Below are 124,865 nucleotides of genomic sequence, written 5' to 3'. Positions count from 1 at the left end.
AGAACAGGTGCAGAAGGCATGAATGACATGGATTTGAGGGGATATTTCCTTCAAATGGATTAGTAAAGAAGTTGAGTTAAAATCTGAAGATGCTAGACCTGAGTTAAGAAGTAGCTGAGCCAAACGTATTTAGCAGCTCCAAAAGCTTTGAGAAGAAAAGCAGTGACACCATGTGCAGTGACACCATGTCAGCACAACCTTAAAATCAAGTTCCTACCCTCTTTCCCTCTCTTACATCACTATTCTTACTGGTTAAGTTCTGCAGGTAAGCTCTTTATCCTCTTTTCAACATTAACTTTCTAACACTGGGGCATCTTGAACCAGCTCACCCTGGAATGTAATGTTGATCATCAATGCCACTGCCAGGGAAGGGGCAGGACCAGCAGCGCTCCTAGAGTGACCTTTTTGTAGATCAGATCAGATGTAATACATAGGCTGCAGTTTGATGTGCCTTTAGCAACATTTCCATCTCTACCTCTCCTCATTGTCCTTGCTGCTCCTCTTCCTCACATAAAATCTTCGACTATCCCAAGTTGGAAGGGACCCATGAAGATCATAGAATCAAACTCCCTTCACATTTCTTCAGCACCCTTTCTGCTTTCTCGTGCCATATGCCAACACCGGTTGTGTTCTGTACATTCATTGCATAAAAGATCCCATTTCCCCGTAATTTTTAGGGCAGTTTATTGAAAGATACTGGAGCATCACCAACAGTTGTGGATTGAGAAACCAAAGTAAAAATAATACTGGGGGGAGGGGGATAACGAGGACACCAGGCTTCAGATCAAAATTAGATAGAAGAAAAATGTGTTTTAGGCCCAAGTACTTGATTTTTAACATCCAACGTCACCTTATTTTTTTCCGTTATTGTTGTTTAGCAATGAAAGACAGTGTAGCTTAAGTTAATTTTTAGTGAATTTATGCATTTTTAAGAGAGATGCTGTGCTTTATGTTTGTTCAGAAAGGTTCCACTTTTCCTTTGAGAAGCCCAGGAGACTGTTGCATTTTTCTCATACACTTAGTTCTAGCTATATGCAAACGTAACATACCAAATAAAATTACAACTACTGTGGTCATTCTGCAGATAGATTCTGAAAAGTAGTTAGTACCTGATTCAATACTCTCTTACCTCTGCAATTGTATCATTCCCAAGGTTTTTGAGGATGAGGTGGGTGGTAAGTTCCTATTCTGTGACATTTACTTACGTGCCTTCCATTTTTCCTTTCCTTTTGGATACCTTTCCCAACACAAATACTTCAGGTTTTCTCTTTAACTTTTTAAACTGGTATTTTGTAACTACCTAATATTTTCCGTTTATGGATGGCGAAAAACACTTTCAACACCTACCTTTAAACAACTGACTAGAATTTAATTCGTTTATCTGTACATGTAATGATGAGGTTCCACTTCCCATAATGGCTTTGAATGAAGAGATTTACCTTTTGTTTTTGATGTTTATTTGTGCTACAAAGAAGACATTTATCCCTTTACATGCTTATTTACAATAGCTTATCCGCTTCTAAAAGATGGCCTAAAAAAAAGTCAGACATGTACTGGTGAGAAAGGAATGTTAAGAGGGATACTAGTTTTTGAGATGTTAAAATCATCATTAAGAAGTAGGTAGCAACACATACTTCTGATAGAAGCAAACCCCATAGAAGTGGTATTGAAAGACAAGCTCTTAGGGGATGATTGCAATATAGCAACTTTATGCTCTGGCACATTAAAGCACTTGCACCCACCAAACAGAAAAACCAACCATATGTGTAATAATTCAAATATGACACGGTATCTCTCAAATAAATGAACTATGTCTTTAGCATCTAAATAACGTTTGCACTGCTGTTCACACTAGTGAGCAGCAGATGCAAAGCAGGCAACTGGTATTTTCTAAAAAGGAAGCAGTGCCTCAGAGTGCAAAATACAATAAATTACCATGATCGGTCACTTTGAACAATTTACCTTTTGTATTAAAAGATTTGTTTGTGTATGGGGGTATCTGTTCTTTTATTGCTCAATTTTAACACACCTTCAATCAATAAGGGAAGTTCAAAGGGGAGCTTTCCATCAGCAAGGCCCTGCAATTTCTTGATGTTAGTTAATGATCACTGTGAGGTATATCTGTGCTTGCTGGTACTTACCAGGACTTTCTTTCATCACTAGTTCATGAACTTCTGCCAAAATCCAGAACAGGTAACAGATACGTAGGATTAAATGTAAGTCTCACTTCTAGAGCCAGATTTTTTTTTTTTTAATTTTATATGTGAAAGTTATCATGGTTGTCATCTTTGAATTAAATGACATACGTAAGAGGCACTTCAGACTCTATGCACGTAACCTTTCCAGGACCAGGTCTTAAGGTTGATTTCCTGGCCCCTGTGCACAAATTCTGATGGGTATTAAGTTAGTCCCATAACTAAACCAGAAGCCCTACTATTTCTCTTTCAGGACTTCACAAAGCAAGTCCCTACTATAAAAAAGGGAGGGAAAAAACATACCAAAACATCCAAAAATACCTGTAAGTTTGCAATTGGAAATTATCATGAACTGACCTTAGCCAATTCCACTTCTATTATTGATCAACAATTCTGTTATTTACCAAGTATCAATTTCTGAGAACTCAACTAGCAATGATACCCCTTTACAACAGCTCTCAAGTGAATTATTGAGTGGACTGCAAGTTGTAACCTTCAGGTACATACCCCCAGGAAAGACAAAATTATAGGCAGAACTCAGAACAAGCTACTGATTTTTTTTTTCCTTCCAATTAGTAGGTTGCCATTAATTTCACTTAAAAGCTGCCAATACATCTCTGAAGTATCTTCCCTACCTGCAATTAACCTGTCACTGACATGGGAGTTTCATTAAAACCATTCCTATGGTAAAGCAGTCTCCATAATCCTCGAGTGCTAAAAATTTGTTAAATTAATCATGGAAAGTAGTATATACAGTTAGAAAAGGTCAGATCAAAGTATAGAGAAAAACAGTAGATGGTGGGACTGGACTTCCTGCATTACTGCTGGTAGCAACACTTGGAGCATTTGTCAGAGGAGTATTTGTCAGAGGAGAAAAAAAGACATAAGCATAGTACTTTATTAGAATGCAGTGCCCTCAGAGTTATGAAACCAAGACCAAACACTTAGACAGAGGAACACTGCAAACAATCCCTTGCAGGATACAGCCTGCTGCCCCAACATTGCACACATGTTGAAAGACCAGTAGCAGTACTGCAACAAAGGGCAGCTTTAGCATCGCATCTGTGTTTTATTCAATAAACCTTTTTTTAAACAGAAGATGAATCTTATAAATTAAGACCGTTTCTGCAAAAGAGCTTACAATCTAGTTTTAGGTCTGGTAAACAGGAGTTACAAACTTCAGAGAGGAAACAGAAGACAATGCATCGATGTCAGTTTGGAAAGTTTGGTTCTTGTTCCAAAGTACACACAACCTATCTCAGAGCCTTCCTTTGTTTTCCGTACCAAGAATCTTGACAACTGAGTATGTAGAGGCCTATTAATGAGGCAACAGGACGCACAGCACCGGCTTGTGAAGAGAAACTATTTATTATAGGTAAACCAAGGACCAAGATGACACACACAACTGTATGAAGCCTTTGATTACTGTAGTGTACATTGTGAACACACCGCAACTTCAGTGATGTAGTACTGCTACAGGAAATCCACCAAATATATGGGCCACTCATTTTCATTAAAGAATGTCTAGATAGTGACCAAGAGCGAGTGCGCAAAGGAGAAGAAAAAAACAAACACGTATTGGTGAAAACTTCAGTGAAAGAACAATACTAAATGAACTTAGCCACAAGCCACCCTGTTCACACAAGGTAGCAGCATGGGAGGTCACACAGTATGTTTGTGAACTACACGGTCCCCAGTCACTACTGACCCAGTATGTTCATAGCAGACAGTGTCAGACACAGTTTCAACTGTTCATTTTTACTGCTGATAAATTAACTAGTTCTTGCTTTCAGACATTTTAATAACCTCTGTGAACACAAACTCCTACTGCAATGCAAATGGGCACTGCTAGCTACAAAGCAAGAGGACAGCTATTAAAAGGGACAGTATGGCTTCTGGCAAAACAGGTCAACAGGACATGAAAGGGGGGGTCCCAGGGAAGCTCCTTGCTATCAGTATCATTGTATGAAGGAGAAGAGAACCTGACGTCTCCTTCAAGAGAGAGAAGGGAATTAAAAAAAAGTAACACTTGTAACACTTAAAGGATTTCACTTGCCTCATGCATTCTGCTTTGAAACAGAATCAAAACACTGAGGTGACAGGGAATGAATGTACTGCTTCGTTATGTTCTCTGCTAGTCATCCTCTTTCCCTAATGTCAAGTTGTCAAAATGAACTCTGCTGACGGCACCCTTCAAAATACACGTGTCTTTTCGGGTTTGGTTTCACAGCCCCTTCCCCAGCCCCCAGTAATATGATTTCATCCCCCAGAAAATACGCATGTTAATCAAGACTAAAAGAATGTGATCTTCTTCCCTACACATGACGACGTTACATCCCTACTAATTTTATAGTATCCAGAAAACTTTCTAATTTTCTACGCAATCTTCAATGCAACGCTTAAAACTCAAGTAGCAGGGAACGTGAACAAAATTCAACTTTCATTGTAAATAACTGAGATCACAGACAACCTCCCCCACCCCGACAACATGTTATATTGTCTTGCACGTTCAACTTATTTGTGGCAAAGGTTTGCTTTAGCAAGCTGTGGCTACAACTGACAACCTGATTTTCTGTTTTCTTAAAGTATTTCAACATACCGAACAGCAACATTACTTTCCATTTTCAAAGTGAAGTTGAGTCTATAGAGGGACATAAAACCAACTTATCATAAATTAAAAAGAAAAAACACACATTATCTAAAAATTAAGGAGCGGTAATTGACCAATTCAGTTTTTATTCAGAGTTGCTAGCTGTATTAGGTCGACTCAGTGATGACATGTCTCACTGAACTCATCAGCAAAACACTGATTTTCATTTGCTTTAACTCTTACGCACCAAGAAAAAGAAATCAAGGAAGTTTTAACAGTAAGACAACAGGAAACTTACTCAAATGCTCCAAGCTTTCAAGACTTCAGACATCCAGTAACTTAAGTTTTTGCATGCTACTACCCCTAGAGATAATGCCCATTCCCAGTAGATGGAAAGTAAAACATTCACATGGAAAATGTAAAATACATAATTAAGGAAATTTGGAACCTTGTTGCAAAGCTATTGAAAGAACACACACATCAAAACAGAAAGAAGAATTACTCCCCTTTGAAGTACTTTTTCAGTTAAGTGATCTGAATGTGGACTTGTCAACTGTAAAGAAAACTTCCATTAACTAGAATCTAAGTTCCAGGAAAGAAGGCAAATTCCTAATGAACTGGTCAACTCATTCTGCTGGAAAGAGCAAAGTAAAGCAGATTTTGAACGTCTTCATTTTCTGCTTCCGTTGCAGCCCACTGGTCACCTATGCAAATATTTCAAAGTTCAACTTAAAAAACATACCAAAAAATATTTTTGAATCATTAAATAGTACTTTTGCGTTATATAAAGAACGTTAAAGACATCACAATTCTACTAAGCATATACATTTCAAGTTTAGAATAAATTATGCAAGCAATACATTCCCAACCGGAGCTCTCCCAAGCTCATGCATGTTTTTTTCAGAAGATGCAGCTATCAGTAATACAGTTCTGGTACAGCAGGAACTCTTTTTTTCCGTTCCGTCTTTTGCTATTGATGCTAAAAACTCTTTAAAGGTAAGAAGGAAAAAGTTATTTACCTAACACATTTTGATGAACTGTCTTGTGGTTAGTTTCATTAACAGGAAAGGAGGAGATATTTTTAAAATTTGGTAAAAAAACATAGCTATTTTAAAGCAATTTTGTCCAAAAGCAAAAAATAATAAGCATGTTTCATGCGTAGCACTGTTTCTCCCAACAGAGAACAGGTGCCTGTGTTCAGAGGTACAAGTTCTGTGCATACGCTTGCCAAGTTAATGTGGTTTTTAAACCCACCTCAAAATGGCATGTTTCAAATCATGGAAGGTCTAAAAGCTGCACATCAACATTATTTAATGTTAGACACACACTAAGTTTTATTAAGCATTACACTAGAACTATTTTGGTATAAAAATACTTTATTTTAAAGCTATGAAAGTTATAAAAATATGTAGTTAAACCTTCAACTCACAGAATGTTTGCTATTTTAACATTAGTAATTTGTTTCTCCTACCGAATCTGGATTTTATTCGAAAGATTTACAAGACAATTATTACTATCATTTAAAAAACCCAGCATTACAGGGAGCTGTACTAATTGTGATATTTTATCAGTATTCATTTAACCTCTAGGTTTTTTAATGAAGGCAGCAAAAACAACTATTTTCTGATGATACAGAATTTCTTATTTCTTGAAGCGTTTCTGTGGTTGACCACTTCTTCATTAGTTACCTGCAGCATGGCACCTTCCTGCCAAAGAAAAAAAAAGTGTATCTGAAGATGTTTATCACATATGTCTAAACCAAATTACCAATAGGGGAACTTCAGCCTTTTTTTTTTTTTTTAAAGTAATAAGCAGTTCACTGGTGTGTCTAACAAAAGGAACAGGACTTCTGTTAGCTGAGTCCACGTTCTTCAGTAGGTAGTAGCCTGTCAAAGGCAATGGAACTTTGAAGTTAGGGTGTGGGCATTTGTTTTGTTGTTTTTGTTTTGTTTTCTTGGTGGGTTTTGTTGGTTTTAATTTAAAAAACAGATATAGAAGAGTATGCCACCCATACTCAGAATAACTCATTAGTTGGTGAGTTTTCATTAATTTGAGGAGCAAACATTGAATGCATTTGCGAGTAAGGCTGACTGAATTTGGCACTAAGGTTTATTAGCTGCAAGAACTATAAAAAATGGTGGAAACCTCATCATTCTAGCCAAATTCCAAATTAAGTAATTACATTATACACTCATAAAATACCACCTGCAGTTTCATTTGAAGTTTTCACTTCCCCTCCTAAAGAACTGCTTATGCAGTTGCTATAAGAATGGACGACACATTCCTTCACAGAGGCAGATGTATTCTGTGGTGCAATTTTTTTCCTTACACGTAAAGTCTAAAGTTACTTGGGAACCTTCAGGATGAAATGTGTTATATAAAATAGATTACAGTAGACAAGACACATAACAACATCGTTCATTTTCAACAGCACAGAGCTACCTTCATTGCATTACCTTGCAACCACCATAATGCATAGACTCCCAAGAAAAATAAAATGTTGCAGGATGCAAAAATAAAGTTGTATGATTTAATTAACTTGTGACCTACCATTTTAACTACCAACACCAGGGATGGAACCCTTGCAAAGCTTTACTAATGGACACTTGCAGGTCTCATTTGTTCAACTGTAGCAGAGTACAGTGGCAGCAGTCTATGCTTGTCCAGGGTTCATATCATAGCTAGATTCCAGTAGGAAAAAAATATGTTAAGTAGCTGAAATTAACAAAAATTTGTTTGTAAAAAATTTAATACAAGAAAACAGGATTCACAAATTTCTCTTCAGTTGGTAATTGTTAACTCAATTTATTGCTATGTTAAACTACATAATGATAATCACTATACTGAAAGAATACTGTCATATAAAATTAGTTTCTCATTTTTTGAACAGTAAGAAAGGAAAAAGTAAACAAGATCTTACCTAAAGAAGTTTAACTGATGCTTAGAACTAGTTTGCTCTACACCCTCAGCCTTCGTTGGCATCCTTATAACACTACCGTAGTTAAAGCTTTGCAGAAATACAGCGCAGCTTTTTAAGACTGGCTGAACTTAGTGACGTTTTCAAGAGTTCTCTTGTACTAGACCTGTGTCCCTGGAAGAGTACCTCGCTGGGGATATTTCCTTTCCTTGCCATTGAAGAAGCAGCATCTAAAAGATCTAAAAACGTGTTTCTCCTTGCAGAGATATCCCTTAAGTTATCTAGATATTTAAATCTGATCATTTACAGACAACATACTTTTTTTCTGACCAGCATTTAATTTTACATGTACAACAATAAGCTTTATATTATTTGTGGGACCTTATGCTACCCACTCCTTGCCTTATTTTACAATATTAAAAAAAAATCTAAAATTACACAATATTTCCTTTAGAATTATTTTATTAAATCATAAATGTACAACAGCTTCTTAACTCTACACACGCACTTAAATTTTTAAAAGGAAAACGTTATGTCTTATTACACCATGATCCTGGCTAATAGCTTTTCAAAACTTTGAGAAAAATCTTAAAAAAGGTTTCACATGTCACCTGAAACTTACAAATTTAACATTATCAAAGGAATGCTTCTACACTTACAAAGACCACTAGAAAGAAACAACAATTAAAAAGCTAAGAAACTGTCTCAAAGGCATTTTTACAATCCTTCCTCCACAGTAAGGTAATGTTATTAAATAATCCAAATCCATTCACAAAATGGCTCTCTGCATCTGCTCTGGTGTCTTCTGCCATATCACTGCATATTTATGCATGACTGAGATAAGTGTTTCCTTAACATTGTTATTTCGATAACCTGAAGCTGTTCTGTTACCTCTGGGCTCTCATCCTCTCCTATTTATACAGTGAAGCCTGTTTCAACAGAAGTAAAGAGTAAAAAAAATAGGTTATGAAATTATTCATCTAACCATTTTTTAAAGGAAAGATAATATCCTAAAAAGCTTTTAACTCCTGCAGCTACTCTCACGAATCACTGCAATTTTAGCATTTAAAAACATACTTACCCATGGCAAGCTTGCAGAAGCTCAATAACGGCTCCTCCCTCCATATCCACCACTTCCTCCACTACCCCCTGGACCATAGTTTCCTGCAATTACAGGACAGCAAGCAACAGAAGAGTTACATCTGTACACTTCTCAAATTAAAAATGCTTCTGATCACTCTATCGAGATTAGCATCCAATTTACTTCCAGAGATAGCCAACTCAGATTTTAACATTTCACTGTATGCACCTAACACCAAAATAAACTGCCAGAGGAACTACAGGTTGAAATCTTAGATTCAGCAGGGCCACATGTAATTTAATGCCCTATACTGTCTTGAGACCAAGAAAGGGTTTCTTCTTTCAGTTTCCATTTCACAGGCTTTATACACCATATTAAATAACATTTAGACAACTAAAAGCAGGAAATGACAAAAAAAGAATTGGCACTAAAACAAGAGAGAAACAGGAAAAATCTCAGGAAGTTTGGTGGACATTATTAACTGGAGTATGAAGTAGACTATGAAGAGTATGCAATGAAAGCAAAGATAAAGCTTTCCTACAAATCTTTACAGATCGGTATCTGTACAACATGTTGTAATAGTTGTGGGGGAGGGAGAGGGATGCATTTTCCCCAGTACATGCTTTACAGTCCGAAGAATAATAAAAAATTGTAGCCAACTCATATAACTACACAGACCAAAAACAGGTACCACGCATCTGTTAAAGAGTCTAGCTATTAAAGACTCTAGCTATTTTTACCTATCAATCTTCCCTCCCACCTCCCCAAAGAGCCAGAGCTTGCCCCACTCTGTTTGGTTCAAAGGCAAGTCAGGACACAAACAATACCTCCACCATATGGTCCCCCCATGTTCCTGCTGCCACCAAAATTTCCACTCTTCATTGGACCATAATTGGATGGCTGCTGGTTGTAGTTTCCAAAATCATTGTAGTTTCCACTTCCATAATTGCCTGCATTATTAACACAAGAGTAGAAATGCCCGGATAAGCTAAAACATGCATGGGATTATCTCATTATTACACATTTTAATAAAAAAAAGATTGTACAATTATTCCAGCAGCATATGAGCTGCTTTTTTTTGTTTGTTTGGAAAGTTGAGCTTGCTAACCCCACCCATACACCTCCCAAATCTCAAGCGACTTGCACTAATTTACAACTGAAACACTTGATCCTTTCAAGCCAGCAGGTTACCTCCTCCATAGTTGTCATAACCACCTCCATAGCCCCCACCCTGGTTGCCATATCCAGGTCCTCCTCCACCGTATCCTCCTCTTCCTCCTCCGTAACCAGGACTGCCACCGAAGTTGCCACCTATGACAATACAATCCTTTAAAATAAACCCTTCAGTGTAAAAGGCAACTCAATTCTAAATGGAGGGTATGTTTCTGTTTACAAGTCTACAGAGGAAGAAAAGGGTGGGAGTTTTATGAAGGCACGTATCCAACTCCCACCCTAACTGAATTGTGAGTAAAACCCACTAGTCAGACTGCCTAAAGCATCGATGAAGGGACTTAAATCTCTTTTTTCCAGACAATTTAAGAAATGCTGCCATTCTAAAGTAAAGGGCATACACAGCCATCAAGATGCATCTTTATATGGAGAACCATATGGTTGTGGTATGAGCCAACAACTAGGTGTGCTTCTTAAAGCCAACAAAATAGCTTTGGCAATTGAAGTAAGTCTTATATGAATAGTAAGAAAAGGTATAAACATTTCAGGATGAATAAAAAATAAAACTGAAAAAAAGCAAAAACAAAACCCCACAACAGAAGTAAACTAACCTCCAGGTCCTCCACCATATCCATTATACCCATCACCAAATCCACGGCCACTCCCATATCCATCTATTGGAGGAAGAAAAAAAGGTAATTTGGTACAGGTGAATTTAAGTGAATTCTTTTATTATCCAACCCCTATGACCTTAAGAACTAAATCTCACAGACACATGGATTTAGAAAAATGCATGTCAAACACCTCATCTAATCACTCCTCTACCTCTTGCATTTGTAAAGGACTGAAATCCATTTGGACATAGCATACACCCAGTTAGCTTGCACATAATTTGCATGTTCAAGAGAGAACCCCTCCACCATAGAGCTCATGACTGCCACATATGATTGCAGACACTAAGTCTCTGAATTCCTTAGCAGAATCATTGAGTTTAGGTTAATTTTGGCATTTAATAAAATTCTTTTAAAATTAGGTCACTTGAGTTACATGAATAGCCACATAGTCAATTTGCATACTATGCAAGAGGTCTGCAAGTTATTCAATAATAGTAATAATAAAAAAAAAAAAGAACACATTTTAGCAGTTACAGCTGCATTTAAAGTAAACAGAAGTAGCTTACAAAGTTACCCAAAATCTGAAGGATGATGTAAATGAGAAAAAAAGGTGCTACAAACATGCCTGTCTTACCGGCTCCCCCTCTGAAATTGCTGCCAGGCCCTGGACCAAAGTTGCCACCACCTCCACGAGCATCACCAAAACCAAAGTTCCCTATTAACAGTTGAAAGTTTTAAAGCAGTGAAATCACAGGAAGCGAACACAAAAATGAACTATAAAGCACTAAGTATTACTTGCACATACCTCCTCTCCCGCTCCTAGAGTTCTGAACTTCCTGCATTTCCTGTCTAGAGAGAGCTTTCCTTACTTCTGCATTATGGCCATTGATGGTGTGATACTTCTGCACTGTAACCACAAGAGATAAAATACGATGAGCACTGAAGTACTCCTCTGGAAACAAACAAGAACCGACAACTACCGAAAATGAAGTAATTTCCGAATTAATCCATACACTTCTCATCATTGTTTTAAAACCTTGAATGCCAAAAATATATTTAAACAAAGAATCCAGTACTTTATTTAAAAAGTGTTTCCACACAACTCAACAGAAATATGACATGGCAAACGTTCATGCATTTAAAAATTTAGCTTCATACAATTACCATGGCTATAAGCATTAGTATTATCAGATGGAACTGTGACATGAAGATTACTCACATACGATTTTATCCACAGGATCATGGTCATCAAATGTAACAAATCCAAACCCTCTCTTTTTACCAGACTGTCTGTCAGTAATGATTTCAATAGTGTCAATTTTTCCATATTCCTCAAAGTAGTCACGAAGGTGGTGCTCTTCAGTGTCCTCTTTAATACCACCAACAAATAGTTTTTTCACAGTGACATGAGCACCAGGTTTTCCAGATTCCTGTTACAAGAATACTCCAGATTACCACAAAGAAAGGCAATTTCTTCAATTGCTATTTTGCCAGGATTTCAGGCATGCAATACTAATAAACTAAAACTTTCAGACACTGAGGTATTTCTCTTACAGTGTATGTCCCTAAAACCTCTTTGTAGGGTATAAGGCAATGCTTTTACTCTCCCAACCTGCATAAAATTTTTGAACGCCCTGACAAAGACACATTCAGGTACTACTAAATGCCTAAAGGTAAATAAAAAGCCTTCAAGTAGATTGAGAAAAAAATGTGAGACCAACTGCTTTTAAGAACTGAAGGTATCCAGTAACAAAAAATTAAAAATTGTGCTCTAGTTTAATTAAAATGGAAGTGCGTCAGATTCTCTGTCCACCTCTCCACCAGCAGTGAAGCCCACATTCCACATCTCAACAAAGCTTCAACTACAGCAAATCCACAGTCATGCTCTTCAGTCTCTTCAAAATACAAATACACAACTCCTCGCATTCCTTTTAAAAAATAATGGAATTAAAAAGGAAAAAAAACAACTTTGTTTTGAGCATTACATTCAAGCCACTGCAGTAGTTAAGTATGACAGCCCTAAAGCTCGTTAGCAGCTTTGCGTGTATAAACAGTATGTACATACACTGCTTTAATTATGTTTTCCCAAATACTAATTAACCCTGCATTCTTCAGGGAATGCAAAGAAAACTGGGATCATTAATAATAGAAATGTTTGTGTTTGTTTCCATTTTCCCTGACCTATAGGGCACTTCATTTAATTCCAGTTCATCAATCCAAATACATTAAAAAATGGTTCAAATACTACTCTTGAACTGGTTAAATCCTCCTAGAGCTCTGACGAGGCAGTGAACAGAAGTCACTTAGAATCTGTATTTGCTCCTCAAGTATCTCTGTGCCCCAGTAACCCAGCTGAAAAGCCTACAGGTATGCTACGCTGCCTTCCTGTGCACCCACCTCATTTATAGCCTGGAGTTTAAAACCAAATATGCCTGAAGCAAAAACGTGAGTAGTCCCTAAGTTGATTTTGAATACCACCACTGGGGAAAAAAAAAAAAAGTTTCTGCACTGTATGTTATTTTTGGTCACTTCAGTCACCTTTGAAGAATACCCAGAAGACTGACAGGAGCTCATTAATTTAAGATGTAGTAACAATTCCAGAGAAGAGTTGGTTTGGAATTTGCATAATTACATTCAACACGTTTCAGCTAACAATACTTTCCAGACCCCAGTTGCATCCCTTGCAGACATGATTCACAACCAAAATAACTAAGAATTTACTATAATAATAGAGGTTTATGTAATATAGTCAATTAACAAACCAAAACCGTGGGAACGGTTTTGGTTTGTTACAGCCACACCCTTTAACCAAGAGCACTTAAGCTCAGACAATTTCAAATAAGAACAAAGCAGAGGTTTGTTTGTTCTTATCTGTACTCTGACCAGAACAGAGATTCATTTCTCAAAGCATGAGGATCTGCTTTCAAACACATATTTACCTCTCTAGCCACAGCTCTCTTAGGCTCCACCACCCTTCCATCAATCGTGTGAGGTCTTGCAGCCATGGCCGCATCAACTTCAGCCATTGAGGAGAATGTTACAAAACCAAACCCCCTTGATCTTTTGCTTGCAGGATCCCTCATTACCTAAAAACAATGAGCAAGTTTAAACCACATCTACGTGTCTCATGTGAAGCTTAACAGTAACGATATTTGGAGAAAACATACAAACTTAATTCAAGTATTTCTTGCTTTCAAAATACATATGAAGCAGCAAGCTATCAAGGACACAAGCAGCACTGCTTAGCATCACAGAAGTTCAGAACATTACTCATTCTCTACCAGTAACTCAGAACTGCTGCTAACAAAAACCCCATAGCAGCGATGTGTGTTTAGATTTATATTTGCTTTCTCTGAACTCAAACATTTCTTTCAAGCTCCCTGAAGAGCACACTTAAAAACTGGCTCATGAAATACAGATTTACTGCTTCCTGAACAAATTCAGTGGAACGACTTCTGCAATAGAAAAAATAAACATAGAGAAGATCCCAGGCTGCAGAAAGCCATCCTTCCCCAGGTTCATGGGGCTGCCTACCATGGTATCAGCTTTCTGCCAAAGGTTACAGATCACACTGTTGCAGATGCAGTCATGCTCTATGTGCTCCCTAATTAATTTCAGTGTCATCGCTGGAAGTGCATTTTGAACAGTTGTAACAAGTGGTTGAAGATAATGAGAAATTTTACAAAAAACAGATTGTGAATGCTTGCTAATTTTACCAGCAGACTTCGCAAAAGGAAACCTGCAAAAAGCTTTGATGCACTGTTAAGTATGAATCAACTGTACGTACACTGAAGAAAAGTGCACACCCTCTTCGTTAAGTTGTTCAAAAAACAACTCCCCATTTTTACAATTTCTACAAATTCCATGTCATCGCTGTGCACTAATATAACTTACCACGCAATCTGTAAGCTTGCCCCATTGCTCGTAGTAATTCCTCAAGCTTTCCTCTGTTGTTTCAAAGCTTAAGCCGCCAATGAACAGCTTGCGGAACTGCTCCTTTTCCCTCTATCACAGAGAAAATGATTACGTTAATGTGATTTACAATACTTGCCTGCACCAACATAATCAGACAATAAGAAAGACCTCCTTAGAAGTCAAAAACTTTCACTAAGAGACGTTTCCCAAAATTAGGTTTGGCTCTTCAAAGCATTCTACCAGTATTCAAGAAATTAAGCAACATACACGATTCTCTGGGTCCAACTTTATGAAACAGATCTTAATAATGTGCTTCTCTTTCCATCTCTTCCTCCAAATATTAAAAGCAAAGGGCCAAATTTCAATATTTCCAGGAGAAAAGTCCTCCCAAAGACCTGTATTAGACACCTTTTAAAACCGCGTTGGAGAAAAAAACACTCCAAAGTACCAAAGTGTCCTCATTAGAAATAACAGAAACCCATTTGAATTGCCTCTTTTTATTCCGGACAGCATTCAATTTTAAAAATCATTATGGTTAAATTATTGCACATGGATACTATTTAACCAAGGCATTAAAAAGATATAAATAAATATGGCTAAACATGTTCTCAAATGGGTCACTGATTCATATCCCCTCATTAATTATTAAAATGAAGGAAACTGGACCACCTGTAAAATTTGTTTTGTATTCTGAACCACAGAGTGAGTTAGTGCTAACTGCATCCCCTCTCAACATCAGGGGTATCAGAATTAAGTGGAAAAATTACATTTCCCTTTATGGCTACAAAGTATGTTTTTATTAAAATATTATTATATTTCAGAGCAATTTTCATTGAACTTAGTTCTGCTGAATATCTATGATGACAACTGTATCATTTGAAAAAGCCCAAGACCAGTAAGAAGGTATTACGTTTACTATTTTGTATGCCGTACTGTAACACTAAAACATCAACCTTCCAACCCTCTAAAAAATATACTAATAAGATATCACATCACTGTAACAGGAATACCACTGTATCACGGATTTCACTTGTCCACACATCAAATAACAAAATGAAAAAAAAAAAAGCACTGAATATTAACCCTCTTTCACAGAACGTAATAATTTCATAATCTTGTTTGATAGTCAACTGTCCTGCCAGGTTTAATCCCAAGAGAATGCAAATGCAAAGATCACATCAGTTTCATATTGGTTGGTCACTCTAAAAATGAAGAACATTTGCCTTTTTTTTTTTTTTTTAAAAAAAGTAACATCTAGTAAACAAGTGCGGTGCACAAATGCTTTCAAAAGCATTAAGCCAGCCCACAGGAAGACCAACATGGTTTCAGAGGTTGTCAAAGGTAGGCATGATATAAAACACGTAACATGGAACAACACCATTACCAGAGACAACAACATCCCCTCAGTTTTTGTTATTGGCCTATTACCAGCTGACAAGGAACTCAAACTTTTATAAAATCCATTCTTTTCCTTCCAATTAACTACTACATTTGAGAAAATTCGATTTCAGTATCACTTAAAAGCACGACATCCAACAGCAGATTCCAAGTATTTTTTCTTCTAAGAAACACGCAGGAAGCTACTACTATCTCCTCACTGTGCAGATGACTAAAATTAGATCAGATTGAGTTTTTAAGCAACAAACCCATGCTACATGAAGCCTCCTTTCATATCATCTCCTAAATGGAATAAAGGAAAGGATGCTGCATACCACACTTGGTCTGAAGCCACACCATCATTTCTAGTTTGAGCAGACTAGCAGAGAAATTTCAAGCAATGATTGCTTAAAATGTCAAAAAAAAAAAAACAACAACTAACTGCCAAAAAACTTCCTCTCTTTAAATTGCTCCAGTACAACTGCTTGAAGATTAGGGACTACTTTCTAGTTTCCTAGGCCCACAAGAGACACTTTTCCCTATAAAATCAATTCTTTTATATCTAGTAACAAAACTAGGATAAAAAGGGTGAGAATCAGACTAATTTAGAAGGCGTAGCAATTCTTCCAATAAGTATTAGACTTACTTTTAAAAATATTAATTCAATAGCTTCAAAAACTAACGCCATCTTTGAGATGGCTGTAACAACACTTGCTTTTTAAAAGGCCACACATTACTAATAAACATTAAACAGAGTGGCAAACCCCTGGGAAGTTCCTAATAATTCATAGATCTGTCACAGAGCACATGCTCTACCTGAAGCAACATCTAGACACACAAAGGTCTGAACACGGCAGAAAGAAAATTCAGTGCTTCTTAAATGAAAACCTGTGTGTGACAATGTCCTAAACACGCTGTTCCACTCATACACATGCACAGCCACTCAATGCAGAGTGTCTGTCTCAACCGTATCAGTTTTAGGAGACTCTGTCTACAGTCTGGGACTGAACTCCCGCCAAGGTCCAGCAATCTTCGTTAATCCTAAATTTATGCTAAAGCGGTATTAAGCCTGAAAGAAAGTATGATTACGCCAGTCCCTCTCAGAATCTTGATGAAAGCAGTCAGTAAAAAACAGAACAAAAACATTAGCCATTTCCCACACCCCCCAGTATAAAAGCTGGAAGAAAGACCTCCTTAGATGTTTCCATAGTACATGCTGTGGCAGGAACAGAGACAGAGAAAATCTTATGAACTCCTTGGCATCTTCGTTAGTTTGTGTTAAACCTTCTTTCGTAGCCTTAAACCGACGCTTCACAGGACTGCAAAACGTGAAGCCCTTACTGCAAAATTGACCATCAGAGCAGTGAGACGCGTTTCACGCAGCAGTAACGCGTGCACCAACACGCCGAGTTGTCCGCAGAGCTCTGCGGAGCCGGGCCCCGAGTAACCACAACGGTTAACGGCGGGAGGTGGGTGGGATCTCGCAGCAGCTAGCGGCCAAGCCCGCCAGAAGCCCGGCGGGCCCTAAGGAAAAGGCTCTCCCGTCCCTCCAGCCCAGCCAGGAGCCCGCGGCCCCCTCCGCCATGTGGCGGCGCCCAGACCGGCAGGGCCCCGCAGCCGGGCGAGCAAAATGGCGCCCGGCAGCTGCCGCCACCCGCAGCCACGGCGGTGCGGCGGGAAGGCGGGCAGGGAAAAAGGCAGGGATGGCGGAAACGCCGACCCCTGGCCAACACCCGGGGCGGCGCTGAGACCCAGCGCTGCGGCTCTGTGCGGGGGAGAGCCCTCGGGAGCCGCTCCCCGCCCCGCAAACCCCCGAGGACCGCAGCCCCCCCGCCCCCCTCCTCTCCCCTCCCGGCCTCCCGCCGCCATTTTCCCCCTCCCCCTCAGCGCCGCCATTTCTTAGCGGCGCCACCGCGGCCCGGCCGCGCCTCGCTCCCTGACCAGCCCCCGCCGCCGGGCCGGCAGCCACCGACAGATTCCCGAGCCCGCCGCTCGCCCGCAGATCCACCGCTCCCTCCTCCTCCTCCTCCTCTCAGCGCTGCGCGGCGGCGCCAACGGCCGCTTCCAGAACCTTCCTCGCCGCTAACGCTCCCCCCCACCCCCCCCTTCCTCGCTGAGGGAGCGCGGCTCCGCTCCCCCCCCCAAACCAAGGCCCGGGGAGGTTCGCTCGGTGCCGTCCCGCGGAGGAGCCGCTGGCCGCCCTGCCCACGTACCATGTTCTTCATGGTGTCGGCGTTCCTGCCCGGGAGCAGCGCGCAACCCGTCAGAAATGGCCGCCCGAGCTGTTACGTAATTTGAAATTGAGCTCCGCGCACTGCGAGCGCCCTCCTCCTCCCGCCTGCCGACGGCTCGGTTTTAAAAATAAATAAATAAATTAAAAAAGCTCGGAGCCGGAGCTTAGAAATCTCCGAAGGGGCAGTGTTTCTGTGTAACGCCCCTCTGTGTTTTTATCACGTAATAAAAAGGAATGGCCGTCTCCGGAATGAGCCGAAGGAGCCCTCGCAGCCGAGCTCCTCCGCTTCGGCACCCGCCGGAAAGAGCCGAAGCGCGGCCGGCGGACCCTTCGCCTCGCTTCGGCAATTTCCGGAACGCTCCGAGGCGGGCTAGGCGGCCGCTCGGCAATTTCCGGAGAGAAAACGCCGCAGCGCCCGTAGACCGCGCAGCCCGCTCGGCAATTTCCGACGGCGGACGGCACCCGCCCGAGCGCCTCCGAACCGGCTCGGCACCGCGTCCCGTGTCCCCCCCCCCACCTCCGGAAATTGCCGAAGCGCTGCACCTCAGGGCTGGGGGGGGCAAAGCGGCCTCACCCCCCCCCCCCCCCCCACACACACACACACACAGCGCGGCCCCTGCCCCTCACGGCCGGGCGCCATCGCGCTGCGGGGGGCACCCTCCCCTCCATTCCCTTCCCTTCCTCCCTGCCTCTCCACACGCCCCGCCACGCAGGGTGAGTGCCGGCACAGCGCTGCGGCCGCCCCCCGCTTCCTCCCCATCCTCATCCTCCCCCCTCAGCGAGCGGCCCCCGCCGCCCTCCTCGCCTCCCTCACGGCGCCGGCCAAAATGGCGGCGGCGGCGGCTGTGGTGGTGTCGGCGGGCCCGGCCCCGCTCCCGCTCCTCACCCAGTCGCTCTCCCTGTCGCCGCGAGGCATCTTCCTTCTTTTGGACGCCTGGCGCGGTCCTGCGCTCGCCCCCCGTTGGAGAGACGTCTTGGCCCCCCTCCTGTGCCGGCGGCGACGACGGTAGGCAGCTCGCAGCTGGCGCGGAGGCGGCGGCGTGCGCTCTGCCCCCTCAGCCGCCGGCGCGCTCTGCTCGCCCAGCCCAGCCCTGCGCCGCCGCTCCCCTCCTCCTCCTCCTCCTCCTCCTCCTCCTCCTCCTGCTGCTGCTGCCGCTGCTCCCTTCCCCCCCGCCTTCCCCCCGCCCCCCGCCCCAGCCCCCTCGGATGTCGCTGCCGCCGCCGCCGCTCAGTGCGCGCAGGGCGAGAGCCGCGAGGAGACGGGGGAGCGGCGCGGCCGAGCACCATTGAAGTCTGTATCCTTCAGCTCCCCCCCTTCCCTTCCCCCCCCCCCCCAAAAAACCCCGCCGCGGGGCCGGCAACCCCGCTTCTTCCCCCCCTTTTTTTTTTAAATTTTAATTTTATATTTATTTATTTTTTTTTTTTCTTCCCCCCCTTTTCGGAGGGATCCGCGGCAGGCCTCGGGGAGGGAGGGAAGGAGGGAGAGAGGGAGGGGGGCGGCCCCGCGGGCTGTGCCGTGGGGGAGGCAGGAAGGAGCTGGGGGGGTGAGGAGGAGGAGGAGGAGGAGGAGGAAGGGGGGCTCCGGGCAGACAAAGCCGGAGCCCGCCAGCGCCGAGGGGCGGCCTCCGCAGCCCGGCCTCCGCCAGCAGCCTCCGGCCGGGGGAAACGTGGCGGGGTGGGGTGCGATGGGACCGAGGGGGGGGGGGTGCAGCACCCCCCCCACCACCACACACACACACACTATTTCCCTTTTTTTTTAATCGTTATTTATTTATTTTCCTCTCCGTTAGCGCTCTTGGCTCTTCCTCCCCCTCCTTTCCCCCCCCCCCCCCCCCCCGCGCCTTTTCTCCTTGCTTGCAAACGGGGACGAGGCGAGCCCCGGGAGGGCCCCGCTCCCAGCGCCCCCGGGCCCTGCCGGCGGGGAACGGGGCGGGATCGGGGAGCCCGGGGGGCTTGGCCGGCCTCGGAGGGCTCCTCTCTCTGCGCCTTGCCCAGGCGTACGTGGAAATCTCAAGTTTAGGAGTTGGCAGTGGGGCAGGGACACAATGCACGCCGAAAAGAGGTGGCCGGTGATGAGAAATGCCGTGGAAAAGGGGATGGATTGTGGCCGACACAGGTTGAATCTGCCCAGGTTAAATCTGCACACCGTAGCTGAGCTGGTTTTGGTGTAGGACCTCGGTTCTTGCAACCCTGAGATTCAGAAGGCAACGTTACAGTTGCATTAAGATAAATACGTGTTCATCAGCGCTCACTCCCGCCTAAGAGTGATGGGTGACTCTGTTACACTGCAGATGTGTAGCTGCTCCCCCCCAGATTCGCAGTTAACACATCCAAGCATGTGTTTTAATTAACTGCTAGAATCTGAACTCTTGTTCCATTGGGTTTAAGGAAATAAGCATCCCTGATGGTCCTCCCCCCTTTCCCTAGAAACATCTCTGTGCCTTAGTAGGCCTTGGGAAAAGCCTTTTTTTCAACCATATGTACCACTTTGTCAGTGTCATTTAGCCTGGCTAGGTAAAAGTGTGTTGCTGGGTTATGCCAGACAAAGTAGTAATCTACTTTTTGTTCTGGATTTAATCCGTGTTAGAAATGTTATATGCAATGAATACCTGGGGGTTGGAACAAGGACCATGCTTGTATTGGGATGCCTTTCTTTGAGTAATGTAAACTTCCTTTTAATTGTCATGCATTTTTCTAGTAAAAGCTCTGCAAGTCTGCAATAAAAATGGCCTCCAATAAAACTACATTGGTAAGTTCATGCACACCTAAAGTATGTAAGGATTTAATCAACATATTTTTCTTCAAACTTATAACTTGGCATCTCCATTTAAAAGATACATCCACATCTCCCCTCCCCAGCATTGTTCTGACCAAAATTTCAGATCCAGAAAGTAAGGCTACTAGAAAGGACATTTATCTTTGGCTTTAACAAATCTGCCATTTCTGCAGAGATACATTGGGAAAAAGACCAAAAAAAAAAAAAAGCTCTGCACAATTTCATGTGTCCTACAGTAGAAAACACTAAGGATTTTTTTTTTATCCTCCTTTCAGGATACCAAGTAATTTATCATATACGTAAAAATGAAATGAAAGTAATGTATTTGTTTAATTTCTTCCAGTTTATTCAGGAAAAACTAATTGTCTGAGAAAAGGCAGTCCTTATAGAAGAAAAATAACTATTGGGAAATGATGTGGTGTAGTTAAGATGCCCTTTTACATGATTGTTAACAAATAACAGTTTCTTTGAATTTCATAGGAGCAGAGATTATCAGATGCCAACCCCTCCTGGACCACTTTAATGATGCATTCATGGATCTCAAGTCCTGTAAAGCTTTGCTTGATGTTAAAATATGAACTTTTAAGGGCAATTGGTTGCAGAAGTTGATGTAATTGCCGTTTAACTAGATATTTTGTATATATGCATAGATACACGTGTGTGAAAGAACTGAAAAAATAGAGCATGAGATGCATCCAAGGTTGGTTGAGGCAGGGAGCTAGGGAAGAATGCACACACACAAGTCACCATTTGGGTAGCAGAACAACTGACTTGCAATGCGCTCAGAAGGCCTGTTCTTAAATTTCCTAAAATGGTTGCTAATTGACCCAGATTGAGGCACGTTAAAAACTTGCATCAACTCATGGCTTCACAGTGCAGCACGGTGCTTGCTTTACATGATATGATAAAAAACAGCTGTAAGGATTTCATCAAGATGAATGTCTGAACTTTGTGTCAGTAATTGATGGCCCGCTTTTCCCTAATTTGAGGAAGTGTAGTGGTTAGCCAGCTCAGGGAGGAGGTGCCTCAGGGATGGGAAAGAGTCCGTGAATGCAGTATTTTTAATATTTTGATGTTGTTCAGGGTTTTGCCGCACAGGTCAGGAAAATCAGTTATGGTTCCCATGGGAACCGTAACTAATTCTGCTTCATTTTGTAGTTCATGCGAAACCTACATATATTAGGGGATAGCTCAGCTCTGGAACTGTAATTCTGATTTTGTTACCTCCTGTATCTTGAAACACTTCACCACAACGTCATGTCAGCGTTCTCATATTGCCCCTCTAAGAAAGCGTGATTATCCACTGAGGAACATCTGTATCTGGCACAGGTGGCAGATACAGGGTGAATGCAGGGTGGGAAATGCACCATAGATGAGTATCCAGTGGTTAAATGCCCAAGATAAGGCTCAAAACAGGTCACCCTAAAGAAGGGACCCTTCAGGGCTCTATTGGACATCTCTACCTTTAGAGTCAGCTGCTGATGACTGTAAGCTTGCCTGTAAGCTGAGATTTACATGGGCTTGTATAATCTCAGAACTTAAAATTTTTAAAGAATGTTCAATATTTCTCCAGGCACTGCAGTTAAATATTATTAACTAGGTTGGAAAGGCTCAAGAAGGCTCACTTCAGAAAGTAGTGCTGTTCAGAAGATGTAATTAATCCACTAATATTTAAAATGAAAAGCAACGTACCTTTGACATTGCTTTTGCTTACTGAACTTCAAGGGGAAAAAAAAAGCAGATCCCATAATGTTCATTTTCTTCTATGGAAGGTTATACAGATACTTAAAGGTCTTTAAAAGTTTTCAGAAATAAAGAGTTTACTTTCATACAGAGGTCCAAACCATTTAAGCGACAAGAATGAGTGAAGCTGAAAACAGTATTAGAAATTATTATATTATTCCACGGAATTAGAGAATTTCAGTCCAATGGAGAACACAGATTGAGATGTTCCACTTGTAGCCTGCTTGCTTCATCGCCAATAATTAGTATAATGCCATGCTATAGTGAGTCTGTGTCACTTTTTTCCTGCTTTTTTTGTTGCTGTTTTCCTCATCTCTACCCATTTCTCTTTTTAATACTTTAATTTCTCGGAATAAGCAGCCTTCTTAGATGAGTTGGGCATATTCATGTTTTTATTTAATTTCAGTCTTGCGTTCTTTTTTCATGTGCAGGCAAAAAAAAAAAAAGCCAGTGTGGTTGAGTTGACGCTTCTCAGACATGAATACTGTGTTCCAAAATACACCTGGAGTATGCAGGCAGTTAAAATCTGATTGGAAATACACGGTCTGTTTTAAATAATCTCTTCTATACTCCCAAATCAAAACAAGTGTCACACAAATTGTATACAGAAAATTGCTGTTTGAAAAGGAAACTAGAACCTTTTCCTTGCCTTACTTCGTTGTTTGCACCTTCAGTTGCAAATCAGAGTAAAGGTATTTTGGGGAGGGAGAGGAAAAATTGATTACAAAAAAAGGAAGAGCACAAAGAGTAGGCTTTGGAAAGACAGCATCAGCTTCTTCAGTTTACAAAAAGAAGACAGTTTTCTTCGCACCTAACCGATATTTTTTTCTGCCTTTCACCACATCAAGACAAAATTCAGCAAAGTCGAAAAATTAGTTTCAAAATTGCTTCACGGTATTCGCAAACTAACCCAAGTTAATTCTAGAGAAGGCTAGGAAAATGCCATAAACATCAGTGATCCATGGTTTTTGCTTGTTTGCTTCTGATGGGTAGGAAGTGTGTTAGTGAGGAAGTAGTTTTCATTTAGGGTGCTGCGTGACTTTATGTTTCTTGGAGCTTAATAATGCTCCTGTTAATTTATGGCTGCCATTTTAACAATTTCCCTATAAGGAGCAATCCAAAATGGCAACCAAACTTTTTTTGGTCTGTTAGTGCTCCAGAAATGTGATATGGCGATGTTACAGACCCGTTCCAACCTTTTCAAGACTACAAACAAGGAAATTCTGAAATGTGTCCTTCTATAACTATTAAATTGTGCCTTATTAAACTGGGAATGCCTTGAGGATGATGTGGATGTAATATTTATTTTAAGAACTTTGAAGAATATTATTTAAAGTATCAAATGTAAACTTAAAACACTTAAAAGTTTTTTAAGTTAGCAAAACTTCATTTACATGTTAAGTGCTGTACTTTAAGTGTAGCTGTCATAAAGTTTTGCACCTTTGTGACACCTGAATGTAAGTTACATCGGTGCGTGGCTGAGAATGAGGAGGGACTGCAGTAGTTGAATGCTCCTAGCATGCATCCTGGAGCATGCACCCCGTTCAATAATTATCACTCATTATTGAATACTTGTTTATAGTAGCACTACATCATAAACTTTGCTCCCATCAGCTTCTCCTTTTTTGGAAAACGTAGTAACCACCTTTTTTTTTTTGAGTAGCATCCCCTTTCTGTTTTATGCATTTTCACAATTCCCTTATTACTTTTCTTTACTCTGCCTTACGCTGTTTCTTGCCCTCTGCCCTTTCACAGGCGTAGAGTTAACTTACAGAAGCTTTATAAAATTTCGAGCATGTAGCACTCTGGGAATGAAATTTATAAGGGGAGTGGAGGCACCAATTGTGTGGACAAAAATATTTCACCTTTATAAAAACTGTTGTTAAGTGTTGGGTATCTCGTTAAGTGACTGAAGAAAACCCAAAATATTAACATGTCTTGCTCAGGTTACCTGACCTCATGCACTAACGTGAAAGGAGTCTGAGCTCCTGGCTATAGTGTGAATAAGTACCCCATTCCTTGCTGTTTGTTGACCAAAGTTGGATTTGGCCAGTGAAGTAACTGTGTGAAGCAGGAGAACGAATAATGGCAATCTGAATTTCTTTTGTAGCACAAAATGGGAAAGAAACAAAATGGCAAAGGTAAAAAAGTTGAAGAGGCAGAGCCTGAAGAATTTGTTGTGGAGAAAGTCCTGGACAGACGTGTTGTGAATGGAAAGGTGGAATACTACTTGAAATGGAAAGGATTTACAGAGTAAGGCATTCCCCAGTACTTTTTTTCTGATGCAATGCTAAATGCTAACCATCTGTTTGAAATAACTGCGTGGATGGGGGGTTGGATGGTGGGGGATGCGTTTTATAGAGTGGAAAGGGGAGGACATCCATAAACATGTATTCAAGTGGGGCAGTCGAGTATGAAAATAAGATAGAAGATATCTAGCCTAGTGTTCATGCTTCATAAAAATGCTCCAGGGTCCCTGCTAAGTCTTCAGTGATCATTCTTTTGCCGTTGTTCTTTGATTTAGCCTGTGTCAATATCTATCAAGGTAAGCTAGAGTGACAGTTGTCGTAATATAGGTATACTTACACATGGGGTGGAATGAGTGTTGTTTCTGAGAAATAAATGTTGCAGGGATTTAAACTGTAGGCAGCTCTGAAGTGGTGCATTCAAGGCAGATACTTTGCTTATTGTTTCCTTCTTTTAACTTCTCTCGAATTAAGTGAATTTACCAAAGGAATTCTCTGGCATGGTTGCCTTTAATTAGACGTACCCAAAAGGTACCTGTCAGGCTCTTTCCCAGACCTTGTGTAAGCACAACTGTGCTCTACCAGCTGAAAAAAGGGGATGCATTGGATGTTTGTTACCTAGCGTTTGAACATAAGTAGTTAAGTGTGCAGGTACCTTATTGTTGCCTAGCTCTCAAAGCGGTTGCATTGCAACTTTCTGCAATTCTGTAGCCCAAGATCTGTGTGAAGATGAGCGCATAAACAGCAGTGTGTTGGTATGCAGGGGTCAGGTTTAAAGTTGCAGAAGTATGTTTTAGTCACTGAATATAATTTGTAGATACCCTGTTCGTGCTGTAGTACAGTGTCAGTATTTGTGTGTGAGGACTTCTGATGGAGTGCTTCATTGTTGTAGGGAACATTCATGGATGACTTAAAAATAAATAAATAAGAATAATAAAGTACATACTGGAGCATTTTCAATACCCAGCTCAGGACCTGGAGCTCTTGTTCTCTGTAGTCAACCGAACAAGGGAGATAGAGTTAAGCTCAGAGACAACTTTTGAGAGCATTTCTGGTACAGAGAAGGTTAGATGTACATACTTACACCACTTACAGTGGGTGCTAGATATTCTTTGTTCTCCTCAAGTCTTAGTTTGTGCTCTTACAGCATAGTTGGTTTGCATGGACAGTCTTTAGGGAAACCAGGCAGGGAGTCAGTTTAAATGGACGGGTAGGTTTTGGTAGGTTGAGGGTTGAATGTCTGAGCTCCCACCAAGATCACAGGACTTAACAGAGCTGCTTATTCTGTACTTTGAGTTTAAGAAGAGTTCAAAAATATTCTTCACGCTAGCAGAGCTTACTTCTTTCCATCTTCAAGTGTTCCATACGTGAAGGTTGTGAAAGATGATGAGAGGCATCCTTAGGTTTAAGAAAGATGACTTATGTAATGAGAAAAAAGTGGCTTGCTTAAGGTGAGCCATGTGGCTAGTGCTGTGTTTTTCTTCTTTTCCTAGTTTTACATAAATGTGTGTATGTTTCAGTGCTGACAACACGTGGGAACCTGAAGAAAACTTAGATTGTCCAGAGCTAATTGAAGCTTTTCTGAACTCTCAGAAAGCTGGAAAAGAAAAAACAGATGGTGCCAAAAGGAAATCTTTGTCAGATAGCGAATCCGATGATAGTAAATCAAAGAAAAAACGTGATTCTGTAAGTATATGTTTGTGCACTAAGCTTCGTTTCTCCTGTGTCTCTTCCTGTCTGTCCAACCCCTTGCCCTCAAAATTCTGTTATGACTTGAGAGTTAGAAACAAACGTGGGTTTAAAACTGTAAAAATTGCACAGTGTCTGGAACCATGGTTAGAAATTGTAATGATACATAGCGGTCAATGAGACTGTCAAAATAGTGGGTAAAAGATGATCACTTGCCATTCCTCTATATGACCAAAAGTTCTGACATTGTCCCCTGATACTTGCTGAATACTTAAGACTGGTTCACAAACAATGTGAAGTGGGTCAGTTTGTATTGGAGCAAAGTGCTCATGAATGGAACGAGGTGAAGTTCTGTTCTGGCTCCTGTATGGTGAAGTATGTGCTTAAATAGGTGAGTGGAAGGGTGGCAAAATGTGAAGACCAAGCAGTTATTTAGATTATACTGGACTTGATGGTGGAGAAGGTATAGAAAGGGTGGCTGAAGAAAACTTACCTTTATGTAAAGGTCTGGGTTTTGCCTACAGTTTAAATGATTGAACATAGTAAGCTTAGTGCTAGTAGGTGCAAAATAACGTACATATTAAAATGTGTTCAGAACTTCCCATTTTCCTCTTTAAACTTTCAAACTATAAAAATTTGAATCAGATCTGGTTGGCAATATCAGTGGTTTACTGAAGACAGCTGTAGGATGTGTGCTGTCAAAAACAGGTGACATTCAAAGGCATCAGAAGGAATATGGACATACAGAAAACAAAATATTATTTGTAGTATTTAAAGTCAGGTGTGTGGCTTGACCCAGTGCAGTAGTGGTCGCTGTCTGAAAAAGGATGTTGTGAAACTAGAGGAAATAATAAAGGAAACAGGCGTAATATTCTGTACCACTGCTGCGATCTCAGTGAGCCAAGAGGAGTTGAGGTATTCCCCATGGGTGCAGTTGCACAGTTGGCTCAGGCCAAGCCAAGCGCCCAAGTCTGTTGTTCTGCTGAAAAGGATGTGTTCTTCCCGCTGCCAGGACTGCATTTTGGCTTTGCCCGTTTTGTTGCTTTTCGTAGCCATCCTTGTTTTTTTGTCTACTATAAGAATTTTAGATTGCTTGTTTCATCTATTGAGCATTCAGAAATAACTGCTAGAAATGTTGGTGTAGAATTCCTTTATTCTTACTCCGCATCTGAACGATTTGACCTGAAGACCAGTCATGAGGAAAAGAAATTGTCATCTTCAGGCAATTATTATATGTAATCATAGCTTTTGTAATTATGTAAGGCTGTGCTTTGTTTTGTTCTGTTATGCATGCAGACAAATGCATGTATCTAGCTCTAAAGCCAAAATACAATTTTATCTTGAACTAGATAATGATCTTCTAACTTCTCAATAGGTTGATAAGCCAAGAGGGTTTGCAAGGGGTCTTGATCCTGAGCGGATAATTGGGGCTACGGATAGCAGCGGAGAGCTCATGTTCCTCATGAAATGGTAAGTCCTACATCCATAGTTTGGGTCCATATTACAGGAGGGCAGGCACTTAGCTGGTGAAAAAACTTCATTTCAGCAGCCAGATGCTGGTGGTCTGCTTATTAACCTTGTGTTTGTAGAAAAACAGAGCTTGTGCAATCATTTAGTACTTATTCCCTTTCTTCCAGAACCAAAATGACTTCAGGTTCTCTTGGTTCAGTTTTACAGAAGTAGAAATATGAAAGAAAATATGGAAAACAGGGATAGTTGTCAGAATAAAACAAAGGAAAACATTAAAAAGGAGCATATTTTTGTGTAGTTCAGTTGTAATTGATTAGTTTTTCCATAACCGATTGTAAGCAACAAGCATAGATGCACAAAGCTGGTTTGTAACATTAGCATACACTTTAAAAAGGAGCCTGAAGCATGTCAAATTGGAATGTTTTTTTGTAACCCCAAGACAGCACCAGGATTGGCAGTATAAAATGCAGCAAGTTACTTGCATAAACATTTAATACAATTTGGATGTAAATAGCACCTCTTAAGACTGATGCTACTGCGTTTCACTTTGAAGTTTTGATTATGCTTTAAAAATAAAATTAGCAAAGTTATACTTACTTCATTATGTACTGCAATTGGTAACAGTACGAACAGTTGCCTTTGAACAGCATTTTCCTTAAAACAGAAAAACCTGGGAAGGAAAGGAAGATACAGCTATGAAATCTTGGCATTAGCGTGGAAATTCTTGATAGCTGTTGTGAAAGAAATACTGAAAACTGATCTCTAGCCAATACTCTTCAGAATTTTATGATGGATAAAGAGCTGCTAAGTTTCTATGAATACGTATGCTTCCTGAAACCCACTGTTGTTAAAATAAAGTGCCCTGGTATGAAAATAAGGTACTGGATTAATAATTACGTGTTTTCTTAAACCCCCCTCTCTTCTACATCAGGAAAGACTCTGATGAGGCAGATCTGGTGCTGGCCAAAGAAGCTAACGTGAAGTGTCCTCAGATCGTAATCGCTTTTTATGAGGAGCGACTAACTTGGCATTCATGCCCAGAAGATGAAGCACAATAATTGTTTGCATTGCTTTTTTATATATATGAATATTAAAACCTGAAATTTGATTTATTAGCAATGTGAGAAGCATACATTCTAACAAGATTCAAATTTGATATTTTTTTGAAGTAGTGTGTTTTGCATCAACAGCAAGTAAATAAAAGCTTTCTGCAACTTGTTTCATTTATCATGAGAGAGCATTTGATACTACTACTTCCTCCATATTAGGTAAAAGCTTTTATAAAACATTCATAAACTTCCATAGTTATTACAGAATCATAATGAATGTCTAAACAAACTCACAGATGTTTTGTAGTCTTCTATACTATTGATGTGCATGTATCTTCTTTACCCAAACCTAGCCCTTAAAACCTGTAGAATCATTCTTTTTAGTATTTGGGATCACTTGGTCCCAAGAAGACCAGGTGAAAACTAACTTTGTAGTAATTTGAATGTTATCAGACTGTATATTGTTTACTTTATTGTAAATACTGGTGAACAGTGGTCAATAAAATAGTTTTATATTCTTCCTTTATACTGATAGGCTGTGACTCTTTTGAAGCGGTATGATATTTCTGAACTTTTGATATGTTAAGCTCTCAATTCGTAATGTATTTAACTGTAAGTTGTTTTTGGGGGTAGATTGATTAATATTACCCCACTGCTATTCTGTAATGACAATACCAGACCAGTACCAGGCTGTGGTTCTCTATATTTTTGGTGAACAATGCCTGGGGTATAATTTTTTTCAGTCAGGAAGGGCCAACTTTTTTGTGCTGCGAAATGAATGTGCTTTGGTACTTGTTTAAGTCACAGATAGCAGCCGTGCTGCCTGAGTATGGCTGTTGGTCACAAGGCCAAGTGGCCTCTGTGGTTGTATTGGGGGAAAAAATAATGATCTGTTGACAGCATCAGCCTTTGCTCTAATTTCAGGTCTTAATACAGGGCTATACTATAACTAGCAATGGTTCAGGTAAAATTATGCTTCAAGCAGTGGTCTGAAAATACTTACGTAGCCCTCTGCCTTTAAAGTTTAATATTTTAATCAAGATTCTAAGTCATGTACTTTAAACGAGACTTTGTTGCTCTCTCTGATTGAATTTTAAAATGAGTTTATCAACTGCTTCTTGGGGAATGCCCTCAGAAGGGCCAAGTAAGGGGTGGGAAACTCAGGAGGAAGAAAGTTGCCTTTTTCCACTCTTCTTCCAATTGTCATTCCTGCTTTTCTTTTCACTTGCTTTCATCTATGCTTGTTCTTTAATTTGTGTTCTGATTACTCTGGCAGAGTTTGCCTTGAGCTTTGCCTCTTTGTATCTCAATGGCCAACTTCGTTTCAAAATTCCTCTTAGTTTTAGAGTTCTGACTAAAATGATCATGTAATGTGCTACTGGCAGAGTCCTAGGAGAGATGGTTAAGATTCTCTCAGTATGCTTTCTTAGAAAGTTTTTTTTTAAAAAATGTATAAAAATATTCCTGGAAACCCTCATGTGGTATTTTGAGGAGCAAATGAAGGAATTTAATCTATGCTTGATGTTCTTTTGATAGTTTCATAAATCATGACTAAAAATATTTGTTCTCGTAGTTTCAAAAGCCATTTATGTAGTGAATTAAAACTTGTAAAACACTTAATTGCAGTTAAACACGGGTGGTTAAACTGATGCTAAATTACCTTTTTAATATGTAACTGCCTTATCAAGATTTTTTCTTACCGAATTTGGGCACAGCTCAGTCACTGTGGCTGTGGGAAAAATTTGCTATCTTGTGTTAATGTGGGGGTTCCCTTATTCCAGTTAACGATAAATTTCACTGCTTAGCTACCTTCTCTTGTTTCTTCCTTTGACAAATCACCCTGCATCTGTCATATGTGCAAGTCTTCTACAGAGTTCATGGCTTAATTCTTTGGGGCCTCTATTCTTAAAGCATTTCTTTTTACCCAGTTGTCTGAGAAATAGACTAAACAAGAATCCTAAAGCAGCATGCATTTTCCTGCCTGTTTCTTCAGTATGAAGTGGTTTTCAGTTCCGAGTCTTAAGGTAGTTATTTTGCAGTTTGTGTTTGGTTGTCTGAACTTTGCAGTTTCTTTACGTTGTTTCAAGTGTGGATATCAAGTTCATAAGAAGTTGCTGATTTGAATCAATATAGGTTAAAAAGTCAATTTATTGGTTATTGTAAGTGGTAGACGTAAAGGTTTTTGTTGAAAGGTTGATGCTCAACAATTTGTAATCTTTAAAATGTGGTTTTGCATCTAGGTACAGCTTTTACATTATATTTGGTTCTTCGTTCTGACTATCCGTAAAAATGCACTGTATTCACGTTGAAATACTATACGGCTTGTTACACACTTAGAAATCTAATTTTTTACATTATGCTGGTAGAAATGCTGACTGGTATGTTTCCTTTTTATTTCCCCTCAATTTGTGTCAAACTGCATTTTGACGGTAATGAAATGCAACACTTTAAAGTTACAAGTTATGTAAAATTATGCTGAATGTGCTGGGTACATATGCAAAAAGACGTTATCAAATGTTATTAATTTAAAATTAACTGATTAAATAAATGAAATATCTTCTGTAGTTAGTGAGTTGTGCGGAGGTTTCTGCTCATTGTCCTTCCTGATACCGAAGCAAAGATTTCAGGCTGTCTTTTCATGATCCTTCTGTGTTGATGCTACTGTCCAAAACAAACAAACAAAAAAAAACAACCACAACCCACCCCCAGAGCATCCCCCACACTCCCTAGGAAGTTATATTTGGTTGTCTTTGCTCCTATACTACCCCTCTCCCTGAGTGAAGAAAATACCCTCGATTTAAACACAACCACGCTGCTTTTTGTTGAGAAATTTTAACTTCAGTTTTCCAGTTTGGATCACTTCATTAGCTGATCCAGTTTGGATCACATCACAAGCTTCATTTTGACTGTTTTTTCCTTAGTGAACTAATTGCAGAACTGCTGCTAAATGGAATAAAATGAATGGTTTTAGTATATGCAAAATAAGCAACCAGCATTGCAAGTTAATTCTATCAGTTCAGCAGAAACCAATTTTATATGTTTCATGATAATTCTGGATTTGTGATCCGGTTCTCTAAAACTGCTTGAAGTTTCCTTAATGGGTTATATCCATTTAGGACTCACTGTAAGTTGCTGTAATTTCAAGTGTAAACAACATTTTTTGTTTAACTGCAAGTTATTATTTATCTTACTATTTACTCACCTAAATTAGGCTCTGTCACTCTAAAAGACTGTTCCCCTTCCCTGTTCTAAAAGCTGCCTGCAATACCCTCAGCGTTTTCCTTACCTTTGATGTTTTTGGTTTGGAATCTCCACCAAGCACCACCTCCTTTTCCTCAGCTGTTGCATGTAACTGATGCCACGAAGACGTGCCTGCTCTGCTGAGGGAGGCCTCTCAACCTGGACCCCTAAGGTGCCCCCAAGTTTGTGAGGTGCCTTCCCCCCAAAAAAAACATCCTGCTACACAGACTGGCCACACCTTACACCAAAGTGCACCAAAACTGTAGGGTCAAGCAGAGCCACACTTCTGATGGTTTATTAAGATGTGTCGCTGGTAGCTCAAGGAGCTGTGCCTCAGCGCTTCGTTTTGCAGAGTGAATATGCTGACTAGTTGCTTTTACCTTTCTCAAATGTATGCTGTTCACAGGCACGTTCAGTTTAACAGTGTTTTGCTGTTTTCCCAGACTTCGGTTGTGGCAGCACATGAGACACAAGTGTTTGGTGGTACCTGCGGCTCAGCGGGACCTGGGAGGAGGCTGCAGAAGCTTTGAGCTTTACGATGCTCGTGCTGCTGTTAGGACAATTCCAGCCAACAACTCGGGTAACATCAGAGCTTTTTGAAGTTCAAATGGAAAACATCTCCAAAATCCATCTCAGGGACTTCTATCAAAGCATTCTGGGCTCGTATTTCAAATAAGTGGTAGATGGTGGTTGGGGTTTAACCCAGCCGGCAGCTAACCACCACACAGCTGTTCGCTCACCCTCCCCCCTCCCTCTCTGGGATGGGGGAGAGAAACGGGAAAGTGAAGCCCGTGAGTTGAGATAATGACAGTTTATTAAGACAAAAATAATAATAGTAACAATAATGATGATAATAGTGCTAAGAATAATAACATGCACAAAACAAGTGGTGCGCAATGCATCACTTGTCAGCTCACCACCCGCTGACCAATGCCCAGCCTAACCCTGAGCAGTCCGGCACCCCCACCATGGCCAGCCACCCCTATATATTGTTTAGCATGATGCCATAAAGTATGGAATACCCCTTTGGCCAGTTTGGGTCAGCTGTCCTGGGTCTGTCCCCTCCCAGCTCCTGCTGCACCCCCAGCCTACCCGTTGGCAGGACAGAGTGAGAAGCTGAAATGTCCTTGGCTTGGTGTAAGCACTGCTCTGCAACAATTAACACATCAGCATATTATCAGCACTCTTCTCATCCTAAGCCAAAATGTAGCACCCTACCAGCTACTAGGAAGAAAATTAACTCTGTCCTTTCTGAAACCTGGACAATAGTTTAAAAGCAGTACATGCAAAAAAGAAAGATCAATTGCAGGCTCAGAGAAAGAGCCTGCAATTGATCTACCCCCATACAAAAAGGAAGGGTGCTTTTCTTCCTTGGAAGGTGCTGTGGGATTTATTAACCTGGTGAGAGAATCAGATATGATTCCCAGTGCTCCAGATGGCACCATCCCGTTGGGAGCTCATATTCCGAGGTCTAAAGATGCTGGTGTTGATGGCGTGGTGTTGGAGAATGCAATAACTTATTGCAATGATTTTTTTTAATTAGATGATGGTTTAAGTAAGTGGTCAAGTACTTAAATTCATTGCACTGTCTGCAAAAGAATTTTTACCTGGTGAAAAGATAGCCCTTCTGGGTATTGTACTGGAAGGCAGGGTTAGTTTTCTTTTCTTTATTGAATGTACCAATCACTCCCATTTTCTGGAGCAGGGGAGGCATCGTTAGCTTCTGGATCTCATTCCTCCCTCCCCAAAATGGTTTCCTTCAGGTGCCCTGTTCTGCACAGAGTTGTGTATGTATTTTTGCTTCCAGGTCTTCATCCAAAAGCACTGAGCCTTGGTCAACAATCAGAACATTTTGTCTACATGTAGAAAAGACCTAATACTGAAACTCAGACAGAATGAGACAGGTAATTTTTTTCTTTAATATCTGAAATACAAAGAATGCTTGAAATACTTCCCAACCTTTTAAAATAACAATCAAAAAGCAGGGAATTAATTGTGTTGTTGGTTATCCTAGATCCGCAAAATGCTGCTTACACCAAATATATTGAGAACCCAAAGAACTGAAACCATTTGCTTCTTCCAGCATTGAGCCCTGGTAGTCTAGGCAAGATGCAACATTTCTGACCAAAAGCCAGGTGAAACACTTCCATTCGCCTGGGTGCCACTCCAATCTTAATAACTATAGTATTAACAAGCCGGGTGGAGGTGTTCAAAGATTTGCTTTAATAAAATAATACACTGTAGGCCTTAGATTTCAATATATATGTATATATTTGGGAGATTGCATATCTGCAGAATTCACGGGCTGCCCTTTGAAATTCTGTTGTTTTGTCACAGGCTGTCAGTATTTTGCAGATCACTGCTCAGAAAATGTATGCTATCCCCTCAGATTAGGAAAAAAATAGTTAAGCATATCTTTTTTTGAATGAGACGCTGATTTGTGGAGTGGTTCAAGATGCAGTGTCTGGATTTAAGCGTGTAACCGTGTGGTGATTCAATAGGTGGCACTCCAGGCTGAGCCGGGCATCTGCCTGCACCCTGTCCTCTCCAGCAGGTGGGGTGCCTGCACCTGTGCTGGCTGGGGAGACCCCGAGGAACCCAGGAACCCATGATGGGGAACCACAGGAGCTCTCCAAGCACACCTGCTTGCGTACGACAGCCATTGGAGAAGAGGGATTGTGCAAGTGGATATTTCTGTAGGGCCTTCTCCTCGTGATGCTCCTCTTGGGACATGAGTATCAAAAATGGAATGGGAAGCAGTGCCCTGAGAATTTCAGAGGTGAACAGCAACTTCCCTCAAGGTGGTTCCAGGCACTGATGCCCCCCTTCAGGAACCTAACCCTGCTCACTGCTTACTAATCAGTTTTCTGCCAGTAGATCAGCAGTTGGAGCTCCTGTCGTGAAGATTTGTGCCTCCATTAAGAGGATGTTGTGTTCGTTTAGAGGGAAGTAACTGGGCCTAGGGAATAAAGGGTCGTATTATGCGCTCAATATTAACTGCTTAGTTATGGTTCAAGGTTGGAATAAAGAGACGCTGGTTTTCTTTATCCCGTGGCAGACATGCAACATCCATGCTGAAGTTTCCAAATGTATTGTTAGGATGAGCAATGACTAAATGGTAACATTTAAATACAGCAGCATTTTGAAACTTGAATAAAGATGTAACATTAGTAAATGTTACAAACCCTTAGCAGAGAGAAGATGCTGTAATGGAAGAGCTTACCCCACCAATAATTCTTGTGAGAAATAACAGCTGCTCAGGGTGGTTTTTGTGACAACCATGGCTACATTCCTGCTGCCACTTTCATGGCTGGTATCCACATTGGTGGTGGTGTGATGTCCTAAGAGATCCAACTTACTACTTGCTCCCTTGGCATCTAATGTTGCCTCCGTACAATGCAGGTATTCCAAACTGGCTGAAAGATTTCACATTGATAAATCGCTCTCTTTCCAAGAAAGTTCTCGTGCTAAAATAGCGCTTGGAACAGTTCTGACTGAAACACTCCCCATCCTTTTGCAATACCACTGGTAAATACTGGAGTGGACTCAGAGCTGACCTGCTGATGCAAGGCTGGGGATGCAGCAAAGTGGCTGAAGAAAAACGATGCGCAGAGCAAAGGGAGCTTTACCCATTTGGATGGAATGGTTATGGCATATGCTGGGGATGTTAGGTGGAAAGAAGACACATGGAACATTCCTCATGTCTTAACATTGTTACAAAAATGCTACAATGCTGAGACCATTGCAGGCTCAATTCCTAGTCCCTCTTTCAAATGATAGATATTAGCTTCTCTTAAAATAAAGATAAGCTTTTTTTTTTTTTGCTTTTTTTTAAGAGGCAATTTGATTTGTTAGGCAGTGCATTACAAAGGCAAAACTGAAGTTAAAGGCAGTACTAAAACTTGAATTTGTGGAGGACAATGTATGCACATAAATCTAGCGGTACTGGAGAACATTTCAAAGACACAATTACAAACTCAAGAGATACTTTGTAGTAGTGGAGACATGAAATTCAAACAATTGAAGGCCTCTCACTCTTTCTTATCGTCCTCTGTGTTACTTGCTATCTGAAACTGCTGAATTACAGCAGTACAGACTGCTCACTGCCTGCCTCTATTTTGAATACAGCAACTTTATGGGGAAAAAAATCCATGCAACAAGACTTATTTCCTTGCTTAATTGCGCTAATGAAGTGAGAACGGCACAGAGCAGCATGGAAATATTTATTTGAAATTGTAGCAAGTGCACAAGGGAATCCCCTGCCGCAGGCTGATTGAAGACAGGAGGCATTGCAATCCTCCTTACTCACATTACTGTGCCAGCTAATCCTAAGGCCAGACCAAAGGGTTTTGTAGCAATTTGACTAGGAAATTCTTACCACTCTTTCCACCACAAAAGTTCCCCTGATATCCATACTGGTGATTACAAGGTAATTAAAAAACTAAAAAATATATATATATTGAAATTTGGGATCAGAAAAAAAGTAATTTAGGCATAAGCAGAAACTGAAGAGTCCCTCAATTACTTGAAAGCATATCTAATTAAGTAACACATCTGTCACAGAGTCTTTGGCCTTAGCTTATTTGGCCACACAACATAATGAATAAACCTCCCATTAAAGTCATTAAGAGCAGACAAAGCCACGATGTGCACCCTAGGACTTGCCTGTACAAGAAATAGCTCAGACCAGGTACAGCAGAAGATCTATTCTGCAACACTTCCCTGGGGGAGCACTTTTTTTTGCCATAAGTATGCATTTGTGTGGTTTCACTTAATACACATGAGAAGTGAAATATGTTAAAAGCAAACAAAGGCATCCGTCATGTCAAACAAGTGCATCTGTGTGAGGAACTGGTGCACAGTGCCTGCTGGGCTTTGAATTCCCCACTTGAGATCGTTTCACAGTAACCACCTTATATAGATCAATGCAAAGTAGCACAAAGTGCACTGCTCCTTCATTGTAAATTTACAAAGTGAAGGAAATCGACCCATTGAATGCATGGCTTCATGACGAGGTAATAGCTAGCCAGAAGCTGCTTGGGGTGCTGAGATACTGCTGCAAGTCAACCAGGCAGCTCACAAAGTTGAGTCTGCTGATTGCCAAGAAGCAACAGTAGTTCGGCACCACTTGCACCCTAGAATGTGTTTTCTGTCTGTTTATGGGACAATCAAAACACCATTTCAAATATACTAGTGCGATTGATGTAAATTTTATCACAAGTTTAAATATTAAGTGAGCGTAACTGCTTATTCCATACAGACTTGAAAAAAAATGGCATTTATTCAGTGCAGTGCCTTTAAGGCAATGGATGCACTCCTTTGAAATGTGCAGAGTACATGGTTAAGAAGCAGGGTGAAGCCTGCCGTGCTGAGCAGAAGATACCTGATACACTTGACTAACTGCTGAGAGACTAAACGAGACCCCTTGAGATGAACCAAAAATACAGTTTGCCTACAATTGAGAGTGGTACCCCCATATGAGAGTAGTACCTTTCTAACTACAGAGTTATGTTTAAAATAATACAGCCTTGTCAAAGACTTCATTAAGTTGGCACTAGATAAGCTTATATCTGTGCTAAGGACAGGGTGAGTTATACTAATTTGCAATAGCTTTAAAAGAGCATAATACATTATTAACAGGAATTGCACCAGTGTATTTATTCTGGTTATATTCTGGTTTATTCTGGTTAGCCCCCTGAATGACAGGTACAAGAGCATAAGTCCATGTAGACCATGTGATGGGGCTAAGGGAAGATAATGGCACGAGAATTCCTGCAAAGTAGCGGGAATCTGCTCCTTGAGCTGTGGAAGCTGCCCACAAACTATGATCGCAAAGCAAGGGAATGCAAGATGATAGCAGTCACTTAAATCCTTCTTGTTGCCTGCTGAATTAGACAGTATGATATGGCATTTACATGAACCAGCACCAGTTATTGTAACTCAGCTGATGTGTGGTAACTGTTCAGCTGCTGGATATTCAACACAGGTTTAAGTCCTGACCCTTTGCAGTCAAAGTACCAGTGGGAAATATTCTTTCTTCTCAGTGTGTGACTAGAACAAGCATACATGCTTCAGCTGTTATGAAAAGTGGTCACTTGCCCAGTAACACCACCGTTCTGTCAATAATACCAGGCCCACTAGGTCTTTGTCTTTCCAAACCTGCTTCTCCTAATTACCTTGCTGTTCTTAATCTTCATTTGTAGCCACCTTGCTACAGCTTCTCTTAAAATATTCGCTGCCAACTTGGTTCCTCCTGTCTGTGCTCATCTCTGATAAAAACCATCAACCAAATGCCTCTCAAAACCACTCATTCCTCCTGCCTTTTTAGTGCTTCCCTTCAGGCTTCCCCTGGTTCCCCTTGCTAGTTACTCTCAACTCCTTTTTCCTGTGGGCAACAAGAAGTTTTCTTAGCAAGTCATTGCATGGACACTGCCTGGAAGACTACAGCAGAAGTCATGGCAGCGGGGCAGCCCCACCTCTGTTCCTCTGGCTCTGGGTGAGGTTTCTGCACAGGCTTCTGCGGTGTGGTGAAAACTGTAGGTTAATCTGCCAAATGAAACAGATGCTCGTTTAGAAGTACACATGCACAATCTGCTCAGAACAGGTCTCCCTCTAAGGCTGATAAAGGATGGGTAATCTTGTCATCGTTTTTCAGATGTGGAATAAATAAATAAATGGTGCATGGGGATTTTCTTTGCATCAAAAGAAAAACCAGAATACAAATAGAGGAAATGGACTTACAGAGTCCAAAACAGAGAGGGTCTGGTGGGAGATGTGGTGATTGGTGGCCGCCTCGGTCATAGCGACCATGAAGTGGTTGAGTTCAAAATTTACGGTGACAGAAGGAAAAGTGCCACCAAAACCTCATCCCTAGATATGGGGAAGGCGGACTTCAGGCTGCTCGGGGAACTAGTCAGCAAGGTCCCCTGGGAAGCTGCTCTTGAAGGCCTTGATGTCCACCAGTGCTGGTCACTCTTTAAGCGATGCCTCCTAGAAGCACAAGATCAGGCCATTCCTAAATATCGCAAGTCAGGCAGGCGGGGCAGGAGGCCGTCGTGGCTGACCAGGAACATTCTTATGGAGATTAGGCGGAAACAGAGAGTGTTTCGCTACTGGAAGGAGGGCCGGGTGACATGGAAAGAATACAGGGATGCTGCTCGTGTCTGTAGGAAGAAAATTCGTGTGGCTAAAGCACACCTAGAGTTGAAGCTGGCTGTGTCTGTGAGAGAAAATAAAAAGGGTTTTTTTAGATATGTGAATGGAAAAAGGAGAACTAAAGAATACGTAGGGCCGCTCCTTGACAGGGAAGGTCTTCTCACAGACGATGACATAGGCAAAGCAGAGACGCTTAACGCCTTCTTTGCCTCTGTCTTCAATGCCGATGATGGGCTTCGGGACCCAGGGTGCCCCGAGCTGCAGGACCGGGACGGTGGGGATGACAAACTCCCGACCGACCCTGAACGTGTGCGGGATCTGCTACTCCACCTGGATCCCTACAAGTCCATGGGTCCGGATGGGATTCATCCCCGGGTGCTGAAGGAGCTGGCGGACGTCATCGCGGAACCTCTCTCAATTATTTTTCAACGATCCTGGGAGTCTGGAGAGGTCCCGGTAGACTGGAAGCTGGCAAATGTTGTGCCGATTTTCAAGAAGGGTCAGAAAGAAGACCCTAGCAATTACAGGCCTGTCAGTCTCACGTCAGTGCCTGGTAAAATCATGGAGAAGATGGTTCTCGAACGTATTGAGGCGCACCTGGGGGACAAAGCAGTCATTGGTCCCAGCCAGCATGGGTTTGTGAAGGGTAGGTCCTGCCTAACTAACCTGATTTCCTTTTATGATAAGATCACCCGTATGGTGGACCAAGGGAAACCAGCTGATGTGATTTTTTTGGACTTCAGCAAGGCTTTTGACACGGTTTCCCATAGGATCCTACTGGACAAAATGTCCAGCATACAGCTAAATAAAAACATCATACGATGGGTGAGCAATTGGCTAACGGGCAGGGCCCAAAGGGTTATGGTGAATGGGGCTGCGTCAGGCTGGCGGGCGGTCACCAGTGGGGTCCCTCAAGGCTCCATTTTAGGGCCGGTACTTTTCAATATTTTTATAAACGATCTGGATGTAGGAATAGAAGGCATTTTGAGCAAGTTTGCTGATGACACCAAACTTGGAGGAGTTGTGGACTCGAATGAGGGTGGAAAGGCCTTGCAGAGGGATCTGGATAGGTTGGAGAGCTGGGCGATCGCCAACCGCATGAAGTTCAATAAGAGCAAGTGCCGGGTCCTGCACCTGGGACGGGGAAACCCTGGCTGCACGTACAGACTGGGCGATGAGACGCTGGAGAGCAGCCTAGAAGAGAGGGATCTGGGGGTCGTGGTAGACAACAAGTTGAATATGAGCCGGCAGTGTGCCCTGGCAGCCAGGAGGGCCAACCGTGTCCTGGGGTGCATCAAGCACGGCATCGCTAGTAGGTCGAGGGAGGTGATTGTCCCGCTCTACTCTGCGCTGGTGCGGCCTCACCTCGAGTACTGTGTGCAGTTCTGGGCACCACAGTATAAAAAGGACATGAAACTGTTGGAGAGTGTCCAGAGGAGGGCTACGAAGATGGTGAAAGGCCTGGAGGGGAAGACGTACGAGGAACGGCTGAGGGCACTGGGCCTGTTCAGCCTGGAGAAGAGGAGGCTGAGGGGAGACCTCATCGCAGTCTACAACTTCCTCGTAAGGGGGTGTCGAGAGGCAGGAGACCTTTTCTCCATTAACACCAGCGACAGGACCCGCGGGAATGGAGTTAAGCTGAGGCAGGGGAAGTTTAGGCTGGACATCAGGAAAGGGTTCTTCACAGAGAGAGTGGTTGCACACTGGAACAGGCTCCCCAGGGAAGTGGTCACTGCACCGAGCCTGACTGAATTTAAGAAGAGATTGGACTGTGCACTTAGTCACATGGTCTGAACTTGGGTAGACCTGTGCGGTGTCAAGAGTTGGACTTGATGATCCTTAAGGGTCCCTTCCAACTCAGGATATTCTATGATTCTATGATTCTACTAACTGAGAGTCTTTGGACTGGTAAAATTGCAAGTTTGTTCTTGTTCCACCACTTTTCATGAACGTATCAGAATGATGGTGGGGAGTGAAGAGTAGTCCGTATGCCTTTCACATGCCACACAGTTTCTGTGCTTACCAAATGGCCAATGGCCAAAAGAAAAAAAAAAAAAAAACAACTATAATTTACAGACAGTCTGACCCAGATGCCTCCCTCTTGAGGTACAAAATTGCCCTTGGCTGCCTTTACAGACACTGGAACCCAGATGTTTTCAGAGGATAAATTAAATTGTACTCAACCTGAAACGTCTGAAGGAGATGTTTGTATCTGCCCTGACCGCGGAGGCTGGGGGACTACTGAACAACCACCATACCCATCTGTTTCAGAAGCCAGCGAAGAACCAGAAAGAAACTACCGATGGAAAAACAGCACCTGAGACTCTTCCAGCAAGCCACTGTTTTACACTATTATCATCTGCTCTGAAATGGTCCTAAGTATTGAGCAGGATTTGCAGGCTGTATATTTTGTGGCTCAGGCATTTGCCCTGGGTGCTGATTTTGTCAGCCTGGTGAATCTGTGCAAATAAATATAATGACTCTGTGTTAATCTGTTAAACCTGACCTAGAAAAACAAAAGCAAACAGAACCCAAATTGGCCAGAAATAAAGCGAGGAAACAACAAACACCTTGTAGGAAACAAAGGTAGAGGGGAGAAGGGAAAAGGAAGCCTGTATTCCTCTGCTGCTATCAAATGTGTGAAGGAGGAGTCCCTTTAAAAATATTCTTGTTTATTTCACGCTGGCTTATTTGTACTTCAGAATGCCATGCAAGACTTGCAGTTTGGCCAGCTAACTCTTTGCAACAGCAAGGATGGCAATGGATCGTAGCTCTTTTTGATGGTTTTCAGTTTTTAATAAAGCATTTGGTTTCTGCTGGAGTTGAAAAGGCAGTGTGTAGTTTTCACTAATTGTTCTTCTCGTTTGATACCTTTCTTCCTGCTCACTCTAGAAACAGAGAGGCCTTCCATTTTAGCTTGTCTTCACATGAGATATAATACAGAAAATTGGAACTATTTAAGGGGGAAAAATTAAAACACAATAAACAGTCCTTCCTCATGTTCCATGTGAATGCTAATAATACTCTCTCTCTCTTCCTCCCTCTATCCCTTCCTCCCTCCGTCTGACCCAATTTTGCTTGAGCAGACCTTGTTTTCCTATGGCAGGCACCTTTGAGACTGCAAACTTAGCAGATGCTGCCGAGTATGAGAGCACTGCACTCAGAAAATCAAGTTTAAATCTACTACATTAATGGCATTAACATTTCCAGTGTACTAATTTGCTTGTTCTGTTTTCATCAAAAACTCCCTTAGTTTTGCTCACATAAAACCCAAGGCTAAGGGTTTCAATCCTCCAGCAACTTTAGGTATCAGCGCATCTGTCCAACCTGCTTGAAGGAATGCTGTGTTCTTGGATACAACTATTTCAATTTATTCGATTGCTTACTGTTATATATACACATAGAAAAGGGCTAAAAATCACTAGCACCAGCAAATGTGTTCATTTCATGCTTTACTGCAAACAAGCTAAAAAAAAATGAATAAATAAAAAAAAATCAATGCTTGCCAAATACAAAATGACAACATTGTGAGGGGAAAATTGTTTTCCACCATAGAACACAAACAAATAACAGGAAATATTGGAAGAGCTCCTTTCTTTCTTCTCACTCTTCTCTTAATCCTTACACCTCCCACAACACGGAGACACCAAGCATCTTTTAAAACTGCAGCTCTAGTTCAAGGAAGGGTATCTGGTGCACTCAAGAATTTTGTTTTGGATCTGAAATTATTTTTTTCATAATGTGATCAAGCAGTCTGGATCCAAGCAGTCCTGCAGCATCTTCTGGGTGTCGAGCTTCACCCCAGCCTAGGGAAATAGCTGAGGCCATAAACATGGGGCTAGCATCATTGTGTTTTAATCACTGTGTTAGCACGTGGGATGGCACCACAGGAAGAGCTCTGCACTGCACCCTAATTTGAGCAGGAGAGCAGCCTCCATGCTGTCCTTGCTTGGTCGGGTTTGTGTTTCTCGGCTGCTCCATTTGTGGCTGGAGCACAGCTTCCTGCTATATTGCAGGTGAAACGTTTCCTCTGTGTGTCCTGGGGATGCTCCACCAGACAGGACAAAGAGGAGGAGAGGAGGTCAACCTAATTTGCTTCAAAACTATGTAATTGAACTGAAATAAAGTGCTAACATAGATGCATACAGGTTTGCCCTTCTTAGGCAATGGGTGTCACAGTTTTAATCTGAAATAAGTTGAACTGATGTCACGATAGCAGAGTAGTACTTTATTGTACTACTATTTATTGTAAGTGCAGATTTTAAGAGCTATTGTAGAATCAAGTCCCTCTTGCTTGGCTGAAGCAGGGAGAAAAATATCTTATGCTTCAGTAACTGGAATTGATGTATTACAGCATTAAGAAGCTGTAGGTGTAGAAAGAGAAATCCCCTCAGATCAGCGGGTTAGATAATGTCAGTAGCAAGCCTCCACCGTTCACACCAGCACCAGAGCTGCATCCCTGGGAAGCTGTCAGAGAAACCTTGGTGGAAATCATGTCATGGCACACCACCACTGGTGTGAAAACAGTCGGGACAAAAATAGCATGAGAACTTCACAGAAAACGTACAGTTATTTCCTCTATGCAAATTCGGAACTGGCAACAGAACTAGCCTAAGTCATCACTTTCCCTTATTTACACCCAGTTTAGACTCCACCCCTCTAATTTCTATCCCTTTCCACAGTATATTCTCTTTTCCCAGTCCTTTTGGTCTTTTTTTTTTTTCTGTTTTCCCTCCTGTTTTCTCAGACTTTCCTGGTGTTTTCCTAGGATGCTATATTTTATACTAATAGATTTTTATTTTTATTTTTTTCTGCTGCAATTATCCCAAATTTTGCTTGTTGAATTGATAGCTGTTTCCCCTGAGGTAGATGCTTTGAGCAATATCCAGTGGGTCCCTCTGGATCTCTCACCAGACAGCATTATAGAGCTCAATGCAAACTGAGAGCCTGTTTTGCTGGCAAGAGGAAGAATGGAAAGGAGTTGGAGCATATGGCCCCAGTCATCCATGAAAAAGTAGAGAACAGAACATAAAATAGGAAATTTCAGTGCAGATGACTGAGATTAGGAAAATGTTGTGGGTATATTGACCAAATTAAGCTACAAAATGAATTAAGTAGATCTCCCCACAAAAGAACACACTTCTCTGAAGAAATTAATTCAGGAGGTCTTGGACAGATCTTCCACTTCAGAACCACAAAATGTAGATGTTATGATGATCAGCAGCCGGTCCTTTTACATGCATGCTCTGCTGCTCACCGCAAACAGTCGTCTTGGTAAGATCTGATGTTTTCCAATCTCCTTTCTTTCCTGGAAAGTATCTGCTCACCATACCCTTATGGAAAGAGGTAATGCAATATGACACAGAAAGGGGACACAACAACAACAACAAAAAAGCCTTAAAAAGGAATTGAGCACTGAAATGGTATAAACAAACAGTTCAGAAGCTTGAACAGAACTCTGAAAGAGACATGTGTTCCCTATCATAATTATTTTTTTTCCTTTTTCATTAAGAACTCTTGCTTGTACATCTTCTGTTGCTACATGTGACTGTATCTAATTGGGATTTTTTGCTAGCAAAATTGTGTGGTTTAGAGGCAGCATTATTTCACAAATGTATTGAAATAATGGAGAGATTTATAAATCTCATTGATAATCATTTTTATTATGTTAAAGTGTAACAGGAACTTGCCTTCTGAAAACTAGTTTATACTAGCAATCCTGCAGAAAGCTATTTGATTGCCAGCTAGCCTTGGTCTTCCTTTTTCACTTCTGTCTTTTCTATCTGGCCTTTCTTTGTCAATCATTTCTCGGAACCAAAATGGTTTATTGGTTCATTGTCAAACCAAAAGTGACAAATGTTTCAGACCAAAAAGGTCACTGCAGACACTTTTATGTAACACTTCTGGAATAATCTGTACTTCATCATTATGAATAAGTTGTTGTTCATATTGATCTCTACACGGTTCTGTACTGTTTTGCATAATGGCTCTTATCCAATAAAGTTTGGGGTATTCTGCTGCAAGACAAATTAATAATTTTTATTTAATCCCAGAACTTGCTTCATATTTTCGTATCTTATGGGAAAAATCAACCCATAGATTACATAAAAAGACAATATTCTATGTTTTTCAGTATTTAGGAATGAAGTAAGCATATATTCAAATCACTTCTCCTTTTTAAAAATCAGAGAAGTTGCTCAGATTCTTTGGTGATTCTTTAACAGTACATAGATAAGAAGAGTGTTTCAGCACTTCGGAAGTAGAAACCCTTACTACTTGTTGTAACAGAAAAGTAATACCTTCTACTCTAAGTAGATGGTATTTTCCTAAGGTGCTTTTATTCATTACTCTTAAAATAAATTCAGCTCACAGAAAGAACCTTAGCTTTACCTTCCTGGCCTACTCATTCAGAGAATTCCTCCTGACAATAACAGGGGCTCAAAGGCCCTCTTTGTACTTTGTTTTTGCTTCCCTTTACAGCAGTAAATTGTACGTGAGCAGAGCTATTCTCTGGTAACAGAGGGCAGCTGCTCTGACACAGCTCCTGTCCAGTTCACTAATCTTGGTTCTGCTCCAGGACAGAGGTCCAAACAAGCTGTATATCGGGACTGGCTGCTGAGCCACGCTAAGTCCCCAGACGTCCCTGGAAATTGGCATAGGCCAGAGGTGCACAGCACTGCTCCAGCACCCAGGAGCGTTTTCCAGGACTGCCGATTCACAGGGAAGATGCTGCCTGCAGATCTGCTCTCCCTGCGCACGTCGGGAAACACGTCCAGGAGCTCCAAGGCCTTCCCTGTGTTAGCGGGTGGAGGAACTGGGGAAAAAAAGAAAAGACGTGTTAATCATTAGCAGCAAGAGACCATCATTTCCCAATTCCCCTAGGCTCATTAGAGTAGTTTTTAGAAGCCAAACTGAACTACCTTAAGCTCCTTTTTAGAAACCTGACTGCACTACCCAAGGACGGGCTATTGCAGAGATGGGGCATGAAGTCACAGTGCTGTTTCCAGGCCCATCTCCAGTATTTCACACAATATCAAGCATTAAAAAAATAAAATAAAGAAAGAACTCTTCAAATGATAACATCTAGCTCTCAAAGACGTGATTGGGGTGAAAAAAAAAAAAAAAAAGTGAAAACACAAAAAAATGATTGATAGTTTGATTTCCTGAGGGAATAAACATTCAGGAGAGACTTCATTCCTCCTCAAAAAGATGTATATATATGTGTGTGTGTGTGTGTGTAAAATTGGGTTTATCTGTCCCAATTACCATTACTTTTAACCCCTTAGCTAAAAGGCCCCCAGAGCACCTTTCTTTACACGCCGCAGCCCAGCTCCCGCAGGCCCCCTCTCCACGCCTGCGCAGGGAGCTCCCCGGCAGTCCCAATTTTACCTTTTTTTCGCTCATTTTCGGGGCGGGTGTCCCCGTCCCTGCCTCCTGCCGAGGGGACGGGCCCCAGGTGACGGCGGCGGCCGGGCGGGGACAGGGACAGGGACAGGGACAGGGCCGGGGGCCGGGCCCCGGTGCCGCTGACGCGCAAGGCACCGCCCGGCCTAGGGGCGGCTCCGGCTGCGGTGGCTGTGAAGACGGACACAGGGACTGACAGACGGACAGACAGACCGACAGACCGACAGACTGACGGACAGACAGACCCAGGGTGCGTTACCGAGGCTTGCTGGCGGGGGGGGGGCGGGTCGCTGCGCCCCCCGAGGTGAGGGTGCAGCGCCGGGCAGCTGGGCGCTGTGTCATACAGATCCTCTGTGCACAGAATTACGTGTTACATAAATATATGCTGTATGTATATGTATTCATGCATTATAATGCATTATAATGAATTTTGAATGCATCGTATTTCTCTTTGTGTTAATCCGGAGACGGCCTTGTTTTTGCTCCTCATCGCGTGCTGCCGAAAGCGCTGAGGATTTGGGGGAGCGTGGGAAGCGAGCTGGTGGTGATACGCTTAAAACAGCATAAAACCTGTAAAAGGAAGGAGGTGCCAACAGCAGCCTTCGTGCTGCTGGCTTCTGCCATGGGCAGGCACCGGAGCTGGGCACGGTGACCTGTGGATGGAGGGATGGGTGGCTGCCTCCCTGCTTCTTGTCCCACACCCGCCAAGCTGGCCCGGCATCCTCACAGCCCCCCAGGTGTGTGACACTTCTGCTGTGGGACCGTGCTGGGGCCATGCTGCCAAATTCTGATGGCACACAGAGCACAGAGTGGCGCCATGGAGGGTTAGGGTCCGGCCCGTGCTCGGGATCCCCGCCTGGCCCACGGCCACGTCCCCGCTCGCCCCATGTCTGGTCCCTTCCTTGGGCATCGCAGGAGGGGAGCAGTAGCCTGGGTTTGTGTCTGCCACTTGTGTGTCAGATGGGCAGGATCTTGGGGTAGAGGGAACATTCTTCCTGTACCTACGGGGGGAAACTGAAACCAAAAGTAATGCAGGAAAAGCCTGAGTGACACAAGCTGAACACGCCATCCCACAGAAAAACTGAAATACTGGTGTCTTCTAGGTGTAGAAAATGAGAGTAACACTTGTGGTTTGAAATCCAGAAGCGTGTTGTTTATGATGGATATTTTATTCCTAGTCTATGCAGGATTTATCTTTAATGAATTTCAATTTGAAGATCTTATATCGGTGTACCTTACTTGTATGAACATACTTCTAAGGGCTTATAGTATACGTGAGCTTTATTATAGACTACTATGACTCTAAATTTTATTTGCGGAAATAAAATGCTTCCTTTTTTTTTAAAGCAGAAATATGTTCTGCAAATATTATTACTAAATTACTCACAACATAACCTCTCCGATGCCTACTGTAATTAGAAGAGAGTAGCACCTAGAAACCTTATTCATTTACTTGTGCCCTGTGGTAGAAGCTGCACAGACACAGGCATACAGGCAGTCATTGGTCCCAAAGAATTTGTGAAATAAAAGGAAAACAACAGACTTTAAACATAGACCAAAAAAAAATATTTGTTTAATAAGATAGCTCCTAATGTTCAGAGAAGTGGAAAACCCATTATAAATTACATGGGTGTCATAGCTCCTATTTCATTTATGTCTGTTTATATGGCCTAACTGCAGTTATTTGCTGGGCTGCTGGAATTAATGATTAATGCCTCTTCACTGTTGAAAAACAATATTTGTCAGCTAGCAGATACTCCTTCCTAAACTCAGGTGTTTAAAACTCAGGGACAGAACCTGCTGCAATAATTCTTACAGCTCCATAAGATAGTAATTGATTTCCATGCTGCATTTTTCTTTTTCTCATTTTTCTCTTTAAAGATGTGCTTATGCTTCAGTCAGTCAGGGTTAGCCCGGTAGAAAGCTGCAGCAGAACCACCACAGTGTTTGATGAAACGTTGCCTGGATCCCATCCCAGCAGCCCTTCAGGTTCTGTTTTTCCCCCATTCCCTGCCTCGCAGGCAGAGCTGGGTAAACATTGCCCTTACTCTTCAAGGCCTCTCCCTTTGACCTTTCATACACTTAGAAGTTTTCAGTTGTGTGTTTCCACGTTAGCTAATGAAGAGCAGCTCTTCTCAAGGCAGCACCTGGACACAGCTCTGTACATCCACATGCAGCACAGGGGCAGTGCTGGGGTCCGACACCAGCAGAGAGGTGCTCAGCTGCAGGCTCTGAGCGTTCTGGGGTCTCCTTTCCGAAGCAACGTGCAGTACAGAGCACAAACTTCTTGGCTGTTTGCTCAAACAGAATAATTCTCAGGCACGGGAAGGGATGGAGCACTGAATCATCAGCTGATAAAAACGTGATGTGAATGCTCTTGGAGAACTGTCACCATCCAGCTGGGACCGGTGACATGGTGTAAGGTAGTAGCGCTGTGTGGGTGAGGACCAGATCATAGTAAGGGCAAAGGTGACGTTCCTAGACACTTCTACACAGCTCATGCTGCTGCTGCACGTGACACTCTTAAAAAACAGCTTTTCCTACCCAGAGACGATCATGGCAGGTGCTGCTTTGAAGTTTCCTGCGTCCTGTTCCCAGCTGAGCAACCCTGCAGCACTTCTTGCTGCTTCCGTCTTTTCCCCTGCTGCCTATTCCCCCTGCACACAGCAGCATTCCTGCTCACCCAAGGGCTGCACCTGCCCTGCCAAATATGCTTGCTTCACCTGTTATTCTGCTATTCCTCTGATCTTGTGCAATAAAACATTCCTGTCAAGAGCACTGGTATAAAAGTTGGGCACTTCTGACAGTAAAGAGCTGAATCATGCTTGCAGCCCCATTTCAGTCAATTTTTGCTCAGTACTTTTCCCCATTACCATAATTTCAGGCAACTGAAACCTTTGCTTTTATCATTCAGTTTTATAATTTATTCATATGAAAGAAGGAAACACTTCTCTGGCATTTTGTGTGTGTGTGTGTTTTTCTTTTTTTTTTTTTGGCGGTGATGGTGTTTTGTATTGTTATTTTTAAATATTAATCCCAAAGAAGGCACTGAGCATCTGCTCAGCAGCACAGACTGCTGGAGGAAGCTTTCCTTGCCTCCCGGGAGTTGACAGGTAGGATAGGAAAGGTGACAAATGCAGTGCATCATGTCTCTGCAATGTATCACATGGGTCTTACTTCCATGCATGTGGTGCGTAGTGTGCATAGGCTTTTGTTTTTTGTAAGTAGATAAATGCAGGATCTGGTTAATTTAGGATATTGTGATTATTTTTTCCACTTGTTAGACATTTTGTATCTTTTTATTATCTGAAGAAACTAACTCAGCAACTTGCTTTGTTTTTCTGTTACTAAAAATACTAAGAGGAAAGCACAGCTTTGTGTCCTCTAAGAATTTTCTGACTTGTTGGCAGAATAACTCTTGGGGTAGAGCAGCAAATCGTGCTATATTTGCTTGTTCTTAAAAACAAACAAACAAAAACGTAGTTAAAGAGAACTACATGTACAAGTATGATGCATGCTATTTGGCACCGGGCCTGTGTATTTGTAATATTGCTTGCTAAATCTGCACAGTGTTTAAGAATAGAAATGCTTTTAATGAGCCTTCCCCGGCTTGGAACAAAAAAAATAAAAAAAAATCCCCTTGATTAATTTATATGGTTATGAAACATTCACGATTTGCATACAGAGAGACATTGGGAAACAAGGAAGCAAAAATAAAAGCTTGTCATCTCAGTAGTGTCTGCATGAGTGGTCACAGAACTTGAGCACAAAGGCTGTCACCACGCTCTGCTCCTCAGCAGAAGCTCCAACATGTTCACAGCCGTGGTCAGCGGCTCTTTGGGCTTTTGAAGTCAAGCCCCTGCAGGAGGGGAAGAACAAGAGGAGGGACTGCAGAGAGACCTCAGAGCCAAGACCCCCTGTGACAGTCCGAGCACGGAGACCGAGCCTCGTGGTGGGAGAGGCTGCAGTGTGTAGGGATCTTCATGCATGTGGCACCACATTGCCTTGACACAGGTGACTGGGGCCATTCAGGGGCTGTCCAGGGGGACCCAGATGTCTGTATGAGGCTGGTGTCATGACACTTGACCAGCAGCTGGTCCTCCTTTTTCTTGGGCAGCAGCTAAAGAGTAAGTACAATATCTAGTGAGCATCCACAAAGACACTGAACACTATATTATATATATACACATAAATTTACTTATCCGAATCCTACTTGTCTGAGTTTCTGCAGGACAGGGGGATTGTCGGGAGACTTAAGAGAACAAAATGCAAGAAAAACATTGCAAACGGTCCTGCACTTCCCACTGTGTTACTTGAGTGATTCTCATTCAACTTAGAGAACTTCAAAATGATATTTCTCTTCTTGAGGTCTAATTAGTGGTAAGTCTTCACAGAAACCTTAAGTGCCTGAAGGGTTTCTGGTCCCAGAGGTTTTCTAGTCCCAGAAAGCAATTTCCTCTTGGCCTTTGCTGGTCATGTTTTCCACAGAGTGTGTGCTAAAGAAGCCAGTAGCCCGTGCTCTGTCTGCCAACCTCTTTGCTTACCCTGTGCTCGCTTCCAGCTCTATGTGCTCCTTCACTACTTGGGGGATGGTTGTGTAAATAATATCGATCCTTGCTTGTTCTCTTCTACCAAAAGCCTTTCTTTGAACAGGTTTTGTCTTGGGGTTGGTGTCGTGCAGGTAGGTGTCTGTGGGCTGGCAGGGTTTGCTGGCTGCTGGCCCTTCCGCACAGGTTATTTCAGATGCCTCCCTCAGGACGTGACCCAGGAGAGGTACATTCATCGGGAGACCTGAACCTTGCTCAGACCTTTACGCAGCATGACCCTGTGGGTCTGGCCCAAGCGGAAGGGCTCAATCACTTTGAAAGGCATTTCTTTTTGCTCCAGCATCTTTGTGAAAGCAGCGTTTGTGACTGACACGATGGATTGCCACAGAGTGCTTCGGCAGCGTGCGAGTTGACGAGTTTCATTTGTTTAAGAACAAATAAACCAAGAATGATTTTGTTACGGCAACTGTTGTATTTAGAAAGAGAATGCCGTTTGCTTTTGGCGTTGGCTTTTTGTGCCGAGTGGTATGAAGAAATTCCTGTTAAAGGTTTTGTGGCTTGAGAAAATTACTCCTCGCTCTCCCTTTCTTCTCTGCCGGAGAGTTGTCTCGGAGGGCACACTCACTTGGAGGTATTTTGTACTTCATGGCAGAACAGGTGTCTTTCTCCTTCCTACAACAAAGCCTCCATTTTCCTGCCGAGCCAAGGAAGAGCAGCACACCCTGACCCTCCAGTCAGCAGGCTCCTGGCGTTCACGTTGCTGTCCCTCCTTTCCCCCGGGGCCTAGCTGCTGGCCTACCTTGCTGCAGCACTCACGGGGTTATAACTCGGGGCACTCCATTAGCCTGGCCATTTTAATTGCATAATGGGGCCGTGTGGGTTTGGGTTAGTCATGACTTTGGTACCCGTTTGACGAGATCTTCAGCTGCCTTCCTAGAGGGTTAGGCTTTGTTTCCCCAGGAGCGGTGTGCTTCTTCCCAGAAGAAATTAAATTCTACTCAGGAGGCATTCAAAAGCAAGGCTAGAAGTTGCGTGCTAGGGTTTGTTTACAGGGAGAAGGGAAATAGCTATGAAATACGTAGCTGTGGGCCTCGTGTGCTGTGGAGCATTCTGGTAATACCAGAGCCAGTGACACACTGGGCATCCACACATATAAACAGTCCCATCAGTGCGCGGTGTCATTGCCATCATACTCGCGCTGAGAACAGCCAGATAGCCTCATCTCTCATGGTGTGGAGGAACACAGCCCAAAGTGTCCTTACGTGTCTCCAGATGTGAAATATTGAGGCCTGCATGTGATGACTGGGACACGAGTCGGTCTGCTGCCTGAGGATTTAAGGCTTCCTTACATTTGGTGGGTCACAGTGAGGACTGGTCGCTGTAAAGCTACGTGGGGCTGAATCAGCAGGGCTGGTGGGCAGCCAGGAGGGGAAATTCGGGGTAAGATCAAAGCCCCTTGTCTCCCATCTGTAAAGGTGGGGGCTGCCATGAAGATGATGGGGAAAGCAACCGGGTAGCTGGCTTACGTGGTCCTTCCACCTCCCAGAGTCACGGGTTTTATAGCCAAAATGCCCCTTTGGGGGATTTCATGGAGTACTGCTTGACACACAAATCCTTGCACAGAAACTAAGCCTTCTGACTGACCTTCTGACTGCTGTTTCACTGGTAATCACAGGTGGATTTGGAAGGAAGATCTCTTTGGCCTGCTGGCCAGGAAGAGAGCAGCTAGCCCTCTCAATGTGTTACATTATAATATATGGGTAAAAGCAATGGTTTTATTTCAAATTGATTCTTCCATGTTCTCCAGGCTCTTCAGAGCCGGGGAACTCCTTATCCAAGGCAAGCTTTTTGGGTTAAATATTCTTTATTCTACTAACAAGTCTGCTTGGAAAAAATGCAGCTTTGGCATTTACAATCCCAGCAATTTAACTGACTATGAAACTGGGAGTTTATTTATTTGTTCTGTTTCTCCAGGTATATGTCCAAACTCTCATAAAAGATCCTACCTCTGCTTATAGCACTGTCTTGCCAATGTTCTTAGACGATGACAGTGGTGACCACTAGCATGTTTCTGGACATTGCAGAATTATTTTGACCAACCAAGGATCACCAGAGCTTCCGTAGTTATAACCCTGGGTGCTGACCGGCTTGCCCTAACCATCTGAGCTTTGAGTCTGCAGGCAGTGTGGAAAATGATAATGGGTTTCGGTGTATCTGATACCCATTGACTGGATTTTTAGCAAAGTTTTATTCTGAGGAGTGCTGTTATTTCCATGGCTGTTAGCCATAGCAGCCTGATTGCATCAGTTATTCAGGAAAGTTTCTGGTGGTGATGGGTTAGAATGGATACCCCCTCATCCAAAGAGGATTCCTCTTCTCTTTTCCATCTACAGCGGACGTGTGGCTGCTGCCGCCCGTGGATCCATCCAGCTGGATCATTGTAATGATCTCTTAAGGGCTCAGTCAACTTAAAGACCTAAGAAACACAGCATTTTGAACAGACCTGATCAAAATGCTTGGTGAACTTGCTATATTGGCTGAGCATGTATCTTCCCCGCTGCTTTGAGCTGCAGTTATTGAGACTGTTCAGGATTGATTTGTCTTGGGGCATAATTACTTAACTGATAATTTTATTTTTGACTGTATCTGTGCTCTCACACGTCCATCTCGCCAGGTGCACGTGATTAGATTGGTAGTTTTTATGCTGTGGTTGCAACCAGGACTGTCACTTGTGCTTCACTTTCTTCTTTAGGGACGAGAACAAACACCACCACTTCCTACATGTGACCAGGTTGTGCTTCACAAAAATAACGGTTTTGTTAGAATAAGGAAATCCCCAGCAGGAAGAAAGCCAACACAAGACACGTTGTGATATCTATCAGCAATTTAAGCAGCAAGAGAGCTTGACAGTAGAGAAAAATCATATGATAAGTTAAAAGCATTTAAAATAAGCAAAAATGAGAAATTTCTGCCACGTGACATTCAAAATATTACAAGGAGTGAGTCAGGAAAGAAAGGGTCAGGTGATGTCAGCATTTGCATTTATGAGACAAAAAGAAATGTTGCAATAAGCCTTTGTTGTGTTTGCTGATTTCTGTTGTGCTTATTCAGCAGTAAAGCTTCTATCAACCCATCTGTCCTTTGGGAAGTAAAACTTAACTATTACAGAGTGATACCTTGGGGAAGATGATATTTTTAGGGTAGTTTAATTTGCTTTGATGATATAAAATATTTAATTCCTATAAGAAACATGAAGTTCTGGAAGGAAGCAAACCATACATTCTCCCAACAGAGACCCTTTTCCAGAAGCAGCATTTAAGATCTTACGAGAGAGGATTTTAATCACTGTTCTGGCATCCTGATACTTCAGCATTTATCAGTTTTTCTTAGTTTGTATAAAAGGGATATCAAAGTTCCCTAAAGCAAGGATGCTTATTAAGAATTTATCCTGAAGTTCACCGACACTTCCATTTGGACTGCCTCATCTATGACTGGCAGTCTGAAAACACCCCAGCAACAAACCCTACAAACCCTACAAACCCTCCACGCTGCAGAATCATGTAGTATAGTTTAAGCTTTTTATTACACACTACTTACTACACACTTCCCATATCTTTGGGAAGAGTTACAAAGGTAGGCCAACGTGGCAGACCAGCTTGATATGCTGCCCAGAGAGCACAGGAGCCTGAGCTGAAGGAGAATTTTGAGCAGTCCCCACATAGTTTGTGGAAATTGTGACAAACATCAGCCCTGAGTAATAACTAGTTAGCAAGATGAAGACTGGCACATACATGTCCTGTCAGGGTCTTTCCCCACAATTTCCCCTCTCTAGTCATTGCCTAAATCTGAATCTGCCAGTTATCTTTATCAGTATTTTCTAATGGGAGAAAAATGATGTAAAACTTGTTCTGGGATCAGCAACCCACTGAAGCTGCAGAATATGTTTGAAGTCCTTTGGGTGAGCTGCAATAATAAGTCTGCAATTAGAGACTAATAGGAATAGGAGAGTGAAGAAACCCAATGCCTCCGTGTACTGTGAACGCTTTTCTTGGTGCTTCTTCCTTGTTTATCTTTAAGCTCTTAGAAGCTTCAAAGAGGCTTGACGTGTGAGTCATTCTGCTGTCCAGCAGTATGTTATTAAGCTCATGCAGTTCAAAGTGTGCTATAATATTACAGAAACTGGATATCGGTGACCCACACCTGACACTGTAATCCACGTTGTGTATTTATTGTGGAGGGTGAAGGGGATTGGTACATTTAGCTAATTACTTGATTCTCAAGTTTCTCCTGAATGAATGAAAATTTCTTTCATAATTGTTTTTTTAAATGGATCAAATTCATTCTCTGGATTAAACAGGTCTTCAGAGCTGGGAAGATTGCAGCACAACAGAGAAAATGGCAGCATAGTATTTAAAGAGGAGTTGTCTTCTACCTGGTGGCCGTAAAGGAGCAACCAAATGGAGTGAAATCCTGTAGGGGAAGACCAGTTAACTTAAGCGTCTTGACAGTGACAGCTGGAGGTCAGAATTTGAAGCACAGACACAAAGGCATGATTTTTGGAAGTGCGTATTTATATAGTGTTGTGGTTGGAGGGAAGGCCTACGAATTCTGCTGGTGATTCGGAAAGCTCTTGTTCTTTTAAAAGCTCTTTAGATGATGTCCGTGTGTCCTGCTCAGCAATGAAGTGCCTCCGCTGCTTCTGTGGTGCCGCACTAGTGCAGCGGGTACTTTTAGCCTGGGAAATAAGTTGGATTTGCTGGAGGGGTCCTGAATTTTTGTGGACATTGCTAAGCAGTCTGCAGACATCTGAGCGCTGTGCAGAGTTAAATTAAAAATGCTTATGTTTTTCATACATTTTTCACTTTCTAACAAGGAGACCCTTACAGTGGTTTGCAGGAGGATGGTGAAGAAGGTTACCAGCGTGGTTTATGAAAGGAAGAAGGATGTGCCATGACCTGAACAACCCAAGGTTACAGTCCTCACCCTCCTGTGTATGCCCTTTGTGCAGAGGAGAGCTCATGACTCCTCACCTGAATGTTGTCAGATTGACCCCAGGTATTAAACTGGCTGGACCAGGTGAGCTGGAGGGTGTCTGCTCACTCTGGGTTAGCCTGAATACCCGGGGAACAGCTTTAGAGTAGGATGCAGAGGAGGTGAAACTGGCTGCAACACAGGGTGCTGGTGGTGGGCACGCCTGCCTCTTGTAACACACTTAAAAGCTAAAAAATGCCAACGTGACAGTGCTGAAAAATGAAGATAGCTGTTTTGTGGCTGGATGTTTTTGCATGTCAGCTGGGCTGCCTTGCTAGGTGTGCTGAGATTGCTAACTTCAGCCCGTGACCAGAGCCACTGCTGCCTGTCCACAGCTTGTATCCCTCCTGGGCTCCCGCAGCGCTTTGGCTGTGAACCCTCCAGTTCGGTCTGGAGCAAAGGGCTAGTCCAGGGCTGGGGTTTTCAGCTGATATGACTTGTGGTGCTTTACTGATGCACACCTGTGCTCTGAAAACGGAGCCCCCTGCTCTTCCAGAAATGTTTGTACTTTTGAGGTTGGTTGCTGTTTCCCATTCTTGAGAGCAGTAGTTCTGTGATGATGATGACCTTGTACTCAAATCCTATAAATGCCAGGCTATGTAATGATGTGGCCATCACAAAATGTTATCTTTTATGTATTAATATATGCTATCTTCACACAGTTTTCAGAATATTTTCTCCAAAACTAGGGAATAAGCAGTCAAAAGTTTCTTTTTCTTATCCTGTGAGGCTCCACTACAAGTCACCAACTAAGTTGCTGCTGGACTAGGAGGACATTTCAGTTAGTAAATACATTATGGCTGTTGTTATATTTGTTTCATAAACAGGTTAATGTTGCTTTCTGCTGCTTGTTATCCTTTAATCTGAAACAGCTATAGCAACCTTCTTCGATATGGTCGTTTCTATATGACTGAGTCTTCTGCAAATCCAGCCCATGCTCCCCAGGAGAAATCTGCATTATCCTATTCTAAGCCTAAGTGCTACTTACATTTTAGCATGGAAGTATTTCAGTTTATTAGTTACTGATAAACTCTCCAGAGCTAGCATCTTTCTGTATTACAGCTCTATTCTTCATGTCTTTCCCTTTCTTTCCCCCATCACCTGCATGTTTATTTTCCTTACAAATCCAGACGGATGACATACCTTTTGGGAACAAGAACTAAAATGTGGGAAAGATCTTTATGCATTTAAGGATTTAATTGTGAGCTCTCTCTTGGTCACCTGAAGCCTTGAAAGCAAGTTTCATTTGATACTGGTGACGGAACAACCTTGGAAGTGCAGCTGAGGACTTTGCCTGCAATTGGATAGGACTTTCGGTCATGACCAAGGCCTAAAAATAAATCACTCTTCCCTCCTAAAGCTTGAGGGCGGATATTTAGCTGTATTTTTAGAGATAACCAAAGGTGGGTGGCTGAGTGGATGGATGGATGGGTAGTTCTTGAGCTGAAGATCAACACTGGCTACGTGCCTTTACCGAGCAATCCCAGAGCAGACAAATGTGCTGCCTGTGCCACTACCTAGCAATGGGCTGGTGGTGAAACCTCGGTGCAATAAAACACAGCTGCTAGCGAGGCAGCCGGGAGGGCTGTGCTCAGGTACGAGCTTGGAGACCCCGGTCCCCAGCCTGAATCAGCTCCCGAGGCTGAGAGCCCCAGGTGCCCCTTGCTCGGCTTTGTTTGCGCTGGTCTCATGGCTCTGTCACGTACTTTGCCTCTTGCTTGAGTTTTAATCTTTCATTCTGGGAATGTGGGCAAGAAGTTACTTCCTCCTGTGAGAGGAGGAAGATGAAAGGGTGTTCCCCAGTAATATAGTTTCTTTTAATTTAGATATTAAAATGTAAAAGCAACTCTAATATATGACATGATGTATAATACTTAATAGTACTTAGGTATTATCCCGAAGAAAAACACTGAGGCACTTGTTTTGTTTTGTTCCTGGTGTTTGTGTAGTGTTTTTTCTTTTTTTTCCTTTCTCCTGCAGGCAAACCATCCTACCCAACCTTATCGCTTTTGGGTTGTTGGTGTTGGCAGTTGTGAAGCCGTTCCCTGGGGATTTCTTTGGTTATGCAATTAAGGGCTGTCAAAAACATGCACTGATAGGAACAGGTGTTACATTAAGACTATGAAACTAAGCAGTAATGATAATAATAATAAAAGTAGATCAGAAACAGAAGAAAAACTTACTCAAAGTGACGTTTTTTTTCCCAGTCACAGTACAAATGTTTATCAAAACCATACCTACCGTTGACTTTTTTGATTCTTTTTTTTTTTTTTTTTTGCAGCACTGGTTCTTTTCTTTGCTGATGGAATTTTTGTGAGTAAAAAGACCAGCAACCTCCTGCTTGTCTCTTGAAAGCTACTTCTCTCCATCACTGGTATTTTGGGCAGGGTTTTTCTGTAGGCAGACACATCTTAAGCGGGCAGTTGGACTGTTCTGCTTCACCAGCTTCTACTTACGCTAAAGAAGTCCTAAAATACCAGTCATGCAATCTGACCAAATACTTAATTCAGTAGGTTTTAAACTGCCTGCAGGGTGATTGGGGTGATCTTGGACTTGCTGAAGTCAGTGTAATTTAAAAAAATGTAGCTTTGGTGGGCTTGCATTGAGGTTAATCCCAGTGGAAGTCGCTATGTTGGCAGCCAGCCTTGCCTGTAGCATGTGCGATGGAAGATGCATTTTGCTGTTCCAGTATGCAAATTTTTAAAAGCTGTGAATGAGGTTTTGTATCTCTTTCCTAAAGCAAGAGAACCTTTGCTATTACATTAGATAAGGGTAATATTTGCAGTGCAGCAGCTTAGAAAGTTTCTTCCCTTTTGCATCCAGTTTCTTGGTTTGTCATAGGTTCTTGTCTGCTCAGACAACGTATCTGTGTGTACAGCCAAGTACCAGGGTGTGCTTCTGCTTCCTCTAATTCAGTTTTTCAGATTGCTTGATGAAAAAATGATGTGTTCTGAATATTTTAGGAAGCTTTTTGGTGGCGCAATGCTAACTTTAGTCATTAAATATTTAGAATTGCAGTGGCTATTTGCACTTTAAACTCTTCTTTCTAACCAGCACCAGCCCGTGACTTGGTCATTAGGAAGGAGAAGACAAAACCCAATGTGTTATTTCAGCCCAGTCATTTACTAACAGTGTCAGGAATGAGCTATTTGGGGCTTGCATAATTACTTGCTTAAATCAGTTAAGAGACTGAAGAGAAAGAGGCTGCAGAATCTGACAGAATAAAAATATATAACTGGGAAAAAAATGAGTTGCCATTGAAAAAAATACATGGGGGGGGGGGGGGTTAGAACCAAAAAAAAAGTTCTTTTTTTAATTTTATTTGGTTTATGTAACAGGCAGAAGCAGCCCTTCCTCTGGTGACAGCCGGAGGCCTGCACAGTGCTCTCCATGCCATGGGCCAAAGGAAAGCTCCAAGCCTGCCATACCTCTGTGTTCGTAACAATAAATGACGAGCCAAGTTCTTGTGGCCTGGTTCAGCTATTTTGTGCCACTTAGCCATGCCAGATAGCTGAATATCTAACTTGATTACCTTCCTGAAGGGCCCTTGTCATGTTGTTTGGCACTGCCAGCAAGTGTCAGGGTGCTCTTCTGCACCTCCAGCCCAGAGTGTTGCCATCACCCTGCAGATTAGTTAAGCATAATGCCATGGAGAAAAAAAAAAAAAAAAAAAGTGTTTTGTATGGTTCCCTGTGATTTTATCAGTGAAGTTCCAGCTACAGAATTCAAAGAGCAGAAATAAACTGGTGGCCTCACCTTTATAGAGATGGGAGCTGTGCTGGTGGCACCATCTCTGAAGCCTGACGTATGGATGTTTGGAGTGAGAATATCCTTTTTTTTTTGTTATAACTGAGCCTACAGGAATCTGACAAAGATGCGTTTGTTTCAAAAAGTAAATAAATTGTAAGGCCAGGAAATTGAGCGTGCGTATGTTTGTATTTTGTTAACATAGGTAGAGTTGTATTTTGACAGCTAGGTGTGTTTCTAAGAGGCATTGAGCTGGGCTTCATCTAAATACGTAATTATGCAATAACTTGTGCGTTTCCAAGTTCTGTACAGCTAAGCCTAAACCTCCTGTATCTCCCCTATTCACAAGTAGACGTTTGTGTAAGAAAGCTGCAAGTTCACCTTTCACAATAAGAGGGTTTTGCTCAGCTGCCCTGGGTTGAGGTTTACCTGCCCAGTGCATTCCCAGCGGGGAGCTGTGCTCTGGTGGTGCAGGAGGAGGAGGAGGAGGGAAGCTTTTGGGTGTGTTTGGTTTGGAAAGGGGAAGCTGGCATTTAAAAGCTGATGAGGAAATTGCACAATTTTGTAGCTGGGGGGGGGCAGTGGATGTGTTACCTGAGGATGACTGGGTGACACGTGGGAGAGATAAAGTGGAATGGCAAAATGCAAATCCTTTCCCCTCATGGGCATTGTATTTACACAGGAGGTGTGTATGCAAACCAGCACTAAATAAATCTGCCTTGATCTTCCCTGTGTTATCTATCCTGAGCAAGCTGGCTGCTTTGTGCAATGGCAGAGGTAGTTAAGATCTTATCAGGATTTCCAGTAAAAGAATGGATTTAAAGTGCAAGTTAACGACAGGATTTTTGGATTTGGTCTAATTATGTACTTTACCCACATGGAGATTTTAAAACCACAAATGCTGTGAAATTTAGCCAGAGTTTTAGCATACATGCAGAGTCTCTGCTTTTCTGTTTCTAAGAAGTGACTTAGAGAGGCTTTTTGATCCTGCCAACTTCATGGATTTCCCGAGGAAACATCCACAGCCCAGCTAACAAGGATGGCACCGCCTTGTAGTGTCTCCCAGACCTCGGCCATAGTCATGCAGACCCAGCAGGGCACAGGCAGTGCTGCCTCCAGTGTATTTTCACAAAGGATAAGCCAAGGGGTGTCCTCTGTGGATGCTGGATGTGTGGAGCTGTTGGGAGCTTGGTGCAGAGCATCAGTGCCACAATGAGCACTGGGGGATGGCCGGGTATGTTACAAGCAGCCCCAGAAAGGGACTAAGCCAGTGCTTCTGCCACAGCTAAGCAGAGAACCTGCCCGTCATGAATCAAAAAGGCATGGAAATGGCATTATTTTAATGAACACATTCTTATTTCTGTTGCAAATGTGTTTTTTGCCATATATAGGCCTGAGTGTGGCTCTTCCTGCAGTTTACTGATGTCTAGCAAAAGCGATAATGACCTTTTAAGTAACTCTTAAATGGCATGCTGATGTCTGCTTTGTTTTTCAGATCAATTTTTACTGTAACACAAGACATTGAAGATGACACCAAAACATGAAAAACAAGTAAGTGACATAACCTTTAATAAAAAAGGATTTTATTTTGATGGTTGTGGAGTGTATTTCATTGAGATTTATAGTTTGTCATCCGTCAGATTAAGTAAAATAGTTGGTCATGGCATTTTTTTTTCTTTTAACATTTACCACTAGCTGTGTACTGCATAATTCCAAGGAAAGCCATCTATTTCTTCGATACAGCAGACTAAACCTGAAGTCAGACTGACTTTTCTTTGGAGTATCTCCACTCAAAAATGCAGTGAAGTCTCTGGAGTGCTCAGATGCTGGTAATTAAGATGTGATGTATAAAAGAGGTGCAATGCTGGGAACAAAGCATGGCATGATGCTCCACCTTGGGGTAAATACTGAGAACATCAGAGTTATGCCATGCTATAGTTCTGACAGTGGCCCAGTCCCCAGAGTAGTCCATGAGTACTGCAAGATAGAAAGGAAAGGAAAAGAAGTTTCTGGGGCTAAACAGACTGAATTTGGTTTGTCTTATATGCTGTTTCCACACTGACTTCCTTGAAGCAATTTTAATCAACACTTTGCTATGCCCTCAGTTCCACCATTGGCTTTGAGACTGCCTGTTTGCTTTTACTTACACAAATGCATCGTACCATTGGCTGCTTTCATTTTGATGTGATTAGGAATAGGTAGCTGCCTGAATGACACAGTGCAGTCTTTAGTAGTTGCCATGAACATCCTAAGGAAGATCCTGAAAATCCTGTAATTCTTGCTCTTTGGCATTTCTAGGTCAGGGTATTCCAGACTACTCAGGAGGACCCTTTGACACCTAATGACAGTTTCATGAAACCTGTCATATTGCTTTCTTAATTAAAGAGACATGTGGGATTTTTTAGAATTATAAAAAAACCCAAGACAGTCATTTTAAGGACTAATGATGTAATCACTGTTACTGTCAATGTTTTAAACTATTTTCAGTAAAATTTGCAACCTAAACTTTGTATCATATTAAAACAAGAGGACTGAGAAGTGAAACCGACTTTCTGCCTCAACTGAGAAATGCAGTTTCCTGCCCCCCCCCGTACTCTTAATTTGTGTACATGAGGGCTGATGTTAGCCAGAGGAAGACACTCGGACAGGATATTTAAACCCCACCTGATCTTACTCTGAATTTGCAGTAAAGGCAGCACTGCAGATTTTTTTTTCTTTGTCTGGCAGTGCTGCCTGGGTAGAAAAAGAAAACACATAATTGGTGTTTTGTAACTTCCAGTGTGGCTGTCTCATTTTAGGACCTGAATTAAATGCAATTAGAATGGATCTAGGTAGTATATGGCAAATGGTCATTCCTGCTTTGCAGGCCCAGGTCAACATGTTTGATCAATGCCAGTAAATGAAGTGGGTTTAATCAGATACAACTAATAAAGCTCTCTTTTGATATTTGTATTTATTTAAAATTGGTGATGCAGAATTAAGATGCAGATAAGGCCCCATTGACTTAAGTATTCTGGACAAACACAGGAGAAAGAGACCTCAAAGACCACTCACGTCCATGAGAGACAAAAGCCTTTCATTTGCAGCAGTACCAATGTCTGTTGTCGCTGGTGGGGCAATACTAATGCATAACTGTAGGTAAAAGTTTTCTGAAAACAGTAATTCATATTGAAAATAATGTTTTGCTGTTCAAACCATTCAAAGTCAGAAACCACTTAATTGAAATAATACATTAAAATGAGTTTACAGAAGCATTCAAGGATACAAATTGGTTTGCAATCAAAATATATAGGGATGAGTCTTTGAATGCAATGAATTTACCAACAAAATTAAATCAACAGTAGCATTCTGTAGTATTGTTTGGAGCCAGACTTTATCCACGGCCCACAGGGAAAAAAGGTTAATAGGACTAAAGAGCAAACCCTGCAGGCAGTTTTGAGGAAGGATTCCTTTGAAATGCACATCTGCTACTTGCTCCACTGCTGTGGTTCCTGTCCTCAAGAACCACAGTGATGCTTTGTTTCTTCCTTTTTCAAGTGCTGTTGAGTAGGCTCCATGACTGGTTTGTTTTTAGCAAGGCACTAATAAAATGCTTCCTTTTAACCAAGGAACACTAAGAATTGTCTGCTCCAGCTAATTGCTAGTGTGCATCCTGGCCTGGAAGTCAATGCAGGGATGCATGGGAGTGTGAGAAGTGGGACTCACCTGGCATGCAGAGAGAAGACAGTGTATATATTCCATGGAGGTAGTGCTGTTTTAGATAATGGAGTTGGATTTTAGGAAACAAGCTGGAGCCCTGGCTCTGCTGCAGCTGACCCTGCAGGGATCCCTTGTTCTTTGCGGTTTGTTTTAGCCCAAACCCAGCTCAGTTAATTATGCAATGGTTACAGCAGTCTAACTCCTGATTACTGATTTAGCAGGGAATCTCTGTATGATCTAATTATTGCCACACAGGAAACCCATCTACTTGAACCAGATATTAAAGTGCTTAAACTGACGTGCCCCAAGGTTGTTAGCACACTGCAGGAAGAGTTAGAAGCAGCTGACCACTGGTGCTTTACAGGAGCAGCACCTTCTGGACAGTCAGTCTTTTACCATTGCTACCACCAGTGAAATCAGGAGAACTGGCAATTTGCACCTTGGATATTTTGGCTGCCAAATGGTTGTGTTGGGTATTTATATTCTAAATAGCAGAAATAATGTCAGTGTTCACAGAAAACTAGCATATGCATGTCTTCTTAGTTTAGCTGTGTGTGCTGTTAAATCCAAAACTTAGCTCTCAATGTCCCCCCCAGGCAGTTCCTTCATATACCTGTGGCAGTAGCTCCCTTCCAGAAGTGTCTAAGCCTTCTTCAGGGTAAGGATTTAATGAGTACCAGCAAATCTGCACAGGCTGGTCTGGACATTGCTGAGTAACTTATTGCTTGACTTGTGAGCTTGTTCAGGGCTGATAAAGGAGAGGCTTTCAGGGCTGATTAAGGAGATGCTTTCTGCCTCTCTCACCTGCATGCCAATACTGGACAAATATAATAAACCTCCTGTTGCACCTGGTGTAATATGCTGGGGGGTATATCTTCTCTTACCTTCTCTTTCCCTTTTTCCACCAAGAGAGTGGCTTAGGGCATTCACACAGGCCAGGAAATACTTGTTTTCTTCTTTATGCTTTAATTGTCAAGCTACAGAATATTCTGGAGTGATGCACTGCCAGTTCCTTCAATATTCAGTGGATCAGAGAGGAAGAAAGTAAATGACTCTGCATGAGTGACTCAGACACGCATGTGGGAGAGAAGGACTGGGATTTCAGTCTTCTCTCCATCAGTCATCAGGTATTTTTTAAGACATAATGATTTGAGTGAGGCTTGAGCTCTGATTTCCAGATGAATGTGGATCACAAGTGTTGTAAGTTGCACATTCTCTTTTGCTCAGCGCCAGCAAACTCAAAGTTTAAACAAGTCATTTTCTCTCAGCTGTTCATTTCCTACCAGCCTTACTATTCAGCATGCATGGAGGGAAGGTCCCAGTGCTCCCAGTGTGAAAAGCCCCATTTCATTTGTGATTGATCCTTTTACTACTAGACAACCTGATGGGAAACTCTTTTTCTGGGAGGCTTTATGGAAAATGACACTTTGGAGGTTATTGACTAATCCGACTTGTAACAGTGGCACCGTGGAGCATGAGGCTATCACCTGATGCTGTCCTGAGCACACAGATTTGAATGAGACGCAGCTGGAATGAATGAAGCACATAATCTTCCAATGCAGGATTATTTTTATTCCTCCCTCCCGTGGCAGATTGTTCCCATATTAAAAATAGATGTTTCCATGTCAGATTTCCTATTTTCCTAATGGGAAAATAAAAAAAAGACTTCTCAGAAACATAGCTCTTGTGGTCAAATTCTACATATCGGAGCTTTTAGCTTATGCCTTATTTCTGAGAAATCCCTGGCATTGTTGAAAAATATCTCCAACAGGAGATTTTTATTTTTTAAGAAAAAGTCTTCTCTTTGCTTCAGCTGCTTTTATGGCATACTCCTCTTTTGGGAGAGGAACAATTCAGTCTTCAGTGCCTGTGTCTGCATGACCTCAGTACTGCCCTTTTCCTCTGTTGGCAGCACTCCTGTCTTTGTACAGGACTGTAACTATGAGAGGTAGGTACCCACCAGACCTTGGGCTCACTTTGGCTGGTTTGTCTTTTATTTTTGACCCTAACAGCTGGGACTGCTCCACTTCTTATGGACAGAGTCATGAAGTGCCCATGGTGCCATGCCTAGGCTGGCAGGCACAGAAATCACAGCCATGTTAGCCTTGAACTAAGGGGCACATCAGAGAAGCTGCTCGGCTTATTCCTGTTTGCCAAGTAGTGATGACTGCTTCTTGTACTCATGTGTTTGCTCTGCTTGCATGTACAGTAACTCTGCAGAGTTGTTCTACATGAGAGAGACATCTCTTTCAGTTTTTTCTCAGTCATCCTCAAGAGAATTCCTCGCTAATTCAGTTTTGGGGCAGATGTGAAGTTGCTCATGAGGGTATTTGGGCCAGTGTGATGGCTGGAATCCAGATGGAAGTTATAGTGCTAGCAGTTTGGATAGGAAATGTTTTGCCTATGAATTTCACAATTTCCAGGGAGAAGGAATAAACAGAGATGCCACTCACTAGTAGCTTTCTGTTGAGTCTGTATAGTTCCCAATGCAGGAGGCTTCCACTGCCAAATTTAGGCACTTCGGGCTGTCAGCAGTAAATTCTGGTCTGCATTAGGCATTGCAGAAAACATGCTGTTCTTGCATGTATAATAGACATGTCCAGGATATTGTGTCCCTCAGAAAAAAATAAAAATAAAATAAAAATAATAATAATAATTTAAAAAAACAGCACAGGCAAAGTATATATAACATGGTGTCATAGTTAGATCTGCAATTCTGGAAAAAACAAGCTGAACTGGGAAGGAGAAGACACCTTGAAAAGGATTGCAGCTGATTGTAGTAAAACTTCCCTGAAGCTTTGGTTCTTTTTGGGTTCTGCTTCCCCTTTTGTAAGGCTGGCCTGCAACGCAGTCTTGTGATAGAAGACGAAGCTGGTCTTCATGTGGTGTGTGGGTGAAGAGTTCAGCCTCACCCATCCCAGGTGAACAGCAGCTTACTTGAAGACAGATGCCTACTAAGGGTATCCTGGCTTTTGTAGCAAGTTTGGGAGGGAGGGGAGTATATTCAAAGGTAGTTATTACCCAGAGATGCTTTATCTATGTAAAGTTTATGACCAGTGGACTGAGCTTACAAAAGCTGTCTCCCAGGGGAATGTTCTGCCACCTACCTCTTCTTAAGCCCTAACGTAGCCTGTGCATGAACATTGGCCTTGTACAAGCTGGTGGCTGTGTAAACGCCTTTTGTGGTGTCCACAGTAGGCAATTTGGGCTGCTTGGATTCAACCAGTGTTGGTATCCCAGTGGGGTTTTGTATACAGGAGAAGGCTTAAAGGAGGAAGGGTGGTTCACGTGTGTAATATGGTTTTTCCAGACCAGTAGAAAGTGTAGCAAGAACTGGAAGGAGAACTTGCTGGATTCACGGTGGCTGGAAGGGAAGTACTGGAGATCTTGAGAAAGGCTGGACAGTTTGGTTTTCTTTTCTAATTGCTTAATGTCTGTCTTGCTTCATTCTGACCTCAGTCTTGGTATCCTTCAGCAAATGAAGGGGGCAAAAAGCAAGCAAACATCCAGTCTTCTGCTGAAATTAAGGTGTTTTAAGTTGGAGCTCACACTGGCTTTATTTGAGTGTGGCAGCTTACTGAGGTGCTCTGCTGTAACCATAAAACACTTTTATTCTTGGGGCAGTGATTTGCTACCCAGCCACCTGACTACCACAACAAGCACAGTGGGTCTTATTTCTTGTATAGGTGGAGCCTGAAAGGTGTTTGACTGCAGTATTGAGACCTGGGGGCCATTTAACTGGAAATTGAAAGTGCACAGGGTTTTGTGTGGAAATCACGTGGCCCAGAATCATTTGCAAGGCATCCCATTGCTATCCCACGGCATATCCAATAGTAGCTTTCTGTCATAATATTTTGGCATAATAGAGGTTTTAAGGGAGCAGTTTACTTATTTTGACCCCTTGGAAAGGAGAAGGTTGCTTGGAAATGAAGTAATTTGAGGAATTTAGGCAACAGCAAGCATAACGGGAAGATGCTATGGCAATGGATGGCAGGAAGGGAACCCGAGGCTGGCCTGTAACCAGGCTATTTACAGTCCAGCTGCAGTAGCTGAGAGGAAGAGGAGAGCAATGTCCTGGATTAAGCTTTCTGGCATAACCGTGCTTCTTCTGGCTTGCAGGACTGATGCACTTGGGGCTCAGAAAAAAAAATAATTTAGAAGTGTTTGCGGCTCTGGGAAGAATGAGACACAGGGAAGGAGAAGGTTGGGGAAAGACAAAAAAAATAGGAGAAAATAAGACTGTAGATATGAAAAGTTGTTGCAATGGGACCGAATGTATGCTATGATGGAAACTGAGGCAGGAGGAGAAGGAAAACTGGACTGAAAATGATTTTATGTCCTTTGTTTGGTGCTCAGGATCTGCTCAGGAGGAGGAATAACTTTCTCATGTCTCCCAGTGGTGTCATTCTGTTAGCAAAGGCCTGACCCTCAGCTGGTAGGAATGGTTGCAATGCTGTTCTTTGGTTCCTTTCGTACCAGGTTGGCACGGGGTTAAAAATCTGCAGAGAGTGCAGAGCAGAGGAGAATCAGGCCTCCAGGCTCTTCAGTGAGGAAAGAAGCAGCAGAGATGATGGGAGACTTTTAAGCAAGCTTTATTTGTCAAGGAACTCCTGACAGACCCCAAGATGGTACCCAGCAATAGTGCAGAAAACACCCCTGTGACTAAGAGCCAGGCTATGTGAGATAAAACTTGGGGCTCCACCAGGCCACAGGTTCCTCTTCTCTGAAACAGTTCTGCCATGAAATCAGCTGCTCCTGCATGATAAATGATTGAATGGGGACCACAAACACCTCCCTGCCACATACAGAGGGCAATGACCAGTCAGGAAAATGCATCTTTTCGTGTCAAGGATGTCCTTGTGCTTCCCTCCTGCTGGTCTGTTCCACGTTTGCTGCTGGTGTGCATGGTGGGAAGAGAAGGTGGGGGGCACCTGGCTGAAGGGTAAGGGTTTTATTTGTGACATCTGTGGTTTGGAGACACATTTTGAGATCTTTCAAGTTCAAGATTTCTTGATTTATGAAAAGAGAGCTGCTAAAAAAGCATGTTATTTGTCAGAAACTTTGTCCTATAGTTGACTCCTGTACCTAGATTTGGAGCACAGTGCCTTCCTCTCAGCAAAAATATATCTACAGCTTAAAAGCATTTCATTAAGTCATTATTTAAGTGGTTGGCTGAGCTCTTTGGGGTAATCATTTATTTAGACAATTGAATTTGGGCAGCCTGCTCTTTCCCTGTGGAAATGACAGGTAGTTAGAGGCACTTTCAGCCTTCGTATTTTAAAGAAACCTTTTCCATCTTAGTATCAACACACAGGTTTGCATTTTTTTTTTTGATACAGGATTTCACGTTGTTATTAGCTGATAACACTCAGAGGCGTGTGATTCTTCAGCTGCTCCCAATTACCATTAATGATGCCTAATTATGTTCCAGTAATACCCACAGGACTCTCTCACTCCTTCAGGATCACTCTTAAGTTGTTTGGGAATGCTCTAGGTTGTTATGTAAACATATGATTTATACGGAAATAAGCTAGATATGGCAATTCCTAGGATAAATATTCTATGTTGTCCCCTGAAAATGGAGAACACCATATTTTTCCAGTGGGAAAAGTATGCTTTTCTTGCTGGAGCAAGAAATTTTAAGTTCAGAACAAAGTCAGGTCTTCAGCCCTTCGTGGAGGTACTGAGCACTTAGCTCAGATCCCTGAAATTGATGGGCTTGAATACTTGATTTTAAAAGAGGGTAGATAAAATGACAGAAGAAAGTTAGGGTCAAATAAAATGTTATGTGAATGCTGAATAGAAGGGTGAGAAAAGCCCATTTTAATGCCTACCTAGTTCTATCTCAGATGCGTGACTCGAACGTTAGATTTTTTGTTTGTAGTTACCGAGATAACCAACTCTCCCACACATGAAGCATGTATATAACTTCACAGTATTACTTAATCTAAAATATTCCTCTTCAGCTAGCAGTTTGGCAAGGAATTTCCTGGGCATGTGGTATAGCTCAGATGATTCATTGCTTTTTGCTTCTCCTTTTATAGGGTTGCAAAATTCAATAAAACAGCAGTTCAGCTTTTAATCTGAGCACAGTAGTTTGTGGAACAGCAGAGCAATCAAGAGAGTCTTTCAGGCTCCCTTTGTCTTCTGAAATTAATTGCTTGATTTTTATTATGCACTTGCAGGAATTTGTTACTGTCTTGGTGCGAGACCCCAGGACGCAGAAAGAAGACTCATGGCATTCTTACATCGACTATGAGATATTTATCCACGTGAGTATAAAAACATCACTAGAGATTCTTTGGACTCGTACTGCTGTTTCTGTCTGAGCTGGGGCTCGCTTCGGGTATTAATAGAATTTCTTTACAATGCTTATGGGAGACTGCAGGTTATTATTCTCCTTTTAACAGCTGAAATGCAGTAGAACAGGTAAGAGTAGAGTGGCCAAAAAGACCATGCAGAAAAGTCTATGAAAGAGCTGGGAATAGGACCGGGTATTGCATTCACACTTGCATTCCACTGTGTATTGCAACAGACGCTATTCTGAGCTTTACTCATCAAGTAGAAGACTGTCATGGTCAGTGATATCTTAACATTATAAAAGAATTCTGATGTTCGAGTGTTCACATTGCAAACAACTTTGTTTTCAGATAAGTATCTGATTATTTTTACTTTAAATTCTTCTCAACTCTTCTATTTGCCAAGTTACTTGGTGATCCAATGTATTTGTTTTCATCGTACCTTGATATTCATGTTATACCACCTTAGTGGTGATGGTGTATGTCAATTAAGTACATTCAGGTTCATAATTGTAGTCCACCATATATTAATGGAGTGCACTTACAGTCATGGTTTTCTTTTGTCTTACATCTGTCCTGTACATCATTTTATTTTGTTGATTGTTGTCATTTGGTGGGTGATACATGGAAGGAGTTATCCTAATTTCCTAAATTTAGATCCAGGGTTTTTAACTATAATGTAAATAAATTTTCTGAAGTGCATCATCTCTCCAGCAAAGAGTTGGAAAGCACCAAGTTACATAGTTGATGGTTTGGCACAAGGCAGACAGAATTTCCCTTCTGTGTGGGAAAGCTAAACACTTGGTGTAATGTGAGCAAACAGTCAAATGATTGCTTGTTCAATATCTATCAAGACAAGTACTTTCACCCTGTGCGGCAATCAGCTGTTAAACTTCTGCAGCGTGGTGTAAGTACTGATACGAAAGCAATTACATTTTTGGCTTCTGCTAAAGAGACATTCTGTAGATTTGGTGGTGGGTGGGGTAGACGTTGGTGTTTCTCAATAGAAGCGTATTGCCATCTAAATACTGCCCAGCTCCTGGAGTATTTGGCTTCTTAAGCTGTGAGGTAGCCAGGATCTATTCTGGAAAGCTGGCACCTTTGGGCCCTGTACAATCTGCATCGTGTGCCTGTGGAAGAGCCGTGGCTCCTGGCAGGCTTTTGAGGGCTGGCTGGATTGCAGGCAATTTTATAATGGAGTCCTGTCTGGGAGGCTGGGTTTCGCCTAAATGTATGCTCCATCGGAAAAGTTGGAAAAAGCATCTCATTTCCATGAATTGTTTCTCTTTTGATGAATTGGCGTTTTCTAGTGGAGTAGTAGTGTTCTGTGGGAAAGTTTCCAAATGCTGCTGCTTGCAGAAAGGAGTTATGTCAGTTCAGATTTAAGGAGGATCACGCACTGTCAGAACAGCTGTTTGCAGGATTTTAACTAGAAAACTAAATATGTTTTTCTTTTTTTTTTTTTTTTTTCCTAGCAAAGTTTGGCATTGTCTACTAAAATTTTTCTTTCTGAGATTTTTTTCTTGTTACTGCAAGTTGTGCCATGATCCTTATCTCTTCCTTTAAAAAAGGAAAAAAAAAAAATCACTAAGAAACTGTAGAAACTGTCATCAGTCCTGTCTGAGCTAAAGCATTGTCTTTAACCTAAATTGAATTAATTATCAAGGTTTCCATTGGTGTGTCAAGTGTTAGCATCTCAGATGCTTTTTGATGTCATGCCTGCATGTCAGGTTAAGCTGCTTTACAAGTAACCTTTCTTTTTCAATTTCTCAACAGACAAACAGTATGTGCTTCACAAGGAAAACATCCTGTGTTAGACGACGCTTTCGAGAATTTGTTTGGCTTCGGCAGAGGCTTCAGAGCAATGCTGTGCTCATGTGAGCAACTTTTTATGATTGGTTTGTTTCATTAGATATCTACTTAACCATCTGTCAGTAACACGTGAAAGAGGAGCATTGTTTTACCTTAATTCTGAGAACAGTAAAAATGAGAACTAGAAAGTATCCTGCATTTGTACAAGTACATCCTTGCAGTCATTCAAGTTTATTCTGTACAAGGCATTTTCTCTGCTTTAAATCCAGAAAAAGTGATTTGTACTGATGGCCTTTGTTTGGTGAGTCCCTGTTTTAATTTCTAACAGATCTGAGCTGCTGTTTTTCCTTTTGCTACATACAGGTAGCAGAAAGGACAATCTGGGCAAGGCAGACTCCTAGGCCATGTTGAGCTGAGGTTGTTCTGCTTAAACTGACTGGTAACAACAGCACAAGTGTACCTAGGATGTGGTTAGGTTCTCCAAGGGCTGTAAATGACCTAGCCAGGCATGCCTGCAGGCCTAACAACTGGACCAGAAAAATCTGAGTTATTTTTCCTTTCAAGTTGTGTCAGAAGCCCCCCATTTTCTTAACTGTGCATTCTCAAATTCAGTTTCCTGAGCTTCTGGAACATGGCTCATGAATTTCAAATGCTTGGGGTTGGCATTTTCTTGCAGCATTTTTCTCCGCTGTTTCGGTTTTGGTTTTAACTGTGTGTTTGCTTGTTGTTTATAAAGACAGTTACCCGAACTGCCATCTAAAACTCCCTTTTTCAATATGAACAATCCGCATCACGTGGACCATCGTCGGCAGGGTCTGCAAGAATTCCTGGAAAAGTAAGTACAGCTTATCGCAGAGACGTTGGCATTTTTATGATGTCATCAATTTTCCGATTGAACATAACTCATCTCCGGTGCGTGAGAGCCACCTTGTGGTCGTCTAGATAGGCAACTCATTTGGTTTTATTTTTTGCTCTATTTGCACAAAGTCATATTTCACATACATGCCTTCAGCTCTGCCGGTTGCACGGAAGCCTCAACTTGGTCTTTTCTATTGTGTTTCATTGACTGATTAAAATTAATAGCTTTGGATTTATATTGAATTGTGATTCAGAACTAAGGTTGAAAGGTCTTTCATAGTGATGTCTATTTATAGCTTCCAAGAAAGAGCTAGATGTTCTTATAAAAGAAATAGACTTCTTTCCATCTGGATATTCATGGAAAATGAACACCTCTTTAATGAACCTTGTGGGCTAAAACACTGGGGGCTTGGGTAAGTTTTACAGTGAGATCTCCTAACACGTACACTTCTTATAATTCCAATTACCGTGTTTACCAGTCCCACTGACATAAACAAGCTCTAGCAGCTGTGATATTTTCACTACAGCTGCAGTCTGTATAAGATCATTCATCTGTGTGGTTATGTAAAGAGGTAGTGTAAAGGAGCAGTGCAGTCTTAGCTAGCCTCTGACTTGAGTTAGAAGGAGGCACAGTGTTAGTTTTAGTACTGCAATGCTGTAACCCCTTTATCACATGCAGTGGCAGAGACCTTGTCGGTGTAATCTTCTGCTTTCTCTGCCATTCTCTTAATATCCTGCCACTGCTGCTATGAGTGCAGATCTGTTCAGAGTTGCTACAGCAGGAACTGTGAGCGAGTTTTGAGGTTGCTTTAGCCACTGTTTGGGTTAAGGGCATGGTAAAACAGAACAGAGATATTCGTCTTCTTTTATTATCAGTGTTTCCATGAATCAGAACTGCGTAAGCAAAGGAAAAAATAATCATTTAAGTAGGTTTTAGGCCTTGTGGTCGGGGGGCAGGGGGAATACTGGACCACTGTTTTTCCACTCAGTATATTATAATTACAGGTTTCCCTAACAGATGATAAATGATTGATCCTAAGGCATGCATGTTAGGCTAAATAACTGAAGGCAGGAGGAGCTAGCCATTGTGGGAGCTGCAGGAATATTTGTGTGTACAGTTATATATGGGATCTGTGCCAAAGGGATGGTCACTACATGCTGGTTGAGGACTTACAAGATGGGGAAAGGAAAGCAGAAAAGGATTAGTGTTTAATTCTTCACCTCACAAGAGAAAGACAGTGAACTAGTGATGGTGCTTCCAGGGGAGAGAGCACTAATGGCCAGTCAGACCACAGGTAGTTCATGTCCCTGTGTCTGAGCAATTTTTAGCGGTGCTTACACAGCCTTAGGTGTGCTGCCCCACGGAGCAGCACGTTTTCAAAATCACTCATATATTAAAATAGTGAAGAGGCTCATCTGTTAACACGGGACAATACTGCAGCATCAGAAATATTTACAGCTGCTGTCAGTGCTTCAGAAGACAAGACACAGAGGTAGATTCTCTAAAAACAGATCATCACTCTCCAATTTTGTGGATGTCTGTGTCTTAAATGGGTACTGACAGGAGAAAATGACAGCGCGTTGAGCATGTTACCTTACTGCTCTTAGTCCAGGAGTGAGAAAAGAGGCATCTCTGTCGTAAGGGGATGATTTAAATGTTTGAACTTGGATGCCATTTGGAAAGGTGTCGGCTTTTCTCTCAGCCCGGGGGAATAGTTGGAAGGAATTTTCAGAGATACAGTTGTGTTGTGATGAATTGGCTTGGCAAATTATGTGCCGTACCATTGCCCTCTGCTGGCTGGCATGTCTGATGTACTGCTATTTATAGAAGGCATCTTTTTAGTGGCTGAACTAGGCTGCCATGATGCTTTTTTTTTTTTTTTTTTTTTAATAAGTCTGAACCAAAGGTTGTGATTTCTTTCTCTTGTGGAACTCATTGATGAGCACATTGTCTTTAAATCTTGCATGTGATCACTGCTGATTTTGGACTTGCTCCAGCTAATACTGCTGACACCATCCCACTTCTTCTGCCTTTACATATTGGCAGTTTATATAGAGAGTGTATATATATAGCTTATGCAAAGGCAGAAGAAAAAAGAAGTGTATATAAAAACATAAAGACAGACTTGATTTTACATGAAGTCCGGGTATGGATGCTACAAGTTCTCTGGTGTGGCAGCGACAGGGGAAGGCAGGACCTCCCTGGTATATTGGGAAGGGAGTAGGAAAGGAGCCAGAACACAGTTGCATTGCTCAGAACCACAAAACTGAGTGCCTCATTCCCCCCAGCAGTGGCAGCAGTCATCGTGCACAAGCTCACAGCCTTCGCTGATATTTCTTTGTGACAGAGGGAAGGAATTGGATCCTAACCTATGTGTATCTGTCAAGGTGATACAGGAACCCAAGCTATATTCAGTACGCTGTGAGAGCATCAGGATCCGAGCCATACCTGACAATGGAGTTCAGATTTTAAACCCTTTCTGTTCCTGCCCGTTGCTCAGTGTGAGAAGGTTGCTGCAGCCTCTGCCAGGACGGTAGCCACATGCCAGAAGTGTCAGTTCCTGTCTTTTATCCTGGGAACACCTTCACATCACCTGTATGTAGGCAGCTATAGAGTCCTCTTGTCCTCCTTCACAGAACTAGGTAGCACGCTGAGGCACTTAGAATGGGCCTTTTTGTAGCTTCTTCATGCTGAGCATGCCGACAGCTGGAAACTAAACCAAAGCCTTAGAGTTTGGTGAAGCCTGGAAGTGGGTTTTGAGTTTTGGTTTGGCTTTACCACACAAATACAGGGTTGGACCTGCTTGTCTTATAGGTTATTATCTCTGAATGATGAAGAGCTGTAAGGCTTACTTCTTGTCTGGGCATAATTTAATATTTCAAAAACCCATTTGCATTAACGGAAGCCAGCCAGCCCATTTTCAATTATGAATTACTTTGTAAGAATAAGGAAAATGATGTGTGTTTTTTCTGGTAGGTATCCTCATGGATTTGAGGATAGATTCACTGGAAAAGCTTATTCTTAAACTGGAGGTCAAAATTAAAACTACCTTATAATGCTGGGTTCTGTAAGATCTTGTTTGCTTTCAGCCCTGTTTAGCTGCACAGGTTTAACTTTGGGATTTAGATTTCCTGCAGTCCCACAAGCAGAAGCTGGTGTAAGTGTTGAGAAGTCCCCATGGGGACAGGCAGATGTGGAAAGTGGGAGACTGGCTCCGAGGAGGATGGATCCCAGCCTGCCAGGGCCTCAGAGGCTCCTTCGTCAGCGCAGAACAGGTGGCAGCACTGGTGGCCGTGGGGCAGGTAGGATTTCCTCCAGTGGATGGTGGCCACCTCTTTCCAGTGGAGCTGTTCCGAGCAAAACCTTGAAACTATTTCCTCTCTGGCGAGGGCAGCAAATCCATTGAAGTGAATAATGCTTTGCAGGCATGTGTCGGTTAATTCCTAAATGTATTCATTATCAGATCCTAAACAGTTGCTTCACAGTTGCTTGCTATCAGTAACATTTCCTCTGTTATAAAAAATGAATGAGGAGACACAGTAGGCTTTTTAAAAGGAGGAAATGAAGCTTTGTTTACTGCGGAGCCCTGCGCTCGCTGCGAGAGGCTGAGCGGATGTTCAATAGAGGGCACCACAGCCCAGGCTGTGATCTGCTGTCTCTCAAGTTTTATTTTCCCCTTTCCCTCGTGATATGATGTAAATGGGCAGAGTAAATTTGTTGAAAACAAAATCGGAGTGTTAACCTTCCACACACATACAAGTGTGCATCTGTCATTGTATTAGGTTACAGTAGATACAGGAAATCTTTAGTTAGGATTAAGTTGTACTGTTCGGCCATATGTTGCTCTCCTCCAGCAGAGCAGTGTATAATATACCTAATAAAATCATGTTGAAGAAAACCAGATTTTGGACCCCGTCCAAATAAGACAAAGCACATGTTTTGTCTTTTGTAAATGCTCTGCTGTAACATGGGGAAGGAGAAATGCTCCTCGTGTACTGCCCGGCGTTTCCTCAAAAATGACGTTATTTCTTCGGGTCGGAAAGTCGCCTTTTCTGCCCTTCTTCTTTAAAGGTCTAGAGATCACGGGCGTTTACTGAAAGCTTACAAACAGAGATCCGCATGGCCACGAATAAAAAATGATTTTATTATCTGTAATTCAAACGTAGAGCCTTATCCTGCAGCCCCCTTAATCACATAAGCAGTCATTATGCATGTGAGCAATCTGGCAGAGAGGAGTGAGATCTCTGACAAGTAATGACTACTGATGTGATGAAGACTTGCAGGATTTAGCCTTGCATTCTTATTCTAGGCATGCATAGAAAGTCTGCTGTTCCCTTGAACGCGGCCAGGCAGCTTGTAGGAGTTAGCAGAGGGAGCCGTGACTCCTGCAGCAGCACGGCTGCGGGGAGAAGCGATGCCACTCGCTGCAACTGCGGCTCGGCACTGACACCCGCTGCAGTAAAACTCCTCGAGAAGCACTCTGCTACTGGTTGAGTTCACACCACACACGTGTATCCGAGTAGTAACATCAGGGCATTCAGCCTTTTCTCCTGCCTTCCTCATTTTGAAGGCCTTGGAGCCAAACCTGCTTTTCCCACCAGCTCCCACAACGTGTCCCTGGGACAGCAAAGGCCCTGAAGGGCGGCTGCTGTACCAGCACTTAATGCCACCACAGCATCTGGTGACAAACGTGTGGTCGTTTCCTTGCAACGGGAGCATTTCCAACAGGAAAATGTAACCCTTACGGATAGCACAGCATTTATTTTTCATGTTGATCGCTTGAAGGATGCAATTAAAAAGCGATCCAACCTGTTGGTTCAGGTGAGGGGGGGGAGCAGAAGTTATGTTTTAATTAAAAGAAGGAAGAAACGTTTCAAGGGTATGTGACTGGGTGAAAGGTGTGGGTATATTTGCTTGCAGGAGGGCTTTAAATGCGTTGCAGAATGCTTTGTGTGTTTGGTATCCTCCAGCCCGCCCCCAAAACGCGCATGTGGGATTAGCCTTGTGCACATTGAATTTCATCCCCTCGGTTTCCCTTCACTCTTTCCACCTCCAGATGGCACTGTGAAGCAGAGAAGAAAATGACTGTGAAATAATGAGTCCAATGTAAAGTAAAATTGGAAATTGAATTATAGCTGCAGAAAAAGGACGGTAGCCTTGAGGTCCTGATCAGTCTGTACTCTTATCACTTTTGTTTGCTGTTCCCTGTGTTAGGTTACCGCTGAGTTAATAACAGGGCTTTAGCAGTTCAAGGCTTAGCAGAATTGTACTGGACATGAAATAAAGCTAAAATGAATTTGTGTCCAATATCATTGACATTAGTGCTCATTACTTCTCTGGTGTAATGCCTCAAACCATCTAAAATCAATTTTAAAGATTACCCATTATTTTATAAAGAAAATAAAATACGTTTCAAGCAGCAACAAAGCTGTAAGTGTGGTGTAATCTCATGAGCAGTTAGTTACTTGTGTTTTCGCTGGTTGGCAGGAAACTTTTGAAGGTAGAGGAAGAGGAAAATCTGTGAAACTGAATGCCATGGGCAGAATTTAATATCTTGGCTTTTGCTGTGTTACTTTGTATTAGACACGCAAATGTTAGAATTGCAGCAATGTGCATCCCCTCACTGTGCTCCCAAGCCTGGGAAAACTGGTAACTCATAGTTACTCCAGAGTAAGCTCCAAGATGTTATTTTTTTATACTTTTTTTTTCTTTTTTTTTTTAAGAGGAGGAAGAGAGGGAGGAGAAAATTTACTCCTGCAAGAGCATAAACTATAAGCATGGATTTATTGTGTGGGATGGTTATTTTGTCTTTTACTTTTTGTCGCAATGTTTGTCGTCTTTGGGAATTTATGTTTATCAAGAGTCAAGGCTGAGATCCTCTTTTAGTGGCCAGTGAATGATGACTTTCCAAACTATTCATGAGGCTGTTGCTGTCAAGGTGTGTAGACTTGTAAATTCTGTGCTTTGGATCATTTTTACTTAGCGTTTGGTTGCTTCTTTGACTGCTAAGAAGCTTTTCAGTGTATTTAAACACTGCATGCATTGATTTCATGGAGGTATACTCTATTTGCTATATTTATTTTAAAGTAAAATTGCGAGACTTTATATAGGATTAAAAAGACTATGGGGGTATGAAAATGTGTTTGAGTTTTAGCAAAATCTGGTCCTTCTGAGACTGAATTTTACATGCACCTGGTAGATCATTAGACTCATTGGAAGATAACAAAGTTTGAATTATTTGGCTGGGAGTGTGTGTGTGTTTTCCTAGGCAAATGTGAGTACAGAAATATCCTACGTTTTCAGTTAGCTATCTCTTATTATTTATTTTGATTTGACAGAATTTTATAGGCTTAGATAAAGTCAGACATTTTTTAGTATATTAATTAAATGTTGTTGTAATGTTGGCTACTTTAGAGCCCGGATTTCAGAATGTATTTGTATTTTAAAATGTTACAGTCCAAGCACTTCATTAATCTCTTTTGATAGAAGGAACTAATCAGTTATACATTTCATTTTAGTTGGAGTACCTATCAAATGCACAATTTCTTACTGCTTTTACTACTTCTTGCATTAATGTCATTTCTTGTTTCCTCTTGCATGGTGTGATGACTTTTTTTGGGTAACTACTTGTAACCTAAGTGGGTAGAAATAGGTAAATAATGACTCTAATAGTTATGGTTTGCTTAAAGATATTTAAGTAATTTTCATGGAGAATTATTTGGCACGGTTATAGGCTCTGATGACTTTTAGTCATACGAATAAAAAAAAATTACGTGTACACGTAAGCAAAAAGTCACTTGTTATATAATCTGGGACATATGTATTGAAGAATTCCTTCGGTAGATAAATGCTGCAGGAAGGTTGCATTATTTTTTTCAAAATAGTGATAATGATCTGCAGTTCTCCTCCTTGTAAAAGTACCTCTACAACTTTGTGTTACTGGAATGTGTTGTTCTTTCTTCACTCGTACTGTGTTTAAATGCTCTGTGCTAAATGTATTTGAAGACTTGGCTTGGAATATATATAAACCAAATATGAAAATGGACTTTTGAAAAGCATAGCTAAAATGAAATAGTATTCAAGGTTCCCTGAAAACAGTTTATAGGTGCATTTAAAATATCGTTCAGTATCAGCATTTTCACTCTAGCTTAAACGTGTGTATCTGTAAAAGTGTAAACAGATTTTGGCGAGTGTCAGCTCTGTTGTTTACAGGTACTTCAAAGTCCTGGCACTGCGTGTGTCTGAAGTCCTCTCTCTGTACACACTTCTTTCCCCCACCAAAGAAAAAAGAAAAGCTTAGCCATTTTAAAACGTATATAGACAGTTATCAATCAGAGAGCAAATTTTCATAAGAGTATATACCTCCAACTGCCTAAAAATCATTAATTGATCCATGTGGTAATAACAGATGGTTAAATGGGAGAAATGTCCTTGAAGTTATTCTTATAGCAGATGTGCTTAACTATTAGCCTCGTGTTTTTACTCACCTAAAACTCCAAATAACGTAGTAAGCAAGTAACACACACCTAATCATTTTAATATGTTCATTACCTTCTGCAACTGATTTAGGATTCATATAAAAACTTAACAGTACGACATCAGTTAGAATTTGTTCTGGTAAAATGCTTCAGAATGCGTGTGTGTATCTCTATAAAAACATTTCGCTTTTATTTTTCTTTTTTTTCCAGGATTCTACAGAATGCATTATTGCTTTCAGACAGTAGGCTTCACCTCTTCCTACAGACTCAGCTAAGCCCAGAAGATATGGAAGCTTGTGTATGCGGACAGACCAAATATTCTGTCGCTGATGCAATTCATAAGTTTGCCTCTTTGAACAGACGTTTTCCTATAGAAGATGAGGAGGGAAAAAAAGGGAAAAACGATGCAGACTCTGATTCGGAGAGGTGATTTCTGTATTTCCTTACTTTCTGAGATTATATATACATACACACGCGCATGCTTCACTTTTTTGTTGATGTAATACTAAGATAATGAAAAAATTAATTGACTGAGATTTTATTGAGCTGTGACAGCTCATCATAGAAGTCTTCACACACACCTCCACACTGAATTAATGAATGCAGTAGAAATTCAATTATCTGCATTCTGATTATGTGAATTTCATTTAGTCAGACTTGAATTATTCGCGTTTAAATTATCTTGCTAAAAAAAATATCCAACTGCACTCCAAATGGCTAATTAAAAGTCCAAATTTCCTGTCTCTCTTTGTGACTGGAGATAATTAAAGTTCTCCTCTGTTACTCAGGCTTTGAGTGTGTTGTGAAAACCAATTTCCTCCTTTTTTTTTTCTTTTTTTTTTTTCCCTCTCCCCTTTTCTGCAGTTCATCCTCCGGGCTTGGACCTAGTGATGACAGCATTTCTTGTGGATGTAAAGCAAACCCAGCTTCTGAAGAATCATGAAAAATCATTTCTGTATTCCTATCCCAAGGACAGCACAGAGTAGTTTCTGATGTATTTCCAAGTTACGTATGCCACGTAAATGCAACTTATTAGTAACACGTACCTAAAGGACTCGTTGCCAATACAACCATATGTCCTTAGAGAATTTTCCAAACAGACCTTGATGTTATTCCTTTGATTTATTATGTGCGTCGATTCAGGTCTACGTGTTACCTATTACATTTAGTTTTCTCTAACTGTTAAAATCTCAATATTGGGTCAGTCATGTTCCATTGACTGACACGGCTGTGAAAATATTTCTCATAGTGAGTGCATGTCTTAGATCTGGAAAAATAAAGATAACTTAATTCCTCAGCTTGAAAGTTGGTCATATCAAATATATTCAAAGCATCTTTTTGTAATTTGCAACAGAGAAGTTTCATCTTTAGAAGTCATTTGACATTGGTGATGAAATTACATACCCCACAAGGTATTAACTTTTTCAAGTAGCTCAGCAACATCAGCAAAACAACATTTGTACAAACTATATGCTGCTGACAATTTGAGATATAAATATATCTTCCTCGGGTCTTTCTGTAATGTTTATGGAAGGCCTAGTTTTATCGCGTATGAGAACTGAAGGCCAAAATTCTTGAGTACGGTTGCTTAGAAGTTGGAAATGTTAATAAAAATGACATCATTTCTGGGGTTGGTGAAGATTCTCAGTTCCCAGGGAAATCATGGATACTCATTCCCAGTGAAAACTCTTGGATGAAGTCCATTAAGACCAGCGGCTGAATTTTCCATTGGCTACACGAGGGCCAGGGTTCCGCCCGACGCGCTTTGACTCCGGGCACCTCCATGAAGATGTCAGGAGGGATGTTGTAGTTCGGCGGCTCAGATGGAGGCTCTCTGCCACCCCGAGATGATGATGAGGATCCTCGTGCAGCTGTAACGTGCTGCACAAACGTGGGCCTCCAGTCCTTGGGAATAACTGGAGCTGCTGCTTGCATTGTCGCCGTAGTTAGCACGTTGCGATGCTGATTTTTTTTTTTCCCCCCACAAACAAAAGGCAGGCTCGAGCACAACGTTGCAACCACCAACGCTTATTTTGATTAAACGTCAGTTTTGTTCTTTATTGTTAACAGCAGCTGTGCAGTGTCTTGTCCCGGGCTCTGTCAAAGGAGTATGTTTCGCCGTGGTGTTGTATTTATATTTGACATTTAACTGCTATTAAAAAGAGCTAGGGGTCCGGCCGCCCCAGCACAGCTCCCGTACACTTCAGCACCCAGCCTAAAAATGGAAATCCGTATATTTTTTAAGAAATACGTACGTTTTTTTAGAAATCTGTGGATACTTTCAAAGAAGGAACGTTTTAAGCCCGTGAATTACAACAACAATAGATTAATAAATGGCCACCTAATAAAGGGTAGCCTAGGCATGTGTGGGCATGGTTTTTTCAAGCATCCAGCTGGGAATTTGTGTAATTTTAGAAACATGTTTTAGTAGCCTGAGGATAACATCTCTTAGGTAACTGCTTTAAGCCACTGTTTTCTGTTGATGGTAGCACTTTCGTAAGATAAATACCCCTGTTTCTTTTTGCTTAGTCTTATTGAATTGCACAAATGTATCTATTCACCATCTCAGCTTGTGTGCGAGTTAGCAGCAAAGCTATTTTAATGCAAAAGGGATAACATTTAATTAAAGCAACAAGTTATCACTAAAAGTAGCTTAAAAATTGCTATTACTGCCACACGGAGATGGTTTGATTGCTCAATTATTTTTTTTAAGGTGGTAAATTACTAGAAAAAAATCGTTTAGAAAAATTATTTAAAAGATGGGGAAAATGTGAAAACCAAAACCTGGAATTGTATCTGAGAAATATATTAATGCTTTTATTTAACACAGGACTTGGGTAGTGTTTTTTATTTTATTTTTTAAAATTTTTAACGATTATTTTGTTTTAAAAGATGGAGCTAAACGATGCACTTTACAATGCTGCCCTGCTACCACGTCCGCAGTATCTGACACACATTGCAGAAATACAAGGACTGGCCAGCCTTTGGGGCTATTTTTGTGCCATTCTAGGAGTTGATCTGTGTTTGTGTGCTGGCATGTGTTTTCCAAATGGAGATGTTTCTGAAATAAATATTTGTTTTCTAATAGCTCTGTTGTTATTCTGTTATTTCCTTTGTCACTGCTCAAAAACCAGAGTACTGTAGCAGAACTTTCTTCCTGCCTTTGACATAAATTTGTTTAAATATTTATCTTTTGGATGTTGTTTGTATAGCTAGTAGTGCTGGAATTTTTCCTTTTAAAGGGGAAGGAAAAGCATTCTATGTTCTAGTATTTATTTTTGCATCAACTGCATGTAAGGGCACATGAATGCTTTAGGACATCTTAATTGGGAACATTTATATGCATTATAAATTCACATTTTAAATATAAAGCACTCAGTGTCTTCTGTGACTTGAGTGATGTGGTGACTTTTCAACACCATCATGTGCTTTGATTTTAGGAAAACACCAGTGCTATTTTGATTCTTATTCCTTAGTTTTGAATAATGCTGTTTCCTGCTAGTTTTTTCAGACAGGCTGAGCTCTGGTTTGCTGGTTTCGTCTCATTGCTGTTGCCAAGTTCACTGAATGGCAGTAATTCTGTGCTCAAGTGATTGCACTCAAACGCTGTGCTTTATCTCATGCGTACATGTTATATTCTCATTTTATGTGATGATTTCTTGAAAGTTTCATTTCATTAAATCATGTTACTATTTTTATCCTGTGTCTAAACCTGTCATTAAGGTTTCATTTTTTTTTTTTTAAATGAATATCCCATTCTCTTCATGACTTACCCTGTGTAATTATACTTCAGCTGTTTTTGTGATGTGTACATACGTAGTAAGTTGTCTTTGGTTGCTTGTTTTTAATTATTTTTTTTGTCTTGGTGAAATAAAAATAACTCCAGTCACGTATGCTATCAAATTGTGTAATGTGTAACTTCAGGATATTATAAGCTAGTATTAAGCAACCTGTTACTTATTTGGGGACATGAAATACGCTCTCTAGGAAGATGTGAAACTGTCCTAGGGAAAGAAAATCCTAATTGAAAGAGGGTGGAGTTTTGTAAGCATTCAGGAAGTTTATACTCTTAAATCCTACTATGTAACACTGCAATGCTTTGTGCCCAAGGTTCTTTTATTTTTGACGTGTGATACGTTGCAGTTATTTTTGGTATGGTATTTAAATGATAGAGGTACCCAGCAGTTGTGATGTGTCAGAATATAGGATATAGATATCTATATCTGTATCTCTGTAGATAAAGCCAGCGTGTTCGGGGTGAATGGAATAAAGCCGTGGGTGTTTCTTTGTAGCTGAAGGAGGAGGATCAGTGGAGGTGTCACTGCAGAGGGTTTCTCCCCGGTGGGTTTCACAGTGCTGCCCCAAATGTAAATCAGGATTTCCAGTCCCGAGCTGGTTCTCTCTGCAGAAGGCCCCAGTGCTCGGGGGAAGAGACGATGACAGAGCCAGGGCATGGCTCGGATCAGCCGGACCTCGCTGCTCCTTCAGCTCCTCTCTGCTGCTCTGTGCTGCCCTGGGATGAAATCTTCCCCCCCAGGAAAAAGAAAAAGGGGGAAAAGGAAAAAAAAAAAAAAGGGAAAGAGAGGAAAAATAAATTAAAAAAAAAGGGGGGGGGGGGAGAAAGAAAGGAGAAAGGAAAAAAGAGGAAAAGTAAAAAAAAATAATAATGGGGGGACAGTGGAAAAGGGAAGAGGGGAATGGGGAAAAGGGAGGTGAATAGGGAATAAAAGGGAGGAAAAAGGGGGGGAAAGAGGTGAAAAGGGAGGGAAATGAGAAAGGGGGGGAAAAAGAAAAAATGGGAAAAAGGAAAAAAATAGGGGAAAGGAGAAAAGGGGAAAAGTATAAAAGAGGAAAATGGAAAAAAGAAGATAAAAGAGGAAAAAAGGAATAAAAAGGGAATAAAAAAATGGGAAAAAGGGAAAAAATGGAGAAAGGGGAAAAATTATGAGAAAAATAAAAGGAAAAGGGGAGAAGGGGGAAAAGGGGGAGAAAAAAAAAAGGAAAAAAGGGTAAAAAGGAAAAAAAAATGGAAAAAAAAAAAAAAGGAAAAAACCACCGGGGGACGCACCAAAAAGGGGGACGAGCGCGGCCCCGGCAGGCAGCGCCCCGGGCCGTGCCCCCCCCCCCCCCCCCCCCCCCCCGCGTCCCGCCCTTACCTGGCCCCGCCCCGCCCCGTGTCCCCGCGTGCCCCCCCCGCGCGCGTGCCCGCGGCCCCCCGGAGGGAGGGGGGGGCAGGCGGGGAGCGCGGCCCCGCTCTCGTCACCCGTGGCAACCGCTGCCCCTGGCAACCGCGGGGGGGGGGCGGAGACGCCGGGCCCCGCCCCGCGCCGCGCAGCCCCGCGCCGTGCCGCCAGGGGGCGCTGTGGGGCAGCGGGAGCGGCAAGGGCGGGGCGGGGCCGCGCGCGCAATGCGCGCTCCCTGAGCGCGGCGCTGCGCGGGGCCGCGGGCTGCGGTGTGCTGCGGGGCCCCGCCGCCATCTGATCGGATTTTGATATTTTTTTCCCCATTTTTCTTTTTTTTTCTCCCAGTTTTTATTTTCTTTTCCTTTTTTTTTTTTTTTTTTCCCCCGTTTTCCCTTTTTTCCGTTCCCCCCCCCCTTTTTTTTTTCTCTTTTTTTTTCCCTTTTTTATTTTTCCTTTTTCTTTTATTGCTTCTTTTCTTTTCTTTTCTTTTCTTTTCTTTTCTTTTCTTTTCTTTTCTTTTCTTTTCTTTTCTTTTCTTTTCTTTTCTTTTCTTTTCTTTTCTTTTCTTTTCTTCCTTTCTCATTATTTTTTATTGTTTTACATTTTATTTAATTTAATTTTATATTATTTAATTTTATTTTGTATTACATTTTATTTCATTTTATTTCATTATATTTTACTTATTTTTACATTATTTAACTTTTATTTTATTTCTCTTATTTTACATTATTTTATTTTACTTTTATATTATTATATCATTCTATTTTACTTTATGTTATTTTCTATCCTTTCATTGTTATTTCCGTGACCCGATCGAGCTGTTCCCACTCTGGCAGGGGGCTTGGCCTAAATGATCTTTCAAGGCCCCTTCCACTCCCTATCATCCTGTGAAATTTCTGTGAAATATTACGTCATTTTTCCTACATATTTCACCGTACCCTATCTCATCACCCCTGCACGTATCTATTCACAGCATCACGTCGGGTCCTGTCCCGACAGGAGCAGTTTTGGGGAGCCCCCATGTGACACCGGGCACCCCCTCAGCCCCCCGGAGCCTCCCCATGGCACCGGGGGGCCGGGGGTCCTGGTGTCACCACGTTATGTAAGGCACAATCCCGCCCGAAAACGCACGCCGAGTCGGGGAGGATTTGTGTAATTAATTGACCAGTCTTAACCTGTTATCGTGATGTAAGGAATTTGGAACTCATTAATTTGGGCCCTGACAGATTTCATATTAGAGCTGGCAAATATGGATTGAGCCTCTTATTCCTGCAGCAGCTGGAGTTTCCGTGACAGTGAGGATTAGTGAAGAAGACCTATTGCTGGAGTCAAGCTGCCTCTTTTGTAATCAGCAGCCCTGCTCGGCGTTACAGGGGGAATGGGAGAGAGGAGAAAAATAAATACAAGACCAAAAAAATATGAAAAAGAGAAATGTGCTTGCGCATGGAGCGGAGCATGGGAGGGAGAGGAGGGCGAGTGCTGGCGGTCCTGTGGTGGCCGGAGGCGATGGCAGGGGGCCATGCTCCATTTGGGGCTCCCGTCCTCCCATGGGAGGCCTGGGGTGAGGCCTGGGCTCCATGCCGTGGCCTCTGCTGGTGGCTTGGTCCTGGGCACACGATCCCCAGGCTTCCAGGAGGCATCACCATGCTCTTGTTGGTACCCGCTCCCAGGTCAATGCCACTTGGTGGTGGGGGGCGTTTTCCCTTTTCTCGTCGTTTCTTTGCTCAGTGTGTTTCAGTGATCCCTCCGTGATCACTCAAATCCTCCTGTGGGTCATTTCTGGATAACAGCTGGGGGAAGAGCATGAACAAGGAAGTGGGGACCGGCAGGAAAACCACATGAGGCAGTGGTGCCAGGTCCTGGCTGAGGACAGAAAGCAGCAAGCGGGGCTCCGAGGCCCAAATCCCCTGGACAGCCTCACCCAGGCCCCTTGGTGCTGTCTCCAACCATCATGCCGAGACAATCAGACTCAGACACAGTTTGGGGTCGAGTGCTTGGTGCTGGGACCTGCTCATGCCACACTGTCCCCTGATAGGAGGGCGAGCCCACCCGCTGATCGCACACAGCCAGCAGGCGATGGCTGGGCCGGGCCTTGGTCAGCCCAGTCTCTGCGTGTTTGTGACCAGGAGTGGCAAAACACGGGGCTTCTACAGCAGCTACACACTTTGCTCTAATCCTCCTGTTAAAACGTTGATCAGGCAGAACTAATTTCCCTGTTAAATTAAATGCGCCGGCGTATGTCCGAGCTTAGCATTGTTTAAAAGAACCAAACAAAGCATTTTAAAACTCATCTGGGTATTGTGATTATAAGTGTTTGTGCTTTGGCTGGTTCTTTCCGTGGGTATATTTTAAATATGCCAGAGCGGTATAACTTGTCAGTGTCACCCATGATTTTGGTGCTTGCAAAATAAATAGTTAATATTCATTACTAGTAGTGTCCTCCCCTCCTCTTTTGCTTGTAGGTAAGAGAACAGTCGTCAGCTGCGCTGGGTGGTTGGTCTGACCCTTACACTGATTTTATTCTTTGATGCTTAGTCAGAAAACAAAGCAAAAACATGATATTGAAAACAGAGTACAGAAAACAATCAACCAAATAATCCACCACAGCTACACCTTCTGAACAAAACCATCTTTGCTTCGGATGCTTTGTACCTTGTCCCATACAGAAGGCCTGGTTCAGTTTATGCATAAATGCAAAATGCAAATATCAGAGTAGAAATGGTTAAAAAATATCAATGGCTGGTTCAGTTGAAGTCAATGGAAAAAAACATTGTGCTGCTTACACTGAAGTTGAAAAAATGTTGTCTTCTGAATGCCATTCAGATTAAAAATGACATTCTTGTTTGAACCAATAGGTGGCCTTTGTGAATGTGTTATGATTAGTTTTTTTTTTTCCTGAAAGCAGAAAAATACCTCCTTTGAATTAAAGAACATTTTCAAACAGTAATTTCCAACTGCAATTAAAATACATTGCTGTTTTTGAAAGACAATCAGTAGTACGTGAAGGTCTAGATTTATTTCCTACTATTCTAAAAATTCACATTTTTGGTGTACTTTAAGTCTGAGTCCTCAATGCATGGTAATAGTTAATAATCATAGAACCATTTGGGTTGTAAAAGACCTCTAAGAGCTAAGGCCTCTATGTGAGCAATACACACTTAAAAAGTTTTACTGCGAGGGAAACATATCCAGTAGCCATAGGTAGGTAGGGTCTCTTAAAAGCCTGGGTCAGGTGAGGATGTCAAACACTTGACCTTGGGGTCCTGATTTCCTCAGAACACCTCTCACCTTGGTCTGGACCCCCTGAGATACTTTAGCATCTCATTCCCCGCACGGGGTTTTCATGGATACAGGACCATTTCTTGCATTGGATTGCCAAATTCTGGCCTTCTGCGTTTGCCCCTGTGAAGGCAGTGTGAGGCTGAGAGCCGGGCAGGTGCCCAGGGAAGGAAGCATTGCCTGAGGTCTTCTCCTGGTACTTGCTGGTGTCTTGCATCCAAGAACAGATTCAGAGGTTTTGTGAACCATGAATATCGCTTCAACCAGTTCCTTGAGGTGAAGGCCATCAGGTGATAACATACAACTTGGTCTTCACCCAAAACTCTCACCATAAAACTGGTCTTTAATTCAGCTGGTGGGAATTTTGAGGTCTTAGCATGGGACAGGATTTCACCGACAAATCCAGCGTTCACATTCGTGTCTGTATTTGTTGCTTATGTTCATTTGAAGGCTCCATGCTTTCAATTATGAGACTGAAGTACCCAGGGTGTGCGGAGAGCTATTCTCAAAGGCTACCTTTTGCCTAGGGAGGCTGTCTATCGAGATATTGTTGCTCTGACTCATCCTGTGAAGGAAACCATCACTCCCCTGCCATGTCTCCCCTTGGGTGCCCCAACAGGAAAACAGCTCTGTGCATGTCCACCTTGGGAGAGCAGTACTTAGCCCCAAGAAAGTTGGAAGAGTAAACTGTACATATCAACAGAATGGCTTCCTTTTATATGGCAAAAAATGCCTTATATGTGCTATTTATAAGAATCTTCTCCTGTTTTCCCCTCTGTAGAAGATTCACAGCTTTTGCTGTTTGTACAGGCCGAGGGCACTGGGAGGGGAGGTGGGGTGTGGCTGTCTGTCCATCCGTCAAAATACTGCAAACACAATCACACAAGAAAAGGAACTCCTGAAGCAAGTTTGACTTTTGGATGGCTTGAGTTTTGTTGGGAAGTCAAAGCAACCCCTTGGCATCACAGCCTGCATATCAATGGCTGGATGTAGGAAGTCACTAATTCTTCTGTGTTTATGATAAAGCTTTCCTGCCTGAGGTCTCAAAGTCCTTTGCAACGAGGGACTAATTCAACCTTGCGTGCCATAAACAGGATCTGCTATTTTACAGCTGGGGAAACTGAGGAACGGCGAGGTGACGTGCGGGGATGTCCGGGGGATCTGCTGCAGACAAGGGAGGAGCCAGGACCCTTCCTCTCCCCTGACGGCTGGGACCAAGTGCTGAGCTCCTCCCAAAAAGTCTCACCCTCACCATGGGCACGAAGTGTTTGGAGGAGGTAGTGGCAGGCCCTGGTTTTTGATGTTTGACTTGAAACACCTGAAAGGAATTTGCTTCACTCTTAACTGCGGCGCTGGGAAACCAAACTCCCCCAGACATGTGTTGCATCTGGAAGCTTGGGCCTAATTATCCCTCAGGTTGCAGCATTCGGGACAGAGATTTATGCCCAGTTTGGAAAAAAAAAAAAGGGTTACTCACGCGGCTCACTAATTAAAAAAATACAGTAAAAAACAGAGGTGAGAAGAAAGAGGCAATTAGGGCCCCTTGTTTACGGCGGTTAAATAAGCTGCACTGACAGGATTTTCTCAGAGGGAGCCATGCAGCAGTGCCACAGTCCTGTTAATGTTGGTGTTATCATTGGAAGTGGACTGAGGGAAGAAGGGCTGACACTGCCCAAAAACTGCAGGACAGATTGACAGATTTTGGCTTGCTCTTTCTGTCTTGACTCATCCATCCACGAGAACTTATTAAAATAATAAGTTCTGCTGGCAGGGGTAAGGCTGTTTGTGTGAACAAATGCTGCAAACCTGGGCTTCAAACTCGCCGTGTAAAAGCTGTGCTCCCTGTTCTGCTGGTGCAGCTCTCCTCACACCTGGAGGATGTGTTTTGCTGATGGGAAGCACGACATGGGCTCCCATCCTATTTTAAAAGCAGGTCTCAGAAATTGCCTCCAAACATTTAGAAATATATATGTATTTTTTTTTCTAGATTGATACAACCCATTTAATTAAAAACAAGATGAATCTTATAAGGTTCATATTTTCCTTTCATATTTTCCTTTTTATTTTCTCTGGGTGGTGATGGAGATGCTTTGCCAGAAGGCCCTGAGAGCGTGCGCCTGGTTCTGTGTTGTTTGTACCAAGTGACGGTGACTTCTGAGCAGGAGGCGAGCACCGTGCCAAGGCCAGAGCATTGTGCTGTGCCTGGAGCTTTAGGGGCTCTTCCCTCCTGCCCCGCTTCTTGCTAATCACAACGGCTTCCTACAAGGCATTTATCAGCCCGGGCCACTGCCTGTAAATAAGCAGGCTCTCGTCCTTCCCAAAAGCCCCAAGTACAATGTTATCTTTCCTCTTTCCCACAGAAGAGACACGTTAGGAAATGCCTTGGTTTAGTTTGTCCCTCCTTGTTCCTGGATGATGCTGGAGCCATTGTGAAAAGGCGAGGCTCGCATTTCCTTCTGAGGATGGCAAATTCATTGACATGCGGGATTGATGAGCTGGATGTGCGCTGATGTGCCGCATCCTGCTAGCAGCTGAGATTTCTGGGCTTACGAGCCTACAAAGCATTTTGCTGGGCTGTGAACCGAGTACTTGGGATTTCCCTGGGTGAAACCCAAGAAAGTGTAGGCCTGGCTGCTAAACTTGGTGAAAAATGGCTTGGGCAGTCAGTGCATGGCGTCGGTGGTGATGTGCTTGCCCTCATGGCCATCACCCTCTGCAGCACCTGGAATTTCTTTGGAGGCATTGCCCTTGTTCCCAGCTGCGGTGTGGGGTGATAATTTGAGAAGGAGACTCTAAAGATATGGATCCCTGAAGTGAAAAGTAGCTCCTAGAGAATATCCTCCACAGCTCTCCACTTCTGTGTCCTTCCCAGCTGGGATGGCAAGGAGGAGCCCAGGGTCTCGCTGTCCTCCACATCCCTGGGCACCTCCATGGCTGTGAGTCATGTTGGGGATGTGACCTGCAGCTGGGTCACCTGCTCCTGTTTGTCCCCTCCTTGCAGTGCTTTGATGGGGTTTTTCAAGCAGCAGTTCCTCAGGGAGCAGTGCTGAGAGGCAGCACCATCCTGGGAGCCACTTGCCGGTTTCTGCCTCTAGATCGTGTGGTGCTGGGTAGGTTGGAGGAGTTCAAGCTCCCCTCTTGCAGAGGCAGGTATTGACACAGTGCACGTGCAGAAACTCCACAGGCAGATAAAGGATTTTTCTTTTCTCGAGCCCCTGCTCCTCCCGCTACTCCACGCAGCGCTGGCTGTGAGACAACAGCCACCTGCGGGCTGCAGCACTGGCGGGGAATATTAATCAGGCCTCCAAAGGGCTCGCTGCCACCTTCAGAGGGAAGGTTTCCTACAAAACTCCCGGGAGACAGGCGGAGAAAGCACTCCCACCAAGAGGAGCGGTGTCATCCCGCCGCATTGTCCACGTGTCACCGCGTGGGGCTGACGCGCTGCTCTCTGCCGCTGCAGCTTGTGCTGCTGGATGTAATTTCCGTGGCTGAACATCTTTATTTCAGGTTTGCATCAAAGTAGTGACTAGTTTGACTGTGCCTAACAGTTCCCTGCTTGTGGTTTAGGTAGCAGACTCCTTAATGTGGAGGTTAGATATATGTTTGCTTTCCACGTTTGTTTTTGTAGCACACCGTGTATGAAAAAAAAATAACAAACATCTTCCTTGCCATATTTCCACCCCAGCTAAGGGGATGTGGCTGTGACAAGGAATCCAGAAACGCACCTCATCAGTGAGTTGTGATCACATTGAGCCCTGCAGCTGAGAAGAGGAGAAGGCAGAGACAGAAAATCCCAATATGGACAATGGGGCTCGTTGCTCCCGGGCGAGCTGGCGCCGTGCTGCTTGTGGGGCCGACCCGTGAGCTGCCAGGCATCCTCTCCCCAGCCCAGCAGCTGCCCCTGCAGAGCCTGGCCTTCGCTGCTCTTACCTCCGTGTTCGGGGAGACAACCCTTGGTTGGAGGCAGGAGGCTGCGAGCTGGCTCTGTCAGCAGATGCTCGCTGGGCAACGTAGGGCTGGCCAACAGCTTGCCATGCCTTTTATTGCCCGTCCATCCCTCCTGCACACATTTATATAGCTGAATAAGCTCAGTACTTTAGGAAGTTTGACTAACGTGTCTATTGCATCATCCAGACATAACTTCTAATATGGAAGAGTGCTTTGGTTTTGTGTTTTCGAGCAATAAATCCCCAACAACTGCTACGTAAGGCACAGGGAGTTTTTGTTTCATTTTGTTTTCGGATTGAAACTGAGACGCTGATGTACATGAGTTGGCCTGTTCTGAATCTTTGTCATCTTAGACAGCCCTGCTTATTGCCAGCTCGTTTCACTGAGATCTATTTCAAATCAACTCATAAATTATTAATAGTACACGTGTAGGTCAGAGCGACACTAACCCTGACAATCACACCCTAATATTCTCTCTTTAGCATCAGAAATAAGAAGGAGATGTGAATAATCAATATTCAGCAACTGAGGTGCATCTCATGCAGATCTGCTGTATGCACTTAGGAAAAAAAAAAAAAAAAAGAAACAAAAAAGAAAACGAAAAAACAAGGATCTTTGCAAAACCTGTCAGGCTGGCATTAATCTTGCATGATGAATAATGTGGCAATCTATGAATTTTTAACACCTTTAAAATGATAGAATCGTGGGATGTGATATCCAAAAGTAAATTTGTTCAAATTGGAGGATATTCTTGATCAAACGGAGATACTGAATAACGCGTATAAAAATATTGAAGCACCAATTTAATTTGCGCAGCAACCAAGATGGTTTGTACGGGCTTGTGGCTGGGAGCAGCTTTCCGTCACAAATAATTCGCCTGAAGATTTAATTATAACTCGGGGCTGAAGCGGGAGCAATCCCAAGAAGAGACCAGGCTCTGGAGGCCCCAGGTGGCTGCTCCTGCAGGGGGGAAGCACCTGGAGGAGCAGGAGCTGAATTTTGCCTGGTGTTTGCAGCAGGGCTGCACCCCAGGGGTGCTGTGCACGCAGGGCTCCTCTCCGCCCCCAGGCACTCAGCGCAGGGCAGGATCAGGCTCTTGTGCATCTGATGCTGCCCGGTGGGAAGGGGAGAATTTGGGGTTTTAGGCTGACAAAATAAACTGCTAACGTGTGGGAAATAATGGGCTGGGTGCTGTCCTGCCTGAAGTCGGGATGAATTTGCTGTTGACATTCCTGGGGACGGGATCAGACTTTACATTTGAAGTCACGTCCCTCTGAGGTTTCCTGACAAACACTAATGCAAAATGTTTCATTTAGGAACCGTCAAAAAGGAATTACTAACCTTTTATGCTTATTAAAATTGCCGTGTGCTTTCCTGGAAAGGGACTGGATAGCAGCTGGACATTTTAATTTTCACTCTATGCAAAATAAAAATGACAGTAGAGAACTTTCCCTATTTTTTAAACCCTTCTAATGAAAGCATTTTATTTTGTTTTTATTGAACAGAAAATAAAATGTGTTTGTTTCCCCAGATTTGAGTAGAATTAACGTGTATCTGATTGTTAATATTTGATCCTTCTTTAATTATTTATGATATCAAGGAATGAATCTGTCAAGTAAATAATGAAATGCGTACATGCAGCATATGTAATTAGGTTAGGTGCATAAATCCAAAGTGTTCACTTTATAGTTGTCAGTGCAAAATTTATTAATAATGAGAAATGCTAAGTGAAGAAAATCCCTAACAGTCTACTCATTAGTGTAGGTTAGAGCAGTTGCCGAGAAGGAAAGTTACCATCCCTCCCTCCCTGCATTTCATCACTTCAGGGTGTTAGTAAATCGCTACCCGTTCTCCTCGTCGCCGCTTTATATCTGTAATAAGAACAGTCTTTAAGTTGCGCTGGGAAGGTGTGCTGGGTGTCAGGCTGCAAGCAGACAGCCCTCAGCGCGGAGCTTTTCAGCAGCTGCATGTCATTTAAAGCCAATGCACAGCCCAGGTCCCACTTCCTTTTGGATACAGGAGCTCCTTGGTGTGATCATGAATCCTCCTGAGCTGCCCAAGGTGGGTGACCACAGCCAGGAGCTGCCTGGAACTGGACTGCATGACCCAAACTGCTGGATTTGGCAACCGGGCAGTGGCCCACGTCGCCCTCCCTGCTCCTCGCTTGCCGTCAAGTTGTTCCTGCTTTCTGCAGTTTAAGGAAAAAAAAAAAAAGTCCTTGTTAATAAAAAACAAAGCAAAATTAATCTGTGAGTTTGTGCCTCTTGGGATCCTGGGGGGATGCGTGAGATAGATGAAACACCTGTTTGAGAGAGAGAACTGCCATTGTGGGACCATGAAGAACATTCCTCGGTCCCAAAAGGTATTTTTCAGAGCTCCCACTCCAAACGAAGATTTGATTGCTAAATGTATATTTAAAACAATATTTCAAGATCATTTTGAAGCTTATCATTAGCACGAGCTCTTCACGGGCTAATTCCCTACATCCAAAGGCAGGCATTCACCCCAGCTTGCTTTAGCTGTCGAAAATTAGGAATCTCATCTGAATTAGTCACCTGGGCTCCCTGCACAGCCATTGAGACCCATGCTGTGCTAAGGCTGCTGCCTGAGGCTAAGCCTAAGACACAGGAGGTGAATTGCCCTCCGGAGACACCAGGATCTCCTTGGGCTGCAGAAAGCTCAGGCTGGAAGCCAGGCTCTTGGGCTGCTCTAGGAGAGGAGCTGAACACCATGCTGCAAATCTGTGCTGGACCCAAATTCCATGGGGAGATGAGAGGGGAGGGCATCACTCCCTGGCCCTGAGGTAGCTGGAGCTCTTGGGGATCAACCACAAGGCCATAGCAAAGTCCTCACGCTTGCTGCACCTCATTTTATTTATTTTTTCCCCCAAAGCATTAAAATAAGAAGGACCAGGCTTGCTGATCAGCAGAAGCTTTCCTCAGTCTGGGCTGTCACCAAATGCCCCCAACCCGAAGCTGCTCTCCTGTATCCCTCCCCTCTTCTGCTGGCCTCAGCATCCATGCAGCTCTGCAGGCAGCTGCTCTGAGAGCTGATTTGGCTGAGCACATGTCTTCGGGAGGTGTCACAGGGTAAGCTCTCATTTTTAGAGCTCTATCTGACCATGCAGCCCCGCCACCACTTAGTGCTGGCCCAGGGGAGAAGGTGGGAAGGGAAGGTTGGGCTTGCCGGTGTCGCGGGGTGGGAGGGTCGCTGCTGTTGGTAGCCCTGCAAAATTAAGTGGGTTGTGAAATCGAGCCATGAGCGAGAGGGTACTGACAGCCCTTCATTACATTTTGCATCACACTGTTAGATTTTAATCACAACGTTTGGGATCAGAATCACAAATCCTCTTATCTGCCGTAAGAGCTTCTTTCGAGCCGAACGTTTTTATGCCCCATGTAAGATGCAACAATATTCATCTCTGCTAGCCAAGCTTGGAAATGCATTAAACTGCCCAACCAGAAAATCGGGAACAGGCATTTAGTGATGCAAAATGGTCATTCTGCAACCTAATGCCTAGGGGACAGATCAGTCATCACAGCCTCCCACTTCTGCCTGAAAAGACCAATTAGGTGACTCTGCCTATTCAACTATCAATACAGGATTGCTCCCAACAGGATATTCCCCTGTGCTTTCCCCAGTCTAATTTTAAATTACTCAAGTGCCAAGACTTCTATCGCTTCCCTGGGGTGACCATTACACAATTGAAGGCCTCACGGTGAGGAAATGTTTCCTGATATTCTGTCACAATTTTCCTATGCTCAGCCTCATCCCATTTTGTCTAGTTACACATTCTTGAGCAGCTCCGACTTCTTTGACGGCCACGGCGCTGCAAAATATAATGACAGCTAATGCTAATTCTATTTTGTTTTATTTTATTTTTTTCGCATCATCATTCTGTTAGGCATTAGACACAGGAAAAGTCAGTCATCTCCACTGCTGGCATCAGCGTTGGTGCTGTTCCAGCGCCAAGGTGCCCTGATCACCCAGCACCAAACAAAGCTCCTGGGAGAGGAACTGCTGCCTGCGCACATCCTTTGAGGAAGGATGACAGAGGCTAAACAAAGGGAAGTCGAGAAAGAAAACAATCAACCCGAGGTGTTACATACCGCCGTGGAAAGGGGAATCTGCTACTCACATTCACTAGTAATGAATAATTAGGATGAAACTGCTCATGGGAAAAGCTTACGGCTTGGTCTGTAGGTTTTGGCAGGCAGGTAAATGCTGGAGCACAGTGGGCTGTGGCTGGCAGGGGCAAGAGGCAGCTCTTGGGTGCCCTTGCCCAAGGGAATTGGACCTGGACTTATCCTGTGCAGCAGGAGGGTACTTGTCTCCAAACATCTTGGGCAGAGGAATGGCAGGCCTCCTCCTCGCTGGTCCTTTCATGCTTGGCAAAAGGGCAGTAAGGTGATGCTGCTGCTCCTTTCATCTGAATCAATGCCACCCTGCATTTTGGGTCCCACATGTTCAGGATGAGCTTCCCCAAGGTCATCGCAGGACCTCTCAGCCTGCTTGAGGTCACATTTCTTTGGGATTTTTCCCCCCCCCACAGTGAGTGTCATATAGTCAAACCCTTCATCTGTTTTATCAGACAAGCAGAACTGGGAGTCTGATATCTTTTAAAAAAAGATACAGCTCTCTGATTAACTGAAGAGTAATAGCATGAAATTCTAGTCTCCAATAAGTAACATATTGATGCTTATGTCTAATTTAATCAGCATCAGGGGGGACGGGGGTGCCCATTCCTTCACCATCAGTTATGCAGCAGTTCAAGGTGATAAATCCTATCTGCGGAATGATATTCCGTCGACATTTCTATAATATTAATTAGATCACCATGTCAGGCTGTAGGAAATTTGCTTAACATTCATTAGAAATTTCTTATAGATAGATGGGCCTCCCTCCCTCCCTCTCCCCCCGCTTTCTTTCTCCCCTGATTGACAGAGGAGGTCAAGCTGCAGACAGCCCCCTCCCTCCCCGAGCCTGAAAAGCCGGGTCACCGGACTCCATAATGCATGGGGAGCGGGAGGGGAGGATCATGCCTCCAAGAGATATCCTATTAAATTGGACAAAAGCTCATCTGCCTCCGGGCCCCGTCGTCGCCGGCTCTCCTCGGCCTGCAGCCGGCACGCAGGACGCGGGCGAGCGCGCGCCGCACGAGCCATTTGCATTACCCTGCAGTCATTTTTATACGCGGAGGTAATGAAGTTGTCAGCGGAGCCCCGAGTGTGGCAGAGCCTGATATTCAAATAGACCTGCCAGCTCTCCCCCTCCCTCCCCGCCGCCCCCCTCGCTCCCCCAGCCCCGCAGCTGATCTACTGACTCCCTGGATTACTGCTTGGCTGGCTCCCCGGCTCCTGCTGCGCTTGCACTCTTGCCCCTGTCAAGTGCTTTTGTTTCCAAGCCGGGGAGCAAGCAGCTGAGGCTGCTGCACGCCCACCCGTGCCCACACATACACGGGCATCACGGGAGTCGTGAGGAGAGAGCATCCCAGGTGGCCACGCTTTGCCCACACTGGATTTGCAAGGAAAGTCCCCCAAGACATCATTCTCATCCCAGGCTGAGAGCCCGCAGCATTTTGTCGTGGTCTCAAGGAAGAGGAAGGCTTCGGCTTTAGGTAGATTTGCTTGGTGAGGTGCAGGTGGCAAGGGTAGGTTTGTGTTTTCCGTGTGCCGTGCCCTCCTGCTGAGCACACGGCTGGGAGGGAGGCAGCAGCCGCATGGTGCTCACCGGTGGCAAGGGGCATCGCTGACATACTCCATCCTCATAAAAGAAACCGCAGGATCGTAAATAACAAGGCAGGTCAGACTGGCCTTCAGTAATTTTTAAGTCAATTTTTGAAAAGAAAAAAAAAAAAAAAAAGAAAAAAAAAAGAAAAATTCCCTGTGGCAAAGCTGCCTGGTAAGCAAAAGGTCTGATTCAACCCCATTAGCCTTGGAAACTAGTTTTTACTAAATATGGGGCTAGGCTGTCAGCTGGTGTTAATTGGCATAAACCCACTGAAGTCAATGGAATGACAGTGATTTATACCAGGCTGAAGACTGGAGGGTGGATATTTAAAAGGAGAGCTGTCTTTTTTCTGCTCTTAGTAACCGGATCCACTTGTGGTTGCGACACCATAGGAGCAAATGATGGCTTTTCGACTGGAAGAGCAGATGTCATTAGGTAGCTGGGCATCTGCGAGTTCTCCAATGTGTGCAGTGAAACTGAAGGCCACTTAAAAAAAAAAATAAAATTCATCACCTGGGTAAATATTTAGCTGCCACAATTTTCACATTTTTGGATCACCGACTCATTCATTATTTGCAGAAAAGGATACTTTCTGTGCTCTTATGAAAATGATCAATGATCCTTTAGCACAGAAGGCCCGTGGGATTAATTTATTTTGTAAGCAGCATGTTAAAAAGACTGGCTCAAGCATTTTTTAAAAACTTGCAGGAGGGTCAGAAACACACAGGTTACAGCCGCAGCTTTTTTTGGCCTTTGTTCTTACAATGAGATTTTGAAAGATTCCCTAGAACCCAGCAAGCTATGGATTTTTATGACATGATGCATCATCGTGCCACTGGAATCTGTATGCCTTCAGGAGGTCCTTTCTGAGCAAACTGAAATTTATTTAAGAAAGTGAACTTTGTGTCTACACTACAACAAGCCTACAAGTATTTTTAGTATACAGAGCCCCTCTAAATGCACCAACCTGCAGATTAAAGGCTCCCCGAGTATAAATTGGCACGATGCACTGTAAATGATTCACAAATGGAGGAGTCCCTAAGTGTGCATTGACTCGCTACACCACAACATCTCCTACAGAGATTTTACAGCATTGTATGCCAATGATCCATGGATTAAGGACTCCCTAAGCGCACATTGACACGATAGAGTGGAGCTGTTTTGGTCTATCGTGTCAATGATCCGGGGATAATGACAGTGTCTTGTGCAGATCCACTGAGATCGGGTTGTTGTGGTTCCTGGCAGAAGAACCCAGATCGGCCCATTTCAGGCATATTTACCTTTTTGGGTGCTGCAGGGACATGGATGCAGTTCTCATCCTTCCTACTAACTGAGAAATGTCTTCAACAGTGTCATTCTGTAGACTGGACAGCTTATATTTGTGTATGTACATGCATATACAGATTCATATAAGAAACTGTGGACAAATACACTTTTATGTTTCTCCATACAATGTTCACAAAGCAGCAGGATGTCACACCAAAGTTTTGCCACTGTCACCTAGGGCGCCAAGAGTCAAAGTGAGGAAAAGTCATTCCAGACAAAGATCAACTTCTTATGCAGGAGAGCAAAACTCTCTGTCGTACAGAGCAGGATGGGAAGGGATGGGATGGGATGAAGAGCAGGATGAGAAAGGATGCAGACCCAAACCATAATAATGCCTATTAATTATGTAACTTCCATCTCCAAAAATACCTCTCCAATATTTGTAACAGGTGAGGAAACTGGGACAAAAGGAGCTGAAATGATCTGGTAAACCCATGACCAATGTGCAGCTAGGACAGGACACACACAGACTTTACTAATATGTCTCAACGCCGATAGCAATGGTTTAACAAGTTTGGGCTAAGTAGTCCTTGTGCCACAGCCATGAAAACCATGCAGGAGAAAAAGACTGGAATGCCTTCAGAAACAGGTGGGAAGTCAGTGTTGGTGTTTATCCTCCAGAAAGCCTCTGTTGCTTGCAGCAGCCTGGGTCCTTATATAGGCTTTAGAATTGCAAGGACTGGAGAAAAGATGACAAAAAATCAGGTTGTAAATGCAACTCCAGGAGAGGCACAGTCAAAGAAAAAAATCAATAGTATGATGGTAGAGAAAGGTTGTTTCAGGGCCATGCTATCTATTTACTCTTCTTGGCAAGTTCTACCGGATCCCAACCAGACAGCAGAACCCCTGCACAGACAGGTAAAAGGAGTCTGATGCCTAAACTACACTTCATGTTAGGAATTTCCCTTCTGACTGCTAAAGCAGATATTTCAGAGAAGATTTCTGAGTTGGCATTGCATCTTAAATCATGGACTTGTTTCTTTTCTGAAGGAAGGAATGATGCAGGAGACTGATAGAAAAAAGGCCAGGAGAAACACAGTGCACGAGATGGAATGGGGAGCAGAAAATGAAAAAGGAGCAAGTTGGGAAAGTGGCAGCTGCCACAGTTACAGCGAGTGTTGTTTCTGTAAAAAGAAATAAGGATACAACTTCACTGTAGAGGAGTAGCTTTAGTGAACTGCAAGACAACCTTCATGTCCTAGTGGAACATTACTACTGTGTTATATAATACTCTTATTTTTCCTGCATTTCTGCAAGAGTTAAGCAGATTTCTATATTAGGATAAAATTAGAGGGGGTATAGTACAAAATTAAATGGGTTGAAGTGGGCACAGGACAGGATTATAAACATCAGTGAATGCATCTAGTATTAAAGTGAGCAGGTTGATGAGCTGTTTACAGAGAATAAAGTAAGGGTGTTTTATGGATGAAGGAGAAATAAGTGCTACTGATGTTTGCTCTGAGTAATAAAATTTGAACGATCTTCAAACAAACACTCATGAGATGTCTGCCCATCTAGAAACACAACTTGTGGATCAAGCTTTTTAATGTTTCAGTTGGCCTGGCCACTGAAGTGGCCTGAAGCTGTGTCTGAAGTCACTAGAAAATACAAGGTTCAACATAAATTTCTAAAACTGAGCCTCAGATAACAACTGCCAAAGAAAATTACCCATATGTGTGCAACACCATCTTTTTTTCCAGCTGTGGTCATTCACTTCTCACTTTTCCTGTAAGAGGAGGACCTATGGAAAGTAATACTGTAACAGCAATTGCTAAGTGCAGAGCACTTGTAAATGTTAATGCATTTAGAGTGGGCCAGATCGTTTTTATCATTGCAGGTAGATTTGTCTTTAGAGTGGGAAAATATGTTGGAAGCTTGATATTTTAATAAATAAAGATGATACTGAAGGTTCCAAGAGATGAGTGGAAAAGAAAACATAAAATTTTAAATAGAGATTTAAAATTGAAGGCCCACCAGCCTCCTCAGAGCTGTCTCAGAAGACACTCATAATACTCTGAGTACGTTTAATTGAAAAGGAGAGAAAGTCTTTGACTGCAATTACAATTTAAATTAATACATTATACATTGACAACTGGACCCTATGGTGAAAGGCTGTTTAAAGTTGCAATATATTGGCTTCTCAGGTCCACTGAAGTTCATTATAAAAAATTCCATTAGGATATACTCTTTTCTAAAATGTTTAAATTCCTTGACTTCTGACAGTCAAGAGAAAAGGTACGTATTAAGAATATTAGGAGCATTTTCATTTTCTGCATAGTTTTACCTTCACGGAAAGCAAAGTTTGACCTCATTTTATCTTCAGAGGTAAAATGCATGCTACTGAGATCCAAAGAAAACTGAGAAAGATTCAGAGATCATCACCAATATTCAGGAATTTAAATCCAAAATAGCTTTTTCTGCTTCTATTCCTGGAATGACAAAATTTATAAAGTTTGCAATTTTATTGGACGATACCACCTTATTTATAGTGCACATAACACTACTTTAATCATGTTCAAAAGGATCAGTAATGTCTAATCAATTGCCATATTTCTTAATGCATGAGGTAAGAATTTCCCCTTCCCAGGATTTCACTAATTGATTTTCGAGAGTGATCTGCTCCAGCCTGCCCATTCCTAGAAGAGAGCTGGGGATGTTCAGCTTGGAGGTTCCGGGGAGACCTCAGTGCAGCCTTTCAATACTTAAAGGAGTCTTATAAAAAGGATGGAGAAGGACTCTTTACTTGGGTAGGTAATGAAGGGACAAGGGGGAATGATCTTGAACTAAAAGATGATAGATTTAGATTAGCCATTTGAAGGAAATTCTTCACTCAGAGGGTGGTGAGGCACTGGCACAGGTTGCCCAGAGAAACTGTGGATGCCCCATCCCTGGAGGTGTTCAAGGCCAGGCTGGATGGGGCCCTGGGCAGCCTGTTCTGGTGGTAGGTGTCCCTGCCATGGAAGGGGGTTGGAGTTAGATGGTCTTTAAGGTCCCTTCCAACCCAAGCCATTCGATGATTCTATGAAGCAGGAAGTGTTCCAAAATGGGAAAAAAAATCATTGGAAAAGCTCTTCGCAAAATCTGTCTTTGGCTGCTTCACAATATGTCTCCATTCAAATGGTTAAGTCAGACCATCTCAGCTGACTATTAACGATGAAGCTGTTGTTTAGGGACCCCAAATACCAGGACTGATGTTCTTGTTGCATTTAGGTAGAAATTACTCAACCCAGCTTTGTATGAGACAGTCTGTGCATTTCTTTATTACTACTGCAAACATTCCCAGCACATGCCATACACATATATACTGTGCATTCACCCTATCTTGACAATTTTGAAGACTATTACTGCTCAGGAACTTCCCTCCCACAAATCTTAGCACCATTTTTAGCCTACAGCCCTTTTCACTCCTTCCCTTATAAACATGTGCATCATGAAACTGAAATCTACAAGAAAAAAACACGTATACACCAAACACAGCAAAGCTTTGCAGCCTTTCACCACTGCTAAGAGGAAAGGAAGCATCCCCAAATGTTAAGCCACAGTTAGTTAAAATGGATGCTCCAGAAAGAAATCTAGCCTCATTCTGAAAACATAAACAGGCAAGAACTCCTCCACCGCCAACAGTGTTTACTTCTTAAAAAGTAACTGTGCAATCATTTTGATAAGCTAACCAGATCAAGCCACTTACATGTCTTACTCTGAGGCATTTTTGCCAGTCCCTAGTGTATACAAAAATGTACTAAAAATCTGACCCAAGCTGTGTGAAATCTGAGGAGTCACTATTATTAAGTTCAGTGAGGCTGGGGTAAGGCACAAAAAAAAAATCATGCATATTTTTTTCTGTTAAGAAAGATGAAGAGAATGGTTAGCATGAAGACACAACTCTAAATTTCTACCTTCTCCACAGACATCTGATTTTTTTAAAATGTTTATTTATTTATTTGTTTGTTTGTTTGTTTGTTGAGCTGTGCAGAGTTATCTGTGCTATGCCTGCGTAAACACACAGTGCTGCCCAATAGAAGCAGATGTGCAGAGTAAAATAGTCAGTGCTGAGGACCTGACATGTACTTTTCATGCATGTTTGGGTTGCACTTGAGATTAGCATATAAATATAATTTTATAATGAATTTGTGAGGAGGTTCCTAGCTACATCAGTCAGTCTGGGAAGAACACCGTGTTTTTTATTTATTTATTTATTTATTTATTTATTTATTTGCCATGTTAGTAGGAAATGATGCAATGGTATAAAACCTAACACGGATCTGATGTTGCCCATACAGGATGTGATCTCTTCTTGAGTAATGAAGAGAAAAGGGAAAGTAGTATTTCATTTTGGCAGTCAGGGTCTAACTGAATCTGAGAGACAGTCAGGGCAGGAAAGGATCTGAGTCTTACTTTTCCTCAGAAGTGGGGAAGGGAAAGGATGAAATCTATAGCTACCTCAGAAGTGTTTTTTTTCAGCTGGTGAGACCCACTTTTTGGTGGGTATCTGAAGAAGAGGGGAGTCCCAATGAGCTCCAAGGGACTGAGTTATGTGATGCCTTTTGGGCTAACACTGCACAATACGTGTCTGAATACAGGTGGGGTGAAGTTCAGTTATCCACAGAGAGGTGTCTAGTACCACTGGAGATGTTCTTGGCCACTCGAGGGGTCTGTTCTGGCTGCCTGGGGAGATCCAGACCCTTCTGGAGTGGCAGCTGAAGGCTAGCGCAGCTGCCCAAGGGCGTCTCTGGTGGCATCAGCCCCTTTATCTGGGTAACAGAATCGATCCCACAAAAACTGCACATCTTGTTGCAAACCTAGTGCTTTGCATATGCAATTTATAGCTATTCTAAGAACCTTTAATGCCTGTGCACATGCTTGAGATAAATATACTCTGAGGAAAAAAATCCTTTTCTTTTTTTTTTTTTTTTTACACTTCCAGATTTCTGACATTTGCACCCATAGCATTTAATTTTGAGGTGAAGGGAACCTGGCTTCTTTACACAGACAGAAGGTACACTAAACTTCTCCATTATGAACGATCTTTCAAACATTATTTGAACAATTTTTGCCCATTTGACCATCTGAGTAATTACTTTAGAATGTCTTCTCCTGCATTCCTTTGCTAGCAGTCAGACCTTTGTAGTAAAATATTATGTCCAAAATATATTTTAGAAGAAAGGTATATAATCCTATTAATGGATTTCTTTAAATTCTCTATACGTGTTTTGCAATGAAATAAGCATATCCATAGCAATTTTTAAAGTTCTGCTTCAGGATTTATGCACTCTTAATGGACGGAGATTATTTCTTTGGATAATATAAATATCCCAGAGATTTAATGAAGCCATAAAGACATTCATTAGACTTCTGTAATTAGAGTTATAGTTACAAAAGCTTCAGTGTGCTAAATATACCTGCAATATTTCATTGTTTCAAGTTTTCAGTAAACAGCTTTCATCCGAGGAAGAACTCAGAGCTGTGAGGATGGAACTCAACTCCAACTTGGCGAGAGGGTACCCAACATCACCTTGCTTCAAACTGGGCAAACAACCTGTGAAACTACATTTATGGATAAACTGCTCCCCCAGGCCACCTGCAGTTTGCTGAAATCCTCTCCTGTGGAACGGCCATGGAGCCTGCTTCAATAAATGTCATCTCCAACTTGCAGCAAAGCCTGAAGACAGATTCCTTCTTTCTTGGCGAGACGTGAACTTCATTTCAGATCAGGACCACAGATGTGTTTTGCAAGTCACTTGGAGGCTTCACACAACCATATTTGTAAATGTTGGGATGAAATTTGGCCCTAACTTCTCATTGGAACTAAGGAAAGGTCATAAATTTTTAATGGATGTTGTAAGTCAAGCCATTTCTGGATTTGTGCAGGCCATTGTACTCCCATGCAAATGTTTTGTCTGTTTTCTATGCAAAGGACAGCAACAACATGGAGCCCAGTGGTGACGTCTCAGAATCCAATCAGAAAACCTGCATAAAGATGAAAGGTCTTACCAACAAGAAGTGAGCTTGCTAAACTACACCTTTCAATGAATTCGGACAAAACTGAAAAATGTTGTTGATATCAGATCCTTAGGCTGATTACTGAAGCGTTCGATTTTTCAGCATGTCAATTCATCACTGTCTACCTGGTTATATTTAACACTTTCTCCTGTTTCCATCCTGTCTGCTGAGATAGGCAATCTCTGTCACATGGTATCTGCTTCACCAGAAGGTCAATAGACCATTGTGGAAGCCCATGAGTCCTGTTCCCAAGCCGTCCTGATTCTCTCCATGACATTGCTGGCGGCAGATGGAGCTTCCACACCTTGTGGCATCTAAAATACTAATGAGATTACAACTTCCATCCTTCAAGCAGTTCAGTGTGTCCTTTTTGGTGCTTTGCAATTATGCAGCCAGTCACTGGAACACAAAACCTTCATACTGATGGTCGCTGCCCTGTGCTGGTATTACCAAAATGTTGCATTAATTACAATTGTGTTTGTTTTCTTCAAGAAAATGATACTTTTCATTTTAAGCCAGCCATAGGTTCAAACTTTTTGTGTAAGATATTAAGCTTTGAGCTCAGGAGCTGAGAGGTTTGGGATATTTATGTTTGGATACAGCTCATCTGTCCCAGCCAAATTATGCAAAATATATATGTATATGGAAATGATGGCTCATAACTTCCATATACCTGCTTTTGGGGATAGCTGGGAGTAGTCCTTAGACTTCCCTGACTCTGGCCTGTCTGAGGTTACCTGTGGTATCACAGCTGTGTTGTGGGACTGAAGAAAATCGAACTACCTTCTTTCCTCTGCTGTCTCATCATCAGCGAGGAGTCAGACCTGCTGCACAACCTGTTAGGTTTCCTTCTTGTTTCTGTCAGGTTATTATGTACTTGGATCCTCGCCTTCTTGTTTCTGGCAGATTATCCTTCATTAGGTACTTGTATCCTGGGCGCACACACATATACACACGTAAAGCTTTAAAAATGGGCATGTATGTATATATATATATATATATATATATATATATTCTTAAAATTTACTGATAGTTTAGCATAAAGTGGCTTCACAGGTTTCATGGATTAGGTTTATGTTCCAGTGTGGGTCCTGAACCAAAACTAGGATCTGGGTCTTTCTGGATGTTAGGGAAATTGTGTTTGATATTTGGCTTCTTTTCTTTGCAAAACTATAATCATGCAACTTGCCTGGCTTTGTAAAGTGCTTTGAGATCTACGGGTAAGACATGCTATAGGCATTCTAAACATGATTTATTTCCTTGCAGGGCCTATCCCTAAGTGGCTCATTGAAGAAACAACATTTATAAATATGCATAGCTTCCTGGTATAGAATTTTTCCTATTCTTTTCAGAATATACAGGCTAAGCCGTTATTATTCACTTTTCCATTTTTAGAATCAACGATTAAATTGCACAGCACTGCTGTGTTGTACCAATTAAAATAACTACTGTCTATTTGGCAGTCCTTTAATGGGAAATGAAATTCACTTTTAGGCATATATCATGGTAATACATATATCATATGGTATACAATTTAGATCATTTTGGAGGACAGTAGCTGTATTAGTTCGTATTCCCCTACCTAGTCCTGGTTACGAGCATCAATTTTGTTAATTAAGAATTTTAAACCCTGTGAATTTATAGTACAATTATGTTTTACTTCATAAGTAGGTCTTTACCCCTCTACAACTATTAACAAAATGTCCACTTATATTATTTGCTGACGGTTTCAAAGGCTGATGAATTTTGTATGAAGATTTGCTGTTTTTTCTAAGCTTTGCTCACTGCATATCAGCTGTTTGTCAGCAAAACATAACAGTGAAGACTTTTGACTTAAATCTTATTTTTCTTTTTTTTTAAAGAAAAGCCAATTCATCAGGTAGGAAAGACTGCTGCTCACACTCTCGAGTCCTGCCAAAGACAAATGGCTGTAAAAATTTAAAATCAATCATTAACAGATTAGCTGTTGGTCCAAAGTAAATAGCAATCAGCTTATTAGGCATCAGGCAGAGTGAGATAAAGGGGAAGAGTTATTGAAAATGAGGATGTTTGCTGGGGCTGTGCTGATGGAGCAGAACAGGGAAAGGCTGTTTCTTTGTTGCTCTAATTACAAATGGAAAATAACCTACAGTGCTGAAGAAGTTGAGCTCCCTGGCTGAATTGAATGGAGCATAGTGCTTATGTTCTACGTCATGGCTTGATTTATCTTGATTATCAGTAGTTTGCACTACTTCTTCCCCTCCCCAAAAGGCCCAGTTTTGGCATTCTCTTATACTGAAGTAAATGAAATTTTTGTTTCTGCAAAGAATGGGGTGGAGATGGAGGGGTTACCACAGTAGAAATATCCTTCTCATTCAAATCTATAATTTCCATAAAGGAAATTCTTCTCATATGATGGAATTCTGTTTGTGGCAGGATTTCATCATGGTAAAGCAACAAATTGCTGGTGACTAAATCACAGCTGGCTGTGTGCCACAGTTGTACTCAGACACAACGAAATTCTGCAAAGCAGATCAATTCAGAAGAGTGGGGATGTTGTGAGAGGAAATGGGGAGGGAGAAAAAGGCTGAGAAGACAGACATGGTAAAAGTTGGGTAGGAAGTAAAGCTGACAGAGATGAAGAAGAAAAACAATAGCTGAGAGTAAAAGGAGATGAGGAAGCAAAAAGAGACACAAAGAAGTGAAGTAGGAAGTAGGAAGAAATGGGTACAAGTTAAAGTTGAGGACAAAAGCTCTTTTTTTTTACCAAGTAAATACTGCAGTGTTTGCACAGACAGTAATTGACCATGAGAGTGATTTAAAGCTGGGGACACTTCTCCATTACCAAGCATGTTAAATCCAGGTTTAGATGTTTTTCAAACAAAATAGCATACCTGAGAATTGTGTCTGCAATGGTTTGAACTCAGTGAATAGAAAGGTGGTGTGCTTTTATGTCAAGACACCTGGAAGTGGTATCTTTATATCAATGATATTATTCTACACGTCGTATTTGTGAATCCTCATAGAGTGCACATACCTGGCATCCAGGCACTATGACCAATGTCTGTCTTGCGACTGCACAAATGCATACCAGTGCTGGGTTCAGTCCCTCTTGGCTAAACAGAGCCCCACAATGCTTTAGTCAATGTGATGTAAGCAGGAGCCCCTCCACCCAAGCCCCATTATGGTCTTATGTATGCATGTATGCTTTTATGTAGGAGGCACTTGTATGTGCCAGGGGCCACATAGGAAAAAGAAAAAAGAAAAAAGAAAGAGAAAGAGAAAGAGAAAGAGAAAGAGAAAGAGAAAGAGAAAGAGAAAGAGAAAGAGAAAGAAAAAGAAAAAGAAAAAGAAAAAGAAAAAGAAAAAGAAAAAGAAAAAGAAAAAGAAAAAGAAAAAGAAAAAGAAAAAGAAAAAGAAAAAGAAAAAGAAAAAGAAAAAGAAAAAGAAAGAAAAAGAAAAAGAAAAAGAAAAAGGAGAGGAAGAGGAAGAGGAAGAGGAAGAGGAAGAGGAAGAGGAAGAGGAAGAGGAAGAGGAAGAGGAAGAGGAAGAGGAAGAGGGAAGGGAAAGGGAAAGGGAAAAGGAAAGGGAAAGGGAAAGGGAAAGGGAAAGGGAAAGGGAAAGGGAAAGGGAAAGGGAAAGGGAAAGGGAAAGGGAAAGGGAAAGGGAAAGGGAGAGGGAGAGGGAGAAGGAGAGGGAGAGGGAGAGGGAGAGGGAGAGGGAAAAGGAAAAGGAAAAGGAAAAGGAAAAGGAAAAGGAAAAGGAAAAGGAAAAGGAAAATCTAAACAGCGAATGAGGAAACTTCCATATGCCTTTACTTCTTTTTTTCTTAGTAGAAAAATATTCCTAGACCCTGACAGAAAGAAAACTATTCATGTACTCTTTAAACTTTCTTTTTCGGATAGGTGTGGAAAAATAGGAGAGGAATTATTTCCCTTCCACCATTTACATTTATTTTTGTCGTTTTTCCCTACTTCACTTTCATTATGGTGTGAAAAATACAGTGTCTATCTGCTGTTCATTTTCTGCTATTTTTGCTTTAACTTACTGTCAAAGATATCCATGTGAAAATTCATAACATGACATAAATGTGATTTCAACAGAAAGAAAAAAGTGCGAAGTCTCAGAGCAAATACATCCTAACGATTATTTGCCAATGTTTTCACAGAAAAGAACAGTCAGCTGAAATGGCAAAGTAGCAGAAGTCTCTTTTCCACATGCTGAAATGGCTGAATAAGCTACACAGAGCAAAAATGACTTTTCTGCCTGCAATTCGCCGAGTCCCAGGACAGCAGCCCACACCTGGGGGCGACAGAGCTGTGGCAGCCTGTCATCTTTGAGCTATTTCTCTATGCACTGAGGAGGAGAGCAGCGATGCTGCCTTCTGTCTGCGACAGGAATTGTTTGAATTATTTACAATGGATGGAAGGACAGCTAGCGGGAGAGGATGAGGAGGTTGGTGCAATTCTATAGACATTGATCCTGCCAGGAAAAAGAGCAAACTGACTTGCAAAACAAATGGCTGTGTTGCAGTCATGGAGGGAAGGCTATTTTCCAATGTCACTTACGCATGCTAAAGGCAGGCTCCATGCATATTACTCAAGTAAATGCACCTGGTAGTGTTGCCTAGGTGTCCCAGAAGCTCAAGGCAGTTTCTTGTTTTTTTCATTTCCTACTTATTACTGTCCTCCAGTACGATGCAAGATGTGCAGCAAACTTTGCGTGTTTACAAAATTTCTCTCCCTGAAAAAAGGTGCCAGTTTATCACCAAATCGCATGTAAGAACAGACAGGCAGAGGAAGGGTGGGGGGCTGAGGATTGGGCACTTGCTGTGATGCTCTACTAAAAATCAGGGAAGGCAGCTGCAGGACCTGGCATGCATCAAGCCATCTCTTAATAACAGAGGAAGACCAAGAGTAGTTGACATTAAGACTGTAAAGAAACAGTTACGCTGGTGACACTTATACAAGGACTGCCTTACTAATTTTTCCACAAGCGTATTCCTGCTAAACAGTTTTTGGTTCTTTCAATTAAGCATTTGAGGAGAAAATAATGGGATCTTAAAGCCTCATGTATTTTGGAAAAGGTAGTAGTAAATTGTACAGTTTTGACCTTTTCAGCTTTCTGTAATTTGATTGGGTGTCTGTTCTTTTTCCTCCACTATTTACAGCTGCAGTGAACTGTGCAGAAGAGGTAGGATGGCTAGCCAGCTGAAATACGGAATATTTAAAAGGTTAAAATGCTGCAACATGCTGGTGCCTTCCACAGAGTATATGGACATTATAAATTTCGCCGTGTTGATCACATAAAGGATTGAGAAATTAAATGACTTCATGAATCATTTTTTGTGGGACAACAAATGTGACCAAAATGGGGAAAAATGGTATCACTCTGACCCCAGATCTGGGAAGCATATATTTTTTTGTGTGTTTATTATTTCTGCTGCAGCAGTAGATGAAGACTCCCTCTGAAGCACAGGATCATTTCACTAGGCTCTGAATATCTACAAGTGACACAAAGGCAAGCCCTGCCCCAGAAAGCTTGCAATCAAAGCATCTTGAATCCATTCAACAGGTGACTAAATAGAGGTGGTGACCTTCTTAGGTATAAATATTTCTTTTTTAGTGTACCACTGGGAGATCTTAGGGAAAACACAGTATACTTTGAAAGTAATTCCTTAGCAGATGGAGACAGTAACACAGAGACATTAATGGCCATGTAATGAGTCCAGAGGGCATCTGAGGGGCAATGTCAAATAATTGGGTACCCAGGCAGTATGCTGAGGAGATTGACAGAAAGCTAGCAGGGCAACAGAAGATCAGCAGAATCTCAGACCAGGATGACAGCTGAGACACTAATAACTAAAATAAAAAATCTTCAGGATTTGGTACTTCCCTTTGTCATCAATAACAAGTCTGGTGAACAGCATTTTACTCTCTCTAAGCTATTTTTCGGTGGTAAAGACTGCTTAGGGCAAATCTGAAGAAAGACTTAGAAAAAAAAAAAAAAAAAAAAAAAAAGAAAAGGAGCAAAGCTTGGCTCCCCAAACTTTAATGTCTTTAGAAACACAACATTACACAAAAGTTATTTATTTTGTGTGCAAGACAAATCTAGAAAATGATAGGAAAGAGATGAGGAGTTTAGTCTCATAAATGCCAGCAAGAAGCTTTCTGGCCCTGAGTACACCATTTCTGCAGAGCACTGGCAGCTGGACCTTTGCACTGAGGCCAGAGGAGCGATCTGTACCTCAGCTCCCTGCCCTGACCCCTGTGTTCACATGTGGTTGAGCACAGGAGGAGTGTCACAAGAGCCCTGTAGGTGACAGAGCAAGAAACATATATGGGCAGAAGAAATGATGAATCAACCTGAGTTGCAGACACAAGGGATCCTGGCCGATGCATGCAGAAAGAGAAGCCATTCAGAACTGGGTCTGATTCTGAAAATTTCACATTAGCTCTTGTTTGCTGTGCTCTTGTCAGAAACGGAAAGTTTCATCTTGTTCCAGTTACAGCTCTGGATTAAAGTTAGAAGGTTAGGGAGAAGGATGGTTACCACAGCAAGATGCTGGGAAAAATTCTTCAGAAGGAAATGCCAGCATTGCTTTTGATGCACCATTTGAAACAAACTCATGATCTTGTGGGATTTATTTTCTGCGGTCATTAAAACTGAATGTTTTCATTGATTCAGAGACGGTCTTCCTGGAGTAGCTGCAGCTGCTGAGACAAACAAGCCCCCATTCTGCTGTGCCGGTCCCCCTGGGAGCTGGGGGTGATTGACAGGGGGCTCTGGCTTGGGCAAGCTTACACCCACAGTACGAGAACCAATGCAAGCATTTCAGCCAGTGCAGCCCCTCTAGCTCTTGGGGATGGGGGGTTGGTGTTTTCCCCAGGCACGGAAAGGTGGAGGAAAGTGTTTCCAGCCTATCTGCAATGGCTAGGCCACCATCAGAACAGGCACTCACATTATGACATACACATATGTACAGCTATACATTTATATAGTCACATGGAGTTATAATTTAATGGTATTTTGGTATAACTGCATCACATAGATATGAATCATGGCTCTCCCTCTCTGTGGGTTTACAGTCCTTATGCAACCCCATGTTTGGGGACTGTCATGCCAGTCTAAATCACCACTCCATCCAGTGCCATCCCTGCCAGCACTGGGGCTATCTGAGTGGGTTGCCTTGTGACTAAAAGTGCCCAAGGGTGAGACAACCTGGCTGCAGCTTGCTGGGAGGGGGTTAGCAGCAAGGGGATGCCATCAAGGGCAGGTGACAGAAATATAACTGCTATAATGAACTTCAATGTGTTGTGAGGAGACATTGCCAGGAGCTGCACTCCTGAGATATGCTTGTTGTAATTGGAAATTTCCATGCTTTATTTCCACACAGAGTCACAGAATGGCTGAGGTTGGAAGGGACGTCTGGAGGTCATCCTGCTCAAGCAGGGACACCTAGAGCAGGTTGCCCAGGACCATATCCAGATGGCTTTTGAAGATCTCAAAAAAGGGAGATTCCACAACGTCGCTGTACAACCTATTCCAGTGCATTTCACCTTTCCGGTCTTGCTTCAAGAAAATCAATTAAAAATTATACAGCACTCTCCATCATAAGCAGCAATGGTGTTTCATCAAAGCCAGTGTGAGGATGCCCTGTGCTCAGCGTGAAAGCTCTCTCCTCGTCCTCAGCACAGGGTGCAAAATGGTGGCAGCCCCTCAGCTGGCTTCTCTCCCCAGGACTGGGCAGTGGGAGAGACCCATCTTTGCCTGTCTCCTTCAGCAAATGGAGCCTGTCCTTGTCCTTGGGCGAGCGAGGAAAGCCGCCCTTTGTGAGGGGCAGAGCTGGAGGCAGGCGAAGGAGGCCACGGGGCCATAGGCAGGACGAGGCAGTGAGGCCCCCGCCGCCCCCCATAACCCACGCTGGGCCGCTTCATTTCCATCCGCTTATCAGATATATTTACTTCTCGGGTATTTCCCTAACCAGAATTGACTGCGCTATAATTGCCTATTTCTTTGGTCCATTGGCTGTTAACCTTGAAGCGCGGCGGGCGGAGGCGGGGAGGCCTCCCTGTCAGGCCTGACCCCGGCCGCGCCATGGGCTGCCATGACAACGGCGACAGATGTCAGCCAAGCAGCTCGCCCCCCGGACGGGGAAAAATCGATCTCGCGACGGCGCCGCCGAGCGCGGCCGCCGACCTGCCAAGCGTCCCCGGCTCAATCATTTGTTTCATCTAGCGGGGAGAGGAAAACATAAAAGAAATGAAATGAATTTGACCTCTGTCTTTCGAGCGACTCCGGCGCTGCGCTAGAATCCTAGCGAGTGCCTTGTATGAATTTGAAAAAATTACATTAGGAATAACATTTTGAAGTGAAATGACTCTTGTAATGTCAACCCTCCAGAAACATGTTATTTCAAATGTCAGATACGTAGCAGTCATTTGCTATTTTCCGGATGTGTCCGGAGGTTATCTTCACCTCGGGTGCATTTCAGGTAAATTATTATAAAGAAACTGCCTGTGAAGTACACAGAAAGTATTGCCTGTCTCCGCACGGCCCCCCGGCGAGGAGACCTCCTTTGCAGCTGCACTGGAGCATCACCACGGCGAGAACATGACACGCAATGCTTCACATGGACAACATCTCTCCTTCCCCAGGCACAGCAGCAGGGATGGTGTCCCCCAGTCCCAACAGTGGGTCCCCAAATGGGGGACATGGGTCCCCCACACTCAGGGTCCCCCCTGCCTCACACCTCTCTGAGTCGTTTGGGGTTTGCTCGCTGCATATGCAAATGACTGTACGACCAAACTGTGTAACTCCGCAGTAGCGTTTGCCAATCTATCAATGTCATCCCGGCAATGTCATGCCTGTGTCTGACAAATAGGGAAAAACCTAAACCCCGCGGGATTTGGTTCATGCCTGCCACTGGACAGACCTGCCGGCAGATTGTAGGGGTGGCCCCTCCCAGATCTATAGAGATGGACACATCTCTAAGATAACCTTGTCCTTATAGGAGAAAGGGAAAAAGAAAAAAAAAAAAAGGAAAACAGCATGCTGCTGAAGGTGATTATAGTAAAAAGGATCTCTCAAGATTTTCAATGCGATACGTCTGTCTCTCTGCTGTGGGATATTTTATTGCATTTTTGCCCTCAAGTGAAGCTGACGGGAGCCAGGCTTGCAATTTAAATCAATAAGAAGCCTTTACCATGGCCATAAAATACTTGGCTAAACCTTTGAAGTGGCCACAGTTGAATGCGCAGTGAACACAGCATAAATGTTCCTTAAGATGTATTGTGTCAGACCACTGCTACGGCAGCGCTCAAAGGAAGCGGTGCCCGAGCACCGTCTGTGCGCAGCCCGGCCTCCTTGGGTAGTCTGCATTCACCACTTGCATCGCCAAAAATAAGCCCCCATAACTGGCACATCCACACTCCCAGCTTGATGGCTTTCCTGGGATGGGGTCCAGGATCCCAAACCTGCATCCAACACCTTGTGTTGGTCACCCATCTTGCTGGGGAGATGCTTGGCTGACAAGGTGCTTGTGAGCCTGGAGGTCTCGCTGGGGGACAGCTGTGTGCCCAGGGGTAGTCGGCAGCCCACTGATGTCCATGTAGCCCTGATGAGGTGCAGTCTATGCAGGATGAATGCTGCCTGTGTGAATGTGTGTCTGTCTGTCTTTTAGCATCTGCATGCACATCTCCCTATATATCCACAAAAAACCTTCCATAAAAGAAAGCTCTGAAGAATCAAGCCTAGTTTGAAGAGCATGAAGCATCTGATTGTTTTATTGTTAGTATAAAATACGCACAGTCTGGATATTCAGAGCAAATGTTGACACTTCACCTTTTCTGCAAAAGACTGTAGAAAAACAAATAAAGTTTAAATCTGTGCCCTAAATTTGTAGTTGTTTTTGACAAGTTCTTGGGATCCTTTAAGGATAAGTCTGTGTTTTTCTCTTCCCTTTTGTAAAGAAACTTTTCATTTAAAGAAAAAGGACCAAATGCTACTTTATTATCAGACAAATTATTCTGCTAAAACCTGTGGCCCAGTGGCAAGGGTGGAGAAATAGGAGTGTTGCATTTTAAGGACATAAAAGGCTGGTTCTTCCAGAGACACGAGGAATAAATTCAGAAGCAGCATTACATGTATGTACTACAAAGGCCACTGTATGTCCTCCGATCACAGCTCTCCAGCTGCAGAGAGTCCTGCCCTGTGGGGCCATCCGCAGGCTGCCGAACCCTGCCTGGGTTGGGATAAGTGGTCCAGCTGGCTGCGCTGTTCTTTTCCATTCCCTTCAGTGAGGGCTGGATCCAGTCCAGTGAGGTTCAGCTGTTCAACAAATATGCTAAGAGGGAGAAGGACGATTTTCATTTTAGTCCTGTCCATTCACAGTTTGGCATTATGCAGCTCCCAGTGTACCTTTGTATTAAAGACGTAGCAGCAGCACATACAGAAATACTACATGCTCAGCATTAAAAAAAAAAAAAAGAAAAGTTAAAAATCTTTAATATACATTGCCTATAACCATTGTTATTTGTAATAAATCCCACATCTTCTAGGTGTAAGTATATTTAGTGTTTTGTTTGTTTGTTTGTTTTAAAGATAATTTAGGCTTACCATATTTTCAGGTGTCTGATTAGGTTTGGAAAATGCCTCTGATAAATGTTGATTTAACCTGTTTGGGAAGAACATACATGCAACACCAGGAGCATGTCAGAGTTGTCACAGGTGCATATTAATAGTCAAACACATCCTTCTGTGACAAGTTGTATGTAAGTAGAAGTACTGTTCCATATATACATTTTGTAATACTCATGCTATTCACACAGTGTTTATACTGATGCCATCAATTCTTCTACACTGAAAAATGTGTGTTTGTTACACAGCTTTTTTGACCTAAAAGCAATCTGGTGGCTGCTGTTATGCTCCACTGAGAAGTTTTGCTCAGTTACAACTACTCTGCTCCAGTGAACTTCCATAAACGTCTTTTACCTTTATTCAACCTATGCCCTTCCACTCCTTTAGGCTAAACCTGAGTGTCCTGACAACAGGCATCATAAGTCATGCTTTGCTGTCTCTTGCTCTGGATGCATTCAGCAGCAACATGCCCTTGGGTGCAAGTGGAAGAAGCAAAACCCTCAAATTACCTAGATAGGCTCAAATAAATTTCTCCTATTCTAAAGAATACCACTGAAAGCACATTCCAGCTCAGAGTCCTAAACTCTGCATTGCACAAGGATAAAAAACACAATGGGGAAATAATCAAGTGAAGGAGGATAAAATGTGATGTGTTTCACTGTATTACATCTGACAGTAAGCACTTGTCCTAGCTCACATCCTTCTTACTGGTAAGGCGGTGTTGGTTTGGAAATGTGGTTGTGGATTTCAAAAAAATAAAATAAATATATCTGTTTTATCCCATTGCTGAATACTCTAGTCCACCCAAGATTTTTTTCAAAAAAAAAAAACAAAAAACACATACAGACTCACAGTGAGTTTATCTATTTATATTTCTCTCCCTATCTTTTTCCTCTTGCTCCTTGCACTAGACTGGTAATGAAAGGCATTTCTCTCTCACGGCAGCTGAGAAGAAGAAACATGCAACTTTCTGATGTGGACACTGAATGCCTCCCTTCATCATACAGACATGTCTGTCCAGAGAGAGACTAAATAAAGGGCTAGATTTTACCATCTCCAAGTTTATGAAGTGGGTCTTTAAAATTGGGGAAATAAATTGCCATGACTATGCTATTTCTTCCCAGGATTTTTTTTTCTGCAAATCCTTCAGACCAAAATCAGACATGATACAAGAACAGAAGGATTCCTGGTGTGCTGTCTGTGCTGGGTAAGCTGCCTCATTACTGTACACTTTTGGCTTGGAGGCAGTTTTCTGTCATCTTCCTCCATATAGCAGAAATAAAGGACAAAAATGGACTTTTAAAACAGGGAAATGCTGACTCTCTAACCAGAACTCAAACTTGCAGGTAATGGCTTGGAGCCTCAGCAGGGACACCAGGGAGAGGAAACCTACTGCAGGAGGGACTGTTTCACTTCATTTTAATGTAATTCAACAGTTCCTCAGTTGTTCCTCATACATTTTGCTCACAAACCTCGCTGGTTCTTAGGCAGAACAAGTAGCAGAAGAAAATCCTGAGAAGCAGTGCTTACTGATTGTGCTAGAGCATTTCATGGAAAGGTCTCCTGATAGTCACAACGTGTTATGGCCAGCAGAGCACTCTACAAATAGACCCCATGAATTAGACATACATCCATCTTATTTCTTTGAACAACATGTAAATGCCTTTTCCCTATTCAGGTGAGGACAAGGTGAGGTTCTTGGTTCAACTTTCAAGCCATAGCTTTCCCTTTTGGATGCACAGTCTGAGAAAAGAGCAGCAGAAAGGTAGAGGGGCAATGGTCAGAGTCACCTACAGTGGCTGAAGGGCTACTTACCTTTTTGGGATATATCTTGTGATCTAAGATACATGTCTAGAAACTGGGATCTTTTCCTGGTATTGTGTCTTGTGGGTATGGTCCTCTAAGCGCAGCACATTCACCACCATTATGATCTTTGCACCTCTAAACTAACCACTCTGCTTTCCTGATTCCTGAGCTCTTTGGATCCCTTTTCCTAGACTTTATGTGCAGCGAAACTCTAGCAGCATCCCAGGAATTGTGCATCAGGACGGAATAAAGTCCTTAATCCAAAACACTTCTGTGTTAAAAAATCACTCCAGAGACAGTACAAATCCTGAACATGGCTCTCCTGCAATCTGATCCTGAGGCAAGCACAAACCCAAGATTCAGTGAATTTTCTTCCAGCCTTTCTGCATCTGAGTTCTGTTTTATTCAGTCCATATGCTTCTTTGAGGCTTTCCCATCAAACTCCTCCTTAGGTGTTGCTGGGAGAGGTATTCAAAGACAGAATTCAAAGACAAAATCTAGTAAAATACATTTGTTCCCACAGGAAAGAATTTTTCGTGGCTGACAGCTTGTTTGTGTCTGCAGTAAAATGTATGCTGTAATCTACAAATGAGCTTGCAGTCCAACATGGGGTGACATTCTTCGGTGAAGGTCACAGCGCTGTATAGAGGCACTGACACAAAACACGTTTCATAGAACCAAATGGAGTTCACAGTTTGACATAGACATATCCTCAATCTGTCATGCTGTTTTCTGCCTTAACTTGATGGTCAAAGTAGCTGGCCAGGTGTGAGTAGGGGAGTGATCTATGTCTCTTCAATAGCTCCAGTAATTTCCGTGTCCCTTCTCAAACTCTCCCCTATTCCGCAATGATGGCAATGCTGGTCTCTTGTACGACCTTCTGATAGATGGAGTGACAAGCTATTTCTTTCTCAAGTGAGTCCTAATCTCCTATTATGCCACAAGTACACAGGCTACTGTGATAAAAGCTTACAGTCTATGACACCTGGTCAAAACAATTATTTTGGTAGTTGTTCCCTAGGGATTTGGGCTGTGACATGTGAGGTGACTGGACTAATCCCCAGAGCAAAGGGATTCCTAAAATGAAATATGATTCAGAGGGCATTGGCTGGGGTTTGGAATTAGGTACTTGATTCTTTTGAGTAGTCGGCTCCAGTGTTATCAGCCTTTCCTTGTACTCATGTACTTGACTTTGAGTTGTGTAGTTTTCTCAGCCCAAGTGCATTTCTGAGCAGGTTTTGCCCTTTTTTTTTTTTTTTTTTTTTTTTAAGGCATGTCCAGCACCTCTCAGGATTTGCTTCTAATCTGTTATCTAATCTATTCTCTTTCTTCTTATCTATTATCTAATCCATTCTCTTGACACAGAAGGATGGTCTACAAGGTACACAAGCTCCATTTTCAATCTGCTTGTAACAGCCTGTTGAGACAGGTTTCTCCTAGGTCATGTTCTTTCTGCCAGGAAAAACAAACAAACAAACAAAAAAAAAAAAAACACACACAAAAAAACAAACCACACTCAAATGACCTGTCCCTTCCTATTAACCATGGGACAACAAACACAAGCAAAACTTGTTCAGGAAGTTGTCATAACATCTCTGCCACCTGTGTGACACTGTCCCTGCAGAGGGCAATTTCTTCACTGACTTTATCCATGAACTTTAGGGCCATTTCACACGACTTGCACAAGATAGCATACATGAGGATTTATAGTCTGAATTTTGACTGTCTTGTTTGGTGGTAAGCAAACAATGATGCAGATGTGGTCATATTTGTGAGGCTAGGATAAGTTAGCCACTCCAGTTATTGGAGACCTTGACCAGAGACATACACTGGCATGAAGTCTCCCCATCTGTTTGTATTCAGCTTCTGTTCAACAAACCATGCGCAGAAAAATGATCTTGCTTGCTCTGTCAAGGAGTCTATGGCTCACCTTATACATTTCCTTGACTGCTTCTGTTTTTCACACTCTTCCCACAGTGGATATTTGCCCTCTCTAAGGTTGTCAGGTTTTGTTACTGGGCAAACCCCTAATGTCTGCTCCAGGATCCTCTTGCCTCTTCAGTACCCAGACTCTCCTTTTAGGTGGTGATTAGGACTAGGTCTCTATTACTGCATCCAGGAACATATCGAAGTTCATGAGTCTGGATATGTGTTTCACATAGCCATGAAAATGGGCTGCATGTTGATTTCTCTTCTGCTTCCACACTGGTTTTCATGCAAAGAAAACTTTAGTATGTGGGCGACAAAAAGATGGGTTTATCCTTAGCCCTATCTTCTAAATCTAGGTATTGCCTGAATAGCTGGATTTCAGGCAGACCCTTTCATAGGACCTCTGGTGTCATACCAAGAAGTATATCATTTATAGATTTACCACCCTGCAAACTCTTATATTCTAGTTTCTAGCTGGTCTCTTTGCCAATCTGACGTAATAGGTCATCTCTCATGATAGTAACTTCCTCCCATTTACGTTCAAGTCAGATAATAGAGAGCCTTTATTCACTTACAATAGATCTAAAATAGTAAAATCCTACTGGCTTCAATATGTTACTTCCAGTTCATCAGCTCAAGATCAAGCCCTATTTATTTGATTACTTTTCCTTACACATCCATCCGTCTTGTCCCTTAGATATTTTCGTTACATTTCTGGATGTGCTCAGCAGGTACTGAGATGTTACACAGATTTGACCCGAAGGGCTGTTTAGATGGATATGGAAGTTCTGATGAAAAGAAGCACAGGTCTGCTAAGAAATCAGTGAAAGAAAATGAAGGTGAAAAAAAGCCTTTTATTATTTTGTTTTCCCCTTTGGAGTGTATATGAACATTATTTATAATGCAGTCTCAGAAGAACTATCCAAGGTCCATGCCTTGATGACTCTGTGACCAAAATAACATTTTTTTCCCCCTACATTTTCCTGGAGGGAGAGTATGTTAGAGGCCGGCTGATCATGAGAATAATATGCTCCATACTCTGCTTTCATTTGTCAGTAAAGTGGTGCGGGCTGGTGCAATTACTCTGCATATATCCACTGACCTCTGTGGCACTTAGCTAATTCCTTTTTTTCACCACAAAATGCCCACTCCTCGTCCTGTTATCCAGAGACTGCCTTTTAAGCTAGACAGCCAGTATCTTTTGGTGATAGCTTCACTTAACATGGAAATATTTTACTGCAAGATTCACATTTAAAACATAATAATTTCTTGCCAGCATGTCATAACAAAAGAAGAAAACCAGACCAAAGCTGGGAGGCTGTTAGGTGTGGTATCTCTGAATTACTTAAGAAAGCCGTTGCTCATGTTCATAAAATAGAAGCAGAAATTATCTTATCTAAGCCATGCCTAGCAGTTGTCCTACAGAGTTATTGATCCTTGGCTGTTCATCTAATGAGCAAACTACACTGTGGACCAGAAGTGGATTTCAGTTTTATGTGTAAGTGCTGTAAATGCTGTTTTCAAAGTTAATATATCATTTTTGACATTTTTATAACAGCTTATTTAAAGTATTATTAATGTTTAGAAATGTGATTCGGGGTTTACTTTATGGGTGTTTGACTTGTTTTAAACCCTCTCTCTTTATCTCTGATCCTCCCTCCCAATATTCAGGCTGCATGTATATAACTTTGGGAGTTGCTTGCCTTGTTTGGGGCTTGTTCCTGGTTGTTGTTTTGTTGCTGTTTTGTTTTGTGGTGGTTTTTTTTTGTTTGTTTGTTTGTGTTTTTTTTTTTTTTTTCCCCCATTAATCTTGCTTGCTCCTTAAGTCACGTCTGCTACCCTAGTGGAACAGTCTAGGTCCTAAAGTGTGAGTCTATGGGAGTTAAAGATATTGACAGGCTCAATCTCCAGAATAAAGAAGCTGCAAAAAGCATGTGCTCAGGCAGTGCCCCAGCACAGGGTAGGACACACACTGCACCAAAACCCAGAGTACCCCAGGGAGCCATTCTAACCCCACGGCACCCCTCCAAGCCACAAGCCCTCCCCTGTTCCCACCTTGCTCTGGAGGAAGCAATTTTGCTTCTGTCCTGGGTTTCAGGGGAAGGACAACCCCTCCTTTGTTCTGTGGGTGGCCTGGAGCGAGCTCCAGGCTTCTTGACCCACCTCCTCCTCCGGAGAGAAATAAACACACAGAGGGCAGCACACACGCTAGTTTATAGTAGGGGCAGCTGGTGGAGAGCTGTGCTGGGAGGTCTCCTTACACCCTTCAGCTCTTCTGGGTCTCTGTGTTATCTATGCCCTCCTCTTTGCCTTTGATGGGTGCGAGCACAAAGCATAGCCCTGTTCCGCGAGCTGGGCTGGCATCTGCTGCAGGGCTGTGTCCTGCAGCCGCCGGGGCAGGAATCAGAGCGGGTCCGTGGGACCTGGCCCCTTGCTTGGACAGTGTGGCCAGCTTTGCAGGCAGTCCAATACAGTCAGTGTATGCAAGACTGAATTTCTCAAATCCTGTGAAAAAAGAGGATCGCTTGCTTTATGTCTTGCTTTATGCATCGGCATGCTGTTGAACCACCTACTGGTGCGCCTGGGTGGGCAGAGTGAAGCAAGGGCTACCTGAGGCGTCATGGTAGGGCTCCTGGAGCTGAAAGAAGAGTCTCAGCAGCAAAGGACTGCACTTTCTGTAATTTCAGCGTGCTTGACACAGGCAGCCCTCTGACATATTCCTCCAGGCAAACTCAAGCCTTGCAGCACATTCAGGGCACTTTCCAGCAGAGCATGTAAGCATGTGCTTAGTTCTTAATGCGTGGATGGTCCCAGTCAGCTTCAGGCATGTGCTGAAATATGGATGAGGGTTTGAAATGCTTGGTGTCTTGGGGCTATCAAGCTCCACACATGGATCAATCCCAAGACATTATTCCAATTGTGGGTTTCCAATACCATGTGCTAAGGAAAAAAAAAAAGAAAAAAGAAAAAAGAAAAAAGAAAAAAGAAAAAGAAAAAGAAAAAGAAAAAGAAAAAGAAAAAGAAAAAGAAAAAGAAAAAGAAAAAGAAAAAGAAAAGAAAAAGAAAAGAAAAAGAAAAAGAAAAAGAAAAAGAAAAAGAAAAAAAGAAAAAGAAAAAGAAAAAGAAAAAGAAAAAGAAAAAGAAAAAGAAAAAGAAAAAGAAAAAGAAAAAGAAAAAGAAAAAGAAAAAGAAAAAGAAAAAGAAAAAGAAAAAGAAAAAGAAAAAGAAAAGAAAAAGAAAAAGAAAAGAAAGAAGAATCATTATCTCTATTGCAAAGACAGAAGAATTAAGGTAAACAGAAAGGTTGAAGAACTTAGTCAATGTCAAGGCGCATGTCCTTGGGGGAAATCCAGAAATATAACCTGTTTTTTTCTGTAACCCACTCCTGTTCCCAGCTACTTCGATAGCCCTTCACTGTTTTTTTCTCACTGTTCTCGTTACGGCTGGTGACTATCTCCAAGCTGGAATCTGAAAGCAAAATACATTTAAATGACTTTGCTGTTTGCAGCTTTCTGCCTTACATATTTTTGTTATGTCTGTCGTTTCTGCTATTTGTCCCACATTTTAGAGGACAAGCTAGTCAGTGGGTTAAGTGACAGAGAGTTTTTCATCTTTTTTAAGTATGTCTCTATTAAAATGTAAACTGCTTTCTATCCTCTTTTAGGGAAAAGGGAAGAAAAAAAAAGCCTACTTTTGTAGATGCAGTAAAGTCATGGTAATTTTCCCCAATTGAAACTCCCTGACTTTGTGTCTTAGCATCATATACAGCATAATTTATAAAAGTGTGAGCAACTGCAGAATTGTTCTCCTAATAGATTCTGAAGATTCCAATTTCCATTCTGCCACACAAGACTGAAAATCCACTTGTGCTCAGTTATCTGTATCTTTGCCTCATCCTCAGAGTGCATCAAAAATCAGGTTCAGGTGCAGGTTAAGAGCATGCATTTACCTCAGGAATATGAGACTTATTAAATATCTCTACACAATTAACATCACCATATCAATAAGAATTATCATTATGTCCTGTCAATCAGGTGCTGGATTTTGCTTCAGGGAAACAAAACAATTTAAATTATAGCAAGTGCCCCCCCTTCTTTTTTTACATGCTTCTCTTAAAATTGGATAATTATGTGGCTTTTCATTAGATTCCTCTAAGCATAATAGATCACAATATTCACCCTTTGACCTTGGTGATGAATGTTTCTGGTGAAAACATGTGACAAGCAGTGTTCTAATGAGAATAAAATACTGAATAACTGTGAGTCTCCCATAATGAAAGAACAAAAGCGAGAAGCACAACTACTTTTAAGGTTGCGGTGCAAAATGTGTTCGTGCAGCAATTCTGACAGAGGCTCGAAAAGGAACCCTTTTTATTTCTTTTTAAGATTGTACCAACAAACTTTGCTATCAGATGCGGAGACAAAGGCATGAAGAGACAAAGGAATCTTTGTATTCTGTGTAAACTCTGAAGGAACATGAGAAGTGGTTTCTTTTTGTGCTGTCTAGGCAAGTTGCTACATAAAGCTCCGCTATTAAGTTTTTCTAAACATCTCAGAATTTTATGTGTGTATTTACACTATAAAAGAACTATAAATTTAATTTGTTTCCAATAATTCAGAGTGGGGCTAAGTAGGTCAAATTACCCCTCATGCAAACAGCCACACACAGTAGTCAGGAAAGTTACAACACTGGCGATTACTATTTAGTGTGT

General features: G+C 42.4%; 3 protein-coding genes and 1 long non-coding RNA gene across 18 annotated transcripts; 2 read left to right on the top strand and 2 right to left on the bottom strand.

Moving 5' to 3' along the window:
* Positions 1–6,143: 6,143 nt before the first annotated feature.
* Positions 6,144–19,180, bottom strand: HNRNPA2B1 (heterogeneous nuclear ribonucleoprotein A2/B1). Of its 9 annotated transcripts, XR_005263955.2 has the most exons (12): positions 18,979–19,170; positions 14,462–14,572; positions 13,507–13,653; positions 11,787–11,997; positions 11,373–11,474; positions 11,193–11,282; positions 10,565–10,627; positions 9,975–10,094; positions 9,611–9,733; positions 8,784–8,866; positions 7,336–7,466; positions 6,144–6,491 (listed from the first exon to the last, which is right to left on the bottom strand). XR_005263955.2 is itself a non-coding variant. In XM_038175628.2 (11 exons), exons 1-10 carry the CDS (start codon positions 19,006–19,008, stop codon positions 8,805–8,807), a joined length of 1,059 nt encoding a protein of 352 aa, XP_038031556.1. In that variant the 5' UTR covers positions 19,009–19,170; the 3' UTR covers positions 6,144–6,491; positions 8,784–8,804. The 9 variants fall into 9 exon arrangements, 8 of the variants coding, with proteins under 8 accessions (XP_038031556.1, XP_038031555.1, XP_038031553.1 ...); XM_038175628.2 differs by lacking the exon at positions 7,336–7,466; XM_038175627.2 differs by having other exon boundaries at positions 6,402–7,466.
* Positions 18,542–29,591, top strand: CBX3 (chromobox 3). Of its 4 annotated transcripts, XM_038175633.2 has the most exons (7): positions 19,258–19,383; positions 20,791–20,841; positions 21,349–21,417; positions 24,722–24,864; positions 26,378–26,543; positions 27,922–28,016; positions 28,948–29,591. In XM_038175633.2, the coding sequence occupies exons 2-7, from the start codon at positions 20,818–20,820 to the stop codon at positions 29,072–29,074; spliced, it is 624 nt and encodes a 207-aa protein (XP_038031561.1). In that variant the 5' UTR covers positions 19,258–19,383; positions 20,791–20,817; the 3' UTR covers positions 29,075–29,591. The 4 variants fall into 4 exon arrangements, with proteins under 4 accessions (XP_071889629.1, XP_038031563.1, XP_038031561.1 ...); XM_038175634.2 differs by lacking the exon at positions 21,349–21,417 and having other exon boundaries at positions 19,261–19,383; XM_072033528.1 differs by lacking the exons at positions 19,258–19,383; positions 20,791–20,841; positions 21,349–21,417 and adding an exon at positions 18,542–18,806.
* A 15,513-nt stretch (positions 29,592–45,104) lies between these two features.
* LOC119715911 (uncharacterized) lies at positions 45,105–46,988 on the bottom strand. The gene is made up of 2 exons (XR_005263408.2): positions 46,850–46,988; positions 45,105–46,274 (listed from the first exon to the last, which is right to left on the bottom strand). It is a non-coding gene; the product is annotated as an uncharacterized lncRNA (long non-coding RNA).
* Positions 46,971–83,423, top strand: SNX10 (sorting nexin 10). 4 transcript variants are annotated; one of them, XM_027450965.3, is made up of 7 exons: positions 46,971–47,114; positions 61,685–61,740; positions 70,074–70,160; positions 71,964–72,064; positions 72,736–72,834; positions 80,547–80,762; positions 81,201–83,423. In XM_027450965.3, the coding sequence occupies exons 2-7, from the start codon at positions 61,717–61,719 to the stop codon at positions 81,277–81,279; spliced, it is 606 nt and encodes a 201-aa protein (XP_027306766.1). In that variant the 5' UTR covers positions 46,971–47,114; positions 61,685–61,716; the 3' UTR covers positions 81,280–83,423. The 4 variants fall into 4 exon arrangements, with proteins under 4 accessions (XP_027306766.1, XP_021129882.1, XP_021129880.2 ...); XM_021274207.4 differs by lacking the exons at positions 46,971–47,114; positions 61,685–61,740 and adding an exon at positions 69,362–69,382; XM_021274205.4 differs by lacking the exons at positions 46,971–47,114; positions 61,685–61,740 and adding an exon at positions 69,436–69,498.
* Positions 83,424–124,865: the final 41,442 nt, after the last annotated feature.

The sequence above is a fragment of the Anas platyrhynchos genome, chromosome 2 (assembly GCF_047663525.1).
Source record: "Anas platyrhynchos isolate ZD024472 breed Pekin duck chromosome 2, IASCAAS_PekinDuck_T2T, whole genome shotgun sequence".
In the NCBI taxonomy this organism is placed as follows: Eukaryota; Metazoa; Chordata; class Aves; order Anseriformes; family Anatidae; genus Anas; species Anas platyrhynchos.
The sequence above is the reverse complement of the archived record's forward strand: the minus strand, read 5'-3'. Positions and strand labels throughout refer to the sequence as shown.

Excerpts from the sequence above, each read along its gene's own strand:
- HNRNPA2B1 (XM_038175625.2), bottom strand. The coding sequence starts at position 19,008 with ATGCCTCGCGGCGACAGGGAGAGCGACTGG. Across the intron at positions 10,628-11,192 it reads AGGGGGAGCCGGTAAGACAG|ATGGATATGGGAGTGGCCGT; the intron begins GCATGTTTGTAG and ends TTCCTCCAATAG. Across the intron at positions 9,734-9,974 it reads TTATGACAACTATGGAGGAG|GCAATTATGGAAGTGGAAAC; the intron begins GTAACCTGCTGG and ends TTAATAATGCAG.
- CBX3 (XM_038175633.2), top strand. The coding sequence starts at position 20,818 with ATGGCCTCCAATAAAACTACATTG. Across the intron at positions 21,418-24,721 it reads ATTCATGGATCTCAAGTCCT|CACAAAATGGGAAAGAAACA; the intron begins GTAAAGCTTTGC and ends TTTCTTTTGTAG. Across the intron at positions 26,544-27,921 it reads CAAAGAAAAAACGTGATTCT|GTTGATAAGCCAAGAGGGTT; the intron begins GTAAGTATATGT and ends ACTTCTCAATAG.
- SNX10 (XM_038174810.2), top strand. The coding sequence starts at position 69,467 with ATGGAGAACACCATATTTTTCCAGTGGGAAAAGTATGCTTTTCTTGCT. Across the intron at positions 72,835-80,546 it reads CTGCAAGAATTCCTGGAAAA|GATTCTACAGAATGCATTAT; the intron begins GTAAGTACAGCT and ends TTTTTTTTCCAG. Across the intron at positions 80,763-81,200 it reads GCAGACTCTGATTCGGAGAG|TTCATCCTCCGGGCTTGGAC; the intron begins GTGATTTCTGTA and ends CCTTTTCTGCAG.